Source organism: Micropterus salmoides, unplaced genomic scaffold (assembly GCF_014851395.1).
Source record: "Micropterus salmoides isolate LMB-PRFRI ecotype aquatic unplaced genomic scaffold, ASM1485139v1 Ms_hic_scaffold_9, whole genome shotgun sequence".
NCBI classification, from domain to species: Eukaryota; Metazoa; Chordata; class Actinopteri; order Centrarchiformes; family Centrarchidae; genus Micropterus; species Micropterus salmoides.
The window spans coordinates 18,332,751-18,476,929 of record NW_024044681.1 but is presented as its reverse complement, the minus strand read 5'-3'; the positions used below and the strand labels follow the sequence as shown (position 1 = coordinate 18,476,929).

General features: G+C 39.6%; 2 protein-coding genes across 2 annotated transcripts; both read right to left on the bottom strand.

Moving 5' to 3' along the window:
- Window positions 1-5,315: 5,315 nt before the first annotated feature.
- LOC119896203 lies at window positions 5,316-8,901 on the bottom strand. The gene is made up of 6 exons (XM_038709711.1): window positions 8,809-8,901; window positions 8,256-8,280; window positions 7,795-8,124; window positions 7,528-7,693; window positions 7,243-7,370; window positions 5,316-7,142 (listed from the first exon to the last, which is right to left on the bottom strand). The coding sequence occupies exons 1-6, from the start codon at window positions 8,835-8,837 to the stop codon at window positions 6,819-6,821; spliced, it is 1,002 nt and encodes a 333-aa protein (XP_038565639.1). The 5' UTR covers window positions 8,838-8,901; the 3' UTR covers window positions 5,316-6,818.
- A 43,483-nt stretch (window positions 8,902-52,384) lies between these two features.
- kctd16b (potassium channel tetramerization domain containing 16b) lies at window positions 52,385-136,972 on the bottom strand. Its single transcript, XM_038709616.1, has 2 exons — window positions 135,957-136,972; window positions 52,385-58,308 (listed from the first exon to the last, which is right to left on the bottom strand). The coding sequence occupies exons 1-2, from the start codon at window positions 136,792-136,794 to the stop codon at window positions 57,845-57,847; spliced, it is 1,302 nt and encodes a 433-aa protein (XP_038565544.1). The 5' UTR covers window positions 136,795-136,972; the 3' UTR covers window positions 52,385-57,844.
- Window positions 136,973-144,179: the final 7,207 nt, after the last annotated feature.

Below are 144,179 nucleotides of genomic sequence, written 5' to 3'. Positions count from 1 at the left end.
CAATTATTCATGAAATAAGAACATATTTCTTCCCTCCATCCACCCCTTTGCACCCATCAACTTTCCATGGCCTATCTGAGTCAAGGGTGAAGTATCCCAGACACCTACCTAAATGCATCCTCCTGGCAGTCTAGCTTGATATGCACTGTACTCCTCCAGTGGGTCTTCCCTTGGTCTCCTCCCAGTTGTATGTGCCTAGAATGCCTCCACAGGGAGAAGATTAGGAGACTGCTTAGATGCCTGAACTCCACCCCTAGCTCTTTTTAATGCGAAGGAGCAGTAGCTCTAGAAAGCTCTGAGTTCCTAACCCTGCCCAGCCGAGACACTGCCAAGGAAACATTTTGAGTGTGTGTATCTGCAATCTAATTCTTTCAGTCTCATTGTAAAGTTCATGACTGTAGATTAGGATTGGAATGTAAGTTTGTTACTGTTAAACAAAGAGAAGTTTACCCTCAGGCTCAGCTCTCTCTTCACCACCATATTTATGTGCATTTACTGCGGGAGCTGCACCAATTTGTCTGGGGGCCTTCAGCTCCATACAAGAACAATACCTAGAGATGCTTGAGATTCCTCACTTGGACAAGCGACTTTCTCCCAGCAAGGGAGAACATTTCATTGTTTTCATTGTGTCCTCGCAATTGGAGTTGCTGACCCTCAACACAACTGCTTTACACTCATCTGCAAACTGTGTGCATACCAACTGGACTATGGCATCAGGAAAGAGCAAGTGATAAAATACCATGGTCACAAAAGTGGACACATTCTAGTTATTGCCTGCTGACAGTTTTAGTACTGAAAATCTTTCTCCATGGCCTCTCCAAAATCCTCCTGAACACAGGTTTATGCTTCTGCAACAGTAAAAGCTGCAGTCCTTCTGGTTGCCTGGTACGTCAGGTACCTGAGCTCCTTATTTTCAACCCAATGACTTTCTCCACATGTTCCTTCATGGGAAAATCACAGACAATCTTCTGGCCACAGCTCAGAGCAGCTGTTTTACCAAAGGAGGCTTTGAAATAGGCCCACTTGGACCGCTGAGATAAGTGTTCCAGTTAACTACTTCTAGTTTTACTTTAGGATCCCCGGCATATGGAAGTGTCCTTGGGCCAGATACTGAACCCCAAATTGCTTTGTGAGTGATTAGTTTCTCTCTGATGTGCAGTTGGCACCTTGCATGGTTGTCTTGCCATCGGTGTATGAATGCGTGTGAATAGGGTGAATGTAACATGAAGTGTAAAGCGCTTTTTAGTGGTCGGAAGATTAGAAAGCGATATAGAAGTACAGTCTACAGCAGGGGTTTTCTGAGACTGTCCGAGACTATGGGCCTCCCCTCAGACAAATCTTGGGAAACGGCACCCCCTGCACCCCCTCACCACCACCACAACCACTACCACATCTTTAGTATACTTGATAAGTTTTGCTCAATTCCTAGATGCCTATGGGATAATGATTATATTATTTGATCCCATAGACACTCAACATTTGAGCCAAAATAGCTTTTCTAGTCTTTCCTAAGGCATTCATTAGTTTCTGACTCTGATGGGGGGAAAACAGTTCCCAAAAACTACTGTATCTCTGAACTCTCACACATGTAGGCTATATTATGTGATCTCCTTTTGATAACTAATGCAATAAGTTATGTAACATTTTTTCACTTACATTCACTGAGCCTCCTCTGAAACTGTTTGGAACCCCCCACCTCCCACTTTGAAAACCCCTGGTCAACAGAATTTACCATTACTATGGTTTCCCTTATTGGGTGATTAAAGTATGCATAGCTATATATATTATCAACACAATTTATTTGCACTCTTAATCCATAATAATATCCTGTCAGTGAGCTGACTGGTTTTATTACCTGCCGTATGGAGATATTTTCTCATCGAATAAAATTGGAGTGATGGTGAAAGTAGACCAAAGTTACTGCATGTGAATGAGGAGGCTAAACTCTAAAATAACCACAACATAATCAGCTATCTCACTCAAGCCAGCAGGTGTTCCTCTCAAACAGGATTAATTTAAACCTCAACACCAGTGTAGACCTTATCAGATTGGATCTGTAGGGTGGATATCTCCCCTTTAGCAATCCTTAATGCAGACTGATACCTGAATGACCACTACCAAGACATCAATCTCTATTCAATTGCCTTCTGGGGAGTAAAACTTGGTAATAAGTTAGGGAAATGACCGCTTTTGCCAGCTGATGGTAATTCACTATGTATGCAAGCTGACACAATTATCAGCTGAGGCCTCTGATCAAAGCTTATGAAGGGTTTAGTAAAGATAAAGGGAGGAGAAGGGTAAGAAAAGTGGAGAGAAAGGGAAAGAGGGAGATTTGGGGAGTGGAGGGAGGTGTTTACAGAGTCACGTTTCAGAGACAAGTGTGAAAGTGGTATAAAAGATACAAAAAGACCCTTCTATAGTAGAAGAATGCCTCACTTTGAAGATTTTGTTTGGATTTTCTTTAGATTCTTCCCAGATGTACACAGACAATCTATTTATCTAAGACCTTTTTTCCCAGACTCAGCTTTCGTGACACTATGAAAACACGCTTTGATGTCATATTCTATGTTCATAATGACCACTATGATCTGGAACTATTGCTCGAACTATTCCCAGCACCATAGTGCAATTGCTCGAAATAGTTGCTGGGAAAGAAGTTAGGTAAAAATACAATCAGCAATTGTAAATGTACAAGCATAATTAATAGTTTGTAATATATATATATATATATATAGTTGCTGGGAAAGAAGTTACCAGCTACCGATAGAGCAGTTACTCGAGACTGCAAGACCAGGCAGACCAACCTGTGTACCGCCTGGATTGACTACAAGAAAGCCTACGATTCAATGCCATATACATAGATACTGCCACACCACGCACGACCCCAGGTGTGCCTGTGCAAGGATGCCCCTGAGACAGTACAGCACATAACAGTAGGGTGTAAAATGCAGGCAGGAACAGCGTACATGGAGCGCCATAACCAGATAGCTAACATAGTGTACAGGAACATCTGCCATGAGTATGGGCTGGAAGTCCCAAGGTCAAAATGGAAGACACCTCCTAACGTAGTTGAGAATGACCGAGCTAAGATCCTGTGGGACTTCAAGATCCAGACTGACAAACTGGTGATAGCTAACCAACCAGACATCGTGTTGATCGACAAACAGCAGAAGAAGGCTGCAATGACAGATGTGGCAATCCCAAGTGACAGCAACATCAGGAAGAAGGAACACGAGAAGCTCAAAAAGGGCTGAAAAAGGAGCTAGAAAAGATGTGGAAAGAAAAAGCAACAGTGGTGCCAATGGTAATCGGAGCAGGTAAACATCGGAGGTCTCTGTCCAGAAGAGTGAAGTCCTAGGAACAGCTAAGATACTGCGCAGAACCCTCAAACTCCCAGGCGGGAGAGGACCCGAGCTTGAGGATGAGACACATACCACCTTACAAGGAGGGTGAGAGGGGTAATTTATATATATATATATATATATATATATATATATATATATATATATATATATATATATATATATATATATATATATAGGCTTCTGAGTTGACAGTAAAAGCTGGCTATCTACCTCCATGTTTTGTACCGCAACGGTGGAAAATTCATAAATAGAATCTATAATCTTAATGTCTCTATTGGAAATGCAGCACAATTATCAAAGTCTTTGACAACAGCAACGTCTGATTTCCATCAAATTTCTCTCTACATTTCTGACATTTTTGACACCCCATAGTCTGATAGCCACATTTAAATGCGGTGACCCATGGCTGTGTCCTGTCTGTCTGTTGCCTCGTGTCTGCATCACCATCAATACTGTTCCTCTCCAACAAGGACACAAAATGGGCAGCAACAAAGATATGATGTGAGGACAGTAAGAACTGTGATTGGCTGTCTGAATTTTCTCCTAAAAGTTTGTGATGCCAATACAAAGTGATCAGTGAAACAAAGCATGAAGCATATTGAAAAAGGGCTCAGTCTTATCATTTTCAGTATTACACTTCTAGCAAAACCATTGCCATTGCAAACAAAGAATGATAATTTGACCACATGGAACAGTCTCATTCTCAGCATCACAATAGGTGAAATCCAAGGCTGAACTATAAATCAAAACCTATGCCATAGGTATCCATTTCAAGACTCCCGTTAAGCCTTTCTGTGATGTATAAATCCACCCTAAGAAGGTGAGGAACGGAAGTAGTGGAAATTCATTAAAAAAAGATGAGAAATTGTATCCTTCCATGGTCGTAAACATCTGTTACAGTCCAATCCTGTAGCCAGTTATTTCTTTATTGCACTGGTAAATATTTTATTCTGTCCATATATTTAAATCTGCAACTTTTGCATAATTAAGTTTCATTTTTCTATGATATGGTATGTGAAAAAACCCAAAGTTATAGTTTCCTCTGATGAAACTGCCACAAAAAAGCAGCTTATTTCATTCCTCTTGGACATGTTGGCAAGATGATGGGATGCAGTCCATGACCCCCCAAAATTAAAAAAACACTTTTGTGATAAAAGCAAAAGGAAACAACTGACAGGAAAGAAGGGAACCATCTGTCTGAGTCTGTATCTGTGTGGCTTTGTGTGTACAGCTCACTCTCTTTTTCTCATTTCTAGATGGAACAGATGTTTTTTTACAACCTCGCTGGTTATCTTCAAACACTTGAACCAGTCTTTCGCCCATCCGTTTCTGAAGGAATTGAATTATTGATGCATCTAGTATACCGTCTTGGGCTGCCTGCATTTAAATGTGAGAGATTTCCCTATTTGTAGTTCTCAAAGTGTTTACAGTTGGGATATCACACATGCAGTATTTGCCATCTTCAGGAGAGGTAATTGAGTGTGTGAATACCTTATCTCACTACTGACATAAGTCAACACTCAGGTGCTACAGTTGTATAGAAGCCCCACACAACTGCTGTACATCACTGCATACTTACCAAAATATAATTTGGGGGAATAAGATAGAGACAGAATGAAACCAGATGGTTTGCTCTGTGATTAACTATGGCACTTGGACTGTGGAGAAGTCCTTAAAGAGGGCACTAGATTAAAATCTACACACAAGGGAGACAAAGGAGAAAATTAAGTAGAGAAAAATGGAGGTACATCTGTCCGAGGAAAGGAAACAACACGGGGGATATAAAACAAAGTGAGAAGTTCATGAACAGCACTCCAGTGGTCAATAAAACAGCAATGAGCAATTATTATGCTTAGCAGAAATCAGGCTACTGTAATATAGGCTAAAATGTAACATGAACAAGCTATATTCTATACGGTTTTAACATATGAGATCATAGTGGACAGCATCATGTGGAACAATCAGTTTATTCTAATACTATTATGTTTCTTTGATGCTCTTCTGCATGACACTGATAGAATTTAAAAGAGGTTGCACAAGTTAGTTAGGTAGCTGTTATTATTCAAACCATTGCTTGGATTCATATAGCATTACGAAGCGCATAATTATGAACATTTTTGGTGCTATTATCCAAAGCCTCTTGCCTTGTCACATATATACATGTCAGTCCACCACATATCGGTCAGCCCACCATTTTGGTCCAGACTGAGACATCTGAGCAACTAGAGAATAGTTTGCTTTTCAAATTTCTACAGACTTTCATGGTTCCCAGCAGATGAATCGTGCTGACCTTTGTTATCCCCTGACAAGCCCCTTGTTTTCAGTTATCCTGTGAAACATCTCATCATCTTTTGGATTGGCACAAAATTTGACATTCATGGTTCCCAAACGATTAGTCCTAATGACTTTGGGCATACCTGGACGTTTCCTCTAGTGCAGCCATGAGGCTGGCAAGTGGTTTTGAGTAACTAACAACTATTGAACTGATTGCCATAACATTTGGTACTCACATTCATGCCCCTCACAGGATGAATTAATCACTTTGGTGATCTTTTAAATTTTTATCTAGCACCATGATCAGGTCAAAATTTGAAAACATCACCATTCAAAATGAATAACATCACCATCAGCTTCAGCTGTACTTTGCAGATTAGCAAATGTTGAACTAAGATGGTGACGACGTCACTGATTGTCACTGTCTCATTGTGAACATTTCAGCATCCCGTGTTAGCATTTAGCTCAAAGCAATGCTGCGCTCTGTGGCTGTAGACTCTTTATCTTGTTTTCAAGCTGCTGTGAGTTTACTTGTCACGTTTTCTTGTCTGCTTGCTTTGTGTTTGCTGATGCTGAAGAGATTTTTCTTTTCTGTCAATGATAAATGTGTGCACAGCAAAATCAGCAGTGCTAATTCAACACCTACACAGTTAAATTCAACACTTTAAAAGTGTCTATATTGGTCCACACTAGATCGAGTTAAAACAGCTTCTCTTGTTTGCTTATGAATGTCATTTACAAGCTCTTCCATTGATCCTACCATTGCTTGGACAGTGCACTCAGCAACACCTGATGCATGCAATTGTACTACAACATATCCACACAGGTTTAACAAATGATGCTTGTCAACAGAAAGGAGCAAGGAACAGCTAGTTACTGGAGTGTTGGTACCAACTGCCTGAGAACTTGAAGGCTCATCACCTTCATTTTGAGCATCCACATTGTTAATAGTATTTGGTGAACAAGTGTCCTTGTGCAAACGAACAAGGTGTTTTTTGAACCCTGAATACGTACAAAATGATAAAGAACATCCCGGTTGTCCACATTTCAAACGTAATGTCTTTCCTGGATATAATCCATGGTGAAGTCTCAAATGCTGACAAAGCAATGCAGAACATTTCTGGTGTGCCTTACAAATAAAACATATCAGCATATTTGCAAACAAGGATGTGTATCACCTCAAGTATTGGTGTGCAACAGCCTTGCTCTGAGCTCCTTTACTCTGGGACTTTCCTTGGCACTTCCCACATCGATTTTAAACACCGTGGTTAGGATGAATGTGTAGAAGCTGTTGAGGGATTCGTGGTAGTTAACACTGAAGATGAAGTATGCCTTGAAAAGCTCATCAAAAGCAGCCAGGGATGTTTGCGCCTTGCAAGGGATGGCCTTCTGGTCAACAATGACATAGAACCTCTGAATGCTGTTCTTCTGTTCACCAACACAGAGGAAGAAGGGCTGTCCTGGTTCCAAGCTCCCTAAGAAGGTCTCTACACTGGCTCCAATCTATGACAAACACACAGACAGAAAATATTAATATAAGTTATGCAACACAAGCAGAAGCAGTATGAGAACAACTGGATGAAAAACATTAAACATGGAATACCTTGAGATATCTCACCACATGGTTGACAGCTTGATATGAGCTGATTTTAGCACTCTTCTTGTGGCCTTTTGAGGTAGGGGGGAGCAGGTGAACCAGCAGTAGAATGCTTGACAGGTCCCTGTCCCAGCCTAGGAGCAAAGTAGAATAAAGTGTAAGATTTTCAGATACATTTATATCTTAAAATATTATTTAAAATATTACAGATTATGCCAAAGACAAGACTTAAGGTAAGAAGATAAGAATCTGTTGTGTAAATGTTTTAAAGGCAGAATGAGGCACACTTACCAGACTCATTTGAGTTTTGCTGCGCAGACAAGAGTTCTTCAACATGCTCGTTAGAAGCCCGGTTCTTGCAGTCTGCCAGGAATCTGGGTTTGAAGTACGTCGGCCATTTTGCCAAAAATCTGCCGGAAACCTCTTCTCCAAACATCATGGTGAAATCTTGGTCAATCTACAGAAGAAACACCTTAAGTCCTTGATACTGAAAGTATATTGAGTCATAATTGTTCCCTTCAAAAATAAGCTGATCAAACAAAGGTATGTCTTTCTTACCAAGCCGGGAATGTCGAGAAACCGCGGGAACACATCCAAGACTGTTGCAGAGTTTTGCTGGTCCTGAACTAGCGTCTGGCGGCATTGAAATGTTGCCATCATCTTATCTTTGACAACTGACACATCAGTTGAATGTTTCAATAAGGATATTGCCTCACGGCATTCCTTGCCGAACAGTTGCTTGTCAGCCAGGAGAAAATCCCTCTTGCTCTTTGGACCATACGTAGTGCTGGTGGAGCATCTCTGGGATTGAACTGCAGTGTTACGCTGGACGGTCTTTATCCTCCAAGCCAGGTAGCCAGACCCACTCTCTGCATCATAGTAGTGTTCCTGTAAAACCCCAAAAGAACAAAAGTATGCAACACAGGGGTCACATCACCACATGGCAACATTAGAAGAAATTAAGAACATACACATTCTCTTCATATCTTGCAATATAAGCCTTTAATTAAAAAACTTACATATCCGTTTCCAGAGTATGGATTGCTAAGGTTGGGAAATAGAGTGAAAAACTGTCATCTAAAAAGTAAAATTTTTAGATGACACTGTTATTGTAACAGTGTGTGTTACTATGTGATCTTTTACGTTTTTGTATGTCCTGTTGTTTTCCCCTGCTTTTTCCCCAACTGATCACACTTTTGTCCTCACTGTTGGCTTTGTGGGTACACTTCCATCTCTCATTTGTGCTGCCAGACTTATTATAGATTAGTCTTAATTTATACATTTTACTTGTGAGACAACATTTGTTTTCTCTTTAACTTTTACTCTCTTATATTCAAAGTTCTGTTTGATCTTTATAAAGTTGTGTTTAAGACACAAATCAGATTACATATAAAAACCCTTAATATTGTGTTATTGCTATAGGAGACCACAACAACCTGCTTTTAAACCACTGAACAGGGCTCTGTGACATAGGTACACACCCTTTTAATCAACAGAATGGACAACTAAATCCCCTAATAATATATTACTGTGGAAATATGATTAGCATCAAGTTGAACATTTAATACTTACCCATGTACTTCCATCATGTCTGCAACCATCTGTCGCCGTGTAGTATCCGTCAATGTCTTTGTTTTGTACGGTGGCTCCCAGGGCTCAGTGAGGAATATTTTTTTGAGGACTATGAATTTTTTTTTGAGGACTACTTTGCATTACCTCGCGATACTTTTGCATTCCCTCGGAATATGTTTTGCATTCCCTCGCAATACTTTTGCGTTCCCTCTCAATACCTGTCTTCTTCCGTTAGCCTACTTCTGAGCCATATGCTCAGCTGCTCTCAGCGCAACACTCCAGCTTATTGAATTTTACTTTGAACTGAGAATTTCGTATGTTGATATAGTAGCCTGTTACTGCTCAATAGGCATATTTATGTAGGCTTTAATCAAAAAGGACCAGGCACCACGGCGGGTGATTGCTCCAGAGGAGGGAAGACAGCCGGGATAGAGCCATGCTGGCCCAGCTTGGACGTAAGGTTGCTCCCGGTAAATGTCCGGTCTGGAGGAGATGGGACTCATGCTGCCAAACACCGGAAAATTGAAGACTGTTTTTGCCGACATCTTTACACAGACCTGCCCCATCAATGTCCTGGAGCGTGCAGCGGGCACACCGTGTTCTGTCAGAGCGCAAGGCTCCGCCGAGATGAGAGGAAGCGGATTCTGTGTTTACATCGGTGATGCTTGGTGCTTAAACAGTCAAAGTGGATGGACACTGTTTCCTACATGTCAGACTTCATATGGAGGCTACATATCTCACATTATGCAATACTGTCCACTCACTAGCCTATAGGCTAAATGTTCATGCTGCTACGGCACTTCCACACTGTTTACATAGCCGACTGTTATTAGGCTGCTCCCGCTACTGGCTTATATTTCAGAAGCTTGTAGCCATCAGGGCTCCGCTAATGTTAAGTAGCCTACTTCTGATGCTGCTATTATTTAAATAGGTTAGAAATAGGCTATACAGGTGAACATACTTCAGATTTAGGGTTGCACTATTAAGCTACGCACTTTATTATGCTCCAGCCCTGCATGCCATTCTCACTCCCCTGACAGTATACAGATCAGCTGTCTCGTCTAGTGTCATACTGTAAATTACCGTCTTATTTGTGCGGGCCTGACTAATAGTGAAAAGCTCATAAAATAACCTACTGAAGATGCATTAAAAATCACAAATGATTCAAAGTAACTTAATGACTGCTGCATTAAACAATAAATGCCATTCTTTCTTTTGGCTGGCCAGCAAAACATATTGCTAGGTAACGGAAAAGTATTGCGAGGGAATGCAAAAGTATTGCGAGGGAACGCAAAAGTATTGCGAGGGAATGCAAAAGTATTGCGAGGGAACGCAAAAGTATTGCGAGGGAATGCAAAATAACGCAAGTAGTCCTCAAAAAAAAATTCATAGTCCTCAAAAAAATATTCCTCACTGAGCCCTGGGAGCCACCGTAGTTTTGTCATATTCGTGTAAGATTTTTTCTCCCCCCGGCTTAGACTGGAGAACGTCTCTCACCATCTAAAAGATGAAGAACCATCATAAAGGTAGTCATCATGTTAGACATTCCTGCAATAAAACCACAGCTCTTCTACAGAATCTTTGTGTTTGAGGATTAATAACTAATTTCATTTATTACTGAAATTCCCCAATACCTCTTTTGCTGATTGCCGCTCAGTGTGGGTTCTTTTATATTCATTGTTTCTATCAAGAATCACTGTTGCACCTGATGAATCAGACGCCACAGAGGATGATGTGTCGGACACAGGCGACTCTGTAGAATGTGAGAGATCTTGATGAAGCACAACTGCAAGACATTTAAAAGAAACATACACATTTTAAATACTATTGTTTGCTCAAGACCCTCTAACAACTTCTTTTAGGCTTGACAACCAAACTGTCCAGATTTAAGTGAACTTTGAAAAACAAACACTCTAACTGAGCAAAGTCTTACCTGTAGACTTTTCTGTGGACACATGGATGGTAAGATTCCCTGCTTGTAAAAGCTCCTCAAACACATCCGCATCCACTTCTGTCCCAGATTCATCTATGACATGCAGCTCGGTCTGCATTGGAAGACCTAACTTTTTTATGACTGAGAGAATATTAGATTTAGGAAAATAAAGAAAAACACAGCACAGTTCCCATTATTATTAGTATTTAAAAAATTTAACAATTGGAACATTCAGAGCAGTGTGCAGTGTTTTTCTTTTTCTGCATTTTAGATTCTATATTTGGACTGCTTGACCAGAAATTATTACTGGCTAATATAATATACCCAACTTGGTGGGTGGGGCAATATAACCAGATTACAGTCCCATTGTAAATGGAAATAGACATTTTAGTAACTGATGACTTCAATGTAATGAATAAAAAAAAGGAAGAAGTAATCCCTACCTTTCTGAAGAAATGTGTTGTACTCTTCATAGCCCTCTTCAGTTTTGGCAACTTTAACATACTTCTGACTTTCACCAAATCTCACTTTGACCAACATGATGTGCTGTAAAGAAAAAAAGTACATTCAGAAAGGTAATGAATGAGAAATTGTGCACGTTACCGTGACAAGCAGCAACACAAAGAGGAAGTAAAGCTAATGGAGGCGAGTGAGACAAGTTAACATAACGTTTTAATTAACATTTCCCTTGGAAATGTGACTAACCTAAACAAAAACCCCGTATACTTATTTACACAATTTCATTAGAAAATAGTGACGCAATATCAACAATCATAAAGGTTCACATGAAACATGATAAAGGAAGCACTAAACGGTGGATGCTTTTATCCACACAAAATTCTTCCAAATTGCACAATGCCCTGTACGCAACATTACAGCAAGTGTGCACACTTTTTACACACCTGTGCAGCAAGCACAGATAAACTGTCCATGGAAGAACCAAGCGAGCGAACCTCCGTGACTCACGTTAACTGTTAAATCGATAAACATCTATCACATAAGCTGACGTTGTTACCACTGCATCCAACATCCAATTTTAAGCTAAACATAAAGTTACACACAAGTTACCAAAAAATGGATGTACAAAATGTTCATATAATAATGACAGAAGTACATTTACCCACCAAGTTACACACTTCCGAACATGTGCACCTGATTTAGTTGGTTAAGCTAACGTTAGCTTAAGATAGCTAGCTGCAACCCTCACATAAAACGTGCTGCAACTATTTACATCTAACGTTAAGCTATCTTCGTCCAGCTGTGGAAATGATTAAGGTGCAAACACATACATACACCAAGCATGTTAAGCTTATTAATTTATATTTGAAATAACGTTACAACACGAAGTTACAAACATACAGCTAATGTCACCATAACATTATCCTTACCTTGAAAAGAAAATGCTAACGTTACTTCGGTCTAACGTTAATTTGGCTTTCTGTAACGTTAATGGACCACTTTAACGTTCCTGGTTGTTCTGATTTCCCAATTAAGAAAAATCTCACCGTAAAGTTATTTGTTCCATTCATTGGATCCTTTTGAATCAACATTAGCGTGGTAATAACTGGTTAGCTAGCACTATCAAACCAACTAGGATATTAAGCATTAGCTAACTTAATCTTACATGTCCAAAAAATAGGCCCACCACTTAAATTTACTTACATGTGAATGCTCCCACTCACACTTTGAGCTATCCAGTCGAATCTCCAGTCCGATCCAGTCGAGCGGGGAAAAAAGCTGGCTGGTCTCCTGCCTCACTGCAGGCAAGTAACGGACATGATAGACTTTAGGAGGTAACACTAGCTTTCGAGTTGAAATCAACATTGTAGAGTTGAACCATCAATATGACATTTAGCTCCCAGTGACAACACCAACTCTTTTTGAGGAATAACTCTCTTGTAGTTAAATTAGATTTAAAAAGAGTTGAAATGACTCTACATTTTTACTCTCAACTCTAACACTGAAAATCTAACACTTTTGATTTTGCTGTGTGGCGTTGTGCTAATAGTGCTTCCTCACTCATGTAAACTGCTTTAGAGTACAGACTGTAGGCCACAATAGAATGCAACTCACATATAGCACAAGGCTGATGCTCTGCATTTTGATCATGTCCTCAGTGTACAGTATCATGAACCTTTCACCCTGACTGGAATACAGACAGTCTAACAGGCAAACACAGACCTCTACCTATGCCAGTAGAGGTCTGAACAAATGGTAATGGTAATGCTAGTACTTCAGGCATGATGGCCTTGAGCAGGGCACTAAAGAGGGAAATCAGTAAGATTTTTCAATACTCTAACCAAGCTATATCTTCAGTGGCGTCTCATGTTGTCAACTCTGTGAGTACTTCATGAGCTGCTGAGATTTCTGGCTTTAAAACTCACTTTGTCTGCCTGATCAGATTTTAAGCCCTTCTTCCTAACTTTTACTTTTTCAACACAAATGCATCCAGCTAAGCTGCAAAAGTACTCACAAAACAACTACTCAAACAACACCTACTGTGTACTGTGATGGCACTGTGAGTGCTGGCTTTGTTCTACACAAGGCAAAACAAACCTGGACATTTTTAGTATTCTGTTCATCTGTGCCTCTCCCCCAAGGGTGTCAGTATTGACTTTGGCAGATCACTTTCTCTGGAAGAGAAATTGTGTATTTATTTGAAGAGATACAAATAAACAGTGAATACAAATCTTTTTTGTGCAATATTGTAATTGATATTGCAGAGTACTGGTAGGTGTAAGAGAGAACACGTGCAGATTGGGAAGATGAGACACGGAAAGAGAGGGTGAGAAAGAATGGCCCGGAAAATTAAATAATCGAATAAGTCATGTTGGAAACTTATTAAGATTCACACTGATCAAAATGTGATCCCTGGAGTTTGAAGTTTCAAAAATAATTCTGAAAGAAAGGATATGAAAATAGATATGATCAGTATCTACACAAGAGACAGAATGGGTATGCTTGCTGGGATGGATCTCTTTAGCAATCTGGTGTGACTTTGAAGAATCTTTCCAGACAGTTTGTTTTTGGGCCAAACCAAGAGGACATTATATCCAGGTCACAACGCCATTATGCTTTCACTCACTTTCCAAAGTGTTTTCTAGCTCTGAGTCACAGTTAACCTGAGTAATCAAAAGAGACATGAAAGTGAAGCTCCTTTTGAACCAGAGTCATTAGCAGCTACAACCTCAGGGACTCAGTGCCATTGCAAACAGCGTTCAGCCTAATCACAGAGATAATAGCTAGATTTAACCAGAATCCTTGCATGTCTGACAGTTTTTTTAGAATCAGAAATTTTATACAAACTTACACAAGTTTTGGTGCACAGCTCTGTGTGGCTTGTGGATGTCTCCAGCTGGACACCTGCCTAAGATCTCAGCCTTATATTCAACAGGACTGAGATGATCTTTCACTGGAAAGACAAGACTGTGGTGGCCACCAATTAGGCTTCCAGAAGTATTAGCACAGGAATCATAAGAAGGCAACTTTGTCAAACATCTTTTATACACAGGTAATAGAAGGTGCCTTATAAGATATTAAGCCGAAAGCAACATAGGGGATGATGTGAAATTATTGAAATGGCAGATTAAAGGGGCTATACGTAGTTTTCAGTGGCCACTAGCAGTGCGGTTTTTAGATTGCAACCTGTTGTGTGCTCCTATGCGTGCTTGAACTCTTGCAAAATCCGACACAACAGGAGAGCTTTACACAACATGCTGGAAACTCAAGTAAACTCCCACTGCAACGTTACAGTAATATTTTTAGCAGCTTGATGTTGAAGTAATCCATGCTCGCATGATAACGTTACATTTACTGCATTTAACCAATGTGGTACATTAGAGTTAGCTTGCCTGCCGCTTTTCAGCAACTATTTGTATCTTTCACCAGAGGCTCAGCAATGTGAGCAGCACAGCTAGATGTACTGGTGAGCTAAACAGAATATTATAAATGGGATTGTTGTAAAACAACAATAAATCTAAATTGAATGTTACGAAGCAAACAGCAGTGGATCCATGCTAATGTAGTGGTGTGTGCTTCTATGCAGGCCTACAGGTGTTTAGCTTTGCTCTTGCACCTCTAGAGCATCAGATTAGCTCCACCCAGATCAAACCCCCTCATTAGCTGAGCTTATTTAAACTGTGCATGGCTGCCTCTTACAAACTGGACTGAACACAAGGATTTAAGCATATGTAATTAGGATACAATAGGTGGCGATAATGCTCTATCTCGTTGCAAGTCGCCAGTAAAAAGAGGAAGAAGAAGAAGAAGATGGCTGCCTCTTTGCTTGTTCCTTGCCTGTCTGTTGCCACATGAACCCTCTGTGATGTCTAGGTAGGTGAGTGAGTAAAAACCTTGTCTTATGTTTTCATTGTCTTTTCCCAGTGACTGAGGTTGTATGTTTTGCAGCAGTCTGCTGCCCGTCTGTTTTATGTGTTTTGGCTGATTCCAAGGTTCCCTGTCTGGAGGGGCGTGATGTATTGTCCTGTACAGAGCACCTTGTGTTAAGGTATGAGAAGCTTAATGAGCAACAAGTAGGGTATGATAACTACCTGAGGTGATATTGCACATTGATTACTTTTATAAACCTGTTGCTAATATGTATGTTTTTAATTGTAGGTTGTCAGCTGCTGTTTTGCCTTGGTTAAACTAGGATTTTAACAATTGTTGCTAGTACACTCTGGCTGCAGTGCCTCCTGGTGGTACTCCACTAGTTGACTATGCTTGTATTTAGATATAACCAACTGGTCTATTGTGTTTTGTTGTTTTTTCCTTTTCAGTGGTTCTAGTGGTTGGCTTGTGGTGGAGGCTAGGCACGCTAGTGTGGATCCCTTCACTGATTGTAGTGTTAACAGCACTGGGGCACTAGTGGGTAGTGACACGATTTGCAGTGAACCGGTTTGCAGTGACTATCTATTGCAGTGGGCACCCCTGGAGCACACCCTTAGTTAGATAGCCTCTCCACAGCTGGCCTTGGCCCACTCTGCCTTCTTGTTTCAATAATCAAGTAATAACTGGGAGTTCAATAATCAGTAATAACTGGGAGTGTGTTTTGTTAAAAATAAGTAAAATTGTAATAAACTTTTATATTCCATTGTAATTTCATTAGTTAGTTGTATTATTGACCATCCTCTTTTCAGGCACTTCCAGTTACCAATTATCAATAAATGAGTAATTCTTTTGGAACCACGTCTGTTTGTTACTTCAGTAAACCTGTGTAGCCTTTGTATAAAAGGTTAGTCAAACTAGAAGTAGAGCATGTCCTGGGGTGGAAGTCCCCAGGTGGCGTTGTCGGAAAGTTAGGTTCTGGTGGTAATTCTTCTTTTAGCGCCACCACCCCCCTTGCCACACTAACATAGCTGGCTGCCCCTGCCTTGCATCACAATAGGCTAGTAACAAATCACTCCACATTTGCTTTGTAACCTTAAATCATTTTTTGCAGGCTAAAAGCAACTCTTTGACATAACACCGGGTTAACATGATAGTAATACAGGTCACGCTAGCTGGTGAAGTAATTTGGTAAGCCATGCAACTGTAGTGTTTCGCAATGGATAAAGTTAGCTACTGGTCCTGGTGTTCGCCAGAGAGCTAACGTTATCTAACTTCAGCCAATTAAATCACATCATAATATGTTTCACATGCTTTACAGAAATGTTAGTTTACCTATCCAATAGGATAGTCAACTCTGTCGGTTCCAGAACAAAGCGGATGTCTCGCTGTGGCTCAAATCTGTCCGATGTTGACTGTTTTCCCATAAAGCCATTGTTTTTTTATCCTTAAGTGGAGTTTATATTGTGCTGGGAGCCGGTTGTTTTACAGTCTTAGCAGACTTCATGTTAGCTGTGGTAGTGTTGCTGTGTGTACCCTACAAATTCAGCAGGCGAAAGGCTCGGGAGAACACATGCACATAACAGCCAATGGATTTCCCAGAAAATCCAGCATGGAATCTTCACATAGGAATAGGCATAATGGCTGTCAGAGGTAGCCGAAAAACCCGGAAAGTATATCATTTTTATGTGAGGTTACTAGCACTTCACACACAGACAATAAGTCATTAATTTCATTAAAAAACTTTTAAACCTTTAAAAGAATAAAGAAAAAGTTAAAACAAAACAAAACATTACAAAAGCTTAAGCAGTCAGCAAGGCAATATCAGTCAACCTCAAAGGTCTAAGGCACGTGGTATTTTTAAAAATAAATAAAAAAATAAAAGCCTGAAAGTTTTGTTTCATTCATTCTGAATGAGCTGCAGCTGTCAGAGGACGTGAGAAGAAAGGTCCTGCAGTCAAAACTAGCAGAGCTAAATCAGCTGTTATTCCCATTCAGATTTGATCTCTTCAACATGTATCCACATTCTTCCATAAAAGTTTATTGTTTCAATCTCACTCATACCCCATCTGGAATTACTACAGCTTCTTCTAAGCTAGCCTACAAAAAAAACCACTAAATAATTTTACACTCAAAAGTGCAGTCTGTTTTCAACCTCAAGTGATTCTCACATGTCACTCATCCTCTACACCTAATCCACTGGATGCTTGCATCAGTTTCACACTAGTTGTAAAAGCATGTGGCTTCTGAATGTCATATAATCGTCTCCCACTTTCAAGCTATTTGCTCTCCCTCTTGTTTACCTGGTTATGAATTGTTAAATTATATCCCATCTTCTCTCTGTACCCCACTAATTGTTCTCTCGGCTCTTGCACCTACTGTACTGAATTATGCATAGCTGATTTAAGACATATAACCATTGTTTTAGGTGAATAGGGAAAATTAAGCCACCAACAGAAACTGAACCTTTTATTAGCAGAAAATTCAACAATAAAAGATACCATAGTGCCAGCTATTGATAAAAAGTGATCATGGTGATGTTAAGCTAAAACAATGTAATTTAGACTTTTATCAGTCACAATAAAAGGTATTCGTTGTCAACAAGTCCTCTAAATTAAAAAGCAAATATGTAATATCTGACACCTTTTTTGACAGGGAGACATGTTTTGTCAGTGCCTTACAAAATTCCAACAAATTAAAGTCACAAAAATCTGACAGAGCTATGGTTAAGGTTTGGTTAGGTTTAGGCACAAAAACAACATCATGGTTTGGTTTAAAATTATTAGTTGATTAAGGTTACTGGACCTTTTTTGGCTATTTGTCTTCATTTGACAGTCTAGAGAAAGACCGGAAACATGGCAAGAGAGGGGGCTATGACATGCAACAAAGGTCCTCCGAATGGAAGTTGAACCATGGACATTGCAGTTATGTGTGCCTACGGCTTAACGTCCTTTTAGGCTCCCAATATGCCAGAGTTATTATTCCTGCAGCCACTACATGTTTTGACTTTATCGTAAAAGACAATACTTGCATTATGGCAGGATTTATCATTATTGTTGTCATTGTCAATGTCAATGCCTCCCAAAATGACAAATCTATGACATCCTTTATGTATCATGATGGTGTTCCTGCCCCTCATTTCCCAGGGATCACTTTTTTCCATCCAACATAAATCAGTACAGACTGTTGTTTTAACGTGACTTCTATCCAATTAGTTACAAGGGGTTTGAATAATTTGCTATTATTGCTTTTGACTTTCCCTGTTATTGGTCTTTCAGATGGAAATAATTTCCTGACAGTGTGATGACACACCATTTTCAGCAGGTCAGATGAGTTCCTGTAATTATGTAAATCACCATGGTTTCTTAGATTGGGAGTTCAAGCTGGTCAGGAGGTTGGAGAGAGGGATCATGGGTACTGCTACAGTTCAAGGTACTGTCAATGCCAACTTTATGAATATGCAGGTCAGTATGTGTGTGAGTGACTCAAGATGAAAATCATATACTCCCCATTATGTTGCTGTAAGTGATGCAGGAGTGCTAAGTGCTGCGCAACACAAAACATTTCTCAAATTTATGAAACATCATTCATTGCATTTATACAGTTTATTTTATTATTTTTAGCTAAAGCTAAATTAAGCTAAATTAGTCAAATAATAAAGCCTGAACTGTAGTGTACTGAATCTAATATAAAGTATATATAGTATAAGTCTTGACTGAATCTCAATAAAAGCTGTGTAATGTTAATGGTCTGGGTGGAAATAGAACAGGGGGTCTCAACAGTGGAGAAATATAGATTTTTTAGTTGGCCACATGCTTTTTTTTACTGTGGAGGAATCAGGTGTCATGACAGAAAATTAGAAGGCTTTTGACACTAGCATTAGAATAACCTGTTTATATAAAAATAATGATTTCGTATTCGGTTACGTCCCCACTGAATACATAAGAATGTAGATTGTCAATGGAAATTATTTGGAGCGAAACTTTCTAGCCTTTCTGAACACTGCATTAAGGCAATCCAAAGTTTATCTCTTGCATGTTCACACAATCTCTTCTTATACCTTCAGTCAGAAACAAGGAAAATGACATGAAAAGTTCTGTAGTGGTGTTCACAGTTAAAGGTTGTGAAAATATCATCTACGGTCTGGCTCTCCCGCTGAAGCTGATAGGACTGTTGACAGTCGACAGGTCTGAATATATTGCTGCTTCAGCTAACTGACATTTGAACTTTCTGTCTCTCTCTGTGTGTGTTTTCTTCTTGATGTATTGCTATTTTATAGATGTCTGCCACTGTTCAAACATCCCACATCATCAAAAGGAACTGAACATAATGAAGATAAGATTCCTTGTGAGGACATGCAAAATCTCCACCCACAGCTCGGCTGATATAACAAAGAAATTACAAACTCACTCTGAACCAGCAACAATGGTTTTATTTGACAAACCTGTGTTGCTTAATGTCACAGTACACCTGTGACTGTTGTTACATTTTGTATCTGGTCTGGTGTGTGTGTATGTACAGTTTTATTCAAAACAATAGCAGTGTGTTGAAAAAAGTGAGTAAAGGCCCAAATCCTTAAAAAAGCATTGGGAACACTGCACATTCTAAATAAAAAATCAAAACATGAAGAAAAAAATCATCAAATTTGTCATTACTTCACAGAAAGTGGGGAAAAAGGAATATCAGGCTATTCAAAAAAATAGCAGTGTCTGCACATTTCTTTACAAACTCAAACATTTACTGTATAAACTGAAAAATGCTTGAAGATTTAGATTTCCTGTCAATCACTGAACTAGTATTTAGTTGTATGACCACTGTTTCTCAGAACTGCTTCACATCTGTGTTGCATGGAGTCAACCAACTTCTGGCACCTGTGAACAGGCATTCCAGCCCAGGACGATTGGACTACATTCCACAATTCCATGGCATTTCTTGGTTTTGCCTTAGATACAGCATTTTTGATGTCATCCCACAACTTTTCTATTGGATTAAGGTCTGGGGATTGGGCTGGCCACTCCATAACGTTAATCTTGTTGGTCTGGAACCAAGATGTTGCTCACTTACTGGTGTGTTTAGGTCGTTGTTGAAACAACCATTTCAAGGGCATTTCCTCTTCAGCATAAGGCAACATGACCTTTTCAAGTATTTTGATGTATTCAAACTGGTCCATTATCCCTGGTATACGATAAACAGGCCCGACACCGTAGTATGAGAAACATCCCCATATCATGATGCTTGCGCCACCGTACTTCACTGTTTTCACAGTGTACTATGACTTGAATTCAGTGTTTGGGGGTCCTCTGACAGATTGTCTGCGGCCCCTATACCCAAAAAGAACAATCTTGCTTTCATCAGTCCACAAAATGTTGCGCTATTTCTCTTTAGGCCAGTCAATGTGTTCTTTGGCAAATTCTAACCTCTTCAGCACGTCGTTTTTGCAACAATGGGACTTTGCGGTGGCTTCTTGCTGATAGCTTGGCTTCGCATAGGTGTCTGTAATTGTTACAGTACTCACAGGTAACTTTAGACCTTCTTTGATCTCCCTGGAGCTGATCATTGTCTGAGTCTTTGCCATTCTGGCTATTCTTCATTCCATTCGAGTGGTAGTTTTCCATTTTCTTCCACATCTTTCTGGTTTTGTTTGCCATTTAAAGCATTTGAGATAATTTTAGCTGAGCAGCCTATCATTTTCTGCCCTTCTTTATATCTTTTGCCCTCTCCAATCAACTTTTTAATCAAAGTACGCTGTTCTTCTGAACAATGTCTGGAACAACCCATTTTAGTCCAATTGTCAAAGAGAAATGCACTACAACCAGCATGTACAACATTTGCAGCCTTTGTCTTTAAATGAGGGCCACCTGTTGAAACCTGTTTTTTCATAGAATGAATGACCTCACAAATTAAGCTCCACACTGCTATAATTTTGAACACACCCCTTTCAATTAATGATTCAATTACACAAAATTGGCAGCATGCATTCCATGACTGTTGGTTCTGTTGGTTTTCTATTACTCTACTACACCTACTAGTAAATTATTTGCCATGTAGGAATATAATTTCTATCAAAAACAATGATTGTTCTGGTTAATGATGTTGGACTGCTATTATTTTGAACACAGCTGTATGTGACAATCCTCTCATTAAGCTCCTGATCTTCAGACAGTCAGCACCAGACTGTCGTCGTCACTCTTGTGGTAATGTGCTGTTGGCCGAGTTGCCTTCGAGACTTTTAGCCCATTTTTGGATCTTCGCTAACATGTTTTTTCTCTGTGCTACAGTATTCTGTTGCCAGTGTCATCCACTCTGCCACAACAGGACCACCATTGATATGCCACGCTTTCCTTTCCTCTGCCTGCCTGGCTCCAACCTTCAATAGCCACACTTGTCCAAACCACCAATGTGTAGACTGTTTAAACAATTAGTCATGTGTATTTAAAGTAACCATTTCATTTTGTAGTTATCGGTCTTTACTGAAATACAGGCAACATTTATCTAACTGACGATAGAACCTTGCGGTTTACAGTGCAAAGCAACGTGTTAAGCTGTTCTGTCATGTAACTTTACAAATAAAAGGTTACATTAAAAATGTAATTTACCAAAAACACATCAGGTGAAATTTCACCAACAAACTGTAGTTAAAGACAGAAAACAATTTTAAAACAGAAAGAAAAGAAACATAATTTTGACATTGATGTTTCACCTCACTTGTAGTCACCATGACAGCAGTGCCTTTCTTTGTGGATATATAATTTTGAAGCAAAACCCTTCGGACACTGCACACACACATGTTCACGTTCTATATTTGTACAGCAATCACAAATGTACAGCACTGTAGCATTTATCCAGATGAAAAATATACTCTTAGTGATGTATTTTACCCTTCATTATAGGTTATGGATCAATGACCAATCCAGTCTTGCTCAAAATGACAGAAAATGACTGGTTTCTCCTCCTTGGAGCACTGCTATGAGCCAGGCATTGTGTTGTTCTCCTGCAGAGATGAAATAACAACCAGGCTTTTTTCCTTCTCGCACACATTTTGCCCTGCATATTCCTATCACCAGGACTTTTTCTACACAATGCTTTCCTTCACGAGTAAAATGTAATTATGTATACACACATGCACATACTGTATATATCCGAACAAGAAAAACACTTCCACACAGTTATTTCCCTTCCCCCTATCAACCTACCGTCACACAGAGAAAGACAGGCAGATCTTACAAACTTGTTTGATTGGTTATTTTAAGAGAAGCATGGTAAATATTATTGTAACTAAATTTAAATGAGGTGGCAGCAGTTTCATGCAAAGATGAGGGAAGAAGAATGGAAAAGAAAAGATGGAGTGGATTACATAATGGAGGGAATGAATAGAAGACTGAAAGACAGAGAAGAGAATATAAAAGGGACGAAAGAATGGAAAGAAGAGGGCAGAGAGATGCAGGAATTCACAAAACAGATAACAGAAGAAAAAAGAGAAGAGTTCAAATGAACGCTAGTGTGGATTTCTCTGTGTTAACAGAATACCATGTCATGACTTGCCTGTCTGAGGGCTAAAATCTATCGGATCTATAATCCATCATCAGCTGCAGAAATGACGATCAATACTGATGCAGCTGGTGGCTGTGGCAATTAAAACAGTTAACAATAAAATAAAATAAAATGCTAAAATTAGTCTCTTTTTGTGCTACAAGTATGAATATTTGCACCCACAAATGCTTTCACTTAGATGACATGAAAATGCAAAGCTGCTTTTACAGTATTCAACATCATTGAGTCATAATATAAGCTCAGTCAGTACGAGAGAGAGATGTTTCACTGTAAATAAAGCAAAACAGTCAAGTGAGTCCATTCAAGATTTTTTTTATTTATTTCTAATTCAGTTTCTTTCATAATTTCTTATGTGTGTTAGAATACCAGTATTATTTATGGAACAATTGCAGATCTCTGTACCCCTTTAGTCTTAAAAAGCTATTTCAGGTAACTCAACGTTACTTTATTAGGCGCACTTGCCCAGCCTTAACCTTCCAGTACAACAGCCAATTGACAATCAACTGCTTCCAATATAGCTTGCCTGCAGTAAATCATTTGTGTGAAGTTCAATAGTTGCTGACACTGTGTCAGAGAAGTCAACAGTTATATTGGACTGTATTATGTGTGGTGCCTTTTTTGTTTCAGTAGGAGAAAGATCTTATGCAAGTGTGTAAGAGAGGAGTTCAATATCTTATAAAAAAGGAGATTCTAGTGCACTGCTTTTACATTCAAGACATTATTGAATCAGTGCATTGGTCTCTGCAGGCCGCTGTCCAGTGACAAAATTACAAAAACTACCAAAAAAGTTGAATCACCACCTCACTGACATAATGTCAGCAAAAACTGAACAATATAAGTTTTATAGGATTTATGGCAGGGCTGTTGTATTGCAGCTCCCTAGGAAATATGTGAATATTGGATGATTCCTATTGCCAATGAAGGAAGTGGTGTGCCCTTTATATAAAGTAGCAAGGGTGTACATGGACATGTATTATCATAACTAGGATGTTTCCCTAACCTTAACCATTCACTGACTTAAATAATACATCACACATTTTTGTGATTGCATTTAAGCAGTGTAATTAATGCCTATCACATCCATTAAAATTCAGTTTGATAAGTGAATGTCATAAGTTCCAAAACGGTTGAGATTTCTTATTCCAAACACGACTTAGGCTCCACTGTGAGCCAAGGTGTGAGAGGTATCTGTAGCCAGAGTGACATAACTTGCCTAGCAAGTTTCTCAAAGCAGCTAATTAGAGCTAAGACAAATGCCCTGTGGGGGATAAGCCAAGGTTAGGCCCCATCTGGCCCTGTTTAACACAGATAACAACTGCAATAAGCATTCAGTCTCAACCAAAGATAGCAATGACCTATGCACATGTCCCTAAGACCAAGTCTTTTTTTTCCCATCACACACTACAATATTGCGTTATTTGGTGATGTATTGCTTTCATGTGCAAATGCTGGGCAGTGGGCTTTATTACAAGGTCACTTAAGGTCAGTGTGGTTCTTGTCTAGGGTAATTGGCTTGCCCCCATAGCTATGCTCAAAGGAACACAGCAACATGAGAGTTCATGACTGAAAAAAAGGTTGAATGCATTTGTTTTTTGTTAACATGGAAAACCTAAATTACATGTTCCTTATCTAAAACCTGATGTAAAGAGAGTAACCTAACCATATGCATAGATGACCGAACGTACCATATTCCTGCATTTAAATTCCCTGTTCCACATGTTTAACAAAGAGCCTCCACTTTGAGAATTAGGAAGAAAGAAAGTCAGAAAGAAGTCACCTTTTATCTGAAAATTACAGTGAATTCTTGTCAGGCCAAGGAGGAGTAAAAAAAAAAAGACAGGCTGTTTGACTGGCAGCTGGAATAAAGGAGCACACAAAATCACTGAGACAGCGTCCCAGTGACCGTGACAAATACTCAATCTGTAAAACAAGAACAGCGGAGGTTTTTAAAGGTATTTGAACAGGGAGGGTGAAAACAAATTTGTATTTCTGCCAGCAGAGACTTCTCACACAGCCAGATGGCTGGTGCTGTCTTGATTCGTCTATCAGGGCAGCTAAAATAGATAATTACACACCTTAGTGCCAGAAACTGGCTGCTACCCATCAGTTGAAGTGGGTGAGTGTGACTGCTACACATCGGTAAAACACTAAATGAGATATCTAGCCGAATATGGTTAGCAACACTTAGCAAAGTGTTTTCAAGTAAACATTTTATCTATGTATAATGCCTGTAACCAAATATCCAAGACTAAAGCTGGGTTTATGATAATCCATCCATCCATCGTCAACCGCTTATCCTGCGTACAGGGTCGCAGGGGGCTGGAGCTAATCCCAGCTGACATTGGGCAAAAGACAGGCTACACCCTGGACAGGTCCATTGCAGGGCCACACATAGACAAACAACCACTCACACCAATTTTGGAGACACTAATTAACCTATCCTGCATGTCTTTGGATGGTGGAAGGAAGCTGGAGCAAACTCCACATAGAAAGGCCAGGGCATCTGGGGTTTGAACCCACGACCTTCTTGCTGTGAGGTGACAGTGCTAACCACTGCATCACCACACTGCCCAGGCTCTGATAGTTAATAATAAATATTAATATTATACAACAACCAACATTTGAGGGGACTAAAATTTCAAGGTTAAAATCCACAATGTCTCAACAAAAATGCATCTCTTCTGTTATTTCTCAATATGCAGAGCAGTAGTGGTCACAAATTGACTTCAGTACGAACCATAGGGGGAAATGTTTACAATATATTGCCTTAGGCTAAAAAACAAAAGAATTGACATTACACCACTGCAGGAATAATCTTAAAATGAAAAACATGTCTGTTAGAGGAAACCACTGGCCCCACCTGGCTTTTCTTCCAACAACAAGAGCTTATGCTATTTTTCATGTTAAGCATGGCTCACTTGAGCCATGCTCAAGCACTATTAGCAATCTTTATGCATAGGCACTGCAAAGCAATATCAGGCTGCAGGCCAGAAAGGTGTTTCTCCAAGTCTCCCTAGAAAGGAAACAATAGAGCCAAATAAATGGCAACCGTCTTATTTATGACTCTATGCATCCCAGGCTATTTTTAAGCGTGGAGCCCATCAAGCCAAAATGAGCTGCAGGTCAGAAGGTGTGTGGTGTACTTTCCCAGCAGGTGACAATAGAGAGCTTAATAAATGACTTGTTAACCAGAGGAGGAATCTTATTATAATGAACAGAGTGAGGAAAAAGCTCCAGAGTTCACCACAAAGATCAGGAGGTCTGTGGCTAACTTTCCCACTGTGGATAGCTAATAAATGAGCAGCTGCTAGAGAAGAGAGGACAGAATAGCACATTGGAATGCTGTATATTGGCAATAGTAGAGAATGAAAAAAAGGTCTGCACATATAAAAGAAGTGTTCCACATCATTCAAATTAAAGATTTATCAAGAATGAGCCAAGAGCTGATTTTAAATCTCTCCTCAATCCAAAATGCATTTCCAAACAAACAAACAAGCCAGCTTGATAGTCAGTCTTTTTTAGTACCAATTCTTTAAAATAGCACAGGGAGCGCTACACCAAGACAAGCCAAAAAGAGAGTGCATCAGTCTTCAGCTGAAGAGAACATTAGGTTAAAGTTTCGTTTGCCAGCCTCTTAGTGATACAGCGTGTGAAAAAATCACAAGCTGACCTGCTGGTCGTCCTTAGATATTAGTGCATCTCAGAGGTGAAGTCACCAGAAGGGGACAAAAGGCTTCTAGATAACCCTCATCCAAACATCTGTCTTGACAAGTGTGGCTCGTAATGCCTCTTTATTTTGTGTCTCAGAGGAAATAACACAGCTAATTGATATGGTCTTTCGAGTTAAAATGTTTCTGTCTCAATGGCTTTGGCATGGGTATACATTTTTAACCATTATAATTGTGGGAAAAACTGTGGGCATTCTATTAAGGATGATATATTATTGCACATGCCTGACAGGCTGTGGAGTTAGAGGTTGCATTTTGATTACTCTTCCAAAGACACAAACTGATAATTAGAACTTTGCACAGCATCTGTACACTCACTCAGCTATAAGTTTTATCATTATAAAATAAAACTTATTTTGCCTGTACTCTGCCACCCATCACTTCTCTATACCAGGGTGCTAACATACATTTGTAAGTAAATACAAACAATTCAACACTTACCATTATTTAAGCACTGTTTATAATTGACCAAAAAGTAAAATAAAAAAGTGCATTTGTGACAATTTCTACTTTGCCATAAATCTAGCCTCCTTCCATTTTACACAAATCCTCTGATATTTTGGATGTACAATACTCCTTTGACAAAACAATCCAAATCAAAGTCCACTTCTGAGCTTTTAATTGTATCACCCAGTGTCAATAAATTAGTTGATGTACATAAAATTAATCAGATACTGTTTTGATAATTGATTAATCCTTTAAATCAATTATTAAGCAACAATGGCAAACATTATTGATTTTCTGAAATGTGATCTCAAATATTGGCTCTATTTTTTTCTGCTTCTTTTTATTGTAATCTCATTGGAGTGGTTGTTTGTCTATGTGTGGCCCTGCGACGGACTGGCGACCTGTCCAGGGTGTACCCCGCCTTGCGCCCGATGTAAGCTGGGATTGGCTCCAGCCCCCCCGCGACCCTGTACTCAGGATAAGCGGTTGACGATGGATGGATGGATGGTGATCTCAAATATTGGCTCTATTTTTTTCTGCTTCTTTTTATTGTAATCTCATTGGAGTGGTTGTTTGTCTATGTGTGGCCCTGCGAAGGACTGGCGACCTGTCCAGGGTGTACCCCGCCTTTCGCCCGATGTAAGCTGGGACCCTGTATGCAGGATAAGTGGTTGACGATGGATGGATGGATTCTTCTTTCACAATTTTCTGACATTTTATAGATTCAATACTTAAATTATGATTCTGAAAACTAATCAATGAATAGTAAAAAATAATTGTCAGCTGTAGCCATAAATTATAGTATTTCATTCAGTGTCTTGCTCTCTACAGAGGTAGTAGTATATGAGTGTTTTTGTGTTAAATTAATTTTATTTCACTTTTAATTTTTACATCAGCTCTAAATTGATGGTTACCCTGTGGTTTCCCTTACAGCTGAATGGAGTCCACATCATTGCTTGCTATCATTTGATGAAATTTGTTTTGTGCAGGAATGAAGTGAAAACTGTGCTGTAGACCTGTTCCCCTTTTTCCAAACTTATTGGTGACATTTCTAATTGATGTACCTCGCTATAGTCTCCCTGAGGACATCTCCCTTTCTCTCTTTTATTGATATTTATGGTGTGATGCTGTCTGGGTGCAGGGACTGTGACAGCTCACTCTCCAAAGCAGCACTTGGATTGTTTGCTGCTGTGTGCAAGGCAATAATGTATTTGTCACCCACTGCCAAATGCCATACACTCCACCGTTCATCTTTTGTGTTCCATTTTCTCTACAACAAAGCAAAAATATGTCCTACTTTTTCATGGCAGGTACGGGAATATGGGGATCTGAAATAAGAAATCTTTGGTTAAAGTGCAAGCCGTTATTGCAGAAACAATTGGCTCATTGTTTTCATTCATGAATGTCCAGGCTGTACATTTGAAATGGTCTGCAATGATGTTCCAAAAAAAAGACACACTAAACAAATGTCACATCAGAGGCAAGAAGCATATTAAAGTTTCAATATTACATGAGCAACAGTGATAAATGTGACAATGTACTTCCTGCCCACAAGTAAACTTCTGCAATTTATGTTTAGATTTCCCCAAGAAAATTCTCATTTTAAAACTTTTGTGTTGCTCCTGGTGACCCCTGTGGCAAAAGCGGTAGTGTTTCCACTGCCTTGCATGTAACGAACTTGATCTGGATAGCGTGTGAATTTGTTTTGTGAAAATGTAAACCTGTTCCTCCAGCTGCTCCTTATACCATTGGTAAGAACCACTCCCAAGTCAAAAGAGCTAATCAGAACCAGGAGAAGTCTCTAATGCATTGTCAATTATTGTACATGCACATGCTGTGCAGCCCCCATCCCCAAGCATGCTCTAATTCAGTCAAGCTCAGTATCAGCATGCGGCTTCTGAAGTTTTGCAAATACAATCACCAGCAATGAAAAAACTGCCCATTCCTTCTTTGGCAACAACAGCATAATACACGTGTGTGAACACGTCTTGGCTCCACACAGAGCTTTGGGCTCATTCTGTTCGATGCCATGGCACAATCGAATAGAAAACTATATACACTTGTACAGAAAAGTTTAGACGTAACAGAGTCCAGTGGTCCAGCAGAAGCAGAAGTTGTTGTCTACAGATGAGCCTGGGTACTGCAGTGGATATTCTTAAAACTCATGAGAGGCAATGTCACTACCACCACCTGCTGTAGTAGCTAATAAACTGCTCTCACACTTACAGATCTCTTTTTACAGATCTCTGTGGTACAGATTGTACAAAATTCCACAAATGCATAAAAAGGAAGTCACAAATGTAACGTGACCTGCAAATTGACAGGAAATGATCCACAAATATGCAAAAACTGTTTTGTGTGTAAATATAGATCTGCAAATGCATTAATAACACTTTGTATGTGAAATTAAAATATGTGTGTACAGAGTAAATTGTATATATTTGCAAATCGCACTGTACTTTTGTGGATATGACTTTACACAACACAAATGTAAAAATACATATGGGGTAGTGAGATATTTGTGTATATTTTTTTTACAGATCTCTACAGTACACATTGGACAAAATTCCACAAATGTGTAAAAAGGAAGTTACAAATGTAACATGACCCTCAATTTGACAGAAAGCAATCTGCAAATGCGTAAAAACTGTTTTGTGTGTAGAAGTCACTCTGTATTTTTGTGGATATGATTTTACACATCAGAAATGTAAAAATACATATTTGTAGATAGTGAAATATTTGCGCATCATAGTACACATTTGTGGATTGTTTTCTGTGGGTTACAAATTTTAAAGTCCAATAAAATCTTCCATATTAGACCTGACCTGCCTTTTGACTTTGACCTGTTTACCTGCCATTACACCAAAATAACCTTACAGCCCAGCACTGTTCCTAGGGGCTTCTTTTAAATGTCCATCAGAGTTTACAGACTGACATTTTGCTTTCACTTACCATACTTACTGTGCTTGTGTGCATTTTGGGTATGCTCACTTTCGTTTTTACCCACACCTACAGTAATTGGTGGTGTTGGCTAATTGTCTGTCTGTTTGCTTTTCTAGCTTTCTTGGGCTGTATTGTACCAATGCCACTGTGTTCCCAGATCTCAGCAATTACTTTCTTGAGTATAATATTATAACAGAACAAGACTATGGCAAAACAAAACAACAAAATAGAAGAAGACCCAAGAAGAACTTTAATACACAAATGTACAGATGATTTTACTTACTGAATTTATTTTTACTGAACTTTCAAGCAGGTTTTAGGCTAAATATGACTGGTGAGAGAACTCCATGCAGAACTGCATACAGTCACTTTGAGTGTATGTGTGCACTGACTTTCACAGCTGTAATTCAACTGCTTGGAAGCAGATCTATCTGAAATAAATCTATGAAATCTTGGATAGATTAAGTAGGATAGAAAGCTGTATAAGAGGGGGCTATTTTGTGTGTGGCATGGTGCATTAGCCTCTAACAATAGTTGAAAGGAGTAGATTTGCTGGAGTATAAAGATTGGAACTTCCGCTGTAATGTCTTGAAATGAAGTCAGAGCAGCAACCCAGGAATTCAGAAGGAGATCATAGGGTTTGGTCTTGTTAGAATATTTCTCCTGTAAAAGTGAAGCCCTGTCAACAGAAATGCCTGTCCCATCCATTTCTGTCTCTTTAGGGTAAAGGGACCTTATCACTGAATACATTAAATGTGATTGTGCAAATGCATCTAACCTCTAGTACATCTCATTCCTGTAATGACTGAGCCAATTTAACTGCGTGGATTAAAGTGAGAGCTCTGCCACAGCATCCTAATAGTTGGAGTTGTTACGTCACACGTTGGAGGCGCCTGGGGTTGCTTTGCGAGAATAATGAGCTTCCCTTTCTTCTGCCATCTTCCTCAGTGTAATCACTGACTGGAATAAACGCAATTGGTGAATCTGATGGCTGAACTGTGTGACACTGTGGCAATCCAGTATTATCTACCCTCAAATCCCAACACAGTGCCATTTTTAATGTCAAAAGAACTGAGTTTCAGTCTTAGTCTGAAATTACCAAAAGACAGAAAAGCTTCTTCTTTTGTTTGTGTTTTTCTATTTTAACAGTTTACAATTTCAAACAACTCAAAGCACTTTCAAAGTAAATCAAACTTTTTCCATATTTAGTTCCAGATATTATGAGTGTGGGTGGCCCTGTGATTTTATGGGACATTTCACAGTCAGAATATTGCGTGAAAAATGTATTTTTGCTGTTCTGCTATTTCTTTGTTGCATGGTAATAACATCTTGGTGCCGAAAGGATTTGACTGCCATCTTCAAGTAATCCAGATCTCCTGTTCATATCAGAAAACATAGCAGATGTAACCTTTTCAAATATATCACATCACATCACAACCTTACATTCCCAAGGCTTTTTAACTGAGGCCCAAGCTCCACTCCTGTTTCTTTCCCTGTTCTTATTTTTCTCTTTTTTTAAAGTGTCCCTTAGGCTCATCCACCTTGATCTGCAGATGTCCCCTGGTGAAAACAAGATTAAAATAACATCCAGTAGAAGGTGATGTGTGAACAATGATGGAAGAAGTGCACAGTAACTTAAATTAAGTAATAGTATTCTTAACAGTAATCTGGTAAAGATCACACCACTACCTTTCAAAAATCTATATTAATAGAAGTTGAACAGAATTCAATATTCCATCTATAATCTATTAAACGTAAAATCATCTATATGGTGATCTTATATCTATCTTAGATCTATTTGTGCTTTGAAACAGTTCTTGATCAATCAACTGCACAAGGTTATGTTGTAGTAATAGGTGTACTGTATGTGGTCAAATTATGTCGGCTCTTTTAGTTGGCAGGCTTAAAATGTGATCATCGTATATCATCCTATATAAAATAGTTATGCCATGTCTAACAGCAAATTCAATATTTTAGAGAATAAAATAACTAAGTGCGGTGTTAAGTAAAAGAGTAAAAAGAGTTACTTTGCACCACTGTGTGTGTCTCATACATGATTAGAAACTCCAACTACTGCTGCAACTGCTTGCCATGCCAAATTTCTCTCTAGGTTATCTTTATATGAAGGCAGAGAACCATCATAGAGGATGGGATAAACTGTCATCAGCTTTTCCTCCATGATCTTATTTCAAAATTACATCTGGAAACACTGCAGTTGATTGGATCAACGTACAAGTTGGGGCTTGCTTGGTTTTGGCTGTGTTTGAATGTATTTTCAACATGGCGGCCTGGCCGAGCTGGACCACCCTTTACACTAAATACACCTGTTGAGTAGAGCTCCACAATCAAGCAAGTTACAACTCTGGACTAAAAAAGGTGGCAAGCAATGGAGTTACATTGCCTATTAAAATGGTTATTAGCTAGGCAGACTAGGCAGAATGGATGCACATATCTCAGTAAACAATAGGCACATATTCAGCCAACTCATAATAATATAAATAGTATTTTACATTGAAAGTGTATTAAAGGAAACCTGGGTAAGCCGGTTTGAATGGGCATGATGAAGCTGATAACATTAATATCTAGAAAGTACTGTTATCTATAAATTGCAGGTGCTATGCTTATGTTTGTCAGTAGAGTAGATGCTGGATTGTCAGCCACTATAAGCACAGTTGATCCATATCCACTCTCAGCCAGTACGAGTACAGCCAGAGATGTAGCATGCATCAGATATCATCAGAACAGTGACCCAGCAGGTTGGCCCCCATTATAACAGACAGAGGACTGAGTTAGGGCGCAGAGGTCCATTCAATCTAGCACTGGATTTTTCTTTCCCTAAAGACAAGTCTAGAAGAGGTGTCCATTAAATTTAGGCGTATTACAGAGACAAACTGTTTTAAGGGAGGGAGGAGATTGTAGTGAGTGCACGGCAGTGTCAGGTGTAATGCAATGGCAAATTGTTTACATGGGTAATGAGTCAGATAGGACAGGGCGGCAGGACCGGCTTGGTCGACTTGACATACGTCAACAGATCCAGTGTGTCTCCAGCTTTGTGTTTGTTTTAATAAGGTTGCAAAATTATGCATAGTGCAGATAGCTAAGTGCAGTTAACTGACTTAAGTTTGTTTGTTTGACAATTTGTTTCTCTTGTGTTGATTGTGCAGTGTTATAACAGAAATAATGACAGAAATCAAATACAACATGCAAGCAACACAAGCCATATGAATAATTTCCTATAGAAATGTTTCTGCCAGGATGAAATAACAGTACAGAATACTTAATGCAGAGTTGCATTTAAAAAAGCATCTGCTTTGCCACAACGATTATAATCATACTTCATCCTCACATACAAGCTCATTATGAAGGCCCTTCAGCACTGCAAGTATTTCTATTCCAATCACTGGGTTAATATTGATTTTCAATAAAAAAAGAAAAATCTGCACTAAATCAAAAACACTTCCCATTTCTATTCTGTTATTGCTTCTGAGGAGATCCAACAGATCCACTGGCAGTTTACAGATGTATTAATAGGATTCAGTGATGTTTGCAGACCATCCTCTAATCAAGACACATCCATTAAGACACATACAGTACATATTATCTTTCCTTAAATGCATCAGCATTTTTTCAAAATGAATTCCTGCACACCTGGGGTCTTTAGCAACTCAGCTTGTGTAAAACATTTAACAGTCTTACACACTTCTAGCCTAACTGAGTGAAACAATTAGACTAAATTAGAGGTTGCCCAGGATTTGTGTACCTTATTGCAGAGGTGTGGACTCGAGACTTGCAACTCGACCTTGACTTTAACGCCAATGACTCGTGACTTCACTTGGACTTTAGCCTTTTGACTCGAGCTGACTTGACACCCTACCTCCCCAAATATTAATTATGATATAGAAAAAAAAACTGTCAACATAGTGCTGTGCAAATAATAAAATTTGAATCTCAATTCCGACTTTGGCTTCCACCGATTATAAAAACAAGTTCATTAAGATAAAATGATAATTGAAGCTGTTTCACAGTGACACTCGTTTTGTCTTTTAAATCCAGCGCACCCCTTACCAATTCAGCTGTGACTATTATCCCTCCCTGAAAGCCCAAACTCCCTCTCAGCAGGCTGTGATGTTTAGTTCAGCCCGAGCCAACATAACGGGCTTATAACTGATAGAACTTTGCATTCAACATTAAGAGCTTAAGCCTGTGGCATTTTGAACTGACGTATAGGCTAAAGGATAAGCGGGTATTGTTAATGGATGGTTGGATATTATTTTTATACTAAACCAGGTGTGTTTCGTGTTGCTTTGTTGGGGCTTGTAAAATAACCACTGTGTCTGCATCTTCTAATGTCAAACCGATTTATAGTTGTTTTTTACCGTTAGTTTAAGTCACTGCATCCCGACAAAACACCAAGGTTTTATTTCAGTGTTCCGTAACGTAACTTCGTCAATTCGAGTGTTCACATGTCACCTGCTATGCTCCACTCCGTGTACACACACACCCACACACACACAGAGCCCCCTCAATGGCCCATCCGGCACCCAAAGCTGTCAACTTGGGGGAAACTGAGCTACTGTCATCCTCTTGCGCTCTAGATTCTGTTTAAAGTTAGTAATGTTGGATTACTATTTCTTATTTCATGGGCTATTTGGGATTTTGGGGTGATGCATATATAATAGTTTTTAAAAACGAAGTATTAAATATTAAAAGTTCAATCAATGAATGTTTTTCCTAAGTCAATGAGTAATCCTGTTGAATAATTGTGATCCCAATTTTGACCAAAATAATTGTGATAATGATTTTTGCCATATTCGAGCAGCCCTACATGAATATGTGATTTTAATTAATGAAATTATATGACTTTTGCTTTGTGAAACTTTTGAACCTCTGCCTTTTTTCTGTACAGGTTAAACCTTCATTCAATACAGTTTTTTAATTTTTAACTCTTGTTAAAAATATGACATGGTTTCAAATTTGCTGAAGAATGCATTATGATTTGTTTAGGACTCGAAACTCAAAGTTTAAGACTTGGGACTTGACTTGAGATGAGTTGCTCTTGACTTGAGACTTGACTCGGACTTGCCTTCCTTGATTGATCTGGACTTGGGACTCGACTTGGGACTTGAGTGCTAAGCCTTGAGACTTTGGTCAACAATGACTTGGTCCCACCTCTGCCTCGTTGTAAAGTGTAAACTGATGGCTAGCTGAAATGTCATAATACATGGCTAGCAAAGGCAGCAAAGGGCTGTTGGCTAAATGGCTGGCTGCAAAAGCTGGTGTTTAAAGGTGGGAGATTTTTGCACTTTTACATGACTTGAGTAACAGCTATATTCTGTGAGCTGAATAGTACAGACGTGCAAAAGTATAGTACTTGGATACCATATAGTAAAAAAAAGTTACTTCATGAATCTACGCCACGACAGGACCAATGCAGCATAATGTAGAAAAAATGTACACTCATGCTGTAGATACAATTAGTAAGGATTTGAGCAGACATTCATTTTGGATTTCCTACCACTGTATTAGAGGTTAGGGAACCAACTTGACTAATGAGCTTCATGCACGAAGAAGTAACTCATTTGTCTGCTTGCACCTGTCTGCCCTGAGCTGCTGACCCTGGTTTGATGCTTGGGGAGTTGAGCGTCTCTTAATCTCAACAGCACTCACCTTGCCAACCTAACACAGGCCCCCTATGCGCTCCACAGAGCCACACTCAGCTTTCAGGCTTCATACAAGATAATAACTGGACTGCCATTTTGGCAGGCTCCAGTGTTCTCCACCATTAAAATCACTAGTGGCCTCCTTGGCAGCGGTTAACAAGTATCCGCATAAAAAACTGTTTGAGTGGAGATCCCTCTCTCTAGTGCTTCTTTGTTGCTATAACTTCACACTTAATCATTGGCCAGATTTAAATTTGATGTCATTCTGCCCAGGAAGGGGGAAATAGTCTATTTTAGAGTTTGTAGGCTCTTTGTGAATCTTCTACAACTGGAATCTGTACAATGTGACTGTGCAAGCCCAGTAATGGATCAGACAATGTAAATCATGAACTGGGCAATTGCTGATAGCAATTAGTTTGCGTATATTTAAACACTGGACATTACACTTTGTGTAAACATGGACATATCTACAAAGGTAATGTTCATTTCACAACACACAACACATATTTTGGGAGTATTGAGCCTCTAATGAACTGTTTTTTGTTGTTGCATGTTTTCACCTTAACATTACTTTTCCTCTCATGTTTCAACAACATATCCTGTTTTCTTCCCAGCTAAATTCTATATCTTTTATCTGGAAGGTATTGTGCCCCCCCCCCCCACTAGCCAGTGCTGGGACTCAAAACAGTGGTTTAAATTTTATTTACAAGAAAGGTAGACAGTATAAAATTACCTCTTAAACCTTTTACCGTGTCAACATGGCATGCCGCACTTGGGCCTTTATTGTTCTACATAAATTAATGACTTTTTTACACAGCTGGCTAAGTGCACAATCCATTGGTATGCAGATGACACAGTTCTTTACTACTCAGTGAGAATGACAGTTGTGTCAGCAGGCTCTAACAGAGGATTTGGAAAAAGCTGGTGTATGGTTTAGAGTTAACAGGCTTTCCCTAAATCCTCCAAAGTCTAAATCCATGCTGTTTGAGCTTTCTCAAAAACAGTGATACACTGGAAACTATCTATCAGCTGCGGGGTCACTACAATATGAGCAGATTTTTAAATATTTAGGTGTGACAATTACTGATGTTATGAATAATCTGGGAGCTGGTTTGGGCGTCCTATGTAGACCAAACAGTTTTGTTTTTTCAGTTTTGTCAGAAAGATTCTCATGTGGATTTACAATGTTCTTTTCCTTACTCATTTACTGTGGAACAGCCTGGCTACATTCACTTCTGCAGTGCAACAAAGCAGGACTATACACCTGATTCAGCAAGTGGTCAACATACAAGACTGTAAAGGATCTATGTTGATAGTTGTGTGTAAGTCATCACATTTCTCATTATGTTTAGGTGGGCTCCTGATGAGGGGACAAATCAATATGCAGGCTTTTGAATGCAAACTCTAATCTGGAAATTTGATCGGACAAATAATGAAATACTTTTTATTTATTTGTTTTTTTTTTGTAACTTATATACAGATGAGTTACCCAGGGAGCTTCAACAGTACAGATCTAAAATGATTTATCATGCAAGACAAGACTAAACTTATTTGTGTGATACTGTCGGTTTCCAGCCATGCCATGCATAGCACAATTAATTACAGTGCTTGTATTAATGAGCATCCTCTATTAAGCCAACAGAGTGTTGCATTAATAGTCACAGCCTTGTAGCATTGCTAACAGGGCCTGATCACAACGTGTAAAACTAACACTAAATTTATCATACAATAATGCACATACACAGTAATGGTTACACACACATAAACACAAGTATGCAAAGACCTTGCTGAGTTCAGATATTTAAAGGTGATTTTGCACCAAGTCGATGAAGCATGTTAGATTATATTACCACAGGGCACTTTAATTAACACATTAAATATTACAACATGCCGTAATAATAATTTCTCACACAGTGTGCTATTCTATACCCCCCCCCCCACACACACACACACACACACACACGCACACACACACTCATAGTGTTAAAGGCTGAATATGTGGAACTGTGTGTGTACGTGTGTTTGTATATAAACTGCTTTTGAGGATTTCTTTTATTGTTTGAACTAATGAGGTATTGGAAACATGATTAATGCAGTTACAGCCAACTGCCAAAAGCACAGTAGAAACGGCAGCTGGTTTTGTTTTTAATTTTGTTTTGGCACTTGTTAAATTTGCCGTTCTGTCTTGCGATGGAATAATAGATGCTTTTGGAACACATTCTGTGGAATAACTATACGGTCCAATATCCAAGGCCTTCAAACAGAGCTAATGACACATTTTCCTGATTGAGTTGTCATGAGCTGATTGGCTTTGTTGATCCGGCATCAGCACAAGCTGTTGACAGCAGATGCAGCCAAATATTATGAGTCAACATATCAAAAAATATATAAGGTCAACAATGAGATAAAAATAGATAGTAGATTGGAGTGTGACTGGAGACATGACTGTACCTTCACAGTAGCTTATTTTTCATCTTAGTCCTGTCTCATAGATTAAAGGGATCAAACAATAAAATGAAACCACAACATTCCAATATTACACAGCTGACCAAGCTTTATGAAATTCATCTTTAATTCATAGCAACAGAGGTTGAGAGTATCTTATGAAGTACAGTATGTAACGGTTGTAGGTTTTCAAGGCTCTAAACACTAAAAGATTTTAGTCACTATCATAACTATTAATACAGGTGTGACAGGAAGTAAGCAATTTGTTGGTTAATAGTAGTCTGTGCATGTGCTGTAGGTGCTGTATGTGTGGGTGTGCCTGCACACTTGTGACAGTCTGTATATGTACTGTAAGCATTCACTATGTTATTTTGTATCTTTTAACGCAGATAAGGAGTATCTGCAGTTAAAAGACACAAGACGAAACTCCTTCGGAACATGTCTTACATTTACACATCTCACCCAGTGCTTGAAGAGGGCCGGAACGCCCTGCTACGCAGTACCGGCACCTCGACATTTTACTCTTTGGCGTACCGGGACATTTTCTTGCGTACCAGGACTTCTCCCAAGCTGCCGGTCCTCTCCTATGCCCTCGAGGTTCTCTGGGCCATACGTGACACTCACCTGTTCCCGTTCTCTCTGCCTGCTAATCTCTGTCAGCGAAGAGAGACAAGGGAGAAGAGAAGCTCGGGTGCCTCTCAAGCTGGACGGGGCGGGACATTTAAAAATATTGACAGATTGACAGTGTCATTTACACTGGGGACGCTGGAGACAGGTCAGAATCTGAATCTCTCCATCACTTTTTTGAAGCTTTTGTTAAAAATATTCTGAAAAACCATTTGCAACTATAAATGTTAGCAATGACACAATGCACAATAAGAAAACATGCATTGCAGTTGAAATATAGAAGAAACAAATTTGCAATGTCCAAAAGCTGAATTATATTCCATTATATTTTGAATTGTCACCTGTCACCTTAATTTAGTTTCCCTTCATATAAATAAAGACATTTATTGGGGGTGGTGGTGGTGAGTACTGGCACTTATTTTTTTTCACTTCAAGCACTGATCTCACCCTATAATTAAAAAAAACAATGGGCTATGGACTAGGGATGTGACTCCTCTAACTGGAAATGGCATTCCCTTCAATTGCGACAACACACTGTACAGTCACCAAAGTGATAAAGGTGATCCAGATGGCTTGAAAATTAGTTATGAGAATGTTAGAAGTATTGGCAACAGGTAAATCATTTAAGGCAAAGCAAATGATCAGCCATGTCAGAAAGTATGATGCCAATGTTACTCACATCACTAAATTACTGCCATAAATTGAGGCTTTTACACTCTCTTTAAAATGATTGAAAATGCTACCCATTATCCTATACATGATTCTGATTCTGATTCTGACATAGGGGTCATTTACTTGTCATTTACTTTACTTTTTGAAATGGCTGATTGTCCCCACCACTTTTTTAAAGCATAATTTGTAAAGAAATGTTCTGAAATATAGCTTGTAGTTAAATAACAAATCAAAATGCCTTTAGAAAGGTTTGTACATTAAGAAAACATGAAATACAATTAAAATACAAAAGAAAACAATGTGCATTGTCCAACAAAAGTAACTTAAGCCAAAACAAACAAGCTACTGATTATAAAATGACCCAAAAACATGCATGCAGCAATCAACAACTTTAAGAACTTCTGGACACAATTTCTTTTTGGCCAAGTTTTCCGTTTTCTCCCTGTGAACATCACAAAAGAGGAGGAAAGACTAAATCATGTCTACATATGTGTTGCCTCAGGAGGGATGATATTTCATGAGAAAAGTTGATTTACAGGAAAAACAAATCTGAAAGCAACACAAAATGCCTGAGAGCTGCATTGCATTAGATTCTATTATACTTATATATTTTGAAATGTCACGTGCCACCTGAATCTTGTGTTTCCTTTTCCATAAATAAAAACATTTTCACTATAAATTGGTGCAGAAACTTTAACCAGAATGCAGGAAATTAAGTGTTTAAAGATCAAAATGTCCTGGGGGAGGTCCCCCCAGACCCCCACTCATATATATTGGCATTGAGGATATCTTTAAAACATTGTTAAAGGATCTTTCGTCTCACTCTCATGAACCTAATATCGCGTATCGTGAGTAAGTGTCTCTTCACACCCCTAATCTGAGCCCCTATGTCCCCACCACTTTTCAACACAAAGTGACGTCCTTGATCCTATATCTGACTGTTCCATTATGCAGTCTAGAGTGTGCCACTGGTCTAATTACAGGCTTTTCAGTGTTTAATTATAAGAAATTAATACATTGATTAATTGAATGTGCATTTAATGCATTAAAAACTCAAAGAAAAAAATCCTTTCATAAATAACTTCACATTCTTCTGTTTCATTCATTCATCATCCATTGTTTTTTAAATTATATTATTATATTCCAAGAAAAAACTCTTTGAAGAACTTGGAAAATACTATTTTTTCAGATGCGCTTGTGTTATTAAAGGGGCTATATGTAGTTTTTCAATGAAATTACTTACTAATAAAAAATATTTTTTTACTTCCTCAGGCCATACGGGAATTAGATCAAAGTCGGGTGAAAACACAGTCAACATCAGAAAGGCTGGAGTCATGGAGAGACCTCAGCTTGTTTTGGAATCGAGTTGGCTTTCATCCTATTGGATAGGTAAACATTACAGCAAAGTATATGAAATATATTGTAATTTTGTGCTTTAGTTGGCTCAAGTTAGATAACATTAGCTCGCCGGCTAATGTCAAGCAGTTGCTTACATTATCCCGGTGCAAAATACTACAGTTGTATGGCTTTCCATATTACTTCACCCTCTAAGAAAGGATGTAATGGTACAAAGCAAATGTGGAGCGAGTTGTTTACACTAGCCTTCATTGATGAAAGGCAAATGCATCCAGCTTTTGTTTGCAAGGACCTGCCACTGTTTGCTTCCTAACGTTCAACAGCTTCTCCACCATCTCACATTCACACTGCATGCCTTAATGCTCAATTCCGATTTTTTTCCCAGACACGGTTTTTTTGTTTGACTGTTCACATTATGCTTAAATGTGGCCCATATTAGACTCCAGTGTGAACTGTCCACAGACTGAAAGTGACCCGCATGCGCAGAAGAATAACAAGACGTCACTCTCAGCACACTGTCATACAGAAAGTAAACAGACCCAGAGGTTCACCTCCCAATTTTCACGGGAGACTCCTGTATTTCATTGTCCTCTCATGGGTCACATTTCTCCCGAATTATGACAAATGTTCACAACTTTCTGTCATTTTGGTGCTGTATGCATCTGCCCTACAACTCACCACCTCTCTCTTTCTCTCTCTCTCTCTCTCTCTCTCTTTCCACTGTGTCCATGCGGACAAGTAGCATGCACGTAGCTCAGAAGAGAGCTCGCGGTCTGGTGTATTTCAGGTGTATGAAAGGGAATTTGTGAGCAGATGATAGCAAGGTAGAGAAGAAGAGCCACTTGTTTATAAAGGCTTTTTTTTAAAGCATTTTTATTCATTGTGGCTCCGTCTGATGGGGGAATAGTCCTGAGTGACGTCAAGGTCACATCAGTTCCAATCTGAGTATTCAGATTAAGGTCGAACTGGAAAAGAACAGATTCCATGTGACTTGGGCTGTTCACACTTTTATATAAAGATAAGATATGAGTCACATATGAGCAAAAAAAATGGATTTGCATCACTTTGGCCTGCGGTCTGAACATAGCCTTAGAGACCAAACATACAATAATGCAATTTAACGGCACAGGACAACAACACAGTAGAAGACCCATTCACTACAATAACGTTACTTACTGCGGACTAACGGTTAAAGTGCTGCAACAATCTCCTCATAATATTCAGTCTAGCTCACTAACCATTTTGTTATCCTCCAGTGCATTTAGCTGTGCTCCCATTGCAGAGCCTATCTGGTGAAAGACACACAAATAACGTTGGTTACTGAAAGCAGACAGGCGAGCTAACACCAATGCATCACGTCGGCTGAATGCAGGCAATGGGAGCATGGATTCAGTCAACCTCAAGCTGATAAAAATATTACTGTAACGGTGGAATGGGAGTTTACCCGATTTTCCAGCATGTTGTATGAAGCTGTCTCTCAGTGAGTCTGTTTATAGCCACTTTCAATATTATGCCAATATGCAGGTTTGATTTGATCTGTCTCTAAGTCAGGAACGTTGGTAATAACAGAGCAGGTGTTTCCGTGTTTTTTTGCAGGATTGCTGTATATGAAAGTGGTTGCATTTCGGATTTTGTTTGCACATGGGTTCGAGCCGAGCACGCGTATGAGCACACACCTGGTTGCAATCTTAAAACCGCACCGCTAGTGGCCGCTGAAAAATACATATTGCCCCGTTAAAGGCTCTGTAAAAGCAGAGTATGCAGATGTTACAACAGGGAGACAATATATAAATAAAACTTGAACTTGAATTTAATTGAACAGCTGTCATAGAAGATGCTTTCAACAACCAGTATTATGAGATGCTTCCTTCTGTTCAAAGACTAAAAGCATAAACAATTGGAGAAAAACTGCAGACATTTATAAATGACTAAGGTTTGACACATGCTTTCAAGTGGCTTTGTTGCAGGCCCTGTCCCGAGCCCCCGGCTGTGACCCATGTGTGTTTGATTGTCTTTATGTTTTGATTCGTTGTGAAGTAACGCGTATGTTGTGTCACATACCAGCCTTTCTGATAATCTTTGCTTGTTTTCTGATCGGTTTGTTTGCCATTCTAACCTGTGGTCTCCTCTGCCTCAGACTGCCTTCGTCAAGCCTTAGCCACTCAGCCAGATACACTCTGTCCGCCAGCCACTTGGACCTTTTTCCCAGTCTGCTCTGTCTGTCAGCTTGCCAGCAGCCTCGCCGTTTTCCCTCAGCCCAGGATTAAGGAAAGAACCCCTCTCTCCGGCCAAACCTCCCTGTACAATTCCCTTTGTTCAATAAACTGTGTGACCTTTGCCGAAAATCTGGTTTGGGTCTTTTTCTCTGCCAGGGATTGTGACAGTCCCTCAACTCTCTGAAAGCACTACCTTTTCTCCCATATCTGCACAGACCGAAAACAGAATTTTCTTTAGTTTTTTATTCTTCTTGGAAATTTACGACTAGATTGGAAATTCTTAATTTTGTCTTTGAATATTACTCCCCTACCCCAGCTCCTTATTTAATTACATTTTTTAGATGCAATAACCCTAATATGCCTTCGTAGCTTCAATGTAACGACAGCTCTCTGTAATTGTAAGATGTGTAAACAGTGAGCCACCTAAATATTAAATCTCCAACCTACACAGCAACAACCGTAGCTCGATTTGTTGCCGTTATGTGTCTATTCTGTTGACTTCTGTTTCCACTTTGTGTTTCCATGTGTTCCTCTGAGATATGTCCTTACAGGATGCAAGTGGTAGTGAGGGAGGAGAGGAAACTAGCAGATAAAAGGACACAACCAATTTAAAAATGGTCAATGAAATGATCCCTGTCTGTCAGCTATAAATACAGACAAAATTTTACAGCCTGTTAATCAGAACTAAAAATATCATTCATGAATATTTACAAAATAAATTGTCCTCTGGTTGGATTTGTTTATCATTTGTCTAACATCTATAACATGTCCCCAATGTTAGGGCAATGCCAAATACCAGAGATAATGTAACATACAGTAATTAGCCTAAATCCCGTAGTAGACACGAAAGGTATATTAAAGGTTCCCTGTGGGGTTTTCTTGCAACAAACACTGTATTATTTACATTCAGACTTTCTAAGCAACATGCATTGTGTAACTCATATATGCCTAACAAAGACGTTGAATTAATTTCCTTCCTCATGAAAAATTTGCAGTGCATATTTATTAAATATTTGGAAACATGCTTTGTTTACATCCATGTTCTCCTTCCCTGTCTTTTGCTGTTAGTTGCTGTTTTGGTGTTAGGAATAGCGTGAAACCGACGGGCATCATATGTACTATATGTATGCTGTCACGAGTCTGCTTGACCATTTATATGTGTCATTTTGTGTTAATAAATCATAATGAAACTGGGACTCCCTCATCAAAACATTGCTAGTGGTCACAAAGTCCAACAGAAATCACAATTACTGATTTCTGCAGGCAAATCAAGGAAAATATCAAAGGAATTTTAAAATTAATTGTTAATAGTTTTTTTTTACCATTAAAAGAAAGAAAATATGTCTTTGGGGAAATATCAGAAATATTCCTTTATTCTCTTGGCTTCTGAAGGGGAATGTAGGTGTCTGTGTTTGATAGCGGAGCCAGCATTCTGAGCATCAGCAGGGGTACGGAGACACAAGGTAGGCAATCTTGGTAAGCCAGTTTTATTAGCACTGTTGTGGGTTGTTGTTCAAAGTCTGTGGCTCTGACATCGTGTCTTAGGCTGCTGTGCAAGTACTCCATCTACATAACATGGAAATCTACATGGAAAGCAGCTTTCTGACTGGTTGAAGCAAAGATAGTGTGTGCTATTATGAAAGTCACAAATCTAAAATGTTGTTATTGTCAAATTGATTATATCAGGATAAACCCCCAGAGTTCTATCATCTCTTATGCTTCTCCCTTTTGAGTGCTGATTTTTTTTCTCAAAGGAGTGTATGGGACATGTGATGTGAAGATAAGATATGAGCACTGTAGCAGGAAAATAACAAGCAGTTTCATTTCAGTTGAACTCTTATTAAAGGACATCTAAAATATGCAGACTGACTGAGGAGGTCAGGAAAATGTCAAGTCAAGTAAATTTTATTTATTTATATAGCCCAATACACAAATCACAATGTGCCTTAAGGCACTTTTTATCTGTATATCTTACAACACCCTATGCCCTTATACCCTCGATTGCCCTCGAATAAGGAAAAACTCCACAAAGAACTCTTTTAACAGGGAAATTTGAAAGCACTGCTGACCCTGTTTTTGTTTTAACAGCATGGGGTAGAGTTTTAGTGTAGACAGGCGAAAACGGATGACTTTAAAAACGATGACGCAGACACTCACGTTTGACTTCCTGGGTCTTATAAGTCATGCAAAGCAAAAACACAATGCTATTGACAGTGTTAATGTTTTGGTATTTTTTAGTGCTGGGCAACGATAACATTATGCAATCGCGATTGATCACATTGTTATGGGCAAAATTGAATAATGAATTCTGAAGTAGTGTAGTGTGCACTTTTAATTTAAATGTACTGATACACAAAAGTGCGGTTTGCAAACACTTATTACTGCTATTATGTAAAGGGAATACTGCTGGTAAAAAGCACCTTATTTGTTTATTTCTTGTAAATCTCAACTTAAACATTAATGTAATCAAATCGAATATAAAACTAAAGCTATTTGCCACTGCCAGGGCATTACCTTTTATCTAGCTTGTTAAAACAAGTTACCATAAGAGTCCAAAGCCACGATCATAACATCACTGACACACAACAGGTTAACATTTATAAATCTGTTTTCTTGTTTTTTTTTCTGAAAAGGTATCAGCAGAAACATTTTTCTTTTATCAGGGAGCAGCATAAATAGTCTATGTTCAGTAGCAAGTGTCCCTGTAGTGAGGAGAAGTGGTCGAGCACAAGGCATAGCGATAAGCCACAGTCACTTTGTACTATCATGTTACTTTCAGTAACACTTCCACCTCACTGTCTGTCAAGGCAAAAAAATCCCCGGTGTGGTCATTAGTCTGTAGTAGTACTTTCTAGACAATCTGCTTCCCGTTAACACCAGCATGCTCATGCCCAGTGTACATGAACGGCCACTTGATGTGCGTTTTCAGTCATTTTGATATAGATGGAGATCAACTCTGAAACGCAGCAGGTACAATGCTTGAAGTATGGAAGTACTAGGAGTGACCCTGAATAGTCAAAGATTTGATGTTTCAATAGGCGGAGCCTAACTGATAGGGTGGGAGACAGAGCACTAGCTGCGCTTGCAAAGTTGTACATGAACTTTTGCGTTGGGCAGAGTTGTGCATGAACTTTGCGGGACTTCAAATCATTTATCACCATTGATTAACCATACAATGAATATTATATCGTTTTTAAACAGTACTTGGAATACACCTGTGAGAAACCGCGAGGTGCTTGCAATTGGCAGCGAGTCGGCGTGTACGCACAACTTTGCACAAGACCGGTGCATGGCAGGCGAGTATAGCAGAGAGAAAATGGTCAACAATAAGCCCCAGTTTAGCTGGAAATGTACAGTGTAAGTTACAGTTACTAATGAACTGAAACTGCAGCTTTGCAGCTTCTCAAAATTAAAGCAGAGCTACCGTGTGTAACTCTCGTCCCCCATCACACACACACAGATTCGACCAACAATTCTGATTCGACTGTGTACATCCTTAGTCAGGGACACCCCTAACAAGTACTGATTGAAAGTTAAGTTAAGTTTAAATCCCTCAACAGAGTCAGGCTGTCTGATCTTAGCAGGAAGATAGGAAAAGGCCCTGCAGATAGCTGTTTTTTTTTCAGCCCTGGGGAGCCCAGTATTCTGAGACCACAGAGCACGGGAGGGGACATAAGATCAGAGCGATAAGAAGGTGTAAACTCATTTACAATTTTATATGTCATCAGAAGCCCCTTAAAGTCTGATATGACATGGATAGGGAGCCAATGAAGTAAAGCTAAAATGGGTTGAATATGGTCAAACGTACTAGTTTTATCCAAGGAAGGTTAAAATGCAGGGCAGCTGGACGTGGTTAAAGATACTTGTAGATGTTTCATCTCTCATCCGATAGATTTCTTTAGTTCTGGCTGAAATCTCAGCACGTTAGGACTCAGCAGTTTACTTACATCTGAAGAATAAATTACACTCTTTTGAGGACCACTAGATACACATTTTAGACAGATGGTTTGAAAGGAGTGCCAAATAAGCCATTTACATCATCATGGTCAAGACCCCTTCAGAGGAGAGGAGGTCTGTGACACCACTTATCCCCCACTTACAGTGCTGTCCTTTCATCTCTTCCCAGGAAACTTAATAAATGTTAATTTTTGGCCTCAGGTGACTTGGCCTCTGGTGTCTCCAACGACCATAATGGCCAGGAACACTAATGAACCAATGAACCAAGCAGTCTCGATCATCTTGACGAAATGAGTAACCTTCCTTGGATAACTATGAACTGAGAACCCCAGACATTTCTAGTCTAAGTTAAGAGTGAGAGTTAGTGTTGCTACAGTACAGTATATCAAACATTGAAAAGATGGATAAATAGCTCAACAGCTCTTAAATCTTGAAAAGTTTCTCATAATTGATAGCCCTTCAGTGACATGTCTGCTGTCCTGTATGTTAACAAGCTTGCTGTATCTATTGTGTGACTTTCATTGCACAGCAGGACCTCAAGTAATGTTTTGCTTGGTTCAGTACACAGAGAAAAGGAGATAACACATTAAATGTCCTTATACTAATCTTGTCAATGCGATAGTGGCTGCAGGACACAGCTGAAGCTGGATCAGCCTATTGTGCACAAAGGCTTGTACCATTGTTTGCTGCACAATGCCTGGCAGCGTGCATCATTCAGCTGCGTTGCGGAGAAAATCATCCCGGCTAGTGTCAACAATGGCGATATACACGGCTGATCTGATTGCAGTGCAGGAGTGCTCTCTTTCATCTGTAATGCTGGAAAACAGATCATGTAGCTGAAGCTCTTATCTTGGAGATGGATTCTGACAGCCAACACAGGCTTCTCCTGTTGTTTTTTTTTTTTTACCAAGCTCTTAATCTTCTATTTCCTCTAGTGCACCTCCCTCCCATTGCTGTTGTTCTTTTGTCCCTTACTTTCCTACCTTACATCCCCACCTGTCTTTAAAACAGTTTAAAAAACTATAAAAACTTTATTCTCCTTCTCTGCCTACAAAGTGTCTTTTCTTTCTGCCTACTTCCCATCTATCTTTTTCATACTCAAGCCTCCCTGTCCCTCCCTCTGTCCATCACCTCTGCATCTTTCCCCTCATTTTCTCACCTTTCATCCAAATTCAGTACCTTTCCCTTTTTCAACACTCTTCATGGCCTTTCCCTTACACTTCCATTCACACGCGTTTTCCACCCATTTATTGTTTTATCAGTTTCTTCATTGCTGGCTAAAGCTAGCTCTGAGAGCCACATGTACCCATCGCCTGATCTTGAGGAGATAGCTGATCCCACTGATGCTATTTTAAGCCTGCCATGCATACACTCCCTCCTCTTCCCCTCCACTGAGAGCTGGCAGCCACAGAGGCACATGAAACCAGCATTCTTCCCTCACAACCAGACTTTCTCTTCCTGATTGTGACTTTGAAATCAGTATAATAAACTGTATTGTCAGGGGACGAGCCGGTCTGACAGAAATAGCAGATTTCTCTCCATATGCTGTTGCTAAATAGATAATTTAATTGTATTGAAGTTTTGTCAGAGGACTTGGAGTAGGTAGAAAACAAGTTTTTTATAGTTGATGTGGCTGCATCATTCACTGAGAAGAAAAATGGGATCATGATTGCTCCATTTCCGTCTTCTATGTTTCATTATTCTTAGGACTTTAATTGACATGCATGATCAGTGAAAGTGCCTAAAGTGGAAAAGGTTGCTGTATGAAGACTGGAGAAAGCATAGTTTGAAATTATTATCTGGGACATAGGCCTTTCCCTGGTCAGGAAAGTGCATGACTCATATTTCATAGTGTTTGTTGGTGTGCTTCGGAATATAAGAATTCCCTTTAAGTCAACATAATCAGACCTTCATTTTATGAAGGACCAGACAGTTTTTCTTGCTACACACATGACCTTTCTTTTTGTATCTTGTTCATGCCAGCTCTTTCAATTTGTATTTCAGTATGTAGATTAAATTTGCTCAGTATTTGAGTTTAGTGTTAGTGGAGCACAGTGGCGGGGGCGATTCATCGACGGAATCAATTACAGAAATACGTAGATTTGCATAACATGTGTCAGCCCGTCGCAATGAAGTGCTACGTCTGCTTAAAGCAGGGATATTCCCCCGGAAAACAGACTGCAGCCATTCATTTCTGCACCGCTGATGCTATATTAACGTAAGGTTAAATCATGTGTCATCCAACATTTTATATTTTCAGCCATGTGTGAGTGAGAAAAATACCTCAATCTGTGACTGTGTGTACAGTCTGTAATTCGTTTCAGCTATTTTCTTTGCCCCACATTGATGCAAAAACACATTTGCCAGTGATTATCTTATTGCTTATTGCACGCCGGTGATGAAATAAATCCATATTATAAACATTGTCACGTATTTAAGTAAAAATACTGATTTCCGGTTCAGGGACAGGGTTGACATACATTGTTTTAATTAATTTACGTGTCACAGCAATCCTTTTGAATTTGAAATTCAACATTTTCTGATCAGGCATCTGACAAATTATTGGGTGTGAATGCTGCAAGCATTCTTCCGTCACGTTTTTTTGTCAGCTAACTAGTCCACCAGATTTTGACGTAGAAACTCCGTTCAAACTCCAAGTTGTCCGGCTCATTGAGGAATGGGGTGCTATTACTTTTGTCATTGATACCTTGAATACTTTTGAAAATATTGAAGGTTTTCCAGGAAAATTCTCCCATTATATGGGATGGGTAATGGAGAGAGTGTTGAAATCCTCCTCATACCTACTCCACTTTGAAAACTCACCAGTTCAGCACACTTTCAGCTACAGACTTGATTTAAACTGTAAATTGGTCACATGAAATCTATTAATGATGTATTCAGGTTTTTGATATATATTATGGTTTGTTCACGGTCGCTGTCGAAGTTTTATGCTTTTTTCTGAGTTTATAATGGGTGTGTATTGCGTGAGTTAGAGTGGGTGACATAATCACTACAGTGTAGCAGTCTCGGAAAATCGTCTTAGAATTTTCTCTTTAACCTGCTGGCTTGACCACAATTTTAACTCTTCATGCATAATTTTACACCAGAAACGTAGTAAATTTTGTTGTGGTTCCTCACATGGGCTTTTTAAATCCCTCGGAGTTATAGATTTATCTCTGTGTCCTTCCAAAAGACAAGGCGTGACAGAAAATTCTCCATTGGCTGCCATTGTAAGTTCTCCTCAAATTTTCTTGACCAGAGCGTACCAGTTTTTCTACTCGCCAAAGTGGTCACTTTTTTCAACTTTATCCAAACAAAAAATACATCATATTGTTCACAAATGCCTTCTGCTGCTCCTGGTCAAGTCATTTCGTCGATACGATCTATAGTTTAGTCTCTGGGGAGATTTGTTTGAGGCAAAGATTTAGATTATTTCAGAGGGATATTCCTATGTGTCTCTGTTGTAGAGCTGGTTACCTTGGTGACATAACTTAGCTGATCAAAGATCGAAGGACTGGGTCCTCTGTTCTGATTGGTGGACTGAAGTTAAGCTATTTTGTGAACACTTGTCTTTGTACTCTTCACTGAACACATACACACACACATTAATACACTGAGATACAGCACACACACACACACACACACACACACACACACAGAGCCCTCAAAACATGGAGCTTTAAGCTTTACTGCATTGGAGAACACATGTATGCATAATTGTGTGTTATGCACACACAGTACACATGTATGCATAACTGTGCGCGCGCGCACACACACACACACACACACACACAGATTAAAGGAGACTTATTTGGCTTCTTATATTTTCTGTCTTATGTATGTTTCAGTGTCAGATGTTCACGTTAAACAAAGCTCTACTCTTGACTCTTAATGATGTCATACAGAGCTGGTTTTCCATATATGGTAATTTGCCTGCAGCCTCAATAACAACTGGCAACTCCTATGCTTAGTCTATCTGTACTGCTGAGCGGCATAATCATCCTGCTTCAGGATCTCGGCTTATCAGAACACAGTGAGCATTTGGGGGGGGGGGGACTTAAAGAGACAGGAGCATCTACTGCTTGTTTAAGAGAGAGGCTGAAATGAGAGCTTGCATGAAGTTTAGCAATCCAGTTTAGCATTAGCCTTCAACAGCCAGCATTCACACTGCAATTTCTCCAGAAATTGCACTGTCTAGTTATTAATATAACACCACAGTGACATGGAAATTAGACTAATTTTGAAATTTGTCACTGTTATTATTAATCTAATGTACTTTACTGTGCTTTACTAATGTGCTAGTGTGCTTGCACCAGGTATTTGCTTTCTTATTGTAGCTTATTGTTCTGTCTTCACGGCACTGTCCCAATGTTGCAGCTTGATTGACATAAAATCAATCTGTCTTGCTTCATTTACCATTTGTACAACATGATGCAGTGCATGAATTTCTTGTATACTGATTGATAAACTATTATGATAGGTAACGTGAACTTTGCTGTGTGTGAATATACAGTGTGGATGCAAGACACAGCTTGTGTTTTTGTGTACTTAACTCACCTGTTATTTCCAACCCTGCCTCGCTGCAGGTCACCTGATTCAATCACTTGCCTGCACAGCTGCTTCTCATTTCCTCATTAGCCTATCTGTCTACATATAGTGGGCATTTTACCCAATTTGCCTTAGCAGTTTAGCCGTTGGTTTCTGCCTTATTAATTGTTCTTGCCTCACTGTCTTATGTTGCCTGCCATGTCAGCCTGTTGCCAACTGTAAGCCTGCCTGAACTTACAATGCATGTTCTTAACTGTACCTGTTTCATGTAGACAGTCTGCTTGTGGGACCAAGTTTTGTCATAACCAGTGAAGAATGTCAACCTCACTGACGTTATGTATTAAGAACGCATTCTGATGTGCTGTACAATGTGGGATCTTAATCCCTTGTTCACTAATTTACTACTCCCTACAGAGCAAACACTAAAATGTACTCTAAAGTGAACAGTAAATTGAGATTTCAGAAGATTTAACCATCACTGATTATGTGTGGAGTGATGTGTAAAACGGGAAGCATTGCATTGTGATAATAAGCATAAAATAGTACACATGCCACTGTGTTAAGAATTTTTGAGGCAGTGCATAATTCACACAATTTTACAATACAAAATGGATTAATAGTACATAGGAATATAACTACTGTACACTATATTTACAGTAAAAAAGCTAGTAATTTTTGGACAGCCCACATGTCACTTTTCCTTCCTGCACCTCTATGAAAAAAATATAACAATATGCTTGTAGATTGCAAGTCATCATTAATGTCAACTAATGTTATTTTATTTCATAAAATGAGAACACACTGAACTCACCCAAATAGTTTTGGGGCATAGAGAAGTTTTTGATCTGAATGTCTTAGATCTAACCATAAATGCTGGTGATCTACAGTCAGTGTCCAATAATATGACCACCCGATGAACGTAAACATTTTGCCACAATAAACAGAATATCAATGCAGAGCCAAACAATGGATTGTTGAGCGTGACATTATTTTGCAAATGCGCTGGAGCTGATCAGTCATCTGCTAATTTGTGAAGGATTATCTCAAATGAATAATGAATGTTTTGATGTTACTGTCTTCCTTGAAGATGTGTGGACCCTTGAGGATTAGTAAGCACCACAGCAAAAGCTGATGAGAACTGAGAACAAATACAACTCTTAGTCCCTATACAGAATGTCTTGTTTATTGGTTTTTGTCATACACTTTCAAAATTACGATATGCTTTGTATCTAAAGATTCTCAGATGAATTGTACTGTCTCTAAAGGCAGAAATAGTAACAGCTGGAAAACAGGGCAACTCTCACCACGGATGTTTGGCTATATACAAATAACATTCAGTTTAATTTCTGGAAGTAAATGTATGTATAATGTAATTAATATAATTAAATTTTGTTTTTAAAAACTTCATGTTTTAATTTTTCCACAAATACCAAAATTGTATTTTAACTTATATTTTCTGAATGATTTGTGGTGAAATAAGTATGTCTGTGAACTCCGTATGCACCTGGTGAGAATTACTCTGTTTTGCAGGAGCTTGTTCACACGTCAGAGTTGACTTTTTATTCAATTTATGTTATACACCTGTGGAGGAACAGCAGACACTATCAACACATTTGTGCTTATCTTTTTTCTTTTTTTTTGCAAGTTTTCTTTTTTTCTGTTAAATATCTGTTTTTGACAATCTTTTTCACAACAACAGACTAAGTTAAATCTGTTATAAGTTTTGTATACCAACATGCTCACAATGTTTCTGAACCATTTTTTCTTTTTCTTTTTAGTGTGAGAACAACAATAATCAAAACAGATGTCGTTTTGTTTTGAACAGTATGTGCCAGGTCTACCTTGGTGGTATCAGAATAATGTGATTTTCTTTGTGGTTCTCAGGCTCACCAAAGGCAGGAGGAAAAAAACAGGGCCTGCAGTCATACACAGGTTTCACTTGCAGGACATGACTATAACTTCAGGAGAGAAAATTACAGACTCAAGTAGGGCACTCCAAAATGACATAAATTGACAAACTTAACATCAGTTCACAGTCTCTCTTCCTTTCTTTCCATACATCACATCTGACAAAAATGCAGTCATTTATCAAGATTTACATCATCTGTTCTTTCTGTTCTTTCATCTTTTCAGGCCCAAATAAATTAATATCATCTCATGTGCTCCAAAGGTGAAAAGTGGTTAGCTTGATCTACAGTCTCTCTCTCTTTCTCAAGACCGATGCCTTATTTGAGGCTTAGTCGTGCATGTAAGGTGATTATTAACATATTTATGTCTGTTTTAAATACTTTCTTGTTTGTGTTTCTTTATTAACTTTATACATTGTGCAAAAAACAGCTGTAGTCTACTCTAGAAGGCCACCGGGTGTCTTGGGATTCATTTTCACTCTGTTTAATGGCATTTTTAATCAACTCTTAGGACAAATCTGTGATTTTCCTGACTGATCAACCTTCTTGTTGAATCATTTCAAAGTAAACAAACCCAACACATTTTTAAAATGGCAGGAAAAGTCAAGCAACCACGATCCCTTATATCAGCTTGCTTTCTCGCTTAGCACAACTACTGCAGATGCCAAAAATAACTATGCAGAAAACTATGCAACGGTTCTCTCTTGACAATCAGACTTTCACCTTTCATATGAATCATGGTTTCACCAGTTTATTCAAACTGTTTACTGTGTTGGATCACTTGGCCAGATAATGATTGTACCAGCAACTGGAAACACATGTTTTATGGGTAAAAGGAGAACAATCTTGCAGTGTTCAAGTCAGCATGCTATTATTAGTAAGCTTAACAAAGTAAAAATCAACATGTGGCAAACTTTCGTCTGGCCTAATGCGGAAATTTAGATAATCCCTCCTGTATTTATAAGCTGTATAACCTGCGTATTGGTGACTTTTAATCATAAGCCTTTGTTGTTTGTAACTGGTCAAAGTGAACCTACTGTGCTGTATGTTATCTAACAACAAAAATGTGTGAAAAGATGAAATTTCTTCCTGGGAACGGGGAATACAATACTTGTACTTTTTATTATTTTATTACTTTTATAATTATTTATATATAGTGCAGTCAGTCTTTGTTGTGTGGCTCTTTACTCCAGCACATGCGATTTTGAAATGAAACAGACTGTGATTGTTCTGATTGTCAGCTTTAACTTGAGTGTTTACATCCACAATAGGCTGGTTGGGAAATATTGAAATGTGTCCCCCAAATGAAGCTGTCTTATTCAGTATATGGTTGAAAATGCTTTGTAGTGAATACCACCCCCTCTGCCAGCCCTGTACTGCAGCCGTCACTTCTTGCTGTTATTAGGTGCTTTTTGCATTTAGTTGGGTATTCAACATTAAACACATAGAACCATAGAACTCTTTAGTTGCCTTGCCTGTATGTTTATAATCATTATCCTACTGCACTGTCTTATAATTGTGGAGAAATTGGCTACAAATCCTACACTATCCACCTAACATGCATGTAAGTACCCTGAAAGACTGTTAGAAACTGAAAGTCAGCACTTTCAACACATAGTAATTGTTTAATTTCAAATCTAATGTTCTGGAGGACAGACCCAAAATAACCAAAAACAGATCAACAATTTCTGACTGCACTGAACAGTAACAAAAGCTTCAGGGTTACCATTGAAAACAGTTTTGAACAAACTTTTTCTTTTTGTTTTTAAAGGCCTGAACATATATTTTCAAATCTATTGATTGCAATTCAACATTGCTGAGATGTTCTAGTCACCAGTGACTGCCTCTGCACTGTCAGGCAAATGTGCAGACATTCTGCTTGTGACACTGTTGTCTTGAAAAGTAAGCAGCTTATCACTTGTTATAGCGGTAAATATATATGTAATAGGTATTTTTTATATTTTCCCTCAACCCAACACTCTAAATGACAAAACAAGAATGGCTGTAGTACATTAGTGTCAGTCTACTGCATCACTAAGAACAGTGTAGCAGCCACACCTCATGGATTTGGATGTTATATACAGAGAGTATAATACATTATTCTGGTTAGGTATGATTTATGGTATTTATTTACATGTGATATGTAGTCTAGGTTAACATATTTCAACTTCAACTGATAAGATAAATAACTTTAAAATGAAAATGTAATAGTCCAGCAATGTAGAAAAATAAGTCATATTCATTGTATTGACATGAGGAAAATGGTTTTGTATCTAGCACCTATTGCAACCATGTTACTTTATACTATAACAAACCCAAAACAGACATATTGGGCATCACTGAATATAACTAGGAATTCATTACTACCCATAAACTTGGCAATTTTACGGGCCTCATAAGGGCATTTGATAATCTATTAATTTAAAGGCCTTTAAATAGAAAAATAAGTATAATAGAACATATTTTTAAATTGTCCATATCTATTAACATAGGGATATTTTTAAATAAACGGATGTTTGAATATGAATATTCTCATTTATGTGCTTTTAATTTACCTTTTATACTTTGTGCTTTGTAAAAGCTATGATTGTTTATAGAGCCCACTCCTCTGCACTTTCATAAGGAGCAAAATAAATAATAAGAAGTTTTAATCAAGTTCCTCTGTGAAAATGCTTTCCGCTGTCTCATATGTTTTTCATTAATTTACTTAGTGTTACCAAGAAGGTCCTTCTAAACTTTCATCTATACAAGACAGTTCATCAGTATGGATACCCTCCTAACCGAAACTACATTTTTCATCACATCTGTCTATTCCACTATTCATAAATACCTTGGTTTTTACCTGAAGCTGTGATTGTTTACCAATCATATCAGCTACTTCCTCTTATGGAAACCTAGACTACATCTAATCAAATTTGTCTCATACATTGGACATGAGTTTGGAAAATCCCTTCTACAGTACTTTGGACTGCATGCTTTTTATTTGACCCTCGCAGATGTTCTTACAACTTACAAAATAAAGTTAGAATATTTAATATTTAACATATGTTCAATCTTTTTTATATATATATATGTTCTCCATTTTACTACAGTATGTCTCTCCTAAAACAGAGATTGTGATGTCAATAACACCTGTTCAAATAAACAGTTAACTAATCTGACAATGATTGTGTTGGATGGCATTTGTAAGTGTAGCACTAAGACATAACATACCACCACTGAATGTTTGTGTGTGTTTTTTAACGGTGGTCAATAATTTAATTTGCACCCTGAAATAATTTCTAAATCTTTTTGTCATCCAGCAAGAGATTTAAATAAACAATCAGCCTACCGGGAAAATTATGTACTTGAATTGCTCTCTTTCAAAATGGCTGTCTGCCATCTTGGTTTCTGTAACTACAATCACAACATATCCCTTAGACAGAGCCAGGAGTACATAAATAAATACAGAGATAGTGGCAAATTTTCACTAAATACATGAACAGCTTGTCTTTTTCAGTAAACCAGGGGCTTAATAACTGTAAACAAGAACAAAATCTACCAGCTCTCTCACCAGACCCAATCATCAATAACTATTGATCGCTGTGTCAACAGTCAGGGTTGAAAGCATCCATCTGTGTTGATGAGTTAGCCAGCAATTCTGTCCCATTTCTCTTTGTACTGTAGGTGTCAGCTTGGTTTAAATGATCTCATGATTGATATCTCTGCGTATATGTATGTGAGAATAAATGTTTTGGAGTGTTCTTTTCATTTTGGTAAAGTAACTGGCCAAAATGCCTATTATGAACAGTACATGGAAAATGTGTGTGTATACAGTAGTTGTGTTAAATTAGGACTTTTCCTTATTGAACCTATTCATTTTCACATGGTTTGACCATCAAATCAAATCCTTTGCTCTTTCATTTATCCTTCACACAGTAACCAGGGTGCTGCACCACATCCAGCCAACACGGCAAAAATCAATGCAATGCAGGGCAGTTTGATTCACTTGGGGCATGTTTGCAATATAACTGATAATACAAGAAAATGACTGGGGCTGCTGATGAAATTTTACCTCCTCCTACCTCAGAATTCCCCAAATGTTACCTAAAAGTAAAATAATCAACTTTTTACTCTGGCAGCACAGAGCTCTGAGTGTATTTATAGTGAGAACACTGTCGGGACAGCATGAATTATTAATGGGTCTTGATGCAGATTTATCTATGACCTCTAGGCCACCTGGGTGTGGACACACACACACACACACACACACACACACACACATTCACATAGTAAATCAATGTTTGTCTTTATGGTTTTTCAGTGAAATGATGACAGTGTGTGCAGTCCAGTAACCCTCGATAACCCCCAGTGTAGCCAACAAACCGAAGGTTTGCTGATGGTTTCATTGAGGATATCTTTTGCCCACTTGGATTGGTCCTTGGGGGATAAATTATTCAAAGCTCTGAAGCATTCAGCAAGTTACATTACATACTTACAGTACATACAGTAGGCCTAAACTACATACACACATACGTACTACATATGTCAATAAGGGAACAGTCTGGTTTAAATGCTTCGTACTAGCTTCTGTGTAGACTTCCACCCTACTGGCATAAAGGTGAAGTTTCCCCCAGAATTTGGATTCATATGAATTTAGTGTTATCCTCTTTGTTGCAAAAGTCAAGATCAAAAAACATGTAAACTGATCCTTGGCCTCATGTGTGTCCTGTTTCCTGGCTCAGAGGCGGTACTTTCTCAGCAGGTCAGCCTGCCACATGTACTTCCTCTCGGGGAACCTCTCTGGGATTTTGATCTTCCGGAAGTCTTGAATGCACTTTTCCAGCTCCTCCTCAACCGTCGGCTTCTCTTTAGCCTGCCTTTTCTTGCAGGTGCTGGTGTCGCGGGAGCTCGCGGTAAGCGTGCGCAGCAAGTCACTCTTCCGCCGCTGTTCGGACTGCTGGAGCATGGCGATGGGGCCCTTTTTCGGCGGCCTGTCCAAGGTTTGGACATTGGGGTGGGGGTGTGACTGGCGGCTGACGGGGCCACAGATGACCGTTCCCTGGGGAGAGCTTGCTTCTGACTGACTCTCAGAGCTGGAGGTGGAGAGCTCGTTGAAGGAGGTGCCACTCTCGCCCTCACCGTCGCCCTTGTGGTTCTTGCAGCAGCAGTCACAAGGAGGGGAGGACCAACGTGATGGACCACCTGGAAAGAGAGAACCAGAGAGGGAGCTAACATTAGAGTCTATGCAGAGCTGTTTTTTCCACATTTTCTTTCTTTCAGGACCAGTCATCATGAAGAGTAAAAAATGAGACAGTGGCACAAAGGGATCCACAAGACAGGAGAAGAAAAGCAGTGGCTATCACCTTAAACAAAGTGACATGGCATCAGGGACAACTGGCTTGCTTCCAGTCTAACCATGGAAGTGAGCAGGCTGACTGTGTGGCATGCCTGTATTTTTCAGAAAACTACCCTGTTTACATGCTGTAATTACAGTAAAACACTAAAGGCATGAACTGAAACAAAGAGGAGCTACTGCATTACAAATGGAAGAATTCTTAACTTTGCAAAGATGTTTAACTCTACAAGGAGAAAATGTAGCAATGGTGATACAGACAAACAATGTAGAAAACTAGTGTCTGTCAATTTTAGGCTGAACAGAGGTCAAACTGTACAAATACTGTATGTGTATCTTAATTTGTCAGAAGCCCGCTATCCTGTTTTGTTCAGCCAATTTATTAGCTAATCTCTAACTGCAGTTCTTAGCAAGGGCTACAAAACCCAGGAACAATACACATTCATGGCTAGATCCAACACTGAAAACTACTTTCAAATCAAAATGAGATCAAGAATCAAGAATCATGTTGGACCAATAATAGATGTTGTGATTCAATTGAAACTTAAACTTAAATGAAAACTTCACTGCATGCGTTGCTTTAGTGATTTGCAGGTCATATTGTAGATTACATATTGTTTCAGTAGAATTCAAATAACTGTATTTCAATTTATTGCAGGTCCCTAACTACATATCATTTAAATTTAATAGTTACAATTTAAAAACATTTAAATAACCTAGACATCTACAAATGTTTAGACATTTAGATGTCTCTTGACCTGCAAATCACCAAATCAGTGCTTACTTGGCAAACAAGCTGATATAGGTTAGCAGTATTATACAAAAAAAAGACTTCTTTGAAACAAGCATTTTCTATCCCCCTCTAACATTTTTTTTTAAATTCTATGCTATGTTTGGAGTTGAAAGTCACACATCAGAGTGGAGTTTCTATTGAACTGCTTTTCTCTCAAACACACATTCAGTAGAGTCGAGTTACACAACTGTTTGCACCTGACGTGGAGCTTTCACTAAGCAGGAATTTGTGTCACAAAAGTAGCAGAGTATCTCAGAATTGATGAGGTTGAGGCATTAGTAGCTGTGGTCTCAACCAATAACAAGACAAAAACAGTCATCCGCAATCATCGCTGAAGGGAATCAATTGCCAAGCCTAACCTCTGTGTGAGAGTACAGTAGGCTGAAAGACTAAGAGGAACCAGAGCAGCCCCACACCTCACTTCAGGAAGCAGACATTTATATTTCATGCTAACCTCCTGAATAATTGAAGGGGTATCTGTTGCTGATGGACTCCTTTCTGTTAAGTGAGGAGAGAGATCAAAACCCTTGAGGCAAACACACACATGCAACCCTCCCCCATCCCTTTCTGATTTCTGAGTCCCGCTCATCACTATTGAAACTACCACACACACAAGCCCTGGCGTCCGCATCAAGTTCAACAGCACCGGTGTTTCTTGTCATGTGCGGCCGAGCATTTTACTTCAAACGAAATAGTACAAGACTATTAATAATGCTGCTTAAAATAAATGCCCCCCTGCTCTTACTTCCCTTTGTCCTCAGCAGCGTGTTTGGCATGTTTATAGAGAGACAGCAGAACAGAAATCAATTCATCCAACCAATACTTATTCTGCCGTGTACTACTCATAAACAGCTACCACACATCATAACTACATTTATGTGGGTAGAAATTGAAGAAATATATCTTGGACAGCTTTTACACTGACTCCCACTGTTAGTATAAACTGCAAGAGGACTAATGTTAAGGACAGACTTAAACAGACAGACAGACAGACAGACAGAGATATATATATCTATATAGATATATAGATATATATAGATATATATGACTGCCTATGTGAAATACACATCACCCATTAGAGGCAGTGACAGAAATGGCACTCAACAACCCTTGTCACCCATAGCAGTTCTGGATCTCTTTAATTACCGCTGGCATATACAGCTTCCATATGCACAAACACACTTCTATGCACACATACACTGGCTTCACACAAAGACAGAGAATACACTATTGTACTACAACAGTGTAATCTTAAGGTACACACACAAGGAGTAATGTATCAGCCTCAGATTAAAAGATGTATTTTTTTTACAGTTGCAGGCTAGAGAACGTAACCCCATGATAGGTGCAATTATCTTCCCAACCTTTGTTTAGGGACATGGGTCAATTTATGTCACTGGGTGAATAGGTAGCCCTCTGATCGATGAGATGCAGACCACCCCAGACTGTGGTAAATTGTTAAATCTGCCAGTAGCCAACCTACCTGTCCAAATAAAATGAATACGATGAGACGAAATAAAAGTGCTGTAACATATGTTTTAAAGGACCTTGTGGTGTGTGTGTGTGTGTGTGTGTGTGTGTGTGTCCTTGCATCTGTACATTTGATATATGACTAGCGTTGGGTAATTATATCTACACCCATATAGTTCTTAATACTGCAAGTCTTGACAGTGACATGCTGCTTTAATTTACAGGAATTGGGAATGGCTATTAGCCTTGCTAACACTAAAGACAACCAGGCATGGATCTGATTTATCATTTTGACCTGGATTTCCTTTCAGACTTTTAGGTTCATGACAAATTGGCTACAGACACTTTCAAATCTAAGCCCTGATAACTGAGATTTGTAACATGTGTAATTGCGTGGTGTCTCTTCCCTCACATACTGTAATTACATTGCCAAAAGGATGTATCAGTGTGCAGTGTTGAAACTTCGTAGCACATTGAGGCATGTTGGTGGTAAACCTAATTTCCTCTGCGAATAACTGTGTGGACCTGCACTTTCTCAATAGTATTTACACTGTCTGGTTATAATAAAAAATCTGCTAACTGATGTGAGAATTAAACAACTGTTATTTGTGTTTTTCTTTTATTTTCCATCTGTTTTAACTCATTTCTACCTTTTTCATTGCTCCTGCCAGCCAAAACACTGAGGTGCATCACACCATAACTCTTTATATTATAAGAAACCACAAAGGAAATTGTCCAATAAACTGATGCAAGGTCCCTAAAGTTCAGGCTGTGTCTATGTAACTGTATAAAATTTCTGGTAATACTGTAATAACACAACACATTTTGCAATAAACAATGATGTAATTTCCCCAGTTGGTCCTATCAACAAGTAAGGGTCTAAACATTTGCCTAACACCCCCAGTCTAATTTTGCCTAAACATAGATGAATGATGCATTTTGGCAGTGTGCTCCGGAGATTCCAAATTTACACTGATGGAGGTGCCATAATTAAAGGTCAAGGTTTCAGAGTCTAAAGGCTATAGCTGCCACACAAACTGTTTGATTGTAATTATACTGGGGAGGAATGATGCATCTTGTTACTGAGTGGCCCAAAGGATTCCTGCATCCATCACTATAGGTAGACATTTTTAATTGAAAGTTAGTTTTTTCTGCACCTGAGGTCATTAAAGCTGCAGGAACTGTGATAAATATGCCTCCACTTAATCCACTTAATGGGGCAATGTCTTGTCTATTTACTGTAGTTTGACACTATATTTTGGTGGCTGTGTTGTTCAGTATAACAGGTATCATGTATGTAAAGATACTGGATGTGTTCTGACTCAAACAAAGCATAATTTCCACTCATGAAAAAAAACATACATGATAGTTAAAAGACGACCCATTTCCTGTCTAGCCATTATCATAGGCAATGTATTTTAGCTATCTCTCTCTGTGACAGGTAGATGACTCTCCTGAATGATCCACTCAATCAAAAAATAAGCTGAGGTTCATTGTTCATACAAGTCAGGAGATGTCTTGGGGAGAGGGCGTCCCCAATTCTCATCAATCACCCCCACGTGCATGTCAGCATTTTTGTAAAAATGTAAAATAAACCACAGGAAGCGAGGAGGAGGTGGTGCAGTTTGTCTAGCAAGAATGTGTGAACTTTAACTGTGTTATTTTTTGTGACTTATGGCACCTTTACATGTAAATGATAAAATCTTGTCATCTGCTAATTGCTTGTTCAATCAACAAAAGGCCAAAAACAGAATAAGAAGAGAGATGTATGATTTTCTATAATTTATTATGTCAAATTACAGTTTCATTTCTAATTAAGACATCTTTTTAAAAAGTTACACAAACAAAAAAAGTCCACTGACAGGCATTTTAATGACATCACCTCTTTTTTTTTTTTCTCTGGACAGCACAGAAGTCTAGGATGATTCCAGGCCAAATTTATCATACTGGGCACTTAAGTTTTTATGGCTCTCTCCTTTTTTCAACTGGGAAATGTCCCTGCTGCCTCTTACTAATATACCCTCGATAAATGTTGTATTGTTTTGTCAAATTTATTAAAACACCAACAAGCCAGAAAACAACACATCTCTTTGATAAACCACAGTAAAAACAAGACTGCAGCTAAACATGCCTTGTGATGACATGAAAACTCTCACAAACTAGTAAGTAAGAGTAATCTATTCACACTAGACTGAACATAACTACTGTGTGTTAGAGCAGAGTCAGAAGGCCTCCTGCACTGTGTAATTGCAAAATCATCAGTCTAAAGGTAGTGGGCATGTGGTTGGAAAGTAGCTGGTTCAAACCCAGACCCTCAGGATAAAATTGGGCAAGAAAGTGAAACAGGAGTGCTTGCCTTGAGTCCTGAGCAGCGCTTCTCATACTACTCTAGGGACCAACATAAAATATTTTGTTTGTTCTGAGCTGCTCCAGGGTGAGATTGTGTAAAGGAGGAAAGACATTTTTTCTTGGTCCTTGGATAAACAAAGATTCAGTCTAAGCAAGTGATTTACTCTCACATTCAATCACAAAATATTTTCTTACTTACACATATACCTGACTTTGTTTTAGCATGTAGACTACGTTTATAATATGCTTGTGTTTCTATGTGCCCACATGCATCACATATAAAGTAACATATATGTAAAGTAAGTAGTAAAGAAAAAAATCATCTTTGTACTTTGTACATATAAAACGTTTGAGAGGACTGTAAGTGTTTCTGTGAGTGTTTCTTTCCCAGTTTACTGCAAATACATGATATCAACTGTATGTGTAGGCTTGCTATATAAGGCATCCTGTGCTCTCATGTGAGAGTAAGGTCATTCTTTCCTTCAGGGCTGAATGCATGTTTTTGTGGCTGTTTGTGTAAGATGTGCACATGGGAATGCATATGTGTACATGCATGTAACATGTGACATGATGCACCAAAATGAGAGCCTGATGTAAGTCGGTTTGTGTGCTTCACTGCAGCCTCCTTTCCTCCACATACATCACCCATGTTGTACTGTGGGGTGTGTGTGTGTGTGTGTGTGTGTGTGTGTGTGTGTGTGTGTGTGTGTGTGTGTAAGGTGTGCACCAAAAGTGTGTGTGCACGCCTGTGGTCATTTTTCAGTGTGTAAGTGACATTGGCCTTGGAACTATTATCTGTGTGCCGTTGGGCAGAGAAAGGGAGGCGGATGTCAGGTGGGGTTCCCATTCATGTCATCAGAGGTGTCACACTGTCGGCCGTGCCTCTGGCCAGCATCACTCAGCACACACACCCTCCCTTGTGTGTGTGTGTGTGTGTGTGTGTTGTGTTACACTGTATGTGCAACAGTTGATTTATGTGATCTCGTGTTGTTTCTCTTCCAGTGAGGTGGGCAGGAGGTCTGACTGAAGTCTAATGACTGTCACATGCTATTATACACACGCACAAACACATACACGCGCACACACACTCAAGCACGCACTGTTTCCTGACAGGTGCTCCAGGCTCTGATGTATTGATCTCAGCAGGGACCTCCACAACTTGTATTAGCTCTGGCCAGTAAAAAGCCCTGGCTGACTCACACTACACTCACAATGAAATAGAACAAACACGCACAAACACTGAAAAAATCACACACACACACATACAGCGCAAACATAATTTTCTTTTCCAATCTATGACTTACCATGTCAGCTACTATTCAAATGCTTTATTTCCTTCGATGAGCACCTAAAGGTAACATGACTAACATGTTATCTAATATATTAATATAGACAGTTTAATTCTGTGTCAATATTTATAATGACCTTGCAATTACAATACAGTTTTAAAGAAACATCTTCTGATGCAAAAATATTAAAGACTTATATATTCCAAAACAAAGCACTTGACACTGTATGCCTCAAAATTAATGTTTCGTGTTATTTTGTTACTATGTTGGCTTACATCCCACTCAGCATACACGTGGAATCCGAGAAATGGACTTTCAGGCGGCTACACATTTTAAATTGCTATGCTTTGCTAGGATTAGCGGTAACCCAAACTATGCTATCTAGCCTAAACCACCTGACTTGTGTATCCTGTCAATCTCAGAAATGAGAACTGATTGAAAACAAATCAATGCGTCTTTAATTGAGATGAAACACCAAGTTTGTTAAATCACAGAGAGTAAAGCGACCCAGAAAGCACATGCAATTACTTTCAACTAATGCAGCATGATTCAACTCTTTTGTTCCCAAAATATTGTATGGTGAGTCCAAGCAGACTCATATATTTATCTCATAACAGTATGTTCCATTTTTCCGGGAGTATTTGGTGGTCAGGCAAATATGAAAGGACTGACTCTTGAATGAGTAGATATACACATGCACAACATTCATTTTAGGGTCAAGCGTTCCTATATCTTCTCCTCTATTTCTTTTTTATTATAAGTTATTTTCTTCTCTTTTCCCCTTTCTCTCTCTCCCCATGCATCTTTCCCTTACCATTCCTCGCCTAATGCCTGTATCGATGGGTTTGCGCATCATTGGACGAGTATGGACGATTGCCCTCTGATTGATTTCTGTCATATAGCCTCTCAGCACTGGGAGGCTGTTCAGTGACGATAAATGATGTTGGCAAAACAAAAGCAAATAAACCTCTTCTATCTATCACTCCCTCTCTGTCCCACCTCATCTCTGCCATCTGCATCTCTCTGACACTGTCTACCTCCCCACCCCTCTTCCTGCCTTCCTGTCTCTCCCATCTTCTGTTTCCTTCTCAGACTGAGGCTTCTGCTTGCTCTATCTCCATTAGTCCCTTTCCGGTTTATCCTCTCTAGTTTTCTGATCTTCGTATTTGCTCAGTTTTGACAAGTCAACAAGCCCAAAGGGTTGTATGGCTCAGATTCCTGCACTGTTTCTCAACCTTTCTGATAAAGTTAGAATTGAATTTGTACTGAACAGATAACAGATAAGAGCATTTATGATTTCTGGTAATACTGCAAATTAGCATGGAAATCTAACAATATGGCCAGCTCTAAATGAAAAAGAAAACATGAGCTCACTGATTAGACATCATTTAAATCCAGTTGTTAGTTCTGACAGTGATTATCATCTGATATAAGCAAAATAATGAAGGAGCTATATATGCACTCAGAGACTTGTTACATACCATCAAACCTTATTTTATAATGACGTGTTGCAATTTACTTTTTTTATGTATCCACCTCCCCTCAACCTGCCTCTTCTCATTCAATTATGTAATACCAGCATTTTAAATAAAACCTTCAGAAATGGTCGTTAATCTTTTGTGATGGATGTCTCTCTATATGAAAGTCGGTGTTGGAAAATGGAAAAAGCATCAGATAATGACAAAGGCCCTCATGAGGCTCAGGGAGTGACTCTGTAACCTGGTTGTGTTAATGATAATTGTAAACTTTGCAATTTTTTCTACAATTAACACTCATTGTTGGTATATGCAATGCTTCCTGAACTGTACTGTAGATACATTTTTTAAATGTGAAGCCGCTCACAGAACAGAAGGTTGTAACTCACTTACAAAGTCACTCATTTATGTTCAGAAGGCTTAACGTGAGGGGTCTGTCCAGTTATTGTGAGATAATTTCAACATACAGTATGCCAAACTTGCCCAGCAGATCTAAATCAGGCTTGTAGGCAAATAAAGTAAAAGCTGCTGTAGTTTTAACACTCACATCACTTATTAGCTATGGGTGTTGCAGCTCTTACTTTTTTAAAAGGTTGTTAAATGTTTTTTCTTTGTGTGTGTTTTGGAGGTTTTCTAACACTTGTACAGTACCACCTTATAAGAATAAATGCAAGATTTAACATCACTCTGTCCACCAGTGGATTATTGAAAAATACCTGCAGTAAAATAATAAATGTTTCTTGAAGATTTTGTGAATAAATGTATCATTCATATCCCTCTGTAAACAATTATGACTCTGGACTAACAGGCATCGGACTATAAGACAAGAGATCCAAAATGTTAGCCTTAATGTCTGTGACTGCCTGTCAGCTAACCCAAATGGCTGCGTTTGTGCAGAAATGTTAATTGTCTGTACAAAAAGTCGCCTGTCCAGGGCTATTCAATCAATGCACAAAACATGTATCCAAATTATTTCTATAGTCCATGTTTACCCATGTTTTCAGACTGAAGTTGACTGGGCCTGGTTTGGATGCTTCATATCAACAATACTGCATGTCCGTGTTTATTCTCTTTTCTGAGGCACTCTCCACTGGTCGGGAATGGATCAGACAATGGTGCATAAGGTCTTTGTAAAAAGAAGCAATTACAACATAATACCCCAAGGATAAAATATAAGCCTCAAGCCTTTCTAAATAAGCCTCAGTTTCAATACTGCGAGTCTCAAATCGTACATACAGATTTTGCTGTACTTTACAAGCAGAAGACTAGTAGCTTTGATCGATTACCATACTATAATTTAAAACTGAATTACTGATGGCCCTTGTATGCTTTTACTACAATCCCAAGGAAAGTTGAGCTTACATGAGTGTTCAGTCTACCCGAACAAAAACAAGGTGATAGACAGAAAGAAAGAGTTTGTTCCCCCTTTGCGCATCAGACCAATGTGTACCATACAGAATCAATCAGAACAGAGGGAAAATGAGACGCTGTGATTTTCTGGGCATATGAGTCTATTTTCTGGTTCAGGGCTGATATCACTGCAATAAAATAGATTTTATTTTTGTTCAAAAGCTCAGACAAATGCTCTTTGGGTCCATAAAGTCAGTCTTCTTTTCGTTGTTAGCAGAGCAGCACCCAGGCTCAACCCGATGTCATTACAGGTTAAATGTAACAAACATATGATAATGAGTTGTTTTGTCAAATGTCCGCCTCCATTTAGAGGTCAAAAGAACAGCAAATAAAGTTGGCAGTGAATCAGCGCCTTGCCCAAGGACACTTCAGCATGACATATGCTGGTTAAGTAAGGAGTGTGAACCTGCAGGAGATTTCTTTAAATCTCAGCTGTCTGGTTTTTAGCTGTGGGACTAAGCTTGGTTGGTCAGATATTGATTAAACTGTCTCTGGCCCTGGGAATGAGTTCTGGACAAAGATGTCAGCCGTCAAATGAAAGTTCAGCATATTTGAAATGCAAGAGGCGTGTATTCCTAACAAGATTGTTGGTTCAAGCTATATTTGCAAGGTTGGCATAACAGATAACAAGAAGGAAGTATTTCCCATCCCTCCCTCCTCTTCTCTCTCTTCTTTCCCCCGTCTTTTTCTTGAATGCAACGTAATTAGTCCCTTGCAAGGCAGCGTGAAATGATGTGTTTAACTGTTCAGCTTCTTGAAACCAGACACTTTTATTTATGCTAGCCTTTTCTCACCCCTGAATTTAAGGACCGTATGCCTTGGTGAGTGTGTTTCTGTACTCACACTTGTTTTGTTTTGTGTGTCTGCTGAGAAAAAATGCCTCTCTTCCCTACAAGCAGGTGTTACAATTCGCTTCAAAGAGTGACACTACACGGTGACAGGAGTTTCCATTTCTAGCAACACATTTCTTTCCCTCTTACCCTCTTTCTATCCCTCATTGTTTCTCACTCTATTGATTTCCTGCACTCTTCCACCCCTAGAGTCTGTACTGTAAATCTTCCTGTATCTAAAATATATGTATAAAAATGTGTATTAACACATGCCAATGCATGTATTATTCACCATATGGTACAGAAGCACACTGGCAAGCTTTTTCCTTCAGAATCAGAATCAGAATCAGAAGGAGCTTTATTGCCAAATAGTGTTTAGCACATACGAGGAACGTGTTTTGGTGATAAGGTCCTACACGTACACAAACATATAATATAACAATATGAAAATATACAACAAAGATTAACAATTAACAACAAATGTGTGCAATATGCCAGGTTTGTGCATGATATGAAATGAAATAGTGTTTACATGTATTATTTGCAAGGGGGGAGTGTCAGTACTTGTTGATGAAGCTAGCTGCAGATGGGAAGGAGCTGTTTTTGTGGCGAGAGGTTTTGGTCCTGATGAACCGCAGCCTCCTGCCAAAAGTCTGAAACAGTTTGTGTCCAGGGTGGGAGGAGTCAGCTGCAGTCTTTCCTGCTCGCCTCAGAGTCCTTGAGGCATACAGCTCCTGAAGTGATGGAAGATTGCAGCCAATCACCTTCTCTGCAGAGCAAATGATACGCTGCAGTCCACCCTTGTCCCTGGCAGTGGCAGCAGATGGTGATGGAGGAGGTGAGGATGGACTCAATGATGGCGGTGTAGAAGTGCACCATCATTGTCTTTGGTAGGCTGAACTTCTTCAGCTGCCTCAGGAAGTACATCCTCTGCTGGGCCTTTTTGTTGAGGGAGATGATGTTCAGCTCCCACTTGAGGTCCTGGGAGATGATTGTGCCCAGGAAGCAGAAGGAGTACACAGTGGCGACGGGGGAGTCACACAGGATGATGGGGGAGTTTGGGGCTGGGCTCTTTCTGAAGTCTACGACCATCTCCACTGTGTTCAGAGCGTTGACCTCCAGACTTTTCTGGCCGCACCAGGTCACCAGATGGTCAATCTCCCACCTGTAGGCAGACTCATCCCCACCGAAGATGAGCCCAATGAGGGTGGTGTCATCAGCAAACTTCAGAAGCTTGACGGACTGGTGACTGGAGGTGCAGCTGTTGGTATAAAAGAAGAATAGCAGAGGGGAAAGAACGCAGCCTTGAGGGGAACAAGCTGATGGTCTTGTCTGTCAGGACATTACAAGAAGTAATTTGACAAATTGGCACAACTTCCGAGAACAACTTAAATGTGTACAAGATACTATAGGGAGGTGTAAAACTGAGGGATGCAATAAACAGCAAGAAAAAATAGATATAGAAAGTATATGGTGGGAAGTTAGTTTGAACATGGTGGAAGATGACCAATTAATGTCTGACATAGACCAGCAATGCCCTGTCCTCACATGCACTAAAATTAATTGTAACAATGGGGACTTGCTATGTTTGAAACACTTCAGAGTAGCTGTGCTGATGCAGGCGCAGTGAAACTTTCCTCTTGAAGACCAGGCCTACTGATTACTAATCAAGCCTCCTCTCCAAATGTTCAAAAACTTCCCATTTTAAACTTCTTCTTTTTTTACAGGCACCAGCCTCTGTTAGCATTCATTAATATTATCACTTTCAAACCTCCAAATCCAGACTGCTTTTTTAAACATTCATCATGATGCAAATTAATGATCCTGCACTAAGAAACCACCAACAAGGGTCTGTCTCTCGCAGCTCAAACTGAGCGCCAAGCCATCAGTGCTCACACACGCTGTTACTGTTTATATTTTCATTTAATTAGCCAATTATTAATGAATGAAAGGGGAAATTGTAACATTTCTTCCATAAGTTGTAGAGATTAATTAGTAGCTTCAGGCATACTTGTTTTTTGGTCATTCACAATATATACCAGTCATACAGAGTGATGTCACAGCCACTTAGACTTATTACATGCTTACTGAAGGGAAGTATTACTCCCACATAGTCAGCTTAGGGGGTCTATTATGTTATCTCCATGTCACATTCTATTCACAGCTATCCATCAATCCACAGAGCCACATCTACTGATTCTCCTTTATTACTTTACATTTGACCATTGATTTATCATCCATCTACCCATCCCTTCTTTCATAGAGTAGTTCTATATATACAGTGCATTTGTATGTTTTTAAATTGGGACAGAAAACATCAATGCTTCTTTCAACATGTCTAAAAATAGTACATATTGACACAACATTGATGCAAAGGGTAAAAATGTCCCTCAGAAATGCTGGTAAAATTAAAAATGGGGGGTGACAGAAATCTAGTCTGTAAATGCCAGTAATAGTTCAATTCAATTGTATTTATATAGCGCCAAATCACAACAACAGTTATCTCACAGTGCTTTTCATAAAAGAGCAGGTCTAGACCGTACTCTGTGTGTGATTTACAGAAGCCCAACAATTCCCACCAAGAGCAAGCACTAGGCGACAGAGGCAAGGAAAAACTTCCTTTTAAGAGGCAGAAACCTCGAGCAGAACCATGGCTCAGGGTGGGCGGCCATCTGCCTCGACCGGTTGGGGGTGAAGGAGAGAGAGAGGGGGCGAGAGAGAGAGAGAGGGCAAGAGAGGAACAGAAAGAAAGAGAGAGAGGGATTGAAGGAGAGAGAGAGGGGAGGGAGGCAGCCTACACAATATACACACAGAGGTACAGACAATAACAGTAGTAATAGTAGCAGTTTACCTGCAGATGGAGATTTCGTTTAAATAATGTGCTTTGGACAGTTTCTTTGTACTGATATTTCTTTAAATATTCATGTGACAATGTCCCCAGTGGACTAACATGGTTGATTAATGGAAGCCTATGATAAGGTGCAGCGAGTGCTTTTGATCTGAAAGCAACTGAGCATGCAGCCTGATAGAGGAGAAAATGTTGGCATCATGCAGCCGGCATTGGAACGAAATACCGACCACACATACAGTTGAGTGCTGCGTTAACAGTAAATAAAACAACTAAAATCTACAGCCGATGGGCAGATGGTGTGCAGGTTAATGAGAGGCCTGTTTATCCAAATTTATAACACTTCAGAAGAAGTCACAGGGACAACAGGAAACAAAGAGGTTGGGTAAAATTTAAAGTAAGTAAAATAAGTTTAAGAGCTTACACACTGTGAACATTTGTACAATGTGTGATGACACGTGTACACACAACAGTCATGTATACAGGACATTTACGTTACATTTGTGGTAATAAAAGTGCACAATGCATATTGCTCCTGACAAACAGAAATGCTCCGGCACCGTGTCCACTGAATTATCTATGATGTCAGCACCAGCAAACAGGCTGTAATCAGCAAACAATTGGATGAGCATTATCACTGCCCAGCAGAGCACTCACCAGCCACTATCTCTGTCCCTAAGTCATGCATGTTCACTCATAATTCATCTGTTACACACAAACACACATACGCATTTGGGAAGGTTACTGTCAAAATGTAATGGCTTACAGATTACTGAATTTATATACTGAGAATTGAATACTGAGTTTCCTCATGACTAGTAATCCCAACACTATGCTGACTCTGTGATGGTTGCACTTACATCTGGATGACTCTGGAATCTGAGGTTAATTTGCGCTTCATTTCATTTTAATTCCACCATTATCATCATTTGCAAAAATGGCCATCCATCTTTCATCTTTTAAAGATGACTTTGTTCATTTTTTTCATCATTAGCAAAATCGAACAGTCTCATTTTCTCTTCTTTTCTTTTCCCCTCCGGTTATCAGTCTTCTTTTTGCTCAGTTTCCATCCACTTGCTTCATCCGTTCTCAATCAATCTCTGCTCTTTGTCTCCCCAATCTGTCATCTGACTCCTTTTAGCCCCATCTACCAACATAGTGGAGTGCCTTAACAGACTCTATGTCTGTCTCTTTTTCTCACTCTTTCTTTGATCAGGTATAAGTCTAGCTGTCCTTTCTAGCTTTACCCTCGAAACTGATGACCCATAAACCAATATACAATATACTGTGCGTGTGATGCAGCTACATACAGCACTAACCTACCTAGCTACCTGTCGGAAGCTCCGTCTTAAACTGGACTCTTATCCAGTTTTAATCCACACTTTTACGTTACATTTTTTATATCCTTTTTATTTAACTTACTAACTAAGTTTTTAACTTGAGTTTTACGTGGTTTAAGGATTTTAGTCATCTGACATGGATTTTAAGCTAGATGACCGTAAAAACGCTATCAACGCCACTGATCACAAAAAAGCTCCGGCAACTAACGTTATGCTAGCCGAGATAACTCTGCCCCATGAGGACTGCACACTCCTTAAGAAAGCGAACAAAAAGGTTGCTGACCTTATAGAAGACATCCGACGACTTTCAGAGGAAAGCTCCGTCTTAAACTGGACTCTTCAGTGGCTTCAGTAAGCCAAACAGATTGTTTCTCTTAGCGCAACCGCTAACATCCAGGACACCGTGCTATGGGACCCCTCTATCCCTCCAAGGCTTTCTTCCTGCTCGACACCGAAGCATCAGTCAACCTGGGCTGAAGTGGTCCGTGGCTGCAAGAGAGGCTCGGATGGGGCTGCCTCTCCTCCGCACATCGGCCTCTCCAACCACTATGCAGCCTTGTCTAACGACACTCCGGTCCATCCAGCGGCTGGGCCGCCGGTCTGCCGCTGGGCCTGATCGGCGGCCGTCATCCCGGTCAAAAACCTCCGCTTCCCGACGTAGGATCCTGAAGGAGGCTGTGCTCAGGCGCTCCGGAGGCCGTTTCTACCCTGCACCATCGGGTAGCCCTTCTTTCAGGTCTGTTACTGCTACTCCAACACAACACTCGGTAGCTCACACACTCCATCCTCAGTCTGCACGCAGGGTTGAAGCAGATTCTGCTCAGTCCTGCTCTGGAACCCCAGATCCGGCATCTCCTCGTCCCCTTTTCTCCCCAACCACACTAATAATTGGTGACTCCATAACCAGAAACATTAGTTTCTTTAACGCTACCACTCACTGCTTCCCCGGTGCCACCACGGCTGACATTTTAAAAAAACTCCAGGACCTAATGCCATCGCTCCTGTCCTCCATCACAAGAGTGATAGTCCATGTGGGAACAAATGACACAGCTCTTCAGCAGTCTGAGCTGACAAAATCAGATTTTAACCGTCTTTTTAACTTTTTAAAGCAGTGTGCATTTTTATCTCTGGTCCCATTCCCACAGTTGGTTGCGGTGCTGGCCGCTTCAGTAGACTCATTGGCCTCCACGACTGGCTCCAGTCTGCCTGCAGGGCTCATGGTGTGTGTTATGTCGATAACTTTAATATTTTTTGGCAAAGAATGTCTCTTTTTAAGACAGACGGACTTCACCCAAACAAATGGAGCTCAGAAATGTTAGCTGCTCACATACAGCATTAAATATGGCCACTTCTTTTAACTTCAAACAACATGTCAAAGGGCAAACACATAACCGTGGTCATACACTGGACTTGGTTTTTACCCTGGGTGTCAGCATTTCCTCGATGGAATTAGTGGACATGATCATATCTGACCACAGATGTATTGTTTTTAGCTGCGATTGGCCTGTTACTCATGCCGCCTCACCAAGCTCCGTGTGTTCTTGCATCTTTAATGAACAAAGTGTTTCAAAGTTTTGCACATTCTTTCAGAGCCAAAGCCAACACCTGTCTGATTCCAACACCAACAATCTGGTCGATCACTTCAATCATATCTGCTTGTCGTCACTAAATATTACTGCTCCTCTAAAGGTTAGGCCTACGTCTAAAGCTAGTAAGCAACCCTGGATAAATGACAGCATTCGCAGCCTAAAAAGGGATGCAGGAAAGAAGAGCGCAGATGGAAAAAAGTCTCCAAGTCCATGTGCTCAGTCCTGGTACTCATGGACCTTAGCGCTGCTTTTGACACCACTGATCACAACATCATGTTAGACAGACTGAGGCACTGGGTGGGGATCTCTGGTACTGCCCTAGAATGGTTTTCATCCTACCTGTCAATTAGGAAGTTTTGCGTGTCTGTAAACAACTATGTCTCTTCGTTCTGTCCCATTTTGTTTTCCTTGTATCTGCTTCCCCTTGGACATATTATCCATAAACATGGTATTTCTTTTCATATTTATCCTGATGACACACAAATGTACTTGCCCGTCAGATCCACAGACCCTGGAATACTGAGTTCACTTAACAACTGCCTTTGTGAAGTTAAAAAATGGATGTCAAATAATTTCCTCAAGCTGAACTCAGACAAAACAGAAATCCTGGTCATGGGGTCTCAGCAGATGGCAAAACAAATACTGCCATCTGCTGGTTCCCTAGTAAATCACATTAAGCCTGTTGCAAAGAACCTTGGTGTTTGGTTGAAGGGAATTTAAATTTCAAGTAGCACACCACAAAGCTTGTTCAATCATGTTTTTATCAACTTAGAAATATAGCAAAAATTCGATCTATGTTAACTTTTAAGGACACCGAGACCATTTTACACGCCTTCATCTCATCACGCCTGGATTATTGCAACAGCCTTTTCACTTGTTTAACCCAAAAATCTATTGATCGACTCCAGACTGTCCAGAACTCAGCTGCCAGGCTTTTAACCAGAACAAAGAAATATGACCACATTACTCCTGTGTTAGCTTCATTACACTGGCTCCCAGTATGGTTTAATTTTTATTGATCACTTTTAAAGCTCTTCATGGCCTCTCGCCTTGTTATATTTCTGACCTTTTAGTCCCATACGCACCAGCACGTACCTTGTGATCCTCGGGCAGAGGTCTGTTGTCTGTTCCAGAGTCTCGACTAAAAACTAGGAAATCAGGTCGGCTGAGTCAGTGAACTCTTTTAAGTCCCTTCTTAAAACATACTTTTATAGGATCTTATTTGACTTTATTTTATCCCTTTTATTTTATTCTATTTTACTTATTTTATATGTATCTTAAACGTATATTTTGGTCTTTTCAATGTTTTCTTGCTTGTATTGTTGTCTTTTGGGTATTGTATTGTTGTCTGTGCACTTGTTGAAGCACTTTGTAACTTGTTTTTGAAAAGTGCTCTATAAATAAAGATTATTATTATTATTATACTTCAGTTTATAAAACATTTATGCCTCCTCCTGTGCTTTGTATGGCCATGTATCAGTTACACCCACTTAGTAGCAGATAAGACCTTTTTTTGCCTGCAAGCACTAAAGGATTTGAATTCAACAGTGTGCATGTTCAATGAGAGTCACTGCTTCCACTTCTCACATTCAGACATTTTCATCAAAAAGACTGCCACTGACTGCTGATGTTTTTGTTTATTGTCATTCTCAGGAGACTAAAGACACTGTGGTGCAGAAAAGTCCCAGGTTGCTGGCTGTTTCTGAGCGGTAATGATAATACCATGCCCAGTTAATTAAGTCACACATCTTGTCTGTTGTAATGCAACTGAAACTCTAAACACTGCTTGGCTGAGCTGTTTGTAAGTACAAGGAGGTGTAACAAAGTGGTCACTTGGTGTATTATATACATACTCATGCAGAAATGTATTTTCACTACAACTTATAACTCGATGTGATCAGTTAAATACCCGAAAAGCGTGTATTTACTTATTGAAATAATGGATAATGATAAAGGATAAACTTGTTTTCACCTGTAAGAAAAATTATAAAATATTAAATATCTTTCTTAAACCTGGCATATTTGTCGCATTAATACAGGGAAAGCTACATTGTATAGGAATATGACAAATGTACTATTGTTATGCTGCCTATTTTGGAGACAGCTCTACAGGAGTTCATGGACAGCCAACCACAGTGTGTGACCACTTGAATTTAACAATTCATGGGGCTGCCACTGATTTCCCATGAGGAGAGGAATCTCAAGTCCTTGGGCAGCAATTGTGTTGTCCATTTTGTGACCTGGATGCCTGCGTGTGCATGACTGAGGCAACTGCGAGGAGCGGTGGACCGTCAGAAACAATCTAGACTGGCATCTGAAATATCACAGAATCAGAAAAGAATCAGTTCAGAAAACAAACTGCAAAGAGGCTTGTACCACACCTCTGAATCACAAAATTCAAAGACCAAATAATAGTTTAAAACAAGCATGGGCAATTCTTGATTCAGACAGAATCAATGCGGATGTCCAGGATGAATGGTTGGAGTGATGAAAGGATTGACTGTAAAGTAGAGGAATCAAAAGATTAAGAAAGGCTGTTGTTGGCTCTGAAAGGTATACAGACTGAAAGGCGTCAAATCAATACAACCTTATCATGGTGTTAAATCCTCTTACATCCTGGCAGGACTGTCTGTACTTGGCCTCTCTATGTCGGATTCCATCACTCTCTCTTTTTTACTTGATCTGTTATACTCTTTTAAAGTGGGGAGCCACATCGTCCAGAATTGTTTTTCTTTATTGAGAGGAAAAGCTGAGAGAGGAAACAGATGCGATGAGCTCTGGAGAGATTTGGTCTGAGGCCAGCAAGGATAATTTCCAATTTAGGCATTTAGGCAGGGTTTTACCATTACACCATCTTTTGGTATTGTGAATCTCTTAATGCTTTCTCTCCGTGCAGGTGGCTGTGAGAGTGCGTGCTTATGAGAGTTTAACATCTCATCCCCATGAACTCTGCGAAAACAAAACACTACGTGAACCTGAGAACTGCTTTTCCCTCTTTACACTCCACTCCAAGCAGCTACTTCTTGTTAAGTGCCTCAGTCTAGAGCATCATCTGTAAATGGCTCATCACAGTTGTCCCATTTTACGTGCAGTGGTCCCTGCAGGGAGGATTTAAAGAAAACAGCACAGGACAGGCTGTGCATGAAAAAGCATGGTTGGTGAACCGAAAGGAAAAGGATATTCCCCAAAGGGAATTGACATTCTTTAACCTAACCTACTGTAATTCTCTATATGTTGATGCTCTCTCTTTCTCTCTCTCTCTCTAGCACATTTTGCAGCCTCTTCTAATGTTCTTATTTATGTGTTTTATTTTTCCTGCTTCCCTGCCAGTTCTCCATTGTATTGCCCATTTGTAGGCGTTTTGTTAAAACTAGAGACGTTATTTTTCCCACCGTGTTTTCTCACCACTGATTCTCCTCACGATGTCAGACAAATGGGAGAGAAATGAAGGGAAAATGACAAAGAAGCAGCATCATGCACGTGGTCTCACTTGGTGCAAATTGCGAACAAATGGGCGTAAATTATTATTACAAACATCATCAGGGGATACAGGCCAAATCTGATGGTGTTAATGTCAGTGAGGGCAATGACAAGACTGGACTGCTGGTTACCATGTCAGTTCAAAGGCTGTGTAGCCTTGAAGACAACAGCTTTGAAATAGAGTTGGAACAGGATCGGTTTTGGAGAACCACAAGTAACGAACAGCTTCCCAGGGGCCTCATTAGGGACTGTGCATGATGGGTAGATGGAGGAAGTGGGGCATAGCTACCAAACACACAGACACAAAATCAGACATGTTCTCACACATATGCTGTTTCTTTCTGTCTTGCCCACATGCATTCACATATGCAGAACCATAGCAGGGTGTGAGAGAGCCTTTTAGCATGACAGAGTGCAAAAGCAATTGGCACTAAAGTGATGTGTCAGGACCACTGTGTACACCAAGCATCATGCAAATGGCAGAAATAAGTTCAGACAGATGAAAAGAAAACAATTTGATATTGTCACTTGAAATTTCTTTAATGTAATAGCCAAAGGAGCTAGTTTAAATACCAGTGTTTGTTTGTTGCAGTGTTGTTATTTTATCAGTTAAGTAATTATTTTCATGTTTTTTTGTGTGTGTTCATGGGCATTAGTCCTAGTGTATATGTGTGTGTGTGTGTGTGTGTGTGTGTGTTTGTGTTGGGTCATTAGCTACAACAGCTTTGGCTCATTGTGACTTTTAGAGCATCTCAGAGTTCTCACGCTAAGTGTCATTAAGCCACTCGTCTTTTCACGCAGCTGGTGAGCCTGAGTGTGTACATCTCAATGTGCACGTGTGTGTATGTGCATATACTGGGAAGAGGCTGCTTTCCGACACCCTACATTTAGCTCTTGTACAGCTCACTGACAAAGCTCCATATGGTGTCTCTCAGTTTCTACCTCATACACCCATCACAATGTGTGATTTATGCCTTTTTAATAGGTGGGCACCCATACACTGAGAGAGAGGAAAGAGAGAGAGAGAGGACACACAACTTATTAATGATGCAGTAAAAAATACAAAATTTCCCCCCAAAATAGCTATTTTTGGAGGTGTTGGTGACTCAAAAGAGACAAACGACCACATGTATATCCTAGACTGTCACAGCTGGTGAATCAAGTAAGTAAGCAAATACTTGCTTTCCTTTATACTGAGGAAAAAAAGTTATATTTCTAATATATAACATGGAGTTATGTTGGCTCATCAAGCTGAAGCATGAGTGTACAGGGCCATTTGCTCACGATGTCAAAGATTAAATCCAACCCACATAATCATCTGCTCTCCCTCACATACAGTATTATCCCTGTCAGTCTTCACTTTCAGATATACTACCTAAAAAACTGATACTGTAGGAATTAGGTTGGAAAAACGATAGAGCCGCCAGAGCCAGGAGTGTTTCTGCTGGCCGGGCGTTTCTGATTACTGTGCAAAAACACACTAACTCACTCACTGATTTTTGTAAAACTGAATCATTTTTTATGGAGTGTTCCCTCTGATGCCCTCCAGCAGCTCTGCCTGAACTTTTTGTGACTTACAGAGTTTCCTTACTTGTTGCTAAAGTAACAGCTAACTGCTGCTAACTGTAGCTGCAGTTTGCTAGTTCAGTTGGCCATACACCTAGAGATCCTATTAGCTGACTCTGGCCGGACTGGGAGCTTAAAGCACTGGGGGAGTGTTTTTACACCTCTAGCACAAAAGCTTTGTTTCGCTGGGAGGAGACGGTTATCATGGCGGGGGGGCGACCCGAATCTCTAATTTATTAATACTACGTGCTAACTTAATAATCAATAATCCTAACCATCCATACAGAGCGAGTTAAACATATTGAAAGTTTGCTTTAGCAATACAACAACCTTTTTTAACATGCCGCCCCATCTAGGCTGTGATTGGTCAGTTCATGAAGAGTGGCATTGATAAGCAACTTTATGCATACGTTTGGATAACAAAAGCACCCGATCTTCTCCCTACTCAATCTCCGCCGCTGGAGCGGGCACACAAGAGTACCGGCAGCTTTTGAGCCCCATTACACCAAAGAGTAAAATGTAATAGTGCCAGTACTGGTCAAAGCAATGCAAAAATGCACAATACTAACTGAAGAAATCAAAAGTCATATCCTTTCTGACCTTTTGGCCAATTTAGAAATCCCGGCCGGATGCATTTTTTAACTTCCAAAACAGTACATGTCCATGAAAAAGAGAACGTATTGACCCTACCTAATGCGTAAGTTAAGTTACATCAGTCCTAGCTAATGTCAGCTGCATACAGCTACTGACGTTAAAGCTGTGCACCGTGGTACCAATCCCTCATTTGGCTGAGAGAGCTAGCCTAGAGATGTGACAGCAGAAAGTGGAGACCAAATTATGCACCTCCACTTCCATAAAAAATGTACATATTAAATAGGTGGCTCTGTATGGCCATAGGCACATGGCACGTTACTTTAAGAGTGCTAATTTTGAGTATGAATACACAGTTGCAGATAAAATATCAAGGAAGACAAGAGTCAAACAAAAAAACCTAATGCTTGCACAAAAAATTGTATTATGTCTGTAAGCTTTCTCTATGTGTATGTATGTATGTATAAATATATATATATATATATAAATATAAATGTGAAGCTTGCCAAGGCTAATAAGAACAATTGCAGCATGAATGTTGATTGCAGGAGGCAGGTGTTGGTGATTTCATTTGCATGTGCGCTTGAAGGATTTCATGTGCCAGATGTCAGCTCCCTTTAGCAATACTTGTGACTCAGCAGGGCAACACAGGGAATGAAAATCTCTCTGAATCACTCCCGTCTTTCTCTTTTACTGTTATGCTCTGTTAACCATATGTTGCTTTTCGTGTTGGGTTGGATTTTGAGGACTCTTACTAGCCTCAATTCCAAGCACAACTCTCCCTTTCCCCTTTCCCTCTCTGGCCATTCAGCTGTCCGTGTAAGATGTACCACATCCCTAATCTTCTAATTGGTAGGTAGTCTTGGCCATTACCTGAGCAATGACAGGGTGGAATCGATAAGAGGCACAATGCTAAACGAGGTGTCCGGCTGTTTCTCTCTCTTTCTCTATTTCTCTCTGCCTACTTCTCAGTATTTGCCCATTTTGCTCTCTCTATCACCCAATCTGTTTAAATTCACGGTATCCAAGGCAACAGCCATTCAATCTCAACACGGCGGTGAAATGAACAGTCCTTTAATTTGTTTTTATTACTGCCCTGTTGTTCTATCTTCTTTTTATGTTTCATACACACTCCATATGAGTATGCGAGTTAGGTTTGCAAAATGTCTCTCCATGCTCCATCAGCTTAGTCATAATCAATTGAAACCTGGTTCTCAATCAATGCCGCTAATTTACCCCCACTGGCCCCCACCGGTCTCAAATGATGCATTATTCACTGTGTGTCACTGCATGACAAATGTGGCCTGTTTGATGAACAGTTCTTTAATAGACTTTGATGACAGATGTAAATGGAGGGAACATCATGCCGGAGAACAGGCGACTGAAAAAGAGAGAGAGAGAGTTCAGATGGCACATGCCTATTTAGCAAAATGAGGATGGTTCTATTAATTTTTTAGCCACCAGAGATGGAGAGAGAGAGAAACTGACAAAGAGAGAGAGAGGGAATTAAAAAAATGTCCCTACTGAGTTGCTCATCATTTCCACTTTCTCCTCATCCTTCTTTTCAGTGGATAATAAGCAAATGAATATCATCATCGTCATCATCAGACAATTTTGCGGCATTCATTTAGAGGCAAATAGAAACACTCAGAGTAGCAACTCGCTGTGGAAAAACATTTGTCTGTCTTTCTTTGCAATGCTGCACTTTACACACACAATTTGAATAAAGGCACCTTCGTTCCAAGCTGTGCGAATAGACTGCACTTCTTGGACCATTGTCACGTCTGAGCTTCTCGAATACGTGCGTGCATACAGAGCAGAAAATGAATAAATTCCCCGAGGAGAATTATGTAGGGCTGAAAATCTTATTTGAAGCCTGCAGTCCCACTAGATTATTCTCCTAAGCGGAGCCAGAAAATAGTGACAATCAGTGATTTCTAGCACAGGGCAGAACTTCATAAAGCTCTGTCATGGTCGACCAAATACCAGTAAACAACAACAAAAAAAAGATGAAGGATGAGAGTGAAGGAGAAATTCATGGTTTATAAAAATACTTGGTCCTTGATCCTATGGTCCGTATCTGTCAACGGATTTGATATTTTGTGACAGTGGTCTGTAACTTTTCAGAGAAAACAATACATATAATATAATATACTCTTTCGCTTACCTAAAATTTATCAGTTATATGTCAGATATAACATGAAAGTAAATAGAGTTCGACAAACTGGAGCTACTGCACCCTGGAATAAGAAACAATTTAGTTATTTTGCTCCCTATTTACTTAACATCAGATTTTGTCAATCAATGTCCTGGCATGAAATAGCACCTATCCATCATAGCAGATTGTACTCAGTATGCTAAGAAAACAAACAGCCAGAGGTGAAAAAATTTACATGGCTCCCTGCTTTCAAAACAGCAAGATAAGCAGAGAGATTGTGATAGAATGGTATAAGGACTGTAAAATAAGCAGGTTTATCTATAGTTTATTATAAGTATTGCCTTTTTCTTACCACCAGAATCACATTTAAACCTTGCGTAATATTTCAGCAAGCTAAGAATAGTAGCTCCTTTATTTGGAACAGACGGCTGAAACTCCTGCTTGCATGCTGTCCTTTAATTAGGGCATTTTCTGAGTTTCAGCCTGGTAATCTGTGAACATTCCTGAAAAGCTCTTACTGTTCTCCAGACCAATTAAAATAAAGCATACAAAATGGCCTCAAAAGGCCCCTTAGGTAGTCTCGGCTTGTACTCGACAGGCTCTCAGTCAAAACTTGTCTGGCAGAACAGAAGATATTTACATATTGAGCACAGAAACATATCATTTTCCTGATACTGAGCTAGTACGTCTGTATTAAGCTGTAAGGAGGGTGAGGTTAATCACAACAGCTGGATCAGCCCAGACTCACTCTGTAGCACTTGTAACCTACAAAAGCCCTCACTCCACATTCAAGGCAATGTCACTTTTAGACAGCAGTACACAGGGGAGTTTTGCTGCAGAAGCACTTCAGATTTTTTATTAGCGTCAGTGTTAAGAACATGCTGACAGAATGTGATGTTCAGTCATTGAAGCTTATGTTAATTGAGCTCTAATCACCTTGTCAAAACTTAACAGAGGATAAATGTCGAGCTGGGTGGTAAGTTGACATATATACACAGCACATTCTGCTTTCAACATTGCATTTGGTACATTATCCACTTAAGATTTTATATTTTATTGGCTAAATTATATATTCTATGATCTTCATTGTACTTTGTAGGATAGCCACAAAAACGAAATGATAGATCTGAGGGTGTATAACATGCAATGGAGGAATAAAGACTTTCTAATACTTTTATGTTTTTGAGTGAGTTGAGATCGATCTCATTAGCCATGTTTCCATCCAAATCTCAAGCGAATTTTAAGCAAACTTCTGAAAATCACAAAAAAGAAAATTAGGTGCATTTCCATCAACTGGCTTGGAGTACATAAACCAGGCTATGCAAAGCGTAGTTTCATCAGAAGTTGAAAAAGTAGATTTGGAAACCGGAAACAAAACCTGTAGAATTAACCTGAGGACCATAAGACTGAGAAAAATGAAGCGAGTTCTTCTAGAATGTATTTCAACTGCGCAAGTTGTAATTGTTCTTTTATGTCAGCTAGTATTGGCCATGTTTCTTGCTGTCCTGAGAAGATGACAAAGAAACTGATCTGTCATGTGAGTTAAATGTTTGCAATGTCAGAACTTATTCCGCCAAGGTGTTTCCATCTCCCATTTAGAGAATTAACTCTTTTTGGAAAAAGGCAAAAACCACCTTAAGCAAGTATAAAAACTTTTTTTGTGAAATTGAGTTTTTCTTAATTTTGCCATTTCCATCAACCTTTTCTAATGCAATACTTCAAAATGCGCATTAAGCTACGTTGATGGAAACACGACTAATCTTAAGTAGGGAACTAGCCTGGCTCTGTCAAAGTTGAAACAAGACTAGGTCAAAACCTAGTATATGGCTGGACTGTGGTGTAAAACTTTGGCCAAATGGTTACACAAATAGTGAGTGTCACTGAGGACATAATTAGGATTGTCTGCACTTATTCATTTTGAAAAATGGCCAATGGGGAGACTCCAACACATAACCAAACAATGGTGTAACTTTATCACTCAGTACGTCAGTGACAGACTTTTGCATTAATAGGGCTGGCCCTGCTTTGCTGTGGTCCAGCCAAAAACATGACCAGCTACACTTCTAAAACCCGCAAATTAATGTTGTATCTTTTTTGTTTAACTCATACAGAAAAATAAATGTCAAAATGACAATATGTGGCTTTAGGTGGAGTGATATCATGGAGTTACTTCTTGGCGGACAACAGCCAGGCGCAGTGACTTGTCTTGTCATCAAAGTGAGGTTGCCAGGTTTGGGACCATTGTCCCAACGCTATCTGAACCTACTTCATATCTTAAGATGCTACACAGAGGTAATAGGTGGATGGATAGACTGTTTGACAATAAACATCTCCAAGCTACTGTTATCCTACAACATTCTACACATTTAGTTTCCCATATTCCGAAATTTTCTAATTTTGGATTCGGGGAGTGTTTTCAGTTCTTTATCAGCAATAACAGCAGTCGCATGATTCCAGAAAGCCCTAATCTAGACCAGGTATTAGAGAAAGGGATTTGAGTGTCACAATGTAGAATAGGTAAATAGGCGGGGACTGCCGTCTACACACAGCTCAGCCTTCCAGGCGGATGGATGAAATAGCTTACAGAGGACACAAGCGCTGTGACATTGATGGACAGTCTGATATTGCCTCCCTAATCTTGCCTCCACTCAGTCTAACACCACACACACACACACGCGCTTGCACACACATTTCTCCCTCTCTCTCCTCCATCCCCTCTGAATGTTCTGCCCCTCGATCACACCCTCTTCCGCTGCCTCTCCCTTCAACTCTGCTGCTGCTCTGCACACACCAACGTGCTGACAAACACACAGATCCCTATAATCATTTCACAAGATCAAACAACCATTACTTTGTGTGAAGGACACAGGGGAAAGACGTTAGCTAGCAAATAAAAAATAAAAAAATGTTCACACAGACATACATGTACAGAATTTGCATATTTCTTCTTGCATTAGAAAATTCAATACCATATGACTTACATCAATGCAGCCGTCTGCCTGTACTTAAAAGAGTTGTGTCTCACCTGTCAGTCTTTCATCCATGGCTGTCTGTCATCTATTTGCCTCTGAAGTCTGTTTGGCTACATTCACAGTCCAGCTGATCATGCTCCAATGAATATTTATGTATATATTTATTATTATAATAGTTGTATCATTTCAAATGCAGTATGTTGTATATAATATCATACAGAGATAATGTATTAGACATTTATACAAGTTGTATTCCAACTCTCAAATAAGAATTTGTCAGTTCTGCAAGACATTAAAGCTGACTTCAATCTTTGATAATTTGTTAATAATTACCAACTGGGTCAAATGGTGACATCTAATCTGAAAGGTGTTGCTTGAAGTGTCAAAGCCACAGAGAATTATCACTTTACTCAAAACCTTCCGGGCCTCCTTTAGCTCATTGTTTTCATTCTGTGTTTTGCCTTCATCAACCTTGTTTCCTGCTGAAACAGGCAGCTGTTTTCACACAAAAAAAACTGATACTCACTGTACACTCCCACCAAAGGACATACAGACAACTGACTGGTTAAAGAGCTGAATATTTCTCTCAGGAGTTGGAGAAAAACAAAACAGAGCTAAAGGGAAGAGACTGTTGGACTCACTCATCAGATGCCTAGAAACATGACTGCAAATTAATTTTTATGTAATTCCGCACCTCCTGGATGTGTCAGTACGCAAATGTTTGCTAACAAGTTTGCCATAACACCTTTATAAAGTATATCTAATATGTCAGTTTTCAGCTTGTTTGCAAATTCAGAAAAAGAGGTTATGGTGAATTTCAGCCTTAAAAAAATACTTTAGAAAATAGTTACTTAAAGAAAATGCAAGTCATTATGTCTTAGTTTCAGCATTAAGAAGAAGCCGCCACAGATTTCAAAACAAACAACCAAACAAACCCCTGTACATATAATCCTTTTGTAACTGTATATACAGTTGATCATGACATCGCTTCTAGATGTTTTTTCCATGTAGGTGTTTTTCCCATCTTTGAGTTTTATGGACAAATTGAAAAAGTGCATAAAACAGGTGCATAGGAAACTCTTCTCACTCCTGGCACACACCATTTAGTGAGAAGAGTACAACTTACGTTTGAAGTTTTGTTATTTTGAATCATGTCTTGTTTACTTGCCTCTTCTTATTAGATATGAGTTACATCATAAACTCGGCACAAACAGTCTTCCAAAATCTTCAGTCATGAGTTGGAGTCACACCTGAGCCTGAAGGTCTGCAGGCTGAATGCAGCCTTTGTCTGTCTCTGCTGTGAAGCACCTTGTCTGCTCTGACTTCTTTTCTGTTGCCTGTCTGGTCTTGCCAGCTGCTCTCTCTGCCAGCCGATTAACCTGCGTGTGCTTACTTGTCTCTCCTCATGCCAGGAATGAATATTATTTTTCTCTATCAAAGAAGAAAACACACTGTATTATATCATGGCATAAAATTAACACACAGAAAGGCCTAAAACTGTTTACAGTTTACCTTTCCTTTCCTCTCTGTGCCCCACCCACATAAACTTGATCACAACATATCGGTCCTACTCTTTTACAACAGGCAATGGTAAATGCTGATGCTTATGTGTTCGCCTTTGTTTCCCCTTTTACCTGTGACCTCATTCACTCTGTGACCTGGTTGTGCAGAAAATTGGAGTATTCCACCCAGCATGGGTTGGAGAAGTGGAAAATAGCATGGCACTCTCTCACAACCTGGCTACTGCCCACTGTTTGATTACAGCAATCAATCGAGAGAGAGAGATAGAGAGAGACAGAGAGAGAGAGAGGGTGTGCGTGTCCATGTGTACACATTGGGGGATTGTGGGTCAGACAAAGCAGAACAGACAATCACCGAGGGCTCTCAAACACACTCCACTCCACTCTTATGCTCATCTGAAGAACATGTGGCACGAATATCAAAGAGAACACCGGATTCTCCTGGAGGGGAGATAAAAGAACAACAAGAACACATTATATCCCTGCTGGACCACAGTTTGTTTCCATGACTTACTGTTCTTCTTTGCCGAGGGATGGTCAGTGTGGGTGGTTTCGGTTTGACGTTAACATGCTACTAGTGCTCTCTGTTGACATATCATTGGTTCCCAGTGATACATAACTGCCCCACTCCAATAACAGCTTGAATGTGGAACACAAGTCAGGTACACCATTTGGGAATTGAAATCACATCTGTTATTGGCAATGATTGTGAGCTGCAATGTGCTGTGTCTGTTAGTTTTTAGGAGATTTCATGAATACATGAATGACTGATGTACCCTTCAGAATAATTTCTGAATAAAAATAAATTTAAAAAAGTCAAATCCACCTCCCACATCTCTACAACAGCAGTCCTGTTAACAGAGCTGCATATTAATTTGGATCTTACACAAAACTTTTGTTATAGGCTTAGATCTAAATGACCAGACTCATTTGAAATGCACTGATCAAATTACTTTGCGAAGCATTATGATGCAACCAAAGTTTCAGAGGTGAGATGAGTTACAAGTGTCTGTTAGCAAGAGTCTGTCTGGAAGCAGCACCAGAATCAGAATGACTGGATAATGATCTCAGGGACAGAGAGATTGATCCAGTCTTCCATCACTGTAATGAGAGACTATAAGACAGCCATAACACTCTGATTGGTCTCCCTTAAGAACTACCAGCAAATGTTAGATAATTTCTCCTATAGTGAAAATAACAGAGCGTTTTAAGGTCGCAGCAAATTTGGAAATGGAGGATCCGCAACATTAAACGACAAGTCCTTACATAATTTCTGCACATTCTATCAGAATTGTGCACACAGTTGCTGATGAGGCAAGGGACTGGGTTCACACATCAAACAGCTGTATCCACAGGGATACAGATCCTGCCTCTAACCACAAATGTTATCCTGGGTTGACCATATATAGACATAGCCGGATTGCTGATGATAATTAGGCAAATTTAGCTAGAGTATAACAATTACAAATTGATGAACTTCATCCTATCACAAGATCTGTCAAGTGATTTAGCTATACACCTTCTTCAGCACACTGAATAAAGATGTATGTCATATTGTTTACGCAGCTTGACAAGCAAGTGGTGGATAAAATAAGATTATTTAAGTTACTCAGCTTCCCTTCTCTGTATTTTTGTGATCTCTATTTTGTAGATTGCCATAAATATCCCGCCTACAACCTAACCTAACCCAGAATAGTTTCTGCCAACGTTAAATGTCATGGCATCATGTTTGGCCTTAAGCTTTACATTAGGCATCAATTAGTTGGGATTAGGGTATGACTGGGGTCAGGCTAAAGAAATAGTTAGATTTTTTGAAAATGTGCTTATTTGCTTTCTGGTGGAGAGAGTTATTGTGGATAAGAAGACTGATACCACTTTCACGTCTGTACGGTAAAAATGAAGTTAAAGTCAGCAGCTGATTACCTCGAAAAAGACAGGGGAAACAGCTATTCTGGTTCTAGCCAAAAGCCAAAAAACATGGTGTATCTTGTTGGTGTAATCCAAAAGTGAAGCGTAAATTTAAATTAAGTGTAAATTTAGCAATTTTATAGGAGGTTATGTGCCCCAATTTTCAGAAAGTTTGTGGTCTTCCTGAAAGAAAAAGCTTGGAACAGTAGCATTGATACAATATTTATACATTATGAGTTACCTATCAAAAAATACTGCCTTTAGCCCTGCCATGTCCACTATATACGTTTTGAATGAAATAAAATTTTGCATTATTAGTTACCTTCCCACAGATCAGAGCTATTGAGTTTCCTTGATCATTCACACACAAGTGTACAGTAAGTAAGGCAGTAGCATCACTTTTAAACTGATCAATGAATAATTAATCTCCATTAAATTACTTGAGTAACTCCAAATATATCTATTTGGAATTTGGGGTCGAACATTTCATCTACCCCGCGACCCGATCCCAGATAAGCGGATGAAGATGGATGGATGGATGGACATTTCATCTATGAAAAAGAGACTCAGATCATTACTATTTAACACCACTCAGACTTTAAGGGAATTGGCACCAAAATAAAGTGTGCCTTCAATAAATACGTCTGTTCACTGCTCTTGTCCACAATACTATTGACTGAAGGCTGACATGACATGAACCTGTATTGCAACCTCTGCATACTTTTCTATGCTGTGTTGTGTCATGATGTTGCATGCACCATATCCAGCATTGTGTTAGGTCTGTTTGCAATGCAAATTACTGTCTAGTTCAAGGGCTCAATTTGACATCAAAGACATGTCCAAAGTGTTCACTTCAGGGAAAGAATAAAGTGTATGTGGCAACTCTCCATTTTTTTTCTCTCATAATCACTAGAAAAAGAAAGAAAGTGGCCTTCATCTCTCTGACTCATATTATCCTTTATTCACTGCTGTAGCTTCTACTGCTCTCACCTTCACCTTAGCTACGTTTGAACTAGCCAGATGCTCACACTAGTCTCATTTGCATAAATGCTTTGCAAACACCCTCCTAACATGCATAATTGATGCACAGAGCCCAAACAACTGCAGCTTCCCATTGGAATTGACTAGAAGTACAGTACATGCAAATACCAGTAACAGTTCTATGTACAGTATGTGAAACTAAAAATATCTTGTTCTACACATTATTTCTTGTGCTGTGTACTAACTTCCCTCATCCTATGTTTTTTTCACTACTGCACACATTTTAAGGCTGTGTATTAGTTATGTGTAACTTTCAGCTTCATAGAGTAACATTTATTTTGATCCAGACATATGATAAACAACATTTTCTAAAAATAGACATCTCTTGAGTTGGCACCTGATCTCACTCTATTTATCACACATTTTCCTGTCTGCTTCTCATATTGCTTTCCACCGTATCTCTGTACATTGTTACCCTTATGTGACATTGAGAATCTGAACAGCTACTAAAGCTGTTTCACAACAATTGTTAGTTTAAACTTAATGTGTTTTGGGTTGCAAAGGAAAAACCAATCCGCATTCCATTGAAAGCAATCCAATTACATGTATGATTGTACTGTTGATCCATTTGATAAATGCATAAATAACAGACAGACAGACAAACTGCTTTTAAAAAAGTGAACAAACAACCTCCCTGAGCCTCCCTGTTCTCTCATTATCTTAACCTTCATCCCTCCCTCGACTCTTTCTTCACCCCTTCTTCTATGCTGTCTCATTCCCTCTCCTCCATCACTCTAGTAAGCCTATGCATCACCTATTACTGATTCCCCAGCACCGCAATGGATTATTTATTCAAAGAGAAGTCTATAAATCATGTCAACCTGACCAGCATGTGATGCTTACTGAAGGAGAGAGAGATAAATATGAGTGTGTGTGTGTGTGTGTGTGTGTGTGTGTGTGTGTGTACAGAGAGAATTTGCTCCCTCTAGAACATTGTGACAGTGTTGATCTTACATTTTTCTCTTGGGAAGAACCTGAATGTTTAAAAGCGTAAGAATGCCAAACATGAACGTTTCACAACTTGCACAGCACAGGATGACTTGAAGAGCATTACATTACAGAACTACTGTATATAGCAGCTTACTGGAATATATAGTCCCCTCCAAAAGTATTGCAACGGTAAGGCAAATTCCTTTGTTTTTGTTGTTCACTGAAGACATTTGGGTTTAAGATCAAAAGATGAGTATGAGAAAACAGTTCAGAATTTCAGTTCTCATTTCCTAGTATTCACATCTAGATGTGTTAGACGACAACCCAGGACATATCACCGTTTGTATTAGACCGAAGCATTCTAGGTGAGCAAAAGTAAAGATACAAATCATCTTAAAGTAAATAACATTTAATATTTGGAGTTGTTTAACACATCTAGATGTGAATACCAGGAAATGAAAGCTGAAATTCTGAACTCTTCTTCATCTTTTGATCTTAAACCCAAATGTCTTCAGTGAACAACAAAAGCAAAGAAATTTGCCTTACCGTTCCAATACTTTTGGAGGGGAATGTACATAACAGTTTTCAATTTAAACTGTATATGAATTACTAAAATGAAAAGGAAGCTTGAAAAGGTGGGAGAATAAGAAGGTTAAAATAATAAAGAAGAATTACAAAAAAAAAAAAGCTAAAAAAACCTAGTTGCACTAGGCAATACTGAACAATGGTAAAGTATCTTTTTAATTACAGGACTTCAGTTACCAGAAGTGACATGCTCATGTTTAGCACCATGACTCTGTGATTAAATCAAACAAACTATTTGCTCACTGCTATTAAGGTGACCATTTTTTTAATTCACACCATTAATTTGAGTGGAGATTTCGATACCAAACAACTTAATTCAAGGTGAATGTTGGCATTTCACTTAGTGTTTTTTCAGGCCAACCCCTATAAAATGCTATAAAACTTTATTATTATTTTTTTCAAAAAGGCTACAATCATTTGAAAATGTTTATGTCTCTGGAGAGTGCTCTTTTAAACTTTGGAACAAGCGCACTAAAGATGTCAAAGAGTGAGCCAGTGCAGCTCCATCTGATCAGTGTCTCACAGTCTGGGAATTTTGAGGTGACTTAGGGCCCTCTCTCTTCACCAGTCTGCAAAAACACAGATGGTAAAACAGACTACGAGGGTGAAAAAGCGATGTAGAGAAAGTGAGAAATGGGAAAGAAGGGTAGAAGCAGATCTGGCGGTTGTCTTTCAAAGTGAGTTAAAGATAAAAGGAGATAGGCAGGAAGAGAGATGGAAAAGGGAGTGACTTTGTGAGCCAAATGAGAACACGGCCATATATATAATTGCAGCCATTACCATCATTAGTCTTGTATTCATTCTCTTGGCTCATACTCTTGCCAGCCTGCACAATGCCCCTGAAATAGCCCCGTGTTTTAAATTATGCATGGTGATAGAAATAGACAAATTGCAGCAGGACAATTCCCTTCCCTCACTGGCATATTGCTGCTTTACAAAGTTGGAAAACAATGAAAAGGAACAGCCTTTTTTATCAAAACAATAATAAAATAAAATATTTTTATTTCACATTTTGGGCCATTTTAAAACCTCATTAGAATACACAAAATGTTTGAGTGGATGCACTCTGCAGTACCTACTCTTGATTTATTACAGGTAGAGGAGGTCAAGGCTTTCTTCCTGGCTGAATGGGCTCTGGGAAATGGAGTGAAAAATGAATTTGTGCAGAGAAGTGATTACATTTGTCCAAATGATATGCTAAAATATAGGACTGTTTGACATTTTACCAGTACTATTTCCACGTTTGGTGGTTGTGTTTTTTCTAGTGAACCGCCTCTGCTAGTGGCATTATACTTCAATGTGCAATTTGCTCATTCATTTTCTAAATAACATTACATTCAAGCTGAATATCTAGTATTCAGAAAGCCCTCAGCACAAGGTAAATAAGAAAAGATGTGCTATCAGAACACTATTAGATTATGAAAAGACATGTCCTGCCATGTCTCAAACCTGGCAGTTAATGCAACATTATATAGTATCATCTTCAAAATCATTTTGTTGGGACACTGACTTGTAATAGGGTGAATGGAGTCATTGCCGCTCTGGCTTTTCAGCAACTTTTCAGCAACTTTTCAGCAATCAAGCTATAAGAAGAAGCAAAAATGATAATGTACAATGTAAGTTCTTTGATAGAAGCTAGTTCAGGTTTCTCAGTATGGATATAATAGTTGAGGCTGCAAAGAGACCGTAGAAAAGGTTGCAAGGAACAGAAAAAGATAAAATGGCCGAGCAAGAGAATGTACAAGAGTAAATATCTGACTGGCTTTAATTCGTTGACAAGAGCTGAAATGATGCAAGACAGATGCTGAGCTGGCCCCCTTGCTGTTGGACAAGGGTAGTGCTTGAAGTGGGTCAGTGCTCACCGGTCAGCAGTACCAGCGCTTCTACATTTTACTTTTTCCTGCGCATGGTACTTCTCACATGCTGCCGGTACTCTTTTCTGCCCTCTCCTTATTGGGTTCTCTGGGTGGTTCATAAGGCCCTAAATAAGCTGCATTAACCAGTGGGCACTATGTGACGCTCACCTGTTACCTTTCTCACCAGCCTGCTAATCTGTGTCAGAGCAGACAGAGTAGGGAGAAGCTCTGAAGCCTTTTGTTTAGGCAGATGCATAAAGTTGCTTGTCAGTATTACTTTTCATAAACCATCCAATCACAGCCTGGATGAGGCTGGACATTAAAAAAAAGGTTGATGCACTACAGCAAACTTTCAAAATATTGAACTTGTTGATTATTGACGAGTTAGTACTTAGCATTTACAAATGAGAGACTTACCACCATGTAAACCATTTTTCTTGTACCAGTAATTATGTCTCGAGTGCCTTTACAGGGAAAGAAAAGAGCCTTTAAGGTCAGACTAATAATACACCACTCTGTCATGTAGTTAAGTTCCAGTAAAATGTGTTAGAATATGGCGCTACTGTAAGTAAGCAGGTTTTATGCTTTGGTGTGTACAGTAGATGCAAATATCTGATGGATCTTGTTATAATAGGATTTTGTATGTTAAGCTTGCCTTTAACTGCTATCCTGTCCATTTCATTTTTTTTGAAAACAATATTTACCATAAGATATTAAGGAATTTTATGAAGGAGACAGTGCTTAACATTCACCATGTCTGGAATAATCCTGTAAAATAAATTTAGTAAGGAGTTGGCATTACTAAACTGAAATCTTAGAATGTGGTTTACTACACAGCGTGGTGTATGCTGTCTACTTTTGCGTATGACTCACACAGTTTTCTTTGCTAGACTTGAAAACCGAGTTCCCCCCAAGACAATGTGAACATTTAACATCTTGCATACTGTAAGCTAGTTATATCATTCTTCAGACATCTGCAGCTCTGTTTGTCACAGAGTATTTTGATGTAAATGAGGAGTTTTGAGGTTGAAATCCTGGCAAATTAGCCATCAAGATGCCCTAATATTTAAAAAAAAATGTTTATGTTTATAAAAGAGCATCTTGGCACTGCCCCTCCCCCATTGGCTCATTAGAGAGGATTTTTCTTAAAAGAGCAGACCATGTATGTTTTGTTTATAATGGGGGGTTTTTTGTATTGCACCAGCCTGTGCTGTTACAGCAGAATGCCTTCCAAAGAGCACTCATTAAGAATGCGAATAATGTAAGGTTCACTTCAACAGCTACACAGAGGTCTGAGAGCAAGAGGGAAGGAGACGAAGAAAGGTTTTCATATTCATTCAAAACAGAATGTGTGAGGCAGAGACAGAAGGAGAAATGGGTGGACAAGAGAAAATGAAGAAACAGAAAAGGGAAGAAACAGAAAAGGGAACCAGCAAATAAGAGGGATAAGAAGAAAAAAGGGGAAATGGGGAAAAATTTTAAAAAAGTGGGGCAGAGCTCCCCAAACAGACATTAACACACCATTGAAATTGTTCATTTACTAAGGAAGTGGGTTGGAGGCAGAGCACAGATATGATGTATGCCCAGACACAGTGGCACTAGTTTAAATTCCTCAAGGTTTTATTTTCTTTCTATTTAGATGCACCGTGTATTTATGTGCTTCGCCCAGTTGTCAGTTCTGTGATTCGAGCCACAGTTCTACTCTGTGGTGCAGTATTTTCACTACAAGAGCCGATACAGCACAGGGACTCACTCCTTTTCACCCACTCTTTCTTGCTGGCATGCACACACACCCTTGTATGGCGATTATGGTGTTTATTAGCTTTGCTGCAAATGGCAATTCAATCCACAATGTCTTCTTCTCCCAGAGAAGCATTAGCTGATATTTGTGGTCATCCCACAAACATCAGCTAATCAGCCACTCAACCAGATCTAACTGACCGTAACACAATAGCGCTGCAATTGCAAGCCACAGATTAGAATTGCAGAACTCTATTTTTCATTTTGTAGGTAATGGTGTAGTTGCATTTCTGCATACTGTATAAAAAAAATCCCTCTGCCGTAATTAATTGCCTATAAATCCTTGTCATATATTGCATATACTGTAGGTGTCATTTCAAAGAAGACTGTCATTCTCAACTAGTCTATTATTTAATGATAGCTCTTGGCACTCTAGGCATGTTGCATTAATTTACATTAATCCATCCATTCCCCCTTTTGGGTTGCATGGAGCTAGACTCCAGGGTTGGAGATACAGCAGGTTAGACCCTGATAAGGTCACCAATGTATGAGGTTAATACAAGTGACTGAAAACCTTGATTGTCTCACAGTCCCAGTGATTGTCCACAGCAATTGAACACCACTTAAATGTCAACTTTTTGAGAAGAGTGTGGAAACAGGTGTATATGCAAAACTCAAGTTGAAGTAGGCATAAAATTAAAGGTCACCTGTGGGAAGGGTTACGTTTAACAAACAACCAACAGAAATTTTGGCAAATTATCAGTATTGGTGGGAGGATTTTTGAATAAAATTATAACATAACTCTATGCAAGCATAACGTTATCTGAGACAGTTATTTTATTTTATTTTTGTCATAATCAAGTTCAATTTACTCACAGAGTTGTATTTCATGGATGCATGCACGTGCATATGGTATATATATAACTGATGAATAGAAAGCACAGTGAAAGCTTTGGCTAAGTATATATGACATTTTCACCAACACTGCTGTTATTTTCCTCCACAGGTAGGTCTTTAAATTCTGAAAACTGGATGCACCAGTACTAACTATGGGAATGAAGCTTTTAATGCATGTTCAAGTATTAAGGGAATTACCATTCTAATTTTCTCATCACACAGCTCTCTACCTCTGAGTTACTATCTAGTGAACTTTCTGGGTAATGTGCACCGTGTGTTTTCTGTGAATCACTAACCAATCTAGTTAAACAGTATTTCAACTACTTTGTCTTACATCATTGCAGCAAAACAATACATTTTCAGCATCGTATTTTCTGACTGAACTGCAGTTGCTATTACTTGTCCGCAATATGCTCTGTGTAGCATTCTAGCAGGAATTAATCATTTTGACAATCAGTCTTTATCAACTTCTACGATGCTTTTTTACTGTGCCACTGGATTTCACTGGAAATATACTGCACTGATTTATAGAACATGACCCTGTTCTTTCAGTGCACTCAACATTTTAGAGTTTCTCACACAGAGATGTAGTGGAATGCGTAAAAACGAAGGTTAAAATATAAATACTCTATTGTTCTATAAGACACAAATATGTGCATGTGATTGGAGAGAACTATTACCCTTAGTCCAGTAGAGGGCTCCACTCCCCTGATCCGTCTTGCTTACCTCCCCACCCACGCCCCTGCCGAGAGCCTGGCCCTAAGCTCATCTCTGGTCCGGGACACCTGGGATACAGCCACAGACACAGTATCCACTGTTGGTACAACATCCTCCTTGACCCCAATATGCTGCCCTCAAGAAGCTATCAGTAGACCTGGGTTGCAGTGATAATGGTAAGTGTTTAGATTTCACATCTGCAGGTTTGCTGGGGGAGAATTGATGAGCTATGCAGGTCTTTTTTTCTATTTGTGTCTCCCTCTGTCTTTCTATCTTTCTCACTTTTTGCCCGGTTTAGCTTACTGTATACCTGTATTTCCTTGCCAGCTCCCTTTTCTCATATTCCTACATATGTTTCTTTCACTATGCCTTTGATCCTTCCTTTTCTTTCATGGCCTTGACGCTTATTGCTCCTTATCAATAAGAGAGGCAGAACGTTTGGGGTTATTTTAGGAGGCACTTGACCTTCTTAATTTCCTGTTTTGTGGGGATGCAATTAGTGAGTAGAGAAATGGAACAACAGCTAAGCATAACAAGAACTCCATTCAACCAGCTGCCACCGCAAAGCTAGATATCAGTGTTTATGTAATTGGAACAGTGCTTCTTTGTAATTGGTTTGCCTTTCTCAGAATATTACAGGGAAATGGGAAAACTGACTAAAATACAAAGAGAAGGTAATAGGAATTTTCATAGTAATTATCTTTGTGCATAATGCACAGTGGCACAAGAGATGCATTCAGATGTGTGTTTATGTGCGCACAAAAACAAACACAGTACTTGCTCGCATACAAGCATATAATGAAGTGCTTGAAAAGCTCATAATATATTTCTTACAGTGTACAAGCAGACATAAATGGGTCAAAATGCAGTTGAAGGAGGTGTAAGAATAAACACCACCTGAAGTTATTGCCGTGTGTTGTACCATACACCTCAGCTCAGCTCCTGTGCTTCATCCCTGCTCTCCAAAGATGAAAGGAGCTGCTGACACCTTTGGCATGCATTAGCATTCCGACACCCACCTTCCACCTTATCTGCTGTCAAAACAGCCACCTCTAACTTCCACGGAGAAACACTTTGACCACACATCAATGACAAGCCTCCTTATCAATGGCCTAAACAAGCTTGATGCATGTCAAAACCGTGGATAGCGGGAGATCGGGAGCTGGAAAAAGGGAGTGGGAAACGTGCCTCTGCAGAGAGAGCCAGACAAACACACAAAGGAAGAGAGAAAGAGAGACAGAGAGAGCACTGAGTGTGTCTGACATTTGTAGTGCTGGTATTTTGCTACATGAGGAGACCTAGAGGGAATAGAATAGAAGAAGCCTCTATTCCTCGTCCATTCCCCCACACCTTCCTCTTTAACATTTGTTTGGAGAATCTTTGCAGTGACCTGCCTGGACCAAAAAAGCACACAGGAGGGGGGGGGGGGGACTTGTGGTTCAGAAACAAAGAGCAAGTAAGCGAGACAGAGAAACAGTGCGAGACAGAGAGGAAAGAGTGAGAGACGGAATAAGACAAAGACAAAGAGACAGCTCAAGTGATGGCAGAACAATTGCACGGGTCTAAGATGCTTGTCATGATGAAGCATACATCTTGTGTAGCTGCAGGGGGCAGTACCAGGACTGTAAAATTTGCATGCCTGCTATTGGTAGGCACTACATGAAGAAGTACTGTTTCTACAACATGCCAACAGTGGAACAACATTTTTATGTAAAAGTAAGTGGTCCTGTCTTTTAATGTCTGCTGTGTGACCACCACAGTTTCACAGCATTGTGTCTCTATCCTTTTTGGAATGTGTTCTTAGGTCAATACAATTTTGAAGTCCTGTTAAGATTTTGCACAAAGAGACAATCTAGTTACACTCACTACATAAAAGCACCCGCTTCTCATGAGTCTGAGTCTCTGTGGATCAAAAACACCCTTTCCCACACTTCCCATAATGCAACTCCATAAAGCATGTTTTTGTAAAGATATATGTTGGCAACATCTTTCAAACTAAACATTGTGTTATTAATTTGCACACTGCAACCACAAGCCCAGACAACCTTGGTGATATTTTGTCAGACTTGATAAATCTCCCTGCAAAGCCACAAAAAAAATATAAAACATAGCACTAACCATGAGTAACAAATTTTGATTTGTAAAATCATTGAAGTTCTGCCTTAGACCAAATTGTAGCCAATTTTAGCCATAGTCCCCTTGTTTCATTGCTGCAGAAATGTTTCTGTGTGGCCTATCCATTAGCATACACATGTGTGCTGCTGTATCTGCATCTACAGAAAACTGATTAGAAATAAAATGCTCAAACAACACTTGTGTGCCTCCCCAAGACCATTCATTACAGCTGGAAAACAAATGCTGGGAGTACACTAGGATTGGGTGGCTTGTGTTGCATGACCACAGTCCTGTAAAGGTGTCAGTCCAAATTGAATAAATGTATGATTGCCTTGGAAACCAGACTCATGAAGACACAATAAAGCTATTAAGATATGTATCTGACAACACGCTATAACAAATATAACACCAATAATAAAGACCCCATGAATGCAGAATTTATGCTGATGTCCCTTTTTTTATTTCAGTAAATGCTTAGCTGTCCGATTCTGTCATCTCAGCCAACTGCTGACAATGATCAATGGGTATGGCATGAACTAGCCCTTAATTATTTTATTATAATTAACCCTTTCCTATAAAGTTACTACCCTCCCTTCTCTTCATTTCTTCCCTCCCTCACTGCTGTGTTGTATCAGCAGAGTAAATATGCCAGTGGTGATTGAGAGTTTAAAGGTCATCTACAGTCCTTGCAGAGTCGGGGTGGGGGTTGGGGTGGGGGGCTGAGGGCTAAATATCATTCACAGTCTGGGCAGCGTAGCCAGTGCATGGCCAGAAGGGAGGTCACAAGGTCTGATGAAAACAAATCCGTCACTTTGCTGTCCGGGTCACAGGCCAGAGAGCTGAGGGGTTACAGGGGTGCAGAAGAGCTTTAGGTTACGGAGGCAAAGGGAGGATGGACAGGGATGAAAGAAAGTTGGGTGTGTGCTTGAGTTTGTGTGGTGATGTTGGGTGGGATGATGCCAATCAAGGCTGAGCTGGCCGGAGAAGGCAGCAGGAGGAGGACGTTTAAAGTCAGGCATGAAGAGGGATGGAGATTATCACAGTCAGGCCACCCTCTTCTGCCTATGAGTTCTCTGTGATCCACAATTTGTGGAGAAGAAGAACATTACCAAACAAATGCTCTGTAACACTATTCAAATACATTCTCGTATTTGCATAGAAAATACATTCATGCCTGTCAGAGATCAAAGAGTGTTGCACATGATAGAACAGACATTGCATTTACACATAATGCTCAATGTCTCAGCTCAGGGTCTTTTTAATGATGCATTGTACAGCTAGGGTCTGTCTCATGGACCAAAAATATTTTATGACACACTATATAACGCTGCCAAGAGGCTTCTAGAGGCTTTTCTATAGCATCTCAACTGCCATAGAAAACAATGGCTCAAGCCAGAGCAAAGTGATTCTTCCAATGATCATGTGTGAGGATGGCACAAAACTCTTACAATTCTGGCAGTTGTGACGTGTTATGTAACATACATGTTAAGGGTAACTAGCACCTCCTCGTGGCTCCTTTAAGACTGCTGTCAGCTGAATGTCATTGCTGTATTGGTTAATTGTGATCACATGGGTAGGGTCATAGTTCAGACCAGCCATTTTGGATAAGTTTGGAAAATTTAGGTGATTCATCTTTGATTTATCTTCGGCATCCACTTGTATCGAACCCTGGAGAAGCTTTGATTGTGAGTTATATTATGTTTTTTGACTTTATAGATAGGTATTGATGCATATGTTGTTGTATAATTCATATTTGGTGAGATTTATAGATCATTACATTACCTTTTTGCCATGTGTAGTGTAGCCATCTGTGTAATTCTAGCATGTACATTTATACACTGTTTTTAGTTACATTAATAGCTTTTTTGTGTGTTTGCTCTTAGTTTCACAGAGTTGTTGAAAAACACTGTAAGAAAGCAAGTTGATGAAGACAAACAAGTAAACAGCCTTCAACTTTACTTCCACGTCTCACTCATCATTTATCCCTTTCAGTGTCTAAGACATCTGTTTAGCTATCTGTCACCTTGTGTAGAGCCACACAAGCAGTGGAGAGAATATGATCCGTAGACAAAGAAAGTTTCTACACATGGATCAACACTTCAAGCTGCTGCTCTACAACTTGTATACTGTCGAATACCTTACTGTAGTTCTGACCTTGCTGGAGGGCGACTGGCGAAAAGAGAACTTCCCAACAGTGATCATCAAGGTATCACATCATCATTGTTAAAGGAATGTGACTCCTTCAATTTACATCTCTTATTACTCTCTATGTATTGCTAGATAAAGCAGAAATGCTTTACAAATTATAATTATGGTATGTGTGTTAGTGACAAATTAAAGATAGCGGTGTTGTACAGCTCATACAGGAGGAATAAAGGAATATAATAGAGACACCTTTTTTGTTTTCAGACAGGCACAGAAAAACATTGATAATGGTCCTTACCTTACCTTTGCACACTGTGGTTTTACAGCAGTACATTTGAGAATTAAATTACGGGTGGCAAGGCCAAGTTCTACATTTTCTTTATTCAAACAACAATGCATTTCATCTTGTTAAAAACAGAAAACAACCTGCATTATCCAATCTTTGATGGAGGCCTACACAGTAACACCCACCACCAAATGCTTAGTCACGTTGAGGGGGAAACAGCTTCATTCTGATATCTGATTGGACAAGAGTGCTGACTCCATCAAGTCCCAAGACGTTTATCCAGACAGTGTAATTGCAAATCATTCAAGCTTGAGACACACCTAACAAGGCATGCCAGGCCCCTAGCCTTGAGTACACGCCATTCTCCATGGCTCTCTGGCTATAGTGAAAGTGATAGGCTGTCCCCTGAGACCAGTGTAATGTACATCTTGCTGCAGCTTCTAATGGGCTAATGGGGTGAGTGTGAAAAGGAATCAAGAACAGCCTCTACTCTGACTGATGCAGATAAAGAGGAACCCAGAAAAACCCAGAGAAAATGAAAGTGAGGGGGAGAAAATTGGAGAAGGAAAGAAATGGAGTGAAAGAGAAAGACAATGTGAGCGAGATGAAGTGACAAGGGCAAGAAATTGAAAAATTCAAAAGTAAAAAGTAAGTGAGATGTGCAGCAGTATTAGAGACAGAATAGTAAGAGAGTGAGAGGGATAAGGAAAGAAAGAGGGAGATAGAAAGGCGAACAGTAATTATGAAGATAGAAGGCGGGTGGGGTAGAGAGAGAAAAAGTGACACGGGGAAAGGAACTGAGATAGGGTGTTTGGGGAGAGAGAAAATGGGAAAGCGCTAAGAGGTTGAGCGGAAAAGCCATTTAGAGCTCTAATCAGATTGCTATTGAATGTGCAGGAATTAGACTTTGGCCCTGAAGCCGTCTTGGATACAGCACGACCAGACATACTCAGCATCCAACACCCAAGTAAAGTTGGATCTGTGTCAGCCAGACAACAAGGTGTGTGTGTCTGTGTCTGTGTGTGTGTGTTTGTGTGTGCGCGTGGATGCCTGTGAGCCTCTGTGTTTTTGTATTTGTGTGTGTTTGTGTGTTGTGAGATGAGAACGCCGCTGGCGAGATTAGTGGATTATATAAATTAGTTTAGCGTATTTGTAATGCTTGTGTTGAAAAAGAGATAAGATGCTGGCTGTGGCGTACATTGTTCTTAAATGTGGAAGAAATAGCAACAGTAATATGGAATTCAATTTATTCATTGCTCAGTGTTATTAATATTACAAAAGGGAGTCCAGTACAGTACGTTTGTAACAGACTCAATGTAAGCAATAGCAATGAAGCAGACATTGTGTCTATTATGCATGTTGTAGTTACATTTAATAAGAAGATATGTTGCTTTAAAGCTTGCTACAGTCGATAAATAAAGCAAGCTGACTTCTTGTTTTCAAACATTACACGGTGGTATTTAAAATACAATAACCAGTAGCACTTGGTGTAATTACTTTGCTTTGTCCTGTACTGGTTCTGGGTTTTCCCTGACCGCACAATTTCTAGGCCGATGGCTCTTCCCATCATGTCCTATCTGTCTGATCCCCAGCACAGGAAAGGCCACTCAGCAATGGGAATTATTTTCGGCACAATTCACTGTCAGGGCAAATTGGTGCAGTGGGCTGAATTTGAGCATCATGGGTGATGGTGAAAGAGAAAGGATAATGGGGAGACGGACACAGTGGGAAAGACGGGAAAGAAAGATAGACAGAGAGGATGATGGGGTAAGCTGGAAACTGGAAACACAACTGGGGTTAGATAAGGACAGAAAACAAACAGACACAAAGAGAAAAATGGATGAGGGACAGGAGTGGCAATGGAAGGAGGATAGGGAGATGGATAGATGGGAAGTAAAAAGAGAAAACATAACAGATGCCGGAAAACAAATGACAAATAACCACAAGTGAGTTTCCGCTTTCTTGATTCTTGTATGCTGGATCAATCCTAAATGAAGACTGTTCTCTGAGCTATACTCTACTTTCTTTCCACACTACTAGTTACATTCTTTTATGCTACTATGCAGCTAAATTTTGGTGTATATTGTATGTGTGTGTGTGTCTGTGTATAACAGTGGAGGAGTGGATGGTGTGGAAATGAAGAGGCGGTGTGTCGTTCCTCAGCATGTGCGTGAATGTGGAAACAGAAATACATCCAACTGATGAGATCTGCAGCACATTCTCTCTCTTCCTCTCCTTTTCTCGTTCTTTGAGCTCCGTCTTTCTCTCTGTTCTTTTATCCGTGTGTAACCTGACTACTTTGATGTGTGTGAGACTCGGAGGAAAAAACTTCAGCTCCTTCCAAAGGCCCCAAACAGGGGAAGAAACGTTTGAAGAGATAAGGCAAACTTGCCTAATGGTGTGTGGGTGAGTGGAAAGCACAGATCCTGGCTATAAAAGTGAAATGATTTTCATTCTGTAAAATAAATGTGGGTGAAGGCCATGATACAATTGTATTGCTTGTTTGAAACATATTTTTATTCAACATCATGCGTGCGGTTCAGAATGTTAAAATGTAACAGTAAATGTACAGTATGTGTGTTTATGCATGCTCATGCCTCTCCTCAGACAAATTCTGACACACCAAGACACAGAAAGAAAGTTTGAATGTTTAGACACCACAAAGACAGACATCATTTGAATGTTTCAGCACCTCAGAGAGAGAGACTGTTTGAATATTTCAGCACCGTGGAGAGAGACAGAGGGAGAGATAAAGGAGATGTGCCCCAATTCCAAACTACAAAGTAATTTCAAATGGGGTTTGGAGGGTGTAGTGCATTCACTCAGATAAACAATGATGATGAGATGTCAGTGACGTCATTGATGACATAACCCACTTCCCAGCAGATAATCTAATCCTTTATAAAGTCTAAAAAGATCTGAAAATCACATTATACCACAACTGATTATGTTTAATTAAAGAAGTACAAAAAGAGGTAACTTCTTTATTTTCAATTGTTTCCAGCCCATAGAATTACAATGTTGTAGAATTTAAAAAACAAGTGATTTTTAGCATTACTTTCATCCCATTACTCTGTGTCACGACAAGACAACAACAACAATTAACAAATGTCCTCCTTGTGTTTATGTGGTGCTATAACTATGAAAAGAGAAGCACCCTAGAAAAGTGTCTTGAAGGAAACTAAAAGATGGAAAGATAATTACGTGGTACAATAATATCAAGCTCACTAATAAGATAACTAAGCTAATAGCCATTACAGGGTACCCCCAGGATTCTCACAGTTAAATTTAAGACCTTTTTAATACCACCAAGGATGAAATTTAATACCAACTTCATGGCTGGATAATGGAAAATTTGTATGAATTTTAAGCCTGAGAAAATTATTTACAAAGTTTTGTGAATTTAATAAAATATATTATAATACATTCATATTTAACACACTATAGCTTTTTGGGGTGTGTCTGTACTTCGATAAGATAAAATGAATCAAGGACGTCACTTTGTATTGAAAAGTGTTGGGGACATGAGGGTTCATTTTAGGGGTGTGACAATACACTTGGCTCACATGCACGATTTACAATATTGGGTTCACGAGAACAAGACAAGAAGACATTTTAACACTATTTGATGAAATATTCACTGCTGAAATATAAAAATGAGTGGTCTGGGGGTCCTGCCCTAGAAAATCTTGAGCACTAAACACTTAATTTCCTGCTTTCTGGAGACATTTTCTGCACCAATTTATGGTAGAATTGTCTTTATTTATATAAATTGATTCAGGTGACAATTCAAAGAATATGTTAGAAAGAATATAATGCAGCTGGGATTGGCTCCAGCCCTGTACGTAGGATAAGAGGTTGGATGGATGAATATAATGCACACTGTTTTAAACGGAAATATTGTGGCAGCTGGGCCGCAAGAAAAATACCGTAAAATAACAGTAAATAACCCACTCGTAAAAATACGGTAATATTCCATAATGACAAGTCTGTAACTTTAATTTTACATAAAATCTTGTGCAGTATTTTGGGGCTTTTATTGTTTAATTAAGAACACATACACCTGTAAAAACAATTAAATTACTGAACACTGCTATAATACAAATAATCAGGCTTAAAATTTATAGTAGAGTGCTGCTTTTAATTGAGTTTTATTATATAATTTCACATAAAAATCTTGTTAATGTAATCAATATATATTGTTAAAAAATGATACAACACCCGCAAATACTAGATTTTCCTTTAATAAAAACGTCAAAATACTGTGTGTGTGTTCATTGGACTTTTGGACCATTCTTCTAGAAGCGCATTTGTGAGGTCAGGGACAGATGTTGGATGAGAAGGCCTGGCTCGCAGTCTCCGCTCTAATTCATCCCAAGGTGTTCTATCGTGTTGGGGTCAGGACTGTGCAGATCAGTCAAGTTCTCCACACCAAACTCACTCATCTGTCTTTATGGACCTTGCTTTGTGCACTGGTGCGTCATGTTGGAACAGGAAGGGACCATTCCCAAACTGTTTCCACAAAGCTGGGAGCATGAAATTGTCCAAAATCTCTTGGTATGCTGAAGCATTAACAGTTCCTTTCACTGAAACTAAGGGGCCAAGCCCAACCCCTGAAAAACACCCCCACACCAAACTTAACACACTTGGCACAATGCAGTGAGGCCAGTACCATTCTCTTGGCAACCGCCAAACCCAGACTTATCCATCAGATTGCCAAACAGAGAAGCGTGATTCGTCATTCCAGAGAACACGTCTCCACTGCACTAGTGTTTAGTGGCAGCGTGCTTTTCACTATGTATCTGACGCTTTGCATTGCACTTGATGATGTAAGGCTTGGATGCAGCTGCTCAGCCATGGAAACCCATTCCATTCTCTACGCACTGTTCTAGAGCTAATCTGAAGGCCACACAACGTTTGGAGGTCTGTAGCTCTCGACTCTGCAGAAAGTTCGCTTCTGCAGATGCGCCGAATCCGCTCTGTGATTTTATGTGGCCTACCACTTCAAGGCTGAGTTTCTATTGTTCCAAATCGCTTCCACTTAGTTATAATACCACTAACAGTTGACCTTGGAATATTTAGTAGTAAGGAAATTTCACAAATGGACTTATTGCACAGGTAAAAAGCTTGAATTCACTGAGCTCCTGAGAGAGACCCATTCTTTCACAAATGTTTTTAGAAGCAGTCCACATGCCTAGGTGCTTGATTTTCTACACCTGTGGTCATGGAAGTGATTAGAACATCTGAATTCAATGATTCTGAAGGGGTGTCCCAATACCTTTGGCAATATAGTGTATACCGTCAGATCACACAGTCCTATTTATCAAGTAAATCAAACCCTGTCAAGCTTTTTGAATGTAAGGAACGGCAAGCTAATCTAGTGTAGTTTAGTGCCTTTTGCTTATTGCTCACACTTAATGGAAGAGCTGGTGGTGGAGGAGGAGTGGTTATCTGCTCATTCTTGCAGCCATGTAGCCACCAGACTTGAATTCTTCCCCAATTCTATGGAGAGGGCTATGGACTAACACATTTCCAGAATTTGGTCACCATATCAATTATTAAGGGAAACTTACTAAATGTCTTGCAGACCTTGAACTCCCGTGCACACAGTTGTGCACTGCCGTGCAAGGCCAGTTGGACCTAATTCAGTTATCAGCTGTAGCACTCCTGGGGCAGAACTAGAGGACAGAAAAGGAACAAGGATGCACAGCACAGAGAAACACATACAGCCGTAACAACATTTACCAGATACAAAAACTGGCTTTAGAAAGTCATAAAATATCATATTGAAACCAGGGAAGAAGTCTTTGGATTGTGCATTAAGTTCACTGTATGTAAAACCACCATTTCCCCCTCTCCTTTGCCTTTCATGTCTCTATATAGTCCTATCAAAGCAAAATGGCAGCATTTTAAGAAATACTTTCCAAGTACTTTACATTCAGATTGCACTTTAATCTTGGAGCTGTGTCTAACAGTATCCAAAATATTCTCTATGTTAGTTGCAGTTAGATTTCTAATGAATAGATCTGAAAATGTCGTCAATAAGGTAAATAAAAACTAAACTTTTGTTTCAGGAGAACAATTCTTTCCACTGAAATGTTTGACTTGTGTGGCTTATTTGTTGTGAGCATGGAACTGAATAAATGGTCTATAAATAGTATAAGATGTGGGAATTTGTATTGTGGTGGTACTTTAAAAGGTCTGTGGAGTGGTGATGGCGCAATGGATAAGACATGTGCCTTTGGTGTGAGAGACCCGGGTTCAATCCCCTCACTGAGCAAGCCCTGTGAGCAAGCCCCCCACTAGTTGCTCCAGAGGCGTGCAACCTCAATTGTAAGTTGCTTTGGATAAAAGCCTCAGCTAAATGAATAAATGTAGATATAAACGGACTTTGGTTTGCTCAAATTCAGTAACTTTAAGGAAGTCTGAAACTGTCATAAATAACCCTAATACAAGATTACTCAAAATGGGTTTCTGGTCTCTATTATAGGATAAATGGGTATATGTAAAATAATATGATCATGTGGTAATATTTAATTATGAAAAAACAGGATTTAAATATGTTTACTTTAGGTTTTGATAATACACCTATAGCTAAGACTCTTCAATCAAGTATCTGTAAAATGGCATTAAAATTCATTTTTCATCACAAACCCGTAATTTTACAGGAAGTTTTCTTTTTTAACCCCATTAAAAGGCGTGAACACCTGTCATTTAACAATAAATTAAATATTACCTTTCTGTAATTTTACCACTTTGGGGCAATTATATACTATGTTAATCTAACTTGTAATCTAAGAATTATAATAAAAGTCAAAAAATTACAGAAATTACAGTAATTATGGCTGTTTTCAATGATCAAAACTGTGTTTCGACAGTTTAACAATACTTGTAGACACTATATACTGAATAAAATAACATTTATTCAATGTGTTTATTTTCCAAATATCCATAATTAAAGGAGATATTTGTCAATTAACAAGAAAATCTATGTCAAGTTACAGAACAAATGTTTTTTGTTACGGTTAACTGTTACTAATTGTACCAAGTTTAAGAAATGTTTTTACAGTATTAAACTTATTTTTAACAGTTTTTTCTTTTAAATAATAAAAATAATATTTGTGAAAATACGTGAAATTCCTGAATGTATTGTAACAGTTTGTTTACGTCAAAAAACCCAATATTTTCTTTAAAATAACTAAATGTTATGGTTAATCACAGCTACAACTTGTCCATATCTCTAGCTTTCTGAATTTCAGACACTTGCCCATTCTCAGCCGACGAGCTAGTGTTAGCTTGTTAGTAGCACGTCAGAGAAGTTTTGTTTTCTTTCCTAACAACTGACTGATATGTGCCAGAGCTGGATGCCAGAGCTCTTGGACCAAAAACATGCCACAGTCCAGAGCGTAAAAGTTAAACACTGACGTAAACATGAACGTTAACTGTACTGCCGTTTAACATCCGAGTCACACCAAATGGAGTATATTATGAAGTCTCTGACACACACAAAGTATTTATTTATGACGTTACGGCATTAATTTAATTCTATTAAAGGAAAAAAAAAAATGAAGACCTTGGTGAACGAAATTTAATACTTTGTAAAATTTATTTTAATTTAATTTATTACTTTTAAGGCCTTATTTTTGGAATATGAAATTTAAGACTTTTAAAATAATTTTAAGACCTCGTGGGTACCCTGCATTACACGTCAGAACCTCCAAAAAAGCATTTTCATGTAAACTTGTGTTCTTACATCCAGTGTAGTCCGTGTCAGGAAATGTCATTGACTAAAATGCAGCATTAGAACCGTCTTTACGTGGGTTATTATTAACAATGGCCATATCTAAATGTCAAGCCTACCAAAACAATAGGTTAATTCATTCATTTATTCTGGTAATAAGCTTGTGCCTTATTGTTTTCTATGACTATGAAATAACTAAACAAAGAAGACAGTAAGGATCACTCTCTCTCTGTACATCCTCTACACTTGGCTGATGGTTAAATATTTGGCTGATGGTTAAATATTTTCTTTCCAGTGAATTAATACAGTCTTCAGATCTATCCCTCTGAAGTACTTATGAGCCAGTGGTAACTTTCAGTTTCATATTTTGCCAGGGCCCATATGTCTAAGTTCATTATGCTGTCGTCCTGCACAGAGAACAAGTTAAGGTGCTTGTCCCTGTGGGGAGTGAGTGCACTCCCCTCCTGTTTGAGTCAGTGTTTCCTATGTCATCATCCTGTACCTTTTGCTTTACAGGATATCTGCTCGGAGGCAGCATCCCAGAGAGCACTGAACTGTCACTGAAGAATGCTTTGCATAATCTGCATCCCTGTCAATCAAAATTGGACTCTGGGCCTTTGCAACCCACCCTGGTAACTCACCTTGGCAACTCACCAGGCCAACTTATCCCAGAACTTTGTACGGTAGGTCTCAGGCCAAACACAAATGCCACAACACAAATACAAATGCCACAACACGATTACAAAAGCCACAACGCAAATACAAAAAGCCACAACGGAAGTGAACCACAACGGAAGTTGACAACGAAGGAGATGTTTAGTAACAGTGGATTACTCTCCATGGAACACAACTACACAATAGTACAGCGGCATTGTGGCCGTCCTGCATTCAGGAGGTCTGGGTTTGAATCTTAGAAACAATGTTCTTCTTAATCTGACTTTTTTCCGCATTATAGTGTCTGCCAAATTAGTAAATGTAGGCCTTTTGTTTAACGGTTTAAGTAAACCGTTAAACAAAAACACTCATACATCAACACAATAAAGAAATCACCTGGAAAGTTAAAAGGACCGGTAGAGGTGGGATAAATCCGAGAAAATAATTAGTTGGGTTGAGTGCGGGTGGATGATTTGTGCGTACATGATTATTCAGATATTGTCAGAGCCAATTCTCGCATCACACCAATGTATCTCGTGTAATCGTGACAAAACAGTGCAAACAGTTGCTGATGTCAAATTATTAGGCTGTAACATAAAGAGCATCTTCTGCACTCAGCACTAACCTGGTGTATTTTATGTTGTCATATTGTAACAATAGTGCCCATTATGTAGTCTGCACATGTAATTTGCACACTGTGTTCCTCCCTGTCAATAGGGGGTGCTGCAGCACCCTCCGCACCCCCTTGTATAGGTATATATGTCAACTCCGTGGTAACCAGAGACTCCTTGCTTTTTGTTTAGCACATTTTGAGTCTATTTTTGAAGCTAATCTGCACAGCTGTTTAATTCACACAAATATCCCGCTGTATATTATTTGACCTGAACAACGTATTACTTATATATCAAACGGGTAAGAAGTTCTTCTTCCATGTAGTCCTACATTTATTAATTTGGCAGACACTATAATGCGGAAAAAAGTCAGATTAAGAAGTAGGCTCTTTCCATGATTCAAACCCAGACCTCCGAAATGCAGGACGGCCACATTTCCACTGTACTATTGTGTAGTTGTGTTCTTCAGAGAACAGTTACTGTTAGAACTGTTACTAAATGTCTCTTTTGTTGTCAACATCCATTGTGGTTCACTTCCGTTGTGGCTTTATGTATTTGTGTTGTGGCGTTTGTATTCGTGTTGTGGCGTTTGTATTCGTGTTGTGGCTTTTGTATTTGTGTTGTTGCGTTTGTATTTGTGTTGTGGCGTTTGTATTTGTGTTGTGGCGTTTGTAATCGTGTTGTGGCTTTTGTAATCATGTTGTGGCTTTTGTAATCGTGTTTTGGCTTTTGTATTTGGCCTAAGACCTATGGACCACCGTAACTTTGGCCTAAAAATGGCTGAAATCCATTCATCACAGTGACCCACGATCCATAAACATTACATAACGAGGATGACAGAAAATCCTAAATAGACTTGTAGTTCTAGCGTGGAGCAGCAGGAAGCAATTAAAAACGAAAGAAAATGTCTCAAACATGGTGAATTTAAATACTTTTTAACAGCAGCAGCGTAAATTTGCATCTATTTCAAACCAGAGGTGGAAAGAAACTACATTAATTTTGTAAAGTACAGTCCCTAAGTACAAAAGTACTGGTAGTTTACATTTTGTGTTCTACGGCTACATTACTACATTTAAGAAGGCTAATTTTGTACTTTTTATTCCAGTACATTTTTTTGAAGTCCTTAGTTACTTGCAGGTTCAGATTTTAAAAGAGATAAAAGCAGCAACACCTGGCATTGTAACCAATTTTAAACCAAATTCTACTTTTTTCATGGTAATCAATTTACTTTAATACATTTTGCTTTATTTTAATGTTACTTTATTGTTTCACAGCACTTCTGATGACAACTGTGGTAATGTTGCTCGTAGGACATCACTCCTACTGTCTGATTGTTTTATATATGCAGTCTTTCAGGATATGGGTCTTTGGCAATGTCTTGTCACCACAGGTCTGTTGACATAAGATCATTCATCTATATTCTAATATAGCAAACATTATATTTCAAAAATTCCCTCTGTGTGAGTGAGGCAAACAAATTCCAAGACATGCTGTATATTAAATTAAGCCTCAAAGCCTAAAACTGTCTTTCAAGTCCAAGTCTTTGAAGTTTCAGAATTTTAAGTTTTAAAAACAGGAGTAGAAACAAAAAGGCTTTACAGTAGTCTGTATAAAAGTGGAGGTGATTGGTCTTGGACTGCAGGACATAATCTTAGTTATGTGGGGTTAACATGTCATTGAAAAGCATAAGGAACACATGGACTCCTGCTCTTTTCATTTTATATGAAATTTCAGATTTACGCTGTGGTTCTTTTGTTACATGTTCCATTTAACATTTTCCTTGATCATCATAACACTGGCCCAGTTTGTTTTATCTGGAGGTGTAGCCCCACCCATGGTGCCCTGGAGCAAGGCACATAGCCTCCATTTGCTCCAGTGAAGATGCTCAGAAACAAGTTGTGGTTCTAGAAAACTCCCTGAGGTGATGATATGAATATAAAGTGTGTTGCTGTAAAGAGCATGATTGGGGAAGAAAATTACAATGAATTTCCTGGAGAAATGAAGGTTGCTGATTACAAATGGACAACAGCTTTGCTCACTCTTCACTGCTCTCAAAAGCGAATTCAGGCTCCAGTCACAAAGGCTATCAGTGGCATTTTGCTTAAAATAAATCTGTGTGTGTGTGTGTGTGTGTGTGTGTGTGTTTCTTTGTGTGTCTGTCTCTACTTCTTGTTGAGAGCAGTCTCTAATTAATTAATAGCACGCAACGGTAAAATTGCTTCCACCCAAATGTCTCTATTGTGTGTAATGCCAAGTCTTTGCAACAATATTTCCTGTGCTATTGTCAGCTAAATGATTGAGCATTAGCTATATAGTTAATACATTAACTACTTGCTTTTGTGCATTATAATTCATCTGCAGAGCATTCATTTTGTATTATGTTAAGTAAGTGTGTGTGTGTGTGTGTGTGTGTGTGTGTGTGTGTGTGTGTGTGTGTGTGTGTGTGTGTGTGTGTGTGTGTGTTGTGTAGGGGAATGTGTGCAAGAGTATATGTAGTGAAGGTACCATTAAACATCCAATAACTGATTTTTGGATGTAAGGTCAGTGGTCAGTGCAACAAGCAGGACAACAGCTCTTTATCACTTTATGAAGTTAAAATGGTGACATGTTGCCTATTTCAGCAGACATGGAGGGATATTTAGCTCCATTTCAATCTCTCCCAACTCCTGAGGAAATATCCAGTTAGCTCCTAATTGTTCCACTGTGGTCACCAGCTAGTGGCTAACTCTGTCTGCTGTTTGGTGCTGAGCAGGTAGCTCACATCTATCTTTCTTTTTACTGAAAACAGCTGCCTGCTGTTGATAAAAAGCAGTTGTTAACACACATTGTTAATTTAAAAAAGTAATACTAAACACTGTGTAAGAAGAATTTTGCTGGAACATCTTTACTTATATATCTCATAGTTCACTAAATCTGCTCTTCATTCACACATCACCACTTAATGATCTTAATAACACTGGAATTGCATTTGTGATGTTGTAAAGCTGATGCTTAGCTATAAACGCACCAGGCTCCATTTTCTAATCAAACTGTCAAACTGCCTTTCATCAAGTGTAAAATGTAGACTCTCTCCTAAGAGAGCACTCTGGACAACATTGTCAGGTAATGGCACAAAATGTCTCAATTGTGTCATTTCTTGGCTCTGTAGCCAAGCAATACACTGTGCTGCCGGCTAACATTCCAAATGTGGCCATCCTGTCACACATTAACATCAAGCAGACAGTCAGTGCTTAGCCAATCATGTACTTACATGCAAATTATTTTGTCCAATGTGGAAGTGGCTTGTGTAATTATGTGCTTTTATGGAAATGAAGTTCACATAAATTTCACAAGTTGGAACAACCTCTTAGTTCAGCACACATCACAAAATCACCAGATACAGAGGTGAGGACACACGTAGTAATTACAGCTTGCATTTTTCTTTATGGCATAGAGGCTATAGGCTAACAACATACCGTACATTAGGTCCACTGCGGTACCAACTGTTTCATTCAAAAAGTGAATTTAATGGTATACTGCAAATTAGCTTTCCATTTTACCGTAACAATTTGCGGATTACAGCTTTATGTTTTAGGTTGAAGTATTGCACTATTTCAGAAAGGACTGTCCAATCAAATATTCATTCTCCAATATTCAATTTCGGTCTCTTTCTTGGCAAACATATTAAATTCTTACAATAAACGCATTTTCAGGGTTTCAGAGGTATCTGCAGCTATCAGCAAGTCCCTGCTGTTAACCTCCTGCAGCAGATGTTCACTTTGGGCTCAGAAATATGTTAATTTTGAAAACATGTGTGACTGAAGCTCATTTCCCACATCCTTTTATGACATTATCAGTTGTTGTTTATTTTAATTTAGTTTTCAATATCAAGCTAAACATTATGAGGCTCCGTTGGTATCAAAGATTGAGATGAGATGCATTTATTACTGCCAGAATGAACGCAAAGCTGATATAAAGATTTAATCATGGTGCATTCATGTAAAACTTCTCACAGTTAACTTTCGGGGGATTCAGAATATTACAAAATATTCTGAATTCTGAATATGGTTACAACACACGATCCTTTCTTTTTCTTTTTCATTTTGGGCCCTGAGCTGGGTGCTGCAAAATCAGGATGAAACATCCGTAATATATATCTCCTTCACTGTATGCTATAGAGCTAAAGGTCCCCAGAGCACGCTAAGACACACATAAACTGAATTCAAAAGAAAATTCCATTTGGGACCAGATATTTCCTGGAGCCATCAGCACTGGTATCATAATGTAGAAAAGACACCCAGTACATTTCAGCCAGAACAATCATGACTTCAAAGGACCCCCATCCTGAAAGCGACTGTGAAAAATAATTTTCAGGCAAACCTCAAGGTCATGTATCTCTGAGAGGTTCTACATTGAAGAGTTTCTTTTGGATGAATTCAGACAGCCTTAAAATGAACACTGGTGAAAACAAGAGTCATCATTTGCTCTTCATCTTCTTTTCACAATGTCCTACTGGATCCCTGATCATGTGGTGGTCTCCCTGACAATAAGAAGTGGAGAAGAATCTCAAAGCAGACTTTGAGGGCAGTGCATTGATGAAGCTGTAATTTTTAAATTTAGTGACGCTCCACTGTGAATCTAAAAGTTTCAGAAGAGCTGTCAGAGGAGTAAAGGTCACGTCTCTGGTTTCCTGACAGTTGCCATTTGCGAACATCTCTCTGAGTTACATTCATTGCTGGTCTTAACACCTGTATTTTATTATATAAACATGAGATCTTGTTTTGACTGTCGAGTTTTAAAGGTATGGTTCAGTAAGTAAACCATATCAATAAATAAAAAATGAGTGTAACGAGCAAAAAGAGCGGAATTTTGTGTGCATCCAAATAAATATTCACAAATTCACACACTGATGGCAGAGAACTACAGTGCAAGGTCCTGACCAAACCATTGGAAGCAGTTCAGTGTCTTGCTCAAGGACACTTTGACATGTGGAAAGGAGCCGGGGATCAATCCACAAACCATGTGATTAATGTACAACCCACTCTATCTCCTGAGCCACTGCCACCCCGCTTATATGTACATTATATAGATAATTTCAAGTGTTGGAATTTGATTGTTACATAACAATAATGTCTGTCTTTCTGTGTATGTGTTTCTGCAGTTCTTTCTGCTTCTCTGTATTGACTGCTCATGTATCTGTGTATCTTTGTGCGTGTGTGTGCATATATGTGTGTGTGCCATTTCTGCTGCCAGTGTGAGCTGTGGAGAGGCAAAGTCTCCAGAGGCACCGCCAGCCGATAGCTTCCTTGTCAGAGTGCTGCCTTATCTGATGATCCATGAGCACGTGAATCAGCAGTGAAAGCCAGTCCATGGAGTGGAAATATCACTAGATAATACCAGATCAGATCCCCTCTTTCATAACACATGACCTTGCAATTTATGGTTTATATAATGTTTGCAATGCATGGGGCAAACTTCCAGGTGAGAGAGGTGGGTTGGCTTGGACAGATGTTTTTCTGAACTGACTAAAAGTCATTGTCCAAGAGGTCACTTGATACACAGAATGAGGTCAAGCTGGACAACAGGTCAAATGGAGTACAAAGCTAAGCAATTACAAAATGGATATTTTATGTTTTGGAAGTGTCAAAAATGTCATATGACCTGGAATATGAGTGTGATATGACCTGGAATTTAATTTGCACAATTATTTTGACTATATCTACCTGATTTCTCAAAAAACTTAGCATTTTGTCAACCAAATTCTTAGGCTACTTGTTTGCTGCATTAAGCATATTTTTTGACCACTAGTCTGGATGGGCTAGCACTACTCCGTTACAGCTCTCCCAGAGCTTCATTCCACTCTTTACAATTTACACTGTTTACATCCCCCGTGTCAACCTCAACTCTTGTCTAATAACTGTCTGCATTCCTCTTTTTGTTGTTTGTTTGTTGGCGGTCAGTTTTTACTCCAACAGAGCATGTTAAATAAAAGTGAATGGTGCAAGAAAGCAAGCTACTAAAGCTAGTAGCTAATAAGCAACCTTTTAGCTCTTTTTTGGATTGTCTGTTCCCTCAAATGTCTTAAAGGCAGCTTGCTGTTGGTCAATGGCACAAAATTGGCATGTCACAGAACATTTGCGAGGATAATTTCATCTCCTTAAACAGATCCTCTGATTTCAGCAATTCCACTGAAATAAACTGATTTTTGCAGCTAAATTCCACCAGTTTAAACCCTGATGTGTCTAGGCCTTAACTGATTTGTGGGTGAGTAAGTGAGTGAATGATTGAATTCCTGTATGTTTGCTCTGATAAAAGTAATTTGAAATAATGTCACACACAAAGAAATAATCAGACAAAAATGACTCAGAGAACATTACATTTTACATTTACAACAGACATTTATTCATTTTAGATGACGCTTTTATCCAAAGCGACTTACAATTGCTATATATTTCAGAGGCCGCACGCCTCTGGAGCACATCAAAGGCATACACCTTATCCATTGCTCCATCACCCCCCTGAAATGAACAGGCACCGGAGACATGCAGCAGTCTGACATAAAATGACACCAGTGCTGACAATCAGAATCTGAGCGTTTACCCAAATCACTCTACTAATTAAAGATATTAGATACCGTGTCTCTATAATATTCCAGACATGACATAATAAAGTATGTATCCATACAGGTGAAACAAGGCAAGAACTTGCAGCCAGCCTGTCGGTTTCAAAGTTGTTTTTGACTAAATTCAAAAACAAAGTCATCATATCCTGCCGCAGAGGCTGGCTGCGCATCGCCTCCCCAAAATGAAGTTGTACTGACTTGCATTCATCACACCGTAACCAAGTTGATCACAGGAAGTCCTCCACTCAGCGTGAATGCACAAAGTCATCACTTCAGTTGGCTGGTAGCTGCATGCATTATGAGAGGCATCCATTCACATTAGCTCTCCACCCACTCATACCACATCACTCACACTCTCTCTGGGCTACTCTATATTGATAATGGATTCCTGTCTTACCGTAAGCATTAGTGTGTGTGTGTGTGTGTGTGTGTGTGTGTGTTGGGGGGGGGTAAAGCAATGTGTTCCCAAATGTCCTCCCTCATTTCCTGGATGTTTGCATGGCAGTGTAAAGTGTTTTGATTTCAATATCTGGATTTCACTATGGCTCCTCATTCAGTACCTGACTCACATGAACACACAAACAAACATAAACTAAAGATGTCATAAATACAAACTGACAGGCCTGAAACATGACTTGATGCAATTTCCAGTCAGTTATTTAGTGTATGCTACAGACGCTAATACACAGGCTGACATTTTCATCCTGAGATGGAAGGGTACAGTAGGAGGCATCTGCATTAGTGGGAAGACAGGAATAAATCACTGCCACAAAGACAGAATAGGTGAAACAAGCATATATATAATATATATGATCAGAGTTGAGCTTTGTCTGCATTGTTGCAGAGTGCATTCTCAATAGGTAACGGGGTCCACCATGGCTGTGGTCGCGTAAAGCAGTCAGAATGACACAAAGATCTTGATCAAACAATCAGTTTCCGTTCAAGCCCTCATCAATTATCATGGGCTTTGAGTAGTGAACAAAAGAATGAGCGATAGACATCATCTCTTTGATCCAAGCATTCTTTTTCCTTGTAAAAACCTTCCACCTACATTATCCAAAATGCATGTCAGCGGCAGAACAGTCCGGTCAGAGATTCAGTGTGTTATCCTTGTAGCAGCTAATATTGCCTCAAGCCACTAGCTTCAGGTAGAGATGAGTAGTGGGCTACTGGGGTCTGGTCTTCTTTCTAACTCAACAACCTCATATTTTTTTGATTTTCAAACTACAGCCCCAACCAACTTTGTCCCAGTCACTTGAGGCAATTTGTCAGACTCCCATAGATCCCAAAGTCACAAAGGGCTTTATACGTCTTTATAAGTCTTTTTTTTATATTTGTACTAGTACTCTCCAACACATTTGGATGGGATATACAGCTATGACCATGACTATAGAGCTATGTACCTCCTCAACATTTACCTACAATTTGGAGCTATGTGTCAACAGAGACCCCATCCACACTACTCCGTTTTAGTTTACAAATGGAGAATTAAAACAAATACGATCTCCGTCCACACCAGTTACGTGTTTTAGCTGCGAGAGAGTTGATCTCCGTCTACATTAAAACGACTGAAAACGCACATCTATTGGTCGTTCAGGTACACTGGGCGTGTATGTGCCGGTGTAAACATGAAGCAGATCTATTCCGTAGTTACAGAAGATTTGGCAAAATGCAGACGAAGAATCTGACCGGATTTATTTTTGCATGCACAAATAACGAGCTGGGGCTGTTACTGAATGTAACATGGGACTGTGGCGGCGTAAAACAAGACTGGGAGTCGTTGCAAAGTAAATGCCTACAAGTGTAGGCCTAATTTTCACGGTACAGAATATTTTAATAAAAATACCAACTCAAAAACTCTGTCAGTAGCATCGTGTTTCTGCTTTGCATGACTTATAAGACCCAATCAGAGAGCCGAGCGCGAGCGTCTGCGTCATCGTTTCTAAAGTCCTCCGTTTTGCTCTCTAAGAATGAAAACATAGTTATTTGCTGGTATCAAAACTCCAAAAGCTATGGCTTGGCGATGTACAACGCATCCTTAGAATGTTGCAGTGCTATAAATGGATGACATCAAGCTCTCAACTATAAATCAATTCCCACACCGTAGGTGTATGGTAGGACCGCAGTACACCGTGACACACAAGTATAATTAATTTTACTTCACAACGTGTCGAGGATTACACTTCAGAACAGAAGCTCAGATACAAAAGGAGCTCGGAGTAGAACCGCTGCTCCTCCTATACATTGAAAGGAGATACACTAAGGAGATATTCTGGGCACGTTCACCTGATAGGAGACCCCAGGGCAGACCCAGATCATGCTGGAGTGATTACATAGCCCATCTGGCCTGGAAACACCCCATGATCCCCTAGGAAGGGCCAGAGGACGCGGGTGGGTAAAAATGCATATTGGCTACATGCATAGTTTGCTTCAGCTGCACTGGATGGATGGATCTACAGTATTGAAATGCACCCTAGGTCTTCTTGTCCTGTCTCAGTTGTGCAAGGTATGTGTGTATGAAAACAAACAAAACAGAGACAGTGTATAAGTGTATAAACAAAACAGAGTATAAATGTGTGCGTGTGAAGAGAAACACCGTAAACATTGAAGGCACCAGGGACTCAGCATTCCTTTATCATTACCTCTGTCATGTCAAAGTTGAAGGGTCAAAAGGCAGGCAGGGTTCACTTTCCTACAGTGTCAGATGGCCTGCAAAGAATTGCTTTCTGTAGCAGGAACTCTACACTGGGAGATGATGTTGTAGAGATTCACAACTTCTTGCTTTTTTAATTGATTTTGGGTCTTTTTCACTGTGTTAGCCAGGGTGTACACCAGCTATTGGGTGATGGATACTCAGAGATCACACTGGCTGTCACTGGATTGTAAGGTCAGATTTTTCTCTACCAAAACAATAGATTCATTTAATACATTACATTTACATTAATTCATTTAGCTGACACTTTTATCCAAAGCGACTTACAATTGCTACACATGTCAGAGGTCGCACGCCTCAGGAGCAACGAGGGGTTAAGTGTCTTGCTCAGGGACACAATGGTGGATGGGTCACAGTCACACATTGTTCCATCACCACCACCCACCACATAATAGATACCAAAGCTGCAAAAGTCCTTTTGCAGTGGAAGGTGGAAGGTGGAAGGTGCCCTAGGATGCAAATCAACTTAAATAAAATAAGATACACTGTAACGGTTGCCAGAGGGACCTGATGAATTGTTCAAAATGTGACCTTTTATTCACTCTTTCTACACTTGGGCAGTGGTGCCTCCTAATTGAGTACAGAATACACGTAACAAGGCACCAAACCACACACATAAATGACTCCCAGTGCCACTCATCCTTTTTGTGCTGACATTTAGAGGTTTATTTTACGGTCTTCTGGACAACAGAAATGTGTAGTCGGTTAGGCCAAGTATTTATTTTATATAAGTTTAATATCAGAGTAGAAAACGGCCAAGAAGTGCGTCTCCTGTGCTGAGTGACTCTATTTCCATTGCTCTTGCTTGCTGTAAATCTCTCCTTATTTCTCCTTGGTAGTAGCAACCGATGGAGAAGATACGAGGATTTGATGGAGCCAACTGTGTAAAGTGAGAGAGGAGCAGAAAATAAAATGCAACAGAATGAAAAAGACCAGTAGCACCCTTTTTTTGGCTGCTGTTGATTTTACACCTCAGGCGCTTGGAGTGAAAAGAGATAGACACCAACCAAATAAAGAGAAACGAGAAGATAAAGACAGAACATTGCAAGCAATGGTAACAACCATTACAGAAAATGAGAGCAAAATCACAGAAAACCTCTTGCAGGAAGAAAAAATAAAAAGCAGATACAAAAAGAAGGACAGGCAGAAAGAGACAAAGCCCTGGAGCAGTGAAAAAAGCACTAACCAAACACTCAGTCAGAGGGGGACATACAGGGAAAGAAAGTAAGGGATAGATGAGGGTTAATAAGAGAATGGCTATAGTGAAACAGAAGTTCAGAGCATTAAGAGCAGCAAAAGCAACAGCAATAAAAAATACTGGCAGCTATATCACTTTAGGAGAGTTGCTGGAAATCAGCAAAACACCCGTCAGAGATTGTTTAAGGAAGACAGAGGGCTGAGCTCTCGGCACAACACCTTGATGCTTTAAATGCTCCAGAGAAAACCGAAAAATATCTGATCTGAACAACTGGCAGAGAATCAAATGCTCAAAGCAGCATCAGCTACAGAACAGGAAGGTGAGACCCAAGAAGAAAAACAAAAAATAAGGAAAAACATGTTTGTGGCACACATACTTGACGCCCACTTGTAGATTTCAATCCACAACATATTTCTATGTTGCCAGTGAGCCTGGCATCTATTTGTATTTTTGCAAACGCTCATTTTCCATGATGGATTTGTTAACACTCAGCTGTCTCCACTGCCTATAGCTCTTAAACTGGCAAGAACTGATAACTTTGCAACACCAACAGGCACAGAGATACAATGATAGCATCACCAGAGATTAAGCTGTGCCCCATGCTAGATATCTGCGTGTGTGTGTGTGTGTGTGTGTGTGTGTGTGAGAGAGAGTTGTTCTTTTCCCATCTGCTCTTCTTGCTCTCAACCTCTCTTTTCTTTCTTCCACCATCCTTACCTGTTCTCCTTTCTGTTCTTTTAAATATTTCCACTCTCATAGTACATAATGTGTCATTTGCATGTAATATATTACATGCAGTGTGCTGGCCTCTTTATTAAAGAATACCTGAAGGCCTGTGTGGTGTTTCTAACAGCACAGGATTGTGACGCTCTAAGAGTTACAGCGAGAACACAAACCACCTGATCCATAAAAAGAGCAAAGCCCACTAATGCCCTTGAGGAGTTAAGGTATTAACACATGGCAAAAAAACTTTGAAAATACTTTGAGGTCCAAAGCAAACTCTCTTCAACAAACATGCCCTGATTATTTATTCTGAATCTTCGGTTTTGGCTCACTTTGACATTGGTTAACTCAATATGCATATTTTTCTTTGACTTTGTCTGTTTTTGAGCTGATTTTTGATTTGTTTGCCTGCACAACCTGGCACATCTCTCCGTCCATTCAGTCTTTTGCTCAGAAACAAAACAAAGCAGAGCTACTTGTGTATTCATGAGGTGAATTTAAACTGGAAGGGCATGCGTGAAAGAGAAGTGAAGCTGGGTGAAGTAGGGAAAAAGAGAAGAGAAGGGCTTCTCCAAAGGTGGTGTCTGAGAGGTGAAAGGCAAAGTGGCATTTGCTATTGGGTGTTACATGAAAACAGGAGAGTGAGATCTGAAAAGACCCATGTCCTCTATTCCACCTCACACATGCAGCACACCAAAGTCCTAATCAAGATGAATGAGATTTGCTCTTCAACAAGGACATGTCATTATATTATGAGACAACTGCATTATTGCTCTGATGCCACCGTTTTAACAGCTTTAAGTGTAGTGTGTGTGTGTGTGTGTGTGTGTGTGTGTGTGTGTGTGTGTGCGCTTGTATGAATGTGCATGAAACAGAGAACCTCAATGCATAAAGGGGATCGTTGCACCTAAATGTCAGCTTGTAACAGCTTTAATTAGATAAATGAGTTTCTGAGGTGATGGATGTTCATAATTGTCTTGGTCCATTTGCTTCTTTCTCATTCCAACACACGAGCATGGACATGTACAAATGAGGCCTACCACACTCCGGTCTGATCTGATCTAGGCTTTCAGTGTATAGTATGGCTGGAGCGTGCATGCAGACACAAACGTAGGTCCAGATATTGGAAAACTGTGGGTTTGTGTTAGTACATTGGTTCTGTAGTGAGACTCACCCTGCTTACTAATCCCTCTAACGCTTTAGCCAAGTTAATCTTGTAGTAAACAATGTGTCTCTTGGCTAGATTATGCTGTCTGATCTTATCTGCATAATGTGTGTATAAGTGTGTGTGTTTGTATATGTACCGTTGAGTGCTTATGCCCTTATGTGTTTGCTGTTGCCCTGCAAAACCAATTTACCAACAGACCTCCTATCTGCAGACCATAATCACACAGGTTCACAGCGAGCAAATCATCATCTACACATCTAATACAGGCTTGTCTGGTTAGGAGACTATTATACAGGTAGTATGTGCACATAGGACCCCAGGTAGCAACCCATTACTTTTGCAAACAAACAGCCGGCCCCTCTTTGGCTGTCACAGACTGTGCAGTCCTCCATGAACAGCACTTAAAAATTCATTACACCTTGAATAGTAAACAGGAGTGAGGGCTGGATGGGATGATAGCGGACGCTCTCTTTTTCTATAAATCATCATTGCTATGAGACAGGAAACATCATTAACCACAAACCCTTCAAATTCACTGCATGTTTGATGAAGCCAGATAACACCAACCAATCTGATGCTGATGTTTCCTTTTTTATTCGTTACAATCCCAATTTATGTCGTAACCAGGGAGTCGTCCTTCTGTTTTTCACTCTTACCTATGTAATGCTTTCTTTTCCAAGGGTCTGTTAACGGAATAGTATTTACAGTGGAAATGATAACGCTGAAATCCTTTTATTTTATATTGCTATGGTGGGAAGTGCTGTTATCCAACGTCTCAATTTAATTAATTTCCAAATCTATTCAAGAGTGCTGGCTCAGCTTGCATATCATTGCAAAGTATATCTTCTAAGTTCACATTTGCAAGATGTGAAATTCAAACTGCTGTTCAAATGTGACGAAAATGAATAAATATTCAATTAATAATTATCTGTTCTAATTCTAAGTGTGTAAGCACCACAGACCATGCCTTGTACTCAAGCAGGGGGAATTCCCAACATGCTGTTCATCTGAATCACTACACGGCCATAGGTAAACTAGGCTATTGTTGTGAATGAAGAAAACTGGTAAGCCATGCTAAATGGAAGTCTTGTTAGCAAACCATCCGGGAAGTAATGTGGGGATGGTAAAATCAGATTTTAAAAATTACATGTTGGTCATCATTTGTTCTAACTTGTTTTTTTTTGGAAAGCCTTAGTACTGACTGTAGCTATTCCGCTATTTAGCATCATCAGATACAGGACATTCCCAATTTGCATAAAGGCATCCACCAAATAAAATAAAATAAAATAAATCTGACCAAAATGGGTTCCTGCACACATGGGGCAACGTGCGTAACCTGAATCTCCAGTTGCATTTGAGCAATGAAACGTATCACCAAGTTTTGACAAGGAAGAAAAATGCATGGAATAGTCTGAATCTGCTGTATCCTTTCTTTTAAAATTGTCCATCATGAGTTCAGCAGTGCTGTAGAAGTGCAATGCTAAATTGAGTACTCCTGAGGTTGAGTGTGGCTGCTTCTTGTACCCATGACTGATGCACAATGTTATAGAATTCAACAGTACTGTAATGTAGTAAAGGGGAGGGCTGAACTCATGGGCTCAGGTGAGAACTCTGATCTCCCTTTCAGTCTTAAAAGGGAGCTAGATGAAAGCAAAGGAAACTGATTAAAGTAGAAATTTTAGGCTGTGAGGTGGTTCGAGGTGCAGCTTGATGTATATCACTTTTCCAATAAGCCAGAAGATTTACCCAAAATCCATCTTATCCATCAAAATAAAATAGGTTGTAAGAATTAAAGCTCTCACTGTCCCTTCTCTCCCTGCTTTACATTTCAAGGTAGAATGGATTCAACACAACAGTGAGAGATATCTATAGACACAGTTAGTGTGTTTAAGTGAGCGTTCCAATATATAATCTTGCCTCTAATGAGAATAATATTTCATCGGTTAGCTGTTTGTATAAATTCACCTCCAAGTGTGTTTGAGAGGGGGGACTTGTGTGTGTGCATGCATGATATGCTTATTCCTACAGTATATGTGTGTGTTTTAATGGGCAGCAAGCTTCACAGCCACTTAGGAATGAAATGGTGATGACAGTATGCTCTAGCAAGCAGCTGAGGATTCTGAAATGACACAGAGGGTTTACTAATGAGACACAGTATTGGAGTTTGGAATAGTCCTCTGCAGTGGCATAACTTCAGGTACTGTTTTATTGACTAACTATTTTACAGTTTTTACCCATTGCTTGAACACTATAGACCCATGCTTAGACTAAAGTAACACAACTTGAAACTTTTATTACCATACCTCAAACACATGTACCCATACCTTAAACAAAAGCGCTGCTTTGCATTCTAGTTGCAGTTCTGCAACACACTTGGTCCTTTATGCAACACACTTGGTCCTGCATACAACACTCTATTTCATACATAAGACACTTCGTTCAAAAATGAAATCTCAGGGTGCCATTTGGAAAACACATGTATCCAAAATACAAAACACATCAGGTAATTGCAACCACTCAAATACACACCTGAAGGCACTTACTTGCAAAACTCAACACCAATCAGCCAGCTACAAAAAGCCCTCAGTTTAGCCATTTCAAGAACTTTGCAAGCATGGATGGAGGGAAAGCAAGAGGCAGAGGTAGAGGAAGAGGAAGAGGAGGAGGAGGAGGAGGAGGAAGAGGCGAAGGAGGAGGAGGAGGAGGAGGAGGAGGAGGAGGACAAGGACAAGGACAAGGACAAGGACAAGGTCAAGGTCAAGGTCGAAGAGGCCATGCACGGACACCTATTTCTGATGATATAAGAGCAACTTTGGTGGACCATGTCATCAACCATGGCCTGACTATGAGGGAAGCTGGGAAGAGAGTCCACCCACATCTAAGCCGCTTCACAGTGGCATCTGTAATAAGAACATTCCGAATAGAAAACAGGTATGTCTTCACCTCTCTACCTTCTACTCTACTCAGATGGTATTTACAGAACTGTACTACAGTATATCACATTACCACATCATGTGTACAGGGTATTGCAGGGTGCTAATGCTCCTTTTGCAGCCAAAGTGGTAGTTTTTGTGAAACATACCATGCATGATTACTTACAATATATTGAGATGTTTCAGTACAGTGGATGATACAGTATATACAGTAAAGTAATGTAAGAAACCGATAACAATTTGTGATTGTATTTCTCTAGAATGACTTGAAGACCTTCTTGGGGAGGACGCCAACGCCTGTTCACACAACAGCAGGAACTTGCCGTTGTGGACCTAGTGAGGGCAGACAATGCCATCCGTCTCCACCAACTACAACAGAAAATACTTGCAGACAGGCAAGTATTCAACAACATAAACCATGTGAGCATCACCACCATCAGACGCATCTTGGGAAAACACAACATCACCATGAAGCAGCTCTACAGGGTCCCATTTGAGAGGAACAGTGTCAGGGTCAAAGGATTTCGAGCTGAATATGTACGGGTAAGTGTAACTGTCCTTTACATTTACAATACAGTATTGGTGAAATCCAGTAGCAGCTGAATATGTACCATATCAGTACCACATGAATCCATTTGGAGAGCTACACAGGTACCTGTGTGATGGGGTGAGGGTTCTGTGTGTGTAGCACTTTAGTGCAGTAATATGGGGGGTTTTTTGTTACAGAGAATCTTGGTCATGGATGGAGCTGCACAGCCTCATGAATTCATTTTCATTAATGAAGCTGGATTCGACCTGAGCAAAACAAGACGACGTGGTCGTAATGTAATTGGCCAAAGGGCAATTGTGCACGTCCCGGGGCAGCGCGGGGGAAATATCACATTGTGTGCAGCCATAAGCCTTCAAGGGCTTCTGCATCATCATGCAAAACTAGGTCCATACAATAGCCAACATATACTCACATTTCTAGACGCTCTCCATAATATAGTTGTACAGAACAGACCAGATCAGCCCAGGTTTGTGGTGGTATGGGATAATGTCAGTTTCCATCGGGCTGCTCTGGTCCAGGCCTGGTTCACCAACCACAATCAATTTGAAGTGGTATACTTGCCTACTTACTCACCATTTTTAAACCCTATAGAGGAATTATTTTTGGCTTGGAGATGGTGTGTATATGACCGCCAACCACATGCCCGCATGCCTCTTCTGCAGGCAATGGAACAGGCCTGCGGCGACATTCAGGTGACAGCAATCCATGGATGGTTTCGACATGCAAGGAGATATTTTCGCCGGTGCCTAGTGGGAGAAGACATTGCTTGCGATGTCGATGAGGTCCTGTGGCCAGACCCCAACAGACGGCAGGATCCATGAGCCCACGTATGCACAATTGCCATGATTTTCTGTGTTTACAGTATAGTGTTTTTTGTATTATATATATATATATATATTTTTGCTTTATCTGAATTCATTTTACTGCAATGTACAGTGCTGCAATGTACAATATTGAGTAGGCCTATTTGCTTTTTTGGTTGTTTGAAAATGTGCCTCCTGAAAATATGCCTTCTGAATAAACAGTGAAAATCAATGACTGCAGTGTTTTATATAAGTACACTAGTGTGATCCCCCTGATCTGAAAGTGTATGCATAGGATGCAAGTATTGTCATCAGAGTTACGTTTTGACAAAGGAATGTTAGGTTTTGATAGCAGAGTTTAGGTTTTGATAGTAGAGTTTCAATTTGACACAGATGTGTATGGTATATTTCCCAGTGTTGTGTCATGTTTACTTGTGTGTAGAGTTTTGGCACAATGAGCGAAGTTTTGCAAAATGTGTTCAAACAATGGGCAAAAACTGTAATACCGTATATGGTCTTTTGTGATTATCAGCATTTATTTTAAAGTGCCTAGACACTGTTCTCTGGAAGTAAATCTGCAATGATGAATAATCAATCTCAGGTCTCAGTTGGTTAAGATTCATGCAATATAACTGCAACAGCCTGAGATAAATTATTTGACAAATCCTTCCCAACTGTGCCTCCTATGTTTCTATTCTCTTTCCTCTGTATCTATTACATACATGCAGAAATGTTTTAAAAAATAATTTAAAAAGGTCCTGCCAGATTTTGATGTCTTTTTATGATGTTTATTTCTATCCTTCCCTGTGTCAATACTGAAAATAAATACATTTGAAGCAAACTTGTCCTCTCTCCTTTGCAACAAATGAGAAAAATGAACCGTGAGATTATATTTTTATGAAACATCAGGACACATCAGGCTTTATCAGAAGTTACTATTGGTAGTTTCAGTCATTTCCTTCAGAGTTAATTTCCTCTGGAGTTGCTACATTAGTGCCTCTAGCTTTCTTAATGGACATAAAGACTTCATTGCCACTTACAAATGAAATGCCACTGACATTCTGCCCTAGGAAGCTATAAAGCACTGTGGAGTGAAATTAAAGCGGTATGACCATATGCTCAATCAAGTTGTGGACCACTATTGCGTGAGTGACAATGTGTGATTGTAATGAGCCACCGAGAAACAAGGAATGATCCAAAACACGATCAAACTGTGATGTTTCATCATGAAGTTTAGGTACTAATGGTCTGAATGCTGACCCACTGTTTCGTCAGTCACACTATCTTCAGGCTGAAGAAGACGAATGATAGGGAGCAGAGCTGACTGAGGAAAGAGCAAGAAAAACACACACACCAGTGAAGCAGACTTGCCTAAAGCATCCACACAAACAATCACTCCCAGAACACCTGTGTGGATATGCATTTTGTGCCTTTGTTGGCCTATCATGATAGTTTTACAAAGTCTGTTGTATCTGCTGTCAAGAGACTAACAGTCACAATTTAGCAGCGGGTTGGTGTAGAACAGACACAACGGCACAACCAGGAAACCTGGGTTTAAGCTAACATGCTGGTAAAAATGTGCCCTGCAAACACCATTTGTTCATTGTGCATGTGGACCTGCTCTTTGACCCATATAAAAGGGATGCAATCAGCAGCTGGGTACTGTTAGTAGTACTCAGGCTAAATTTAACTGAAAAATTAGAAGAAGTTTCAATTTGGACTGGATTTGACTTCTTCTTTAGAAGAACACACCTCGTCTAGAAATGAGGTAAATCAAACTTTGTTTGAATCATTCCCAAGACAGCACAAAAAAATTCAGAACAGCACTGCAATCAGAAGGACCTCTTAAAGGAGAAAATTTAAGTTCTTGTATTTTCGCATTCTGTTGCCACAATGCGGAACGGCACAAAAGCGAACCATTTCTTCTTCACTTGTGAGCAACTCCGATCTTCACTCTTCACACACTACACTCGTCCCACCTGCACACTGCTATTTACCTTTTTCTGGCAACAACTGAGTTCCCACGGGACTTCAGCGTGAGACTACAGCTAGCTGTCTAAAACACTATTTAGGTGAATTTAAACAATGGCTAAGTTGCTAAACGCATCTTGTTGTCATGTAAGGGCCCTGTTCATGTTGGACAGACATTTTAATTGCATTTTGTGTCTGTTAAGAGGCAAAAAGACACTCTTTATGTATATGCCCCCATAACTGCCATTTTGGGAGCTCTGGGCATTAGCTGTAGCAACTCTGTGTTGCAAGCACCAATCCGGTTCAGTTTTTTTTCTATAGACAGTACTCACAAAGGTATAACGCTCAAGATTAACTTAAAAATTGCTTGGAGTTCTCCTTTAATTTCTCAAAGAGAGGATCATCTTTAGCATCAGCTCCTCTGTTTGAGAAACTTCAACACTTGGTAGCAGGCATTGAACTGAACTGTGACATGCACTCCCACAGCGGAAACAGCCGTTGGTATGATTAGGCAATACAATTACTGATGTGATAGGTATTCTGTGCATCCTTTACACTGTGTTTTCAGCCAATCTGGACTCACACACAGCAGGGCTATTAAAGCATTGATGCATTGCAGCAGCCAGCCGGTGAGTTGAGCGAGTGAAGAGGCTCTCCAGCTGCAGTTTCTGTCATTATGGCAACGCTCCACACCTCGTCGCACCGCAGAGCACTTACTCCAACACAACAGGGGAAGAGCATCAGCATTATAGCAACTGTGCCTACCACCACAGAGAGAATAGAGTGTCAAGAGTCATGGAGGAGGAGAAAATGGGCTGATAGATGGCGAGGAGAGAGGGGAAACACTGAGGACTTTGGGGAGCTTGCTGTTGACGTTCTAGTATTCACCCTCTTTTCTCTCTCTCTCTCTCTCTCTCTCTCTCTCTCTCTCTCTCTCCCACAGCTCTGTAGTTCTCCATATCCTCCAGAACCCGGGGATTATGGGAATATATGCTACGTCCCTACACTAAGCTTTCAGGGGAGAAGGTCAAGGGGAGGCTACAAACAAGAAAATCTATCTCCTTTCCATATGACCTGCTTTCCCTTTATCCATTCTTTCTTCCGAACTGTTCTCCACTTACTTCCATACACCCCCACCTGCACCTCCCAGTGTGGGCTCTTACGTAAATAAATAGCAATATAAATGCAGTCAAATATATTGTTTCCTGATAGGTTTACTCTATATTTATTTCCTTGAAAAGACTCATCATCACTTGCTTTGACATATACTGTAAATGTATACCTAGTCTTATCATCTTGAAAAGGTGAGTAAACTCAATTTCAAAAGTGAAAATAAAGTTAATTTTCTCTTTACCCACATTAACTACGTTTGGGGTTTCACTTTCCATCACTCACTCCTTCCATTGCTCTGTCACCCACAGAGCATGTGTCTTTTAATTTGCTCCCTTTCCACTCTCTATTGCTGCTTTAAATGAACCGTCCCTTTTTCTGACAAACAGGATTTAACAGTTACTTAATGAAATGTTGTTTTCTCTAACTGAAGAATATTTCCAGTGTAAAGAAGTTTTGCAGCGTTCCAGTGAGGTAGGGAAAGGTTTATCTATGGTTTTATTTCTTTACAACTCTGTATTCTTGACTCAGTCTAAAGTCTCTTCCTCACCTACAGCTTGTACAAAATGCAGCGGTTCAGATTCTTACTGGAAAAAATAGCAAGGTCGTGGCACCTTTATCTAGCTATATTGACTCTCCAGAGCCACATATGTGTAAGGCAACAAGAAGCAAAGAAGCAAAAAAATTATATATATATTAGGGCTGGGCACGCATTAATTAATTAAGGCCGACAATTACTTTATCGCACGTTAACGCAGTTTTTAAAAAATTATTATTATTTTGAAAGTCCGTTGCTCACCGGCTCTGAATACACATACAGTCAAGCCATGGGTCTCAGGAGGTGGGGTGTTGATCAGCCTGCAAATCACCCACCCAAACAAGCAGCGGACGCTGTCATCTCTTTTCCCTATTTTTCCACCCGTGATCCGTTATCACGGAAGCAGGTGAGCCGCTTGCTTGTTAATGACGCAGCCTATCAAACAACTCAAACCAACATATTCTCATCTCGATGCGTCATAACTGACGCTTTCAGACAGCTGACAAAGCATAAGGATTTTACGTTAAAGGTACCTTTCAGCGTCCGTATGAAATGCCCCCCTTTGCTACGTCGCAGCAACACAAGGGAGGCTAATCCTACCTGTAAGGCTGTGTGATTTGAGGGGACAGCACATTTACACTGTTATACAAGCTGTACACTCAGATATAATCAAATATTTACAAAAATGTGAGGGGTGTACTCACTTTTGTGAGATACTGTAATAAATATATATTTGTAAATACAATATACTGTATGTAGATTTTCATATTTTATTTTGCTACAGACTATTTAACCGCAGCTGGAAGGTCTGCATCTAGGGTCAGCATACAGGTAAGGCTAAATACGTGTCATCTTTCAAATTCTCATTTTTGTGAAGCCTTCCTACAATTTCAGTGACTTGAAATGAAATCTTAATGGTGCTGCTTTTATGGTTCTTGCTTTTATATATTTGCCATTGATTTTGAACATAAATACAAATAAGTGGTACCAGTGTTTGTAGTAGAAGTAGTAATATTAATTCTATTGTACGAGTAGCAGTACTTGTAGCAATCTAGTGGTTGTAGTAGTGTTAAACATACTGTAACAGTACTTGGATTAACAAAGTGCTCCTGGTTGTAGTTGCATCCAGCTGTATAGCGATAATAGTGACACTCCTAGTAGAACTTGCAGTAGTTAAAGCGGTAGCATCACCAGTAGTCATAGTAACAAAAGCATGAGTAAGAAGAATAGCAGTGTTTTTCTCCTCCTTCATACATCAAACAGTGTTCTCCACCCGCTTCCTCTCATTTTCTTTTTTGTCTCAGTCTGAATAATGCAGAGTTGAGGTGTGTGGTGGTGGACTCCCCTGTGGAGCTGAGGCTAGGGTAGCAGCTGTCCCTATCAAGACTCTCCTCAGAGCTGTCAGGCCTGTCTGCTCCTCAGCTAATCACTTCCTACAGGCCTGCAGCATGGGACCGCCACTGCTAATGTTGTCACCGATTGGGCCGGGATGAGCGTGATGTTTCACATGGTGATGAGTGTGTGTGTGTGTGTGTGTGTGTGTGTGTGTGGGGAGGGGGGGGGGGGGGGGGGGTAGTGCAGGTGTGTTTTAGCCAGTGGCTCAACGGGTGTGCAAATGCCTCAGGTAGTGCAACATGGGTCACACAATAACAGACACACACACACACACACGCACACACAAACACACACAAACACTATAACCATTACCATAACCCCTTTCTTCCCACCTGCCAAAACACATTTGCTGCACAAGGAGTTACTCATCTGTGTGTAACAAGCTAATGGCACAGTGTGTCACACATCAGAACACACGGTCAAATGAGAATGGCCCTTTGTAATGACACACACTTCACTCTGGCATGTACAGCTGTGATAAAAAGAAAAGAAAAGCCAGGGGAAATACATCCTGAGCCAAAAAAATGAAAACTCTTAGCAAACTTTAGAAATGTTTCCTCTTTTTGCCTCACAGAGGATGCTCTGTTGTTTGGTGGTTCTGTTGCGAAAGGCTCAGTCAGGCCGTGCCGTGAATACCACAGAACAAAATGTCAACAGTGATGATTAATTATCAGTCACTCCAGCCATGCAACAAATTGGTAAATATATTTGGCCTTCTGGAGTTTCAGAGGCTATCTAGAATTTGAATAGCCACAATGAGAAAAGAGATTGATAGGTACAATCAGATGAGTGTAGAATCCGGTGCAATAGATAACAAGCAAAAAGAGGATTGACAGAGGTGAAGGAGGTTCAGGCTCCTGGCCTAAACAAACAACTAGGATTTTGTCACATTAGTTTGCTAACTGTCCAGCAGGCTACTTTTGTGAAGCTTTAGCAAAGCAACCAATGGTGGTTGGTGGAGTTGATAATAGATGAGTCACAAACCCTATGCTTATGTTAGCTTCTTGCAATAATGTTTACAATTATAAAGTAATCAAATGTGCCAAAAAGGCAGATGTGGATAGATGAACATTATACTCACATGTGTGCATCTCGTTACAACTCAATGGACATTATTAATATGATGCCAAAACAGCCTCCACTCTTCTTTCTACATCACTTTTGAATCTGGCAGCAGGGATTTACTCTCATTCAGCCACAAGAGCATTAGCAAGGTTGGTCACTGATGCTGGGATAAGACCTGACCCGCAGCTGACATTCCAATTAATCCTAAAGATGTTCCATGAAGTTAAGGTCAGCGCTCAGTGCAAATGTATGCGTACATACTTTGGTCATATACTGCATTTAACTTGACAAGAATTTGACAAGATCCATACACAATGTGAGAGCCACAATCAGATGCTACTGTTGCCCAAGACCTTAGGACCTACATTATGGCCAATAGAGGGCCAACAAATGAGAAAGGCATAGGTTCCTAGTTCTGGGGTATAGTTCCTTTGGTCGAAACGCAGCTATGCTCACTGGCATATGTATGTAATAAGGAGAGGGACAAACAGACAGAGGCAGACAAAACACCTAAAATGTAGAATTAGACAGCCGAAGATTAAAGTAAATAAACAATCATGGAGATGAACAGGCAGACAGACAGAGATATGAATAGGAAGCGAGACAGGGGCGTGACGGTGCAGTGAGGCATGTAAAGGCAACTGGTGCCGCTGCTCTGCTTCTTGCCCCTGCGGTGCACAGACCAAAATGAACCTGGAAAGAAGGAGGGCGGGAACCGAGGCAAGGGAGAAAAGTCAGGTGTGATTGACTAGAGCAAAATGAGAAGACATGAAAGGAGAAGAGAGAGAGGAAAGACAAGGAAGGTGAGGAAGAAGGATCATAGGGAGGGGGCAAAGATGAGCGTGCCAAAAATGTGACAGGCAGATAAACAAGACACTGTCAGTGAGTACACTTAATCCACTGGGTGACTGCTCCCTACTTGTTTCTGTGTGTGTACGCATGCAAACCTGTGTGTGTGTGTGTGTGTGTGTGTGTGTGTGTGTATGTGTGAATGTGCTGCCTCTGCATGAGCGTGTGTTTATTTGCGCAGTTGCATGTAGGATTTTGCGTGACCGTGTGTGTTGAGATATATAGGCCCAACACATCTGCCACTGTATGTGCTCTCACTTTGAGTGTGTGCCCTCTAACAAGCTGAACATTTGTCAACAAAGCAAGGAAGCAGTTGTTGTTCATCAGTAAGCAAGGAGCGGCTGTAGTGTGCATGTCAGAAAACCCCACCACTACTTGATTTGGCTTGTTAATGCTACTTCTGGGGGCGGTAAGAGCCATCCAGTCATTGTAGTTGTTCCATGCATGCCATTAATGCACATTTCCTTTAGCCCAGACCCAGACCAGCAAATCGCTCTTATGTGTTGTTGTTTTTTACTACTGTTTGCTTTGTGACCATGTGATCATTTGACTTATGTGAATTTTGAGGCTGGCAGTGGTTTTCCCTAAGGTGGTGACAAACACACGTCTCTGCGAGATGAATAAGAGATATTTTTTGGGATGTGAATTTTACAGATAATGCTAGAATGTCATCAAACACAACTTGAACCTTCTTTGAATCTAGAGCCTTCTTTGCAATTAACCTTTTAAAGATGTTTGCAGCACTGTTTTTACTTGCCAAACATCTGGACACTTGGACACTGAGATGAGACAGCAAGCAGTAAAAAGAACTGGGTTAGATGTCCTCCTTCTTGAACTGACAAATGTTTCCTTTGAATATGATACAGTGTCCACCGCATCCTTACAATTGCCAGAAGTACAAAAATCATCAGTTCCATAAATTACAAATGTCTTAGATGTGAGGATAGAAAAGGAATTTAGAACTAACATGACTGCTGCTGTGTTGACACAAGCTGTGTGAGGTTTGAATATAAAGTATAGGCCTACATACAGTGTTCAAATATCAATGAAACTCACACCTAGTGAGTACTCAACACTTGACAAAAACTGAAAGATTTCAGTAATGTGTTAGCAGAGAGATTAGTCACTGGTGAAAAGTCTTTTTTGAATTGGAACCCTTTTAAGGGAAAATGGATAGTTTTTTCTAAGCCACTGTGCCTATGGGAGTAGAACCTGTTCTGTCACATAATGTAGAATACTGTACATATTTCCACACTCATATTTATAATTATAGATTTAGACTTTAGACTTTTATTTTTCTTTTATTATTATTCTTTCTATTACTATAATGTCTTGATTAGCAACATGAGCAACTGTAACACAACAATTTCCCCTTGGGGGATCAAGTATTTCTGATTTCTGTGTTATTAGTAAATATAGTGATAGCGGCCTCGACACATGATCTTTACTGTTGGCAGCTTCTCCAGTTTTATTTGCAGCAATAGTCAGCACATTGTGCATTGCTGCACTATATCTCACTTATGTAGCATGACTTGATTTAATATGTTTGGGAACTTTAACACAGAAAACCACTGACAGATGTCGACATATGTGTTACAATGATTTCAATGCAGTTAGCTGTGGGAACTATTGGAACAAAACATAAATATTTGCAAATATTCCTAAAGCTATGGCGGATGCAGCCATGCTGCACAACAAAATTATTACAAAGGGCTTGTGTGGAAAAAAAATACATAGTTGCAGACAGCTGCAACTATCTTGGAGAGTTTTTATGCTTTGTTTGATTCACAATCAAGAATTATATGCCTGGCACATATTCGTTGTCCTATATGTGGTCAGACACCATTAACATGAGTCAGTCGTATAGGTTATAGAGTTATATGCAAAAAACAAATTCCCTCATTGTAACTGTGTTTTAGTTACTCTTGCTTGGAAGTTGTGTTTCATTTTTGAGGCCTTTTTTTCAGAATCTTTCATGGCATCTCAAAAATGGCCATTGCTACTGGTTCAGGGGTTATTCCAGGAAAGGCTATACAGTTTTCATTTATACAGGTGCCAAGAACTTGAGCACATTCGCAGAGTCACTTAAACTCTGTCTCTTTTATGGCAGCTTCAAAGAGTTTGGGATAAATCATACACTGTCAGATCAGAGAATATGGATTATTTTGTTGCCTCATAAAATCTTAAGAAAGCCAGTATAAAAGTTGTGAGGATCTCGTCTTCACTTCCAGTCTTGCCAGATTCCTACCAGCCAGTGAGCAGTGGAGAAAGCAATAGGAAAGCCAGAAGGAAATGCATGAAGTTGAAAGGATGAGATTGATGAAAGCAGAGAGGAGGTGGAGTGGAAAATTGCACCCAGATGAGAAATGGCTAGCATTGACAAAATATCATTGCACTGACGATTGCCGTGGCTGAGATGGGAAGTGAAATTGTAAAAATCTGGTTAAATCTTATGTAATATAAACTAACCTGCAAGAGTGAACTGACTGCTGCAACATGCTGTAATAGGTTTGAACACACTGATATCAAAACGTGAACTAGCCTGTCAGTTATGTGTTTGCTGCTATAAGCTTTCATCGCTTCCAGGGAGAGATAACAACACAGACAAAACTTCAGACATTAACAGCTGTGAGTTTGGCTTTGTGTTAGCATTCTAATGAAGCTGAGGCAGGCTACCCATAGGTCATGGACAAGGCAGTTTCATAAACTTGCTATGGAAATGCACAATTCATGACCAAAAAAACTGGCAAAAAGTGTTAGCACAGCCACATCATTAGTAATTTGCTGGAAAGGCCCATCCCTTCCAAGATCCAGATGTCTCTCACACACACAAGACAACTAAAACAAGTGCGCCTTCTAGCGGTAACGCCAATTGTGTGTGTGGGAGTGTGTGGGTGTGTATGTGTGCCGTGTGTTTGTGTGTGCGCGCGCGCCCACGTTGACCTGCTGTAACAAAAGCAAAGGTGGCACTTACGGTAGAAGACATATTCTGTGTAGCTGGACCAGATCTTGTCCTCTGTGTGCTGGTTGACAAACGAGGCGGTGACTGACGAGTTGCAGGCCACCATTTGGAAACCACACTCCGACAGCATGTCAAAAGCCCTCTCCAGGTGCTTGAACTTGAGGTAAAACCGGGAGGTGTACCGATCCGGGGTCCTGTCTGGGTCTCGGCTCTCGTTCAGGGTCTCCCCGAAAACTTCTTTGGCGAGGGCCACCCGCCCGCATATCAGTATCCGGGGTACCCTCCTGAACTTGGCGTCGGACTGACTCTCTCGGCCCATGGTGCACGATCCCCGGTACCCCACCGTGATGAAGCCGCTTTTTCTGTCCGCGGGGACGAGAGAGGGCGGCGGGCACTGCCGGTGGTCGCTGCCCTGGGAGCCATCCTCGTAGTCGCTGTGGAAGTAGTCGTCCGGACTGTGCTTGATGTCCTCAGGGGTCAGGAGCTTCACTAAATCAGGCAGCTGGAAGTATTCTGCCTCTTTCCTGAGCCTCCCTTTCTCCGGGAAGTGGTCCGGGAGGACGACTTGCTTGTCTCGGAGGTAGTCCAACACATACCGGAATAAAAACCCGTCTCTGTCGATGAAATAACGGCCCTTGGGGTCTCTTGCCAAGTCATTAGATGCGTCTTTTTTGGAAGAGAATATCTTACCGAGTAGTGAATTCGGGGTGCCCACCAAAGTTGAGTGACGCGTGTAATAAACCTGCCCCCCTACGTTTAATTCAACAACATCTGGGAAACTGTTCTGAACTGATGCTTGTTCTTTGGGGTTAGTCCTACAGTTCCCACTCAGCGCCATCGTTTCAGTCATGAACAGCTACAAACAGGCTACACAACTATTTTTACAGCAAGTCTAAAAAATAAAATAAAATAGATATAAAAAACGATGGATCTGTGTCAAAAGTTGGTTAGCTGTGTCCTCTGTTATTCGACAGGGTCTCCTCACCTCACTATAATCTGAATATGCATTTTATTCATCGATACATGGCCATTATCACCTACCAGTCTTGAGCAGTTGTCGAAAACGGGGGGTGGGGTGGGGGTGGGGGTGGGGGGATGGCAGTCCGGGGCGTCCCTCAGTGACTGTTAAGTTACAGATGAGATGGGTGACTTGGAGGAGGAACGAATCAGTGCTGCGAGAGAGGAGAGATGGATCTGGGCGCATCAAAGGCTTTCATCAGTGGGGGAACCGGTGACGACTGAAAGAAGCCTATAGCACCGAATGAAAAAGAAACTTGTCTTGCTTGCCCTTTTGCTACAAGGAGTTCTATCCAACAAATATAAATCCTTCTGCACACACACGCAGCCAGAAAACAACGCAGTAGAACTGGGTAAAGGAGGAAAGAAGTCCAACAACTTATTTTAGGATGTGGTCCAAACAGAAGAAGGCGCTGATCTGTTGTTGTCACTTCTGTTTTCTCTTCAGCTTCCCTTGAACATCAGTAGATATTTTTGCGGGGTGTGCAGACCAGCGGGAGGAGGAGGAGGCAGAATCCCTTTCAGTGGCGAGAAACTTCGCAGAGATTGCACAAGCAAACCTCGGGAGTGCTGTAGTGGTTTTGTCTGTTGCCTGTCACTACAAATATGTCGCTTGATCCGAAACTAAACTAAATCCCCGTCCTCGAAAAGCTCATATTCTCTTATTTGCAGCCTTAGAGAGGTGTAAAAAAATAATAATCTCAGTTTAGATATGTCTCTTTTTTTCAGAGCAGCGGAGAGGACCGACCCGCTGCTGCTGGCTGCTTTTACCGGGAGCTGTCCGCGGTGCTGAAACGAGCATCTACCCCCCCTCCTCACCCTCCCTTTCCCACACACTCGCACCGCCTCCCTCCCCCTCCAGAGCTGGGTGGTGTCTTCATGGCTGCTTCCCCCTCTCAAACACACATACACACACACACGCACGCATACACACAGGCTACTAAATACTTCTCGGGCGATCCCAGGCTGGAGGCGCTGCTGCTGGGTGGGAAAAAAGTCTCAAGAACCGCTGGACAGAAATCAGTCCCATTATCAAAAAAAAAGCCCTATACCCCCACTTCAACCCCCAATACTTGCAAATGTGGAAATTTGGTGCTGTCAAAGGTTAAAGTACTGCATAAATTACATTTTAGATTTTTTGCTGCATCCGTCTTTACGCCATTATTATTATAAGCTAAACGCTCTTATTGCTGCAATTTGACCCCCAGCGTGAATCAATTTGCATGGTATTTAGTTTGAATACATAAATACAGGACACATTTTTGGTTTCCATGGTACAAACCCTGTGTTTTATTCCCAGTTTTACGTTTGGACCGCAAAATGTTTGTAGTTTTCATTCTGGAACCATTTTTACAAATTAAAATCTCTTAACGAAAATACTGTCTCCAAGACCCAGATAGTCGGGTTTAACAGCCATTGAGGTGGAACAGTAGTCTTGGGCTTTGTAAAATGAGCAACAGCGCCTCTCTCTGTTTGTTTTGCGACCAGACTTCTTCTTTCAGCACTATGGACAGGTCCTTACACAGAAAAACTATAGAATTAGTGCTCATGGCTGTTTTGTTTACTTGATTTACTTCTCATACAGTCAATATATGAATGCATGTACGTGTGTGTGGATGCAAGTATTACTGTGTGTGTGTTTTTATTTACATTTCAGATGGAACAACAGCTATTAAAAACATTATATGCATGTTTAGCTTAATGTTTCCAGGGAAATTAGATTGATCTTTTCCATTCTTCACATCCACACTTCATTGAGTTCATGAGACAAAAGTGACCAGATTATCTTGACTTATCAGATACACTATACAATGCATTAGATTTATTTATTTGTTCAGCAGGAATTCACTTGAACTTGGAAATCAACAAGCAAGACCTCATCTGTGATGTAGCATCTCAAACAGGCTTGCCTGTGTGTAGCATAAATTATAAACAACTCTTTCCCTCTGTCCCAATGTTGTACTCATTGTAATACTAATTCTAAACATGTTTTAAATATGTCTATGGTCATAAAATACAAAGAATCCCCAGAATCCCCTGATTTTACTTTGATGTTGATGGACACTGATCCCAAATTCTTATCAGAAAGGGTGGACCTATTAATGATGTTATCTGCATCGGGGTGTCATGCGGTTCTTTGAAGAAATATTAAAAGGCAACATTTTTCTGTCGCAATTTGTGACTTTTTAAAATTTGAAACTTGTGGTTAAAGTTGCAGCTCAGTATGACACCCACCAACACACATATTGCATCATATCTTGCCAAAACGGAATAGTGCAACATTTTCTTCCACACTAACTGACAATGTAGTACACTATTAATAATAAAACACAGCATATATGTTAGAGAATTAGTAATATGAAGGTGGGACGTAGTCTGTGTGAGCCAGTATATTCATATTGACAGTAGATTCCTGAAATACAATCTCAGTACAATATGAGACATTTAAGCTAAAATCTCCAAGATCAATCCCTAACTACTCACAATAAGTCCTAATATCCAGTCAGACAGTGTACAGAAGAGAAATGGGGCAAGAAACTGAGTGATTAAAAACAAAGTGTATAAAAGATACACTGAGAGGAAGAGAGAGAGAGACCGAGAAGGTGTGCCTGGTTGGGACCTGAGCAGTCACCCAGAAGTAGGCCACGCTTGTAGCTTCATCATAAATACATGTAGCCACGACACCGCTCCCAGCTGCACTGCTATTTAAAGACCAGATGATTGACCACCTGTAAGGAGTTAAACCTGTTTGGGCTGACACAATTCATTTCAATTCAGCTTTCTCTTTCCCCATAGAGCACTTGGTTTAATGGCATAAAAGCCTGCAAAATAAACAGCAGAACCATCACCAAAGCAAAAGAACCATTCCTCCATGGTCTTTCTGTTCTGTGCATGCATTTCAGAATATATCAACATAGACTGAAATACATCTTAGTTAATGGTTATTTAATAATAGGATTCTAGAAAAAACTATTTGGAAAACAGGTTGCAACATCTATTCTAGTTTTTTGGTTTCTCTGCTGTTTTATATATTTGAAAACTCATTTCAGTTTCATGTTAGTCAATACAAAATACATGATGAAATATTTACCCCCACAAGCACACCAGCAACATTCATAATTTATTGTTTTTCCAAGAGAGACACGATATCAGAGAGATTTAAAATTTGTCTCTTGCAAAATAAATCCTCTTCTTACACTCCTAGTAAAATCATGAGCATTTCACTTCCTTGACACAGATCAAATCGCAGGAAAGCCATTTTATTCCTGTACAGTGCAGAGAAAAATATTAAAGGGAATTTTCAGGCCAGTCACAGATGGTTGAAATAAACCGCATGCTACTTCCACTTCCATCTCTCATTACAGCCACGTTGAATGATGCCAGGCCTTAGATGGGAAATCTGCAAATACAGCGGGCAGACATTCAATACGTAAATTCAGTTGACTCAGAGAGTATGAGTATTTACCAAAATTATTTTCCATGTAGGACTCAGCCATCCCTCAAACTTGAACGTTATATTTCACGTTCAAACTTTAAACTTCAGATTTGATTGTTGTTCTGTCATTGGGCAGCAACTTTAAATTTAAGCTTCGAATTTTGTAAGAAAAGCACAGGGGGAAAATCTGCAGAAAATTCGAGAAACCAAAATACCTGACATGAAAACAATGAGAGGCTGAGGAGACTAAAGTAGAATAAGGTTTTTGTCAGGTGGCAATGTGACATTTGGGGAAAGTGATCATATATGTCGCATAAAAAGATGTTGCTGATGGCATAATGCCTCTTTATTTTTAACTCATCAGCTCTGCCAATGGGGAGCCATCAAATAAAGTGAGTCACTGTGTGATTAGATGGTCTGAATGCAAGCTGGAAGGGTTGTGTGCGTGTGCGTGTGTGTGTGTGTGTGTGTGTGTGTGTGTGTGTGTGTGTGTGTGTGTGTGTGTGTGTGTGTGTGTGTGTGTGTGTGTGTGTGTGTGTGTGTTTGGCTTGCATAAAAGCTTTGAGAGAAGAACAGAGAGAGAGAGAGAGTACGAACTTATAATGAGGACCAACACGTCATGCATAGCAGTCATCAGTTATGCTGTCGTTGTGGTAAATTTAACTCAGCCACTTACACTTTATTATTTCTCCTATATATAAACCAAAATGTTAATATGCTGAAAACACACACACTTGCAAACAACAGCACACACTTACAGTATATAGCACTACAGCACACAGAGACACACTTTTTTCTCCATGTGTAGAGTGTGAGCTAAACATAACACAGTCAAGTAAAAAAGGCAAATATGAAAAACTGTCAGCAGTGGCCTAATGGTTAGAGGAGCAGGAGCTGACTGTGAGTTTGCTGGTTTGATCCAGAGACTGGCAGGATATATCTGGGTGAGAGAAAAGTAGTTACTGTCAGGGAATCTTTTATGAGGTTATTCTTTTTATGAATGAACCTCGCATATCTTGAAAACATTTATTTATTTATGCAGGTTCTGCATGAGAACAAAAATAGCCTACTGATGCTCAGTCCCCATGAGAGCCTCTTGCTGGTGACCAGACCAAGGTCTTACTGTCCCACTGAGCAGGTACACTCCAACACCTCCAGCTACTAATACAATGAGTCATCCATCTCAAACGAGTTTCTGAAGACCGACCGCCAAGGTTTTCAGCTTATTATAGAAGTCCGCTCATGAACTCATAATCATTAAGAGGCTTCTTGTCTCTGCAATGTTGATCTTCAAACATAAACCGCATGACTATCTGCAACATTAAGTCCCAATGCCCAGGATTTAGTATGAAAACTAAATATTTTTAGCTGATTACCACTAATGTAGAGCCTCTTACCGCTCTCACTCAGATCTGCTACAGGAGTCAGCTGAACTGAGGAAGTAGATTTAGTTGCTTGACTGACTTCATATATCGAATGATGGCAATCAATATTATGATCTACAAACAGTTTCTACTAAGTAATCTCTGTGGCTCAAAACACAGACTAAATGCCAGCAGACAAATTGGGGACATATTTCTTGTGAATGTTACAGTGCGATATTCTCTTGAGTACTGAGCAAATTACAAAATCTATGTATTTCTCCCTATTTCAGCAGGTCAAAAAATGAGTTCCATCTTGCTTTGTGTCGCTTTGCTGTTCTGTCCCTCAATCCCTTCCTCATCCACTCTCTGCACAGGCCAAGGCAGCTTTCCCTGCTAAACTAGGTCCACTGCTCTCCCTGGAGACAAGGCTATTTAACAGGAAGCCCACTAAACATTAAGGGCTTTGGCAGCCAGAGCAGAGCAGGATGGTGAGGGACAGGCAAGCGACTCCTGGAGCCAGGATAAGTACAAGCCTGCAAGGCACCACAGAGAGCCGGGAAGTTGAACGTCTCAGCTTGTCTCCTGGCCAGCAACACAGCAGCAGAGCTGTCATCCCACTCACTAACACCAACTCGGCAGGTGTCTCTGCGTGTGTGTTGCACTGTGTACTGGTGAAGGCATCATGAAAGAGGGTGTGTCCTTGGAGTCAAGTCTAAACAGAGCAGGGAAATATGGATCCTATTTTGGATGCAGCCAGCTGAGCCAAGAGTTACTGTGTTTATACGTTAATTCTAATTTCTATAAGGTTTTTTGTTTGTTTGTGGGTTTAGACCCAATCTGTCTGTCTGTCTGTCTGTCTGTCTGTCTTTCTATCTGTCTAGCTAGCTAGCTGCTTTCTGCATCTAAATCTATTTTTATAATTTTGTCCTTCAGATTCTCTATTTTGTACATGCATTTTCAAACATTTACTTTAAGGATAGTTGAAATTAATTATTATGTTCAGTATTTGACTATATTCATTTGCATTCATCTCCTTGGTTATTTTTGTTTACAGTTTTGGTTGATCACTTTTGTACTTTTATCACAAGTATGTTGTACAATTTCACAACTCCTAGTACAAAATTTCAAACTCATTGCACTTGTAACACAGCCAGTCTTACGTTCAAAACTTGCCATTGTGCATTAATTTGGACTGTAAACATCTCTCACCACACAAGCCATTAATTCCAAATAAAAGTTTCTCGTGAAAAGTCATGAGAAGATATGGTTTAATCACCAAAACACAACATAAGGATATCTTTTTAGTTTAGTCGTTTTATAGTAACTACCAGTGAATCCAACAACAAACAAAGCAAGATGCATGTTTCAAACCGCCTTACAAGTGCAGTACAGTTTTCATATTAGGCAATACACTTTTGTTCCCCAACATTTATAGAATCTCTTATTTCCATAATATCTGTCCTATATATTACCAAGTTGTCATTAATGAAGACATTCTCTCTAATCATTGATGCAAAAGCTTTTATTGCAGCAGATAGGTTTGACTAATCAAAGTAACTCTCAATCTGTCCTCTCTGCGCCTGTCCACAAGTTCACTGATTTATTCTACGGCCTTGCTATCTATACTGTTTCATGTTGAAAATATCTTGTGTTCACATCCAATTTTACTGCATGTGGTTACCAATTGAGTTTACCTCAACAAGAAATTAGCAATGTATTTATGGTGCTAATCATGTGGTGTGTTTTACAGTATTGTACACACTGTCGTCAATGCAGTGGTCCTTTGTGGCTCTGTTTGTTGTTTGAGCACTAGGCAACCAAAACTAAGGTTGTTGGTTTGAATCCCACTGAGGTCACATGAAAATCTCCTACCTTAGGGTGGTGATTCGGACGTTTTGAGTCTAAACAAATGTTTAGATTCATGTTTCACAAATGTTTTCTTGACTTTGTTGACTTTCTTTTTCTTCTTTTGTGTGTTATTTATAATCCTCTTCAGCAAAATTGTTATGAAGAGATTGAGGGGAATCCAATCACACATTTCCTAACAGCTATTTCAAAGGTTCCGAAAGCTGTCAGGAAATGTGTAACGTTAAATGGACTCCCCTGAATGAGAAGGAATTCCCTTTGCCTGGGAATGATGGGGAAATGAAAAGTCCATAGGTTGATGGATGTGGACCAAACGCCGGGACACACAGAGTCCAGCACGTGCTTTATTGTGAGCATGTGAGACAGTCAAAATATAAAAAAGAGAAAAAATTGTCTTCAATGGGGATTGAACACACAACCCTAAGTCCTGTGCTCTACTAAGTGAGCTAAACAATAATGCTACAAACCATCTTGAAATTACCATTATGTTAAACTACTGTTTTGTTATCTCGAAATCACAAGAAAATTATCCCGTTATTATGGGAAAACGGA

What these genes read in the sequence shown, in the direction of transcription:
- LOC119896203 (XM_038709711.1), bottom strand. Translation starts at nt 8,837, where the DNA reads ATGGTTGCAGACATGATGGAAGTACATGG. An exon ending in TTCTCGACATTCCCGGCTTG is followed by an intron (nt 7,694 to 7,794) that starts GTAAGAAAGACA and finishes TTTCTTCTGTAG; the next exon opens with ATTGACCAAGATTTCACCAT. An exon ending in ATGTGGTGAGATATCTCAAG is followed by an intron (nt 7,143 to 7,242) that starts GTATTCCATGTT and finishes TGTTTGTCATAG; the next exon opens with ATTGGAGCCAGTGTAGAGAC.
- kctd16b (XM_038709616.1), bottom strand. Translation starts at nt 136,794, where the DNA reads ATGACTGAAACGATGGCGCTGAGTGGGAACTGTAGGACTAACCCCAAA. An exon ending in CACAGAATATGTCTTCTACC is followed by an intron (nt 58,309 to 135,956) that starts GTAAGTGCCACC and finishes CTCTCTTTCCAG; the next exon opens with GTGGTCCATCACGTTGGTCC.